General features: G+C 37.6%; 1 protein-coding gene across 4 annotated transcripts; it reads left to right on the top strand.

Annotated features, from left to right (window-relative positions):
* Window positions 1-69,488: 69,488 nt before the first annotated feature.
* MBD5 (methyl-CpG binding domain protein 5) lies at window positions 69,489-136,390 on the top strand (the record flags this gene model as incomplete). Of its 4 annotated transcripts, none has more annotated exons than XM_080689578.1 (10): window positions 69,489-69,607; window positions 73,511-73,613; window positions 74,641-74,821; window positions 79,967-82,102; window positions 96,901-97,923; window positions 99,463-99,671; window positions 103,329-104,537; window positions 118,759-118,832; window positions 130,245-130,320; window positions 136,319-136,390. In XM_080689578.1, the coding sequence occupies 10 exons, from the start codon at window positions 69,495-69,497 to the stop codon at window positions 136,388-136,390; spliced, it is 5,196 nt and encodes a 1,731-aa protein (XP_080545704.1). The 4 variants fall into 4 exon arrangements, with proteins under 4 accessions (XP_080545704.1, XP_080545706.1, XP_080545705.1 ...); XM_080689580.1 differs by having other exon boundaries at window positions 69,495-69,607; window positions 96,901-97,224; XM_080689579.1 differs by having other exon boundaries at window positions 69,495-69,607; window positions 79,967-82,123; window positions 96,901-97,224.
* Window positions 136,391-144,179: the final 7,789 nt, after the last annotated feature.

The raw sequence follows: 144,179 nt of genomic DNA, 5'->3' as shown, positions 1-144,179 counted from the left end.
CCTCCCGAATGCTGGGATTACAAGCGTGCGTCACCACGCCCGGCACATCTTTCTATTTCTTTCTCTTTTCCCCAAGAACCACTCTTCCAGAGTGTTGACATCCTTTGGCTACACAGTTGCCACCTGGGACTTCCCTTTCCAGCTGTTCTGGTTAGTAACCTTCTGCAACTTACATTTTCTCTTTCACATTTTACATCCTTCTTTAGTGAATCTTATTCCTTAGCAATTACCTAAGAAAGAATATATGGATAACCAATTTGTTAAAATTTCAAATGTTGGACATTTATTTTGTTCTCATATAAAATGTATCCAGGTTCCAATATCAGAAGGTAAAAGCCTGAGGGCAGGGCCTGACTAGGGAAAGGATAGTAGTAAGGTATGTGTGTATCCATATTGGGGAGAGAAAACACATTTATTTGAAAAAAAATTTTATGGTACTGGGAATTGAACCTGGGGGTATTCTACTTTGAGCTATACCCCCAACCCTATCTTATTTGATTTTGAAACAGAGTCTGGCTAGGTTGATGAGAGTCTCACTATTTACTGAGGCTGTCCTGGAACCTGCAATCCTTGCATCTCAACCTCCCAAATACTAGAATTATAGGCATGCGTCACCATGTCCAGCTGAGAAAACACTTAAAAGGAGAGGTTTGAGACTGCCTAAAAGCTGGCATCTTATACTGGGTCTACTAATTTCTTTCTTTCTTTCTTTCTTTCTTTTTTTTTTTTTTTTTTTTTTTTTTTGCAGGTCTGGGGATGGAACCCAGGGGCATTTGACCTCTGAGCTACAGCCCTGCCCTATTTTTTATTCTTTATTTTGAAACCGGGTCTCACTGAGTTGCAGAGGGCCTCACTAAGTAGCTGAGGCTGTCCACGAACCGTGATCCTCCAGGTCTCAGCCTCCCGAATGCTGGGATTACAAGCGTGCGCCACCATACCCGGCTAATTTCTTTTTATAATAATCTTAACAATCATCATGTTAAAAGTTGTAGAGCAAGCACCACCCTTAAAGAATATGCTGAGGAGAAACGGTTGTTTTGCCATCTTACTGCTTTACATCTTAATTCTAGTTAGTCTGGGTTCTAGATTACAAATCATTCACCCTCTTCTAAAATTCTAAGATATGTTTTTGGCACTTTTGTCAAAATTCAGTTGGCAGCTCTCACTCTGCAAAAGTCAACTAAAGACGATCAAAGACCTGAAAATTAGACCAGAGATTTTGAATGTAATAGAGGAGCCGGGCATGGTGGTACATGCCAGTACTTGGGAGGCTGAGACAGGAGGATCACTTGGTTGCTGAGGCTGGCTGTGAACCTGTGAGCTATACTACTTTTGAGCTACACCCCTAGCCCTATTTTTTTATTTTGAAACAGGGTCTCACTAACTTGCAGAGGGCATCACTAAGTAGCTGAGGCTGATCACAAACCTGCAATCTTCCTGTCTCAGCCTCCCATCTACTAGGATTATACGCATGCACCATGATGCCCGACTTGTTTCTGCTCTTTGCTTCTTAAGCAGCTGCTTTGCATACCTGATTAAAGGATGTGTATAAGGTTTGGTACCATTGAAAGAAACATTCATTTATTATAACCATTTCTATAAATCTTTCTGATAATGTGGATTATTGCTTTAAAAAGCTCTTTCTACAATTCTAGGTGTGTGTGTGTGTGTGTGTGTGTGTGTGTGTGTGTGTGTTATTTGGGGTTGGGATGAAACCTAGTAGCATTCTGCTTCTGTGCTACACACCCAGAGCCGTATTTTATTTTTAATTTTGAAACAGGGTCAGCTAAATTGTGTAGGGCTTCACCAAATTGCTGAGGCCGACCGACCACGAACCTGTGATCCTCCTGTCTTAGTCTACCAAGTATTAGGATTGCAAGCATGTACCACTATAGCCAGATCAATCCTAGTCATTAAATGTAGTTTTTCAGTGTTATTTATCTTACATGTTGTGCTGACATACACGTGATGCCTTTCAGTGTTTAAGAAGACTTAGACAGTTTTCATTTCAATCTCCCCTAAGAAAAATTATATATACAAATATGTGTTATAATTAAAATATATTATATACCTCCTGTTTCCTTCATACAAATAAAAATTATAATTTTAGATATTATTATTATCATATCTATTTTCCTTTATTATAAATGGAAGCTATAGTTTCTGATTACGGCTAACTGCTGCAGAATTTTCCCCAAAATTTCACATGCTTTTGGGTTAACAATACATTTCTTTTCCATATATGTCCTTCTTATCTGCTCTTGACTGTTGCATGTGTATACACACACACACACACACACACACACACACACACACACACACCCCTGAGTGAGCAATGAAAACAAGACATTTTATTAAGGAAATACCACTCCTCAGAGGTTTGATGAAGTTTAAATAGTAGACAGGTCTATTTTCAGAACACTGTCTATTATGTTGGTTAATTTTTGTAATTTGAATGATCTGATAATTTCCTGGTGGCTCCATAAAAATCTTCTTTCTCCCCCCTCATTCACAGTATTCTAAGTAGCCCATGTGACCTACATATTGAAAAGCAAGGTAGAGTGTGCTGCATTGCTGATATTTACTATGAAACATCAAAACCGTTCTGGTTCCACAATCTAGAATCACAGGGCACAAAGTGTTTAATATTCCTGCTATTTTTAAAGATAGTTTATACAACCGTTTTTAAGGCTGGCATGAAAATATCATTGGAAGTATTTTTTAAATTATCAAGTTAAAAAGCAATGCTTTTGTACTCCAGTTAAAACACAAGAATCAATACTACTGTTTAATTTTAGATCAAACTAGACAAGAATTATTATAGCTTTTTCCCTCATTATTTACCATGTATTTAGAATGTAGTAAATTTAGAAATCTAACCCCAGTAAGAAATAACTAATCTGTTGGTCATTTTCTAATTTGAAGAGAACTTTTTAAAATTATTAAAAATAAAATATTATCTGAACTGCATTATAAAAGCATGTTTATTGAGATAGGTTAATATTATCATATGTCAGATTTGTCAGAGCATTTCTTCTTTCCAAAATCAGCTGTTACATTCAGGAAGCCATATTCTGCCTGAGAAAGCTGTTTCAGTCTTTGATACTTCTGTCTAAAAAACAAAAACTTGAAAGGAAAGCACTGAATAGGTTTAGATGAATACACAGGTGACTGCTTTCAGGTAAAGAGTCATATATGGACTTAAAGAATATGATTTTTGCCAAACCTATTTGACCATTATATACTATTTTACAGCACATTAATATGATTTTCTTTTTAAATGTTGCAGAAAATTATAAAATAAATGGCAGATTACATCATAATTCTCGGCAGAGTAAATTAATGCAGATGTGCTAAAGACCTACTTTGTTAGCTTTATCTATCCTTTTCCTCATAGAAAAATTAGCTCACTAAAGTGATTCATAGGTTTCCATGTATAGCCAGAGAAAACCAAAGCATTCCAAGGCAGATGATGAGAATCAGGACTCAGAAGACTGTAAGCTGAAAACTGAGTGCCTGAAATCAGATCTGACGTGCAAGGAGAAACAGAAATAAGTAAGAAATGCACCTGGTTGAGGCAGAAGCCAGGCAAAATTAGATGCAAGCAACATATAAACAATAAACAAACTCAAGGGGATGGCCCATAACTAGAACTCTAAAGAGTACAGGGCTGGGCATATCAATACCTTTTTGAGGAGTGGACCTGGGAGACTTATTGGGACTGGAAACTTCCTATATATGAAAAAATAAATCTAGCTCTGATTTGTCTCCAGCTCCTAGCTGAATTTATTCTTCCTTTCTTACCAATTTTCCCAAGATTGATATTTTATTTTTTAAAAAAAGCCTTATAAAATCTGTGTCCTGCGGGTAGGGAGAAAATATAAGTTACTAAGTCAATTTGAGGAGTTAAAATATTCACACACACACACACACGCACACACGCACACACACACACACATCATGGTTCTTCTCTTGAAAATGTATAATACTCTGTCTAAAAGCTTATCAGAACATATCTGTAATCTCAGCATTTCTCAAACCTATTTGACCATTATACACTATTTCACAGCACATGAAATCCTGTGTGCTCCAGAACTCCAGTTTGGGATACTGTCTTGCTTGGTTAGTGTTTCAATATAAAGAGTTATTGCAAAGCTAGTTTAAGAGGTAGGGTATATGTTGAATGATTGGATGGATTTGTCCAATATTTACAAATGTAGCTGTTTTAGGTTTTCATAGGATTCTCACTGTAAAGAAGACACAGAAGGGTCCCTGTTATTTGTATATTCTAACTAGTAGAAACTTAAACCGTACTTGTTTGTTTTTAATTTATTTATGCATTTATTTATTTTTGGTACTGGGGATTGAACCCAGCAGCATTCTACCCCCAAGTTCTACCCCATTTTATTTCTTATAACACCCGACTATACTTATTATTTTATTTTATTATTTTTTTTCTTCGGTACTAGGGATAGAACCCAGGGGCATTCTACCTTTAAGCTACCCCCAACCCTATTTTTTTATTCTCTATTTTGAAATAGGGTCTCACTAGCTGGGCGTGGTGGTGCACGCTTGTAATCCCAGCTCTTGGGAGGCTGAGACAGGAGGATCACCCAGGTTCGAAGCCAGCCTCAGCTACTTTGGGAGGCTCTTAGCAACTCAGTGAGACCCTGTTTCCAAATAAAGTATAAAATAGGTCTGGGAGTATAGCCCGGAGGGAGAATAGTCCCTGGGTTCCACCCTCAGTACCCCCCCCCACACACACACACACAAAATAGGGTCTTACTGAGTAACAAAGGGCCTCATTAAGTTGCTGAGGCTATCTGCAAACTGCAGTTCTCTTGTCTTATCCTCCCAGATGCTAGGATTACAAGCGTGCACCACCATACCCGGCAAATACTTATTTTTAAAGGCATGTTACTGATTTCATATTTGGGACAACAATTACTTGACATTACTAAGAATATCAGTATCATGACATATTTTGCAATAATTATATTCTGTTCTTCTACTTATTATTTGTGTGTGTGTGTGTGTGTGTGTGTGTGTGTGTGTGTGTTTGTGTGTGTGTTATGAGGATTGAATCTAGGGCCTCCTCCAGGCTTGGCAAGTGCTTTACCACTAGACTATATCCCCAGCCCTGATAGTTCTTGGTCAACAAGTCCCCAGCCAAAAAGGTCTTGAAGTGATGGTTTGTGTTAAAGACACACAGAACTATCAGAGCCAGGAGACTTGCATTTTCTATCCTGTATCTGATGGTGAGACAGCCTCAGCTACTAGGTGAGCCCTTTGCAACTCAGTGAGACCCTGTTTCTTTCTTTTTTTTTTTTTTTTTTTGGTGGTACTGGGGTTCCTGGAAGCCCTTGTACCTCCGGGCTACACTCCCAGACCTATTTTTTACATTTTCATTTTGGAAACAGGGTCTCCTAAGCCAGCGCGCGCGGCTGGCTTCGAACCTGCGCGATCCTCCTGTCTCTGCCTCCCAAGCGCGGGGATTACAAGCGTGCGCCACCACGCCCGGCCTTTTTTTTTTTTTTTTTTTTTTTTTTTTTGGTGGTACTGGGGTTCCTGGAAGCCCTTCTACCTCCGGGCTACACTCCCAGACCTATTTTATATTTTTGAAACAGGGTCTCTTACGCCAGCGCGGCTGGCCTCGAACCTGCGCGATCCTCCTGTCTCCGCCTCCCAAGCGCGGGGATTACAAGCGCGTGCCACCACGCCCAGCGACCCTGTTTCAAAATAGAGAATAAAGCTGGGCGTGGTGGCACACGCTTGTTATCACCTCGCTTGGGAGGCAGAGACAGGAGAATTGCGCAGGTTCGAAGCCAGCCACGCTGGCTTAGGAGACCCTGTTTCCAAAAAATAAAATAAGTCTGGGAGTGTAGCCCGGAGGAAGAAGGGCTTCCAGGAACCCCAGTACCACCAAAAATGAAAAAAATAGAGAATAAAAAATAGGACTGGGGATGTAACTCAGAGGTAGAATACCTCAGTACCACGGGGGGGGGGGGGGACTAATCTATATTCTATTCTACCTTCAAAGAAATAGTCTTCCATTTGTAGAATATAGATTAGTCTTAGTTTTTTGGTTTTTTGGTTGTTGGTTTTTTTTTTTTTTTTGAGGTACTAGGGATTGAACCCAAACAACTTATATGAGGCACACCTAACAAAGGAATTTTTCTATTTTCTTAAAAAATGTCAAGGTGAAAAAGATAAAGGCTGAGTAAAGGTACCATTTTATTTATTTATTTATTTATTTATTTATTGTGTTTGTATGGTGCTGGGGTTGGAACCCAGGGGCGTTTCTACCTCTGGGCAATACTCTCAGACCTATTTCATCCTCTTTTGGAAGCAAGGTCTCAATAAATTGCTGAGAGCCTCACTAAGTAGCTGAGGCTGGCTTCGAACCTGTGTGATACTCCTGTCTCAGCCTCCCAAGCCCTGGATTACAAGCGTGTGCCACCACGCCTGGCTTAAATGTACCATTTTAAAAGAAACTAAAAAACTTGTAACAATAGATCCTGCTGAAAAGGCAAAAAAAAAAAATACTTATGAAAGCTACAAAGGGCATTATTGAGACAATTATAAAAATGTAATATGAACTGTGGATTAGATATCTTGATTTTGGTAATTGTATAGTGGATATATGAGAAGTCCATGTTCTAAGGAAATGCACACTGAAGTACAGTATTTAAAGGTAAATCAACACATTGTTCCAATTTACTCATAAGGATTTAAGAACAACGAATTAGCTAGATAAATGGGCAAAAGCAGATGGAACAAGATGTACAAATATTTGAGCAATCTGGATAAAGAATTATGAGAGTTCCTCATGTTTTCCTTGCAACTTTTCTGTAGGCTTCAATTTATACCCAAACAAAAAGTTGTAATATTTTTTACTTGAATTAACCCACTGAGCATCAAAGCCTATTTCACTATAATCAGCCAAATTGTTCCAGGTATTTGAGAAAATAACATTCATATTAGAAGACCAAATCTTAGAAATCTATCCCTTAATTTTTATCCAAATCAATAAACTTATGCAGCAATATTATAGTGGTGACTAATAACCTCCCTCAAGAAAAGAAAATATGTAGTATTTTGTGAACCACGGTAAAGTCTTTGTGTTAAATGTACCATATAAGTTCAGGGTGTTAACTTTTAAGTGGTTGCACTAAGGGAAGTTCAATAGACAGCTATTTTAAAAGACTGCATCCAGTCTCGCCCTAGTCTCCATCCCACATACTCAGTCCCAATCCCTTAATTTACCTAAGTATGTGTAGTAGTTTTATCCTGGAACATTTTTTTCTCCTCTACATTCTATTCTACATCATTGTTACCACTCTATAAAGGCAGTAGGGTATATCTTAAACTGAGAAATGTTTTTTAAATGAATTTCTTTTTTGCACATGAAATAATCTAGTTTTTTATACTTTCCTTGTATCATACCCCAGTATTGTTTTTTAAATAAATTTTAGAAGCCAGGCATGGTGGCGCACACTTGTAATCCCCGCACTTGGGAGGCTGAGACAGGAGGATTGCACAGGTTTGAAGCCAGCCTTGGCTACTTAGTGAGGCTCTCAGCAAATTAGTGAGACCCTGTTTCAAAATAAAATAGAAAATAGGACTTCCGGGAAGATGGCGACCGAGAAAAGCGGGGCTTAAGAGTCCCGCTAACAACCAATCTCCATTACCACAAAAAGAGCGCCTTTCATAGCCAGAAAACACCATCACCAGAAAAACAAAAAAAACCACCAGGCTCCAGAGAGAAAGCGGACTGAGAACAGAGCTCAGGGCCACAGAGGAGACACACGCGCCCGAGGACGCGGCAGCAGCGCCATACTGCCGGCGGCAGCGGCGAACTCAACGGACGGCTACAGCAAGCCAGGAGAGCCGCTGCGGAACAGCCAGGCGGGATCTTTCGGCGCAGACAGCATTTAAAGCTCCCAGTGGCTGAGCTCAGCACACTCTGCAGGGATTCAGAGTGGAAATCAAAACCAGAGAAGAAAAAATACGCCAGCCTCATGGCCGAGGGCGTGGCAGTGGCGCCATATTGCCACCGGCGGCGGCAGCAGCAGTGAATTCACCGAGTCCAGTACAGCTACATCTGCGTACTCAAGAACAGTGAGTCAAATTGCGGGCCTCAGAGGAGATATCGCAGTATTGGGCCTCCTGGGACTTGACCCAGTGAGGGAGTGGTGGTGGCAGAGATATCACACCATAGGAGAGCGTGCAACCTGGCACCCCCCATAGTTTAAAGCAGCCTCTATCGACTCCCTGGGTCGGAGACTCTGTGATACAACCCAGTAAAGGAGTAGTGGGGTCTGAGATAATACAGACTCGAGATCCAGAGCACATTAAGTGAAGCCATAGTGACCCAAGGGAAGAACCCAGAGAAGGCACAAACCTCCAAAATCATGGGAAAGAGGAATAACACTGGAGTAATGAATGTGCACAACCCCACAATATCAGAACCCGATAAAACAGAAAATCAGAGATTTCTAGAAGATCAAATCAGGAAAATAACTGTAGAAATAATAGAGGTGCTTCGAAAAGAACTCAGAGAGAGCCAAAAAGAGATAAAGGATGCAATTAATGAAGTAAAGGCCTCAATTCAAAGCACAAACAACCGATTAGACCACATGGGGAACAGAATCTCGCTCTTAGAAGATGAGCAATCCAAAAATGAATGCATAGTTTCTAATCTAGAAAAAAATATCCAACAGCAGGAATCTGACATTGAAGAAATATGGGCCCATCTTAAGAGAGCTAACCTAAGAATAATTGGAATAGAGGAGGGAAAAGAAAGTGATACCAAAGGGATCAACAATCTCTTCAAGGAAGTAATAGCAGAAAATTTTCCAAATATAGAGCAAGAGGTTGATACACAGATCCAGGAAACTTATAGAACTCCCTTTAGACAGGATCGGAGAAGAGGATCCCCACACCATGTAATTGTCAAAATGACCAATGTGGAAGCCAAGCAGAGAATCTTAAAGGCAACAAAAACAAAGGGCCAACTGACATTCAGAGGCAAACCAATTAGAATCACTCCAGACTTCCCAAACCAGGTCATGAGAGCCAGAAGGGCTTGGAGTAACATATTCCAAACTCTGAAAGAAAACAACTTCCAGCCAAAAATTTCCTATCCAGCAAAACTTTCTATCAAATTAGATGGAGAAATAAGAAGCTTCCATGACAAACAGAAACTGAAGGAATTTATGTCTTCAAAACCAGCACTAGAGAAAATACTCAAAGAGATTAACTACAAAGAAGAAATAGGTAACACTCACCAGAACCAGAGAAACAAGAGTTTCCATCCAACAGACAACTAAGATTGGTTATCTGTGGAGATTCATTATTTATGTTAGTCTTTTACCTATCTCTAAGTTGTATTGTTTGCCTTTATTGTTGTTAATTTTTAGGATTTCTAGTTGGAATATTAATATACCTTCAGATATAGCATTTGGAAATATTTTATCCAATTCTGTTAGTAACTTTTAACTCTGTTTACATTGTCTTTGGATATACAATATTTTCTTTTATTTTTTAGGGAGTTTGTATATTCTTCTGTTGCCTGTGCCATTGAAATCATATCCAAGAAATCACTGCCAATTTCAGTGTTGTGAGGTTTTATGACCCAGATTTTCTCCTAAAAGTTTATAGTCTTAAGATTTATATTTAGGTCTTTTATCTATTTTGAGTTAATACTTGTATATGGGATTAGGTAAAGGTCCAATTTTATTCTTTTCCATGTAATTATTATTTTTCAACAATATTTAGTTAAAAGATTATTATTTCCACCAACAAATGTTCGTGGAAACCTTGTCAAAAATAACTTGACAATATAGGGAAGAATTTAGCTCTAGGCTTGTATTTAACTCCAATGGTCTATATATCTGCCTTTAGAACAGTACTACACTGTTTCAATTATTGTAGCTTTATATGGTTTGAAATCAGAAAATATATATCTGCTAGCTTTGTTCTTTTTCAAGATCCTCCAGTATCTAAAGTCCCTCTTAAATCCCAGTTACTCCGTGGCTTCCACAAATGAGAAAAAAAAAAACAATGCTTCCCCTTGTGTCACTGGCTGGTTTCACATAACAATGTCTATTCATTTGTTTATGGACACCTAGGTTGGTTCCATAATTTGGCTATTGTGAATATGTTGCTATTATCTGGACATTCATGTATCACTAACATATTCTGACTTTTTAGATTTTTTTTTTTTTTTTTTTTTTTTGCTGTACTGAGGATGGAACCCAAAAGTGTTCTACCTCCAAGCTACACCCCTAGCCCTATTTTTTAGTCTTTATTTTGAAACAGGGTCTCACTGAGTTGCAAAGGGCTTCACTAAGTAGTAGCTGTGGCTGTCCCCGAACCCGGATCTTCCTGTCTCATCCTCCCAAATGCTGGGATTACAAGCATGCACCACCATGCCAGCTTTTTTTATTTCTTTTTTAAAGAGACTGCATATAGCTGGATCATATGGTAGTTTCATTCCTAGTTTCTCAAGGAACTTCCATAGATCTCCATTGTTGATGTACTAATATGCAATCTCACCAACAGTATATAAGAATTTCTATTCCCACTTCTTGGCCAACATTTATTATTGTTTGTATTCTTGGTGATTGCCATTTTATCAGGACTTAGAATCTCAGCGTAGTTTTGATTTGCAGCTTCATGAATTCTAATGATGTTAAACTTTTATTTATTTGTTTGTTTATTGTGTGGTACTTGGGGTGGAACTCAGGGGCTTTTCTACCTCCAGACTATACTCCCAGACCTATTTTATACTTTATTTGGAAACAAGGTCTCACTAAGTTTCTGAGACTCTCATTCAGTAGCTGAGGCTGGCTTCCAACCTGTGTGATCCTCCTGTCTCAGCCTCCCAAGTGTTGGGATTACAAGTGTGCACCACCACACCTGGCTCTAAACTTTTTATATATCTATTTGTTGGCCATTTGTATTTTTCTTTTGAGATGTGTTCAGCTCAATTGCTTATTTTTAATTGGGGTGTTTGATTTTAGTTTTTAAGTTCTTTATATATGCTAGATATTAGTCCTCTATTAGAGAAGTAGTTGGAAAAGGCTTTCTCTAATTCTGTAGGCTCTGTCTTGAAACTCTTGATTTTATTCTTTGCTGCACTGAAGCTTCTTAATTTGATGCCATCCATTTATTGATTCTCATTTTTATTTCCTGAGCTTTTGGGATCTTATTGAGGAAGTCCCCAACGGTACATATATATAGAAGAGTTGGTCATATGTTTTATTTTAGTAATTCCAAAATTTCTGGTCTAATTTATAGGTTTCTCATCATCTTGAGTTAACTCTGTGCAGACTGAGGTGTAGAGATCTAATTTTTTTCTTCTACATAGGAATATCCAGTTTTCCCAGCACCATTTGTTGAAAGGCTGTCTTTTATTCAGCATATGTGCATATGTTTTTAGCTTCTTTGTTGAAAATCAACTGGCAATTAGTGTAGGATTTATCACTATATCTTTGGTTTTATTCCTCTGGTTAATATGTCTTTGTGCTAATACCATGCCAGTTTGGTTATCAAAGCTCTGTAGTATAATTTTATTTTATTTTATTTTTTTATGGTACTTGGGATGGAACCCAGGGGCGTTCTACCTCCAAACTACACCCCCAGCCTTATTTTTTATTCTTTATTTTGAAATAAGGCCTCACTGAGTTGCAAAGGGCCTCACTAAGTAGCTGAGGCTATCCTTGAACCACGATCTCCCTATCTCAGCCTCCCAAATGTTAGGATTATAAGCATGTACCACCAAGCCTGGCTGTAGTATAATTTTAAATAAGGTATTGTGATTCTTCTGTCGTGGTTTTATTTTTTGTTTTGTTTTGTTTTTTTGGTGGTACTGGGGGTGGAACCCAGAGGCTTTCTACCTCCGGGCTATACTCCCAGACCTATTTTCTATTTTATTTGGAAGCAGGGTCTCACTAAGTTGCTGAGAGCCTCACTAAGTAGCTGAGGCTGGCTTCAAACCTGTGCGATCCTCCTGTCTCAGCCTCCCAAGCGTGGGGATTACAAGCATGAGCCACCACGCCCGGCTTCTGTCGTGGTTTTTATTGATCACCATTGCTTTGGTTATTCTGGGTCTTTCATTTTTTTCATATGAATTTCTAAGTTTTTTTGTAGGTTTGTGACAAATGACATTTGTCTTCTGATAAGGATTACATTGAATTTGTAGACCACTTTTGGTAATATGGCCATTTTTATTATATTTATATACCTATCCAAGAACATGAGAGATCTTTTCATCTTCTTCAATTTCTTTCCTCAGTGTTTAATAATCTTTAATATAGAGATCTTTTACCTCTTTAGTTAGATCTATTTCTAAGTATCTTATTTATTTATTTTTTGAAATTATTGTTAATCAAATTGTTTTTTCCTCCTTTATTTTCAATGTATTTCTTATTGGTGCATATAAAAGCTATTGATTTTGTGTGTGTATGTGGTACTGGACATGGATCCCAGGACCTACCTCTGAGCTACAAACCCAGTGCTATTTTTTATGTTTTATTTTGAAATAGGGTCTCACTGAGTTGCAAAGAGCCTCACTAAGTAGCTGCGGCCATGCACAAACCACGATCCTCCTGTTTCAGCCTCTCAAACACTGGGATTACAAGGGTGCGCCACCATGCCCGGCAAGAGATACAAGTTTTGTTTTGTTTTGTTGTTTTTTTGTTTTTTTCCTGCGGGTCTGGGGATGGAACCCAGAGGCATTTGACCTCTGAGCTAGGCCCTCTGCCCAATTTTTTATTCTTTATTTTGAAACTGGGTCTCACTGAGTTGCAAAGGACCTCACTAAGTAACTAAGGTTGGCCGCAACCATTATCCACCTGTCTCGGCTTCCCAAATGCTGGGATTACAAGCTTGCACCACCATGCCCGGCTGAGTTTTTAAAGAAAATTCTTTTCTACAAGAAACACAAATTCAAATTCATGGTATACTAATTAATGATTGTTAAGTCATTATCTTATTGTTGTATATGAGGACAATAATTCATGATTATGAACCCTGGTCGGTAGGAAAAGCTTTCTGATTGTTTTTGAAAGGTATTAGTAGTAAATGTAGGTGGCAAAAAAAGCAGTCTCAAACAGAAAACGGAAAGTTCCAAAATGAAAATAATAAAATAATAGAATAACCAGGAATATTGATTTAAGATGAAAGATTAGCGGAGAAAGTGAATTTAAGTGAGGTCAGTGGAAGATAGTACGGTGGGTTCAGAAGTTTGAGGAGTTTGATGATAGCTAAGCATCAGGAAAATAAAGACTTACTGCAGAGCTGCTAGTACTTGAAGTTAGGATGTTGGGCAATCATTGTTATTTTCTGTAATTCTTTCTCTGATTTTCCACCAACTCTGCCAGCAGGGAACTGATGAAAAGTAATTTAACCTTTAAACAGTTATAATTAGTCCTCTGTAGTGTAATAAGGACTTGCATCTTTTCTTTTTAGTTACATGCTGGAAAGAAACACAATGTTTCGCTATATATAGTCATAGTCCTTATCTAATTTTTAGAAGTATGTGTTTATATGGCTATAAAATTGAATTTTAACTTTGGTAAGAACAGACTATGGCCAAAAATGAAAAATCAATTCTATAATACTACAGGAAAACAAGAACTATTTTTAAATAGTCTTCAATATTCAAATATTTCAGAGAGCAGAAGGAAAGAATATCTTTGATAAGATTTTACTTGTTTCAATTTTATTTCCACTTATAATTTTGGCAGATTCCATCCAATTTACTTTATAAGAATTCATTGGGTGATGGCATTGTATTACAGTAAAAAGTTCAAATTGAATAACCAAATAATAACCTTGACACAGAAATAGTCCTTTCTAAGTTAGATCTGTTATGAAATAAATCAAACATTTTCTTCTATATTTTTTGTTGAAGGAATAAGCTTTACAAATATCATTTTAGCTTTCATTTATCATACTATACATATGTACACACAGAGACACGTGTATATAACCTCCAACAACAGACCTTAAGATTTTCACACTGTTAGAGCCTGTAGGATTTTTAAATTTCCAAACTAATAGTATAAATGTGGCATAAATGTGGATGATGGATTAATTTTAAAATGAATAAGCTTCTGTCTGTATGCAAATCACTTTTTGTCAAGATCTGGGACAATTTTAGATTTATTAGAAATCTGTTAATGAAAACACAACCCAAATCAGTACTCTCTGGTCATCAGTTGTCAATAATTTTTTTTTTTTTTGTGATACTGGGGATGGAACCCAGGGGCCTTCTACCTCTGGGCTACACTCCCAGACCTATTTTATATTTTTTATTTGGAAACAGGGACTCTTAAGCTAGCGAGGCTGGCTTCGAACCTGTGGGATCCTCTTGTCTCAGTCTCCCAAGCACAGGGATTACGAGCGCAGGGATGCGCCACCATGCCTGGCTGTCAGTAATCTTTTCTTAATGCTTACCAGTTTGAATTATTCTCAGTACTTTAATTTACTACCTGGCCTTTCCTGGAAACACTGTCTTCATCCAGTGCATTCCTTTCAAGTGATGGATCTAGGCTTATCTGATTTCAGTGTTGACATGAGTGCTGACATGTTCAGTTGGGTTGCTTACTAGGCCAGTTTGCCAAACTCAGAATGTTGCAGGGCAGCACATTGCTCACGGGCTCATTCAAAGTATGTTTGTGTATGTGTGTTTACACATATACATGAACATGCATATGTGCACATACTTTTTCAAAGTCAAAGGGTAAAACAGTTCTAAATGTACCTGCTAAGGTTTGACAATCCTCAAGCATATTATCTCTTACTGTAAGACCCTTGAGCAATACTAAACTACATGAGACCAGATTGTTTTTCCTGTTAGGATTTTGTTTGTTTGTTTTATTTTTAATTTTTTGTGTGTATGTGGTACTGGGGGTGGAACCCAGAGGCTTTTCTACCTCCTGGCTATACTCCCAGACCTATTTTATATTTTATTTAGAAACGGGGTCTCATTAAGTTGCTAGGAGCCTCACTAGGTAGCTGAGGCTGGCTTCGAACCTGTGTGATCCTCCTGTCTCAGCCTCCCAAGTGCGGAGATTACAAGTGTGTGTCACCACGCCCGGCTTTGTTAGGAGTTTTTAAAATGTCCACTTGTTTATTTTTTTCTAACTGCCATAAATTATACTTACTTAAGAAGTGTTTACTGGACACTTTCTAAGTGTAGCATAAAATCTAGAGAAATATTAAAAAGAAGAAAATTAAGGTTCAGTCCCTGCAGACCCTCCGTTGATAGTAGGAAAGCCTGAAGGTGGCCCATCTGCTCCCCTAACCTGAAGTTAACCTGGGGAGGACAGAGCACCTCCTTTCTGGACTCTGTGATACTGAAGATTATGATCTCTCTGGCAGATGTGTGAATGGGTTCAATAAATACAAAATACTAGTAGTACAGATCATTACTGTCCTTTTGAGCCAGTCATTTTGGTGTAGTGCTGTAGACCCAGGTACTCAGAAGGCTGAGGCAGGAGGATCACTCGAGCCCAGGAGTTCTAGACCATCCTGGACAGCATAGTGAGACCCCTTCTCAAAACACAAACAGATAAATAACCATGCTATCTTCTTGAATTGCCATGACTTTCTGCTACACATACATATGATCATACTTACATTTTTAGAATATTTTTTACCCCTTCATGTTCTTTTTTAACAGTAGAAAATACTACTATTTAGTTGATCTTTCATTCAACTTAGCGATATTATTATTTTAGATTCATTTTGCTTTGTGTGTGTGTGTGTGTGTGTGTCTGTGTGTGTGTGTGTGTGTGTGTGTGTGTGTGTGTGTGTGTGTGTGTGTGTGTTTACTGGGGATAGTACCCAGGGAGGTTCTACCACTGAGCCCCTTTTATTTTTTATTGTGAAATAGGGTCTTGTTAAGTTACTGTACACTGGCCTGATACCTGCCATCCTCCTGTCTCAGCCTCCTAAATACTAGGATTACAGGCGTACACCACTGTGTCCAGCTAAAATTCATTTAATGTTTTAACCCATGTAGTTTTATCCCTGCTATATATAGGTAGTATGATAAATATTGATTCTGAATACCACAACTTTGGAATTCTCTTATTTTAGCTTCCTCTCCAGAACAGAGTACGTGTTATTAGTGGAAATATGTTTAACATCAGATCCAAAACACTGCATCTTGACCACGGCATGTCACAGGCTTACTGCTGAATTTTTTGTAGCTTTATACAAAAGAGCTTAGAGAAATATTTTTTATATTATATATCATTCTATCATTCAATAATCCTTATTACAAACAACATAATCATCTCTGACCAGTTTAACAAAAAAGGGAGCATGTTAAAAGGTATTAAGTGGCCAGGCGTGGTAGCACACGCTTGTAATACCTGCGCTTGGGAGGCAGAGACAAGAGGATCCAGCAGGTTCAAAGTCAGCCACACTGGCTTAAAAGACCCTGTTTCCAAATAAAAATATAAAAATGGGTCTAGTAGCCCGGAGGTAAAAGGGGTTCCAGGAACCCCAGTACCACCAAAAAAAAAAAAAGGTATTAAGTGGCTAAGAGATATCAGTGGGACCAGAGCCAGGTCTGGTGGTGTCCAGTCAGCAACATTGTGCAAGCACATTCCAGGAGCTAATCTACTAAAAATACTTTCTTGCACGGGCACCCAAAACCTATGATTTATTAGTCTAAATATCACTTTCAACCCCCGTAAAGCCAGTTCCCCAAGAAGAGTTACATCCTTGGGTCATTTACTTTCAGTTTTAAAATCACAGTCTGGATTTGATTGGTAGGGCCTGGGTTACTTACCTAGCTCTCAGACACTCTGAGAACGCTCGTTTTCTTATTTCTGCCTTAAAAGGATTGCACTCACGTAGAAAGTTACCAAAATAAGAGGAAAGCATTCCAAACTTTGGGGGAACCACAGGTGACAGATGTCTACAGATACCAATGAACTTAATTAATTTTCATCTTAAATCTTCATTATATCATTTTAAGTCTCTAGGGGTCAGATGCAGGTCACAGTCACCCCATTTCAGAAAATTTAACCCTCCCTTTTTTGCCTTTAGTAATCATTGAAATTATTTTCTCAGTGGATCACTTCCACCAAATGTTAGCTCCTTTGATGATCATTATTGAGTGCTTGGACTCAACGAAAGAAACATCAGGGTTGTAAAAAAGGGCTTCTCAAACTCAGCACTACTGATGTTTTAAAAAAAAATCCTGTTAGTGAGCGTTTTCCTGCATATTACATGGTGTTTAGCAGCATCCCTGAACTCTGCCTACTAGATGCCAGAACCACAGTCACAGGCATAGCCATGAGAATGAGCAGAGTTGCCTCTACTAGAAGAAGAGTTCCAAGGGGGTTTTCTTGGGTGCTGGTCCTCTTTACTCTTTTACTTGGTCTGCTGTTGTTTACATGGGTGTATTCACTTTGTAAAATTTATCAAGCTCTGTATGTTTGATTTATATACTTTTTAACCATTCCTGTTATATTTCAATGAAATAGATATGTCAAAAAGAAATTTTTGGACACTGAAAAATGTTCTTTATGATACAAAATCACCACTAGTTGAGAACCATTAAGATAAAGCTAAGTTTTTGCTGAGTGAGCAGTTAAGCAAATAACTAGATTTTACCTTTGACTACTTTCTCTGTGTTTCTTACAGTATTTGTCCCTTAATAATTGTGTCCCCTGTACTTTTTTTTCAAAACTTAAGAAAATTTTTGAATCTAAAAAGGAGGCTGAAAATTCTTTTTGCAAGGCCTTCAGTAACATACCCTGCTTTCCCCAAAAGTCCCCTTTTGCTTGTTCCCTGCCCCTCATGTACAGTATAAATATTCCATTGCCTTTTCCTTCTGGAAGGACAGACTTGACGCTATGGACCTACAGGATGGAATGGAGAAGGAAAGTTAATTTATACTATAAATCTGAAGTTTGTTTTTAAAAAATTTGGCTGTATCAACGGAGTACATATCTCCTAAGGTTATCATGAGAACAAATGAAACACAAATATCCATTTTATCTTTACATTAATATTACTTGAAGAGATTTTCTCCCTATACTGAAGTTAGGTATTATTTAGTCCAGATTTTGCACTGAGACTGGACACCTTCTTCTAATAACCTTCCTGTATTTCCTTTTGTAATTCAGAGTACATGCAGGAACTACATAGATAAACCATATGAATTGCCTTTTTATTTTAATGCATTCTGTAGTATTCATTAATTTATACATATTTTTCCTTTTCAATACTTTATGTGAGTAAAATGATTTATATGTTAATCCTTAACTATCCCAAGCAAAGATAAATTAGTAAAAAATCAGTTTAATGACATCTGGCTTCCTGATAAATTTCAAAATGGACCTGAGTCATAGTGCTCCTTTCTAACATTAACCTTCAAAATTGCTAACCTGTTTAAAGAATTTAGGAACATTCCTTGCCAAAATTAAAGAATATCTCATTTCCTTATTTTAAGCATTCCTGTTAATGCCTAATAAGTTATAGCTTTGTAATATGCATTCATGATTAAATTTTTCCCTCCTGCTTTTAAGTAGACTAAAATATTGAGCTTTTTATCAGGATAGTTTCATAATCATATTGTAAATAGCTCATCAGCTATGTTAGAAGGTTTTTTTATTTTTTAAATGTTCAAGGTTTTTCTATTAAGATTTTTATATTCTTGAAAAAAGATTTTTGTTGTTCTCACTTGAAATAAGTCACTATTTTTAATCCATACTTTTCTTAAATTATTCATTTTTATCAATTTTATCCTATCTTCCAAATGTTTATTTTTTAATGAAAGAAATCATTTAAAATCCTGTATAGTTTAGATCTATTTAGTAATATATTTAGGAAAATATTTTATATATATATGTGTGTGTGTGTGTGTGTGTGTGTGTGTGTGTGTGTGTATGTGTGTGTGTGTGATTAGGTGATTACAAACATTTAATTATTGGCGTTCCATTGACCCATTGGGAAAATAACAATTTTTGTGGCTTGAACCTCTTTCCTTTTAATACTGCTGCAACTTAAATTATATATGGTATTGAACCATTTGAAAGAAATTTGGAGAGGCTGGGTTATATATATCATATTATCACATAAAATATAATTAAACATGATAAATTGATACTTATACTTTAATCTATATTATTAAAATTAAAGTAGATACTTCACTTGGATCAGAAGGATATAATCTGCCTAAAGTCTATTACTATCTTACATTTTTTAAACTAGAATTTTTATTATAAAAATAATAGTACTCATTTTGAAAATATTTAAATAGGACAGAAATAGAACAAGTAGAAACTCATTTCCAAGACATTTGTTTCCAGCAGTGCAATAGATTAGTAACCCTGAAGGGCTGTCCTAATACAAAATAGCTAAGTCCTGCGTAAAATATAATATTGCTTCATTGCTGTGTGGATTCCTCTAGTAAAAGTAAACTCTCAAACAAAGGGTGGAAAGAAAACTTATTACTGAATGGACCTCATTACTTTTTATGGTCTGCTCAGATTTCCTCTTTTCCTGGTTCTCGTGTGGTAGGAAAGCAGCCCAGGTAGCTGTAGTGCACACAGGAGCGGGGGTGCCGTGCCCCTTGTGCGGCCATTCCAGTGGGCTGGCGAGTGCAGTGGTGTGCATGCATCGCCAGAGGAGTGCACCCAGAAGTTCATGGTTGCAAAGGGGTGGGGCCACCCCAGCATGCCTGGCAGATGGAGTATTCTGCTTTTGTGGGCAGTAGCAGAATGCTAGTGAGTTTCCATAGGCTAAATAACATCAAGGCTACTCCAGTTGGTCCTAAGCAGGTAAACACCTCAGCAGAGGCACGGTGTCTGTGCACGTGGAGCACGCCTGTGGTCTCTGAGCCCCCAGAGAGGTGGGGTAACTCTAGCATGACTGGGCGTGTGTCTGCAGAACTCTGCAGCCCTTGCAACCGTGGAGCTGTTTCCATGGCCCAGGAGGTTGAGTCACACAGAGGAGCAAGGGCAAGGCACAGTGGGTTTGTTCTCAAAATGATGTGGTGCAGCAGCAACTCCGTGGGAGTTATACTGTGTGAACTGGGTCCCCCTCTGTAGCAGTACAGTGGTACGCACTTCCCAACAGTTTCCCAGCCGGGCTTGAGGCCTACAGGGTTTGCAGAATTCCCCAGCAGCAGGAACTTCCAGTGTTCATGGAGCCCGTGTGGGCTGTTCGAGGCCTCCCTGTCTGGTTTTCCCCGTCCTGGGAGGACGTTCCTGGTTCACACTGACCTGGATAGGCACAACAGGGCAGTTGGTGCAAGGAACTGTGTTTCCTTCTCTACCAGACCATCCAGAGTCTCTGTTCCAGAATTCTCCATTTCTTCTGCATTGTGAAAAAATCAACAAGTGACAAAAAAATTTGGAATTAATTCCCAAAGGAAGTCTGAGATTCCAGAAGGAAAGGTGAGAGAAAAAAATTGGGAAGTGAAAGTGAACTCAATAAAATCTATATAGAATACTCTCACTACTGTTATTTCTACTGATAATAGCAGGTGTTATTTTAGTTTTCAAAATTGATAGACAAAAATAAATATTGGACAATAATAGTATGAAGTGATTATCAATATGCATTATAAAATTTCCAAAGTAACACACCGAGAGTATAAAAGAGCCGGGCGTGGTGGCGCACGCTTGTAATCCCCGCGCTTGGGTGGTGGAGACAGGAGGATCGCGCAGGTTCGAAGCCAGCCGCGCTGGCTTAAGAGACCCTGTTTCAAAAATATAAAATAGGTCTGGGAGTGTAGCCCGGAGGTAGAAGGGCTTCCAGGAACCCCAGTACCACCAAAAAAAAAAAAAAGTGTAACAACAGGTCTGGGAGTGTAGCCCGGAGGTAGAAAGGTTTCCAGGAACCCCAGTACCACCCAAAGCAAAGTATAAAAGAAACATATGATGTCCAATCCAAGGAAAAGACAGTAAATTTCAAACAAACGAAAGCTACCAATAATTTTTTAAGCAATGGGAATAATTTTAAACATAGAAAAATAGGGATAAATAGAAAGCCAAAAGAAAAACTACTTGAAACAAGTCAAAATACATAAGCAACTGCAGTCAGTAACACTGCAGAAACTTAAAGATGTGTAAAGGTTGATAAGAAAAGGAAAAAAGTTACGTCAGGCAAACACCAGCCCAAGCAAAGCTGAGGGTTCAGTGTTGACGTGATGGAGCATGACGAGAGATAAGGTCACCGCACACTAATGAAAGGCGCCTTTCACTAGGAAGATATGAGAAGATCCAGCCCCAGACCTTTCATATTATAGTTTTGAAATATGCAAGCTTTACTAAAATGGAAGACATTCACAAATTCAGTATCAAAGTATATTTCAACATATATTTGTATGTTAATAACCCAGCAACTAGAGAATATGTGTTCTTCCCAAGTGATCAATTATTTACAAAAATTGACCATATTTTACACAGCCTCAGTAAGTTTCAAAGAATTGTTGTCTTGTAGGCCATGTACTCTGGCCAAAAAAAAAAAAAAAGTAGCAGAAAGATAAATTTAAAACTATTATACATGAATTTAAAAAAACCTTTTTAAAGGCCTTGAGTAACTCGTGAGCCAGATAAGAAATACTTTTAGCTTTACCAGAAATATATAGTCTCAGATGCTTATAGTAGAAAAGGAGAGAAGTGAAAAATTAATGACTTTGACTTCAATTGAGTAACAAAATTAGCAACAACTTAAAAAAAACAGACACCGTAGGGTACACTTGTGATCTCAGTTCTTGGGATTCTGACAAAGGAGGATCACAGGTTTGAGGCCAGCCTCAGTAACTTAGGGAGACCCTCAATAACTTAGTGACACCTTGTTTCAAAATAAAAATTAAAAAGGTTGGGGGTATAGCTCAAATGTATTGTATTCCTGGATTTAATCCCCAGTACCAAAAGGGGGGAGGGTGTGATAACGAGATATAGACAGTAATTAATGAAATAAAACATACATTCAGGCCACCTGACTGAGGGGATCGAAGGGGGCATGAGCGAAACTCTCTAAGGCACATGATGTGCTTAAACAAACAAATCAAAGTCAATCACTAAGCCAAGCATGGGAGGCAGGGGTGGGGAGGCAATGGGGTGGGGATAAGGAATGGGCCTATTGGACGATGTGTGCATGTGTGTCTCCACACGTCTTTTATCCTATTAAGATGTATGACTACAATGCACCAATAAAAAAAAAAATTAAAGCTGAAATGGCTTCTTTTAAAAGACCTACAAAATAAAGAATCCTCTGAGAGTTAAAATTTTCAGTTAAAAATTAAAGAGTGAGGGCAAAAATAAATGATATTATGAGTTAATAAAAAGGGGATAGAAGCTAGAGGTATAGCTTATTAATAGAAGGTTGCCTAGCATGAGACACTGGGTTTGATCCCCAGCACCTCTAAAAAAGCAGGCAAAGGGAATGGGTATGTGCCTACAAGTCAAGTAGAAACCTAACAGATAAGCGGGTAACATAAACCCCTTTATACCAGTGAATTGTGAAGTCTTAAAGAAATATACTAACCCTTAAGAATTATTCCTTACCAGTAGTGACTTAAGAAAATTCTGAGCCGGGCGTGGTGGCGCACGCTTGTAATCCCCGCGCTTGGGAGGCAGAGACAGGAGGATCGCGCAGGTTTGAAGCCAGCCGCGCGCGCTGGCTTAGGAGACCCTGTTTCCAAATAAAAATGCAAAAATAGGTCTGGGAGTGTAGCCCGGAGGTAGAAGGGCTTCCAGGAACCCCAGTACCACAAAAAAAAAAAAAAAAAAAAAAATTCTGAAAACCAAGATAGTCTTATAATCATTAAAGAATCAAATCTTAGTTAAAATCTTCCTTTAAAAAAGACCTATGGGGGGAAAAGGGCCTATGGTGGTGCATGCCTACAGTCCAATCTCAGTACTTGGGAAGCTGCAACAGGAAAATTTCAGGTTTGAAGCTCACTTAAGCAACTTAATGAGGCTCTCAGCAATTTAAGAAGACCCTAGTTGGGGATTAGCTCAGGTAGAACACTCCTGGATTTAATCTCCAGTCTCTCTCTGTTTCTCCTCTCTCTCTCTCTCTCTCTCTCTCTCTCTCTCTCTCTCTCTCTCTCTCTCACTCACGCGCACACACACACACACACACACACACACACACACACACCCATGTGGTTATGTCCGCCCTCTGGCCTTTGAAATAAAGATCATTTAAAATTTTATCCTCAGACTGTCTAATGTACATCTATATCAAATTCTTAATACCTGAATCAAAGATAGCAAAAGAACACATCAGTATAATTAAGTCTCACTTAAAAGCATTAATACAAAACCCTAAGCAAAACATTAGCAAACTGAATTCAACAATTTTTTATTTGTATGTTTTGTAGTAGTAGTACTGGTGGTTGAACCTGAACCTGAAGTGTTCTATCTCCAATCTACACCCCAGACCTACTTTTTCTTTTTTTTTTTTTTTAAACAGGGTCCCACTAGATGGACAAGACTGTCATCAAACTTGCAATCCTCCTCTCTCAGCCTCCCGAGTAACAACAATGTATTTTTAAAAAAGGAGCGGGGTGTGGTGACGCACGCTTGTAATCCCCACGCTTGGGAGGCAGAGACAGGAGGATCGCGCAGGTTCAAAGCCAGCCGCGCTGGCTTAAGAGACCCTGTTTCCAAATTTTAAAAAAGTATAAAATAGGTCTGGGAGCTTAGCCCGGAGGCAGAAAGGTTCCCAGGAACCCCAGTACCACCATAAATAAATAAATAAATAAATAAATAAATAAATAAATAAGAAATACATCATGACCAAGGAGAGTATTCATACAAGACATTAGTGGGGGGGGGGGAATCTGTTGTTTTTAGTTAGGATCTTAATAGATTAATGGATAAAATAATCATTTCAATAATTTTTAAGTCATTTGTCTCATTCATGGTAAGAAAAAGTATCTTTGTAAAATTGAAATTGAATGGAAGTCATTAATTTGATTAAATGTATCTATCAAAAGCAAGCAGCAAATAACATTGTTCTAATAAAACACTAAAAGAACTTTCTTTAGAATTTGAATAAGACAATGTTTTCATGGTGATCAAAGTGCCCACACAAGAACTGGGGCGGGGGGGGGGGTTGTCTAAACATTGAAAAGGAAGAAATAAAACAGCTTTCATTTGTATGTGACATGATTATCTACATAGAAACTCAAAATAATTTACAAGTAAGTTATTAGAATTAATAGGAAATTTTAGCAAGGTGACTAACATAAAACTGGTATAAAATTACATTCTTAAAAATGTTACAAGGGTAACTATTTCCTATAGTAACAAAGATATAGTTTTGTTTGTTGTGTGTGTGTGTGTGTGTGTGTGTGTGTGTGTGTGTGTGTGTGTGTTACTGGGTGTGGAACCCAGGGGCTTTTCTACCTTTGGGCTATACTCCCAGACCTATTTTATACTTATTTGGAAACACTAAGTTGCTGAGAGCCTCACTAAGTAGCTGAGGCTGGCTTCGAACCTGTGTGATCCTCTTCTCTCAGCCTCCCAAGAGCTGGGATTACAAGTGTGCACCACCACGCCTGGCTCAAAGATATAGTTTCTATAGAAAATAGCATTGTGCCAAATGTTTGTGAAAATATTCTTATTGATCAATATTAATGTTCTAAGTGGAGATTGTACTAAAAATATGTTAGATTAAGAATAGTCAGTTGTCAGATTTTTCCAATTTAATTTATAGATCAATATGATTTCTGTGAAAACTCCTAAGAGATTTTTGAGGAAATTGATGTTAGGTCTAAACTGTATGTGAAAAGTGAAAGACCTTGCTAGCAGACTCTTAAAGGTGGGTGAATTTGCTGAATCAAATAAAAAGATGTGTTATACAACTATAGGATTTCAGAAAGTGTGCTCTTGTCAGAATAATAGACAACTTGACCAGAAAAATAAAATACAATGTTTTCAGATACTTAAATATGTGGAAAAAGCCTGGCATGGTGGCACACCCTTGTAATCCCAGTACTTGGGAGGCTGAGACAGGAGGATCCAGGTTTGCAGCCAGCCTCAGGTACCTACTGAGACTTTTTGTAACTTAGTGAAACCCTGTTTCAAAAATAAAGAATAAAAAATCAGGCTGGTGGTGTAGCTCAGAGGTAGAATGCTCCTGGGTTCAATCCCCACCACCACACACACACACACACACACACACACACACACACACACATTGGTGTGTGTGTGTGTGTGTGTGTGTGTGAGAGAGAGAGAGAGAGAGAGAGAGAGAGAGAGAGAGAATATGAATGTGTTTGTGTGTTAGGGAGAGGGGGGAGGAAGAGAAAACATTTTTTCCTAAATCAAAGGAATTATGAATATAACATTTAGAATAACAGCCCCCTCTGGAGCAGGGAGTTTGAAATTAAAGAATCAGTATAGGTTTATGAGCATTTATTTTATTCTTATGTTGAATAACTCATCTCTCTCTCTCTCTCTCTTTGTGGTACTGGGGTTCCTGGAAACCCTTCTACCTCCGGGCTACACTCCCAGACCTATTTTTATATTTTTATTTGAAAACAGGGTCTCTTAAGCCAGTGAGGCTGGCTTTGAACCTGTGCAGTCCTCCTGTCTCCGCCTCCCAAGCGCGGGGATTACAAGCGTGCGCCATCATGCCTGGCTCTCACATATATCTTATATATGTATGGTATATGCATAACAAAAGTGTATAGTTATCCCTTTATATCCATAGGTTTTTCAATCCATGGATCCAACTAATCACAGATTGAAAATAAAAATCACAGTTGTATTTAACATGTAGGACAGTTTTTTTCTTAGAATTATTTCCTAAACAATACAGTACAACAACTTTTTACATTGCATTATATTAAGTGATATTAAAAGTAAATTAGAAATTATTTAAAATATTCAGAAGGATTTGTTTAGGTTAAATATCCTTTTCTAAATACAGTCCTATCAGAGGGTAGGGCTCTAATATATAATAGAATTCAATTCAGCCTATAACAATAATTTTTAATTAAAATTTTAAGTAGAATGTGTACTCCACACACTTTCCCTTTCCTTTGGAATTTATTTTAATATTTCTGTAAGAAAAGCAATTTTAAAAGGCCTCTATAGAGAGGAGATAGTTACATCCTAACCCTTTAACAGGTATTTTCACAAATCACTCTGAATTAATCTGAAAAAACTCTACATTTCAAGTGAGTAAGTTGAAACTCTCAAGACTCTCTAATAAGCCTACTAACAGAAACAAGAGAAGAAAATGCTTTGTGGTTACTAAGCATCTTATTTAATCTTACTTAGTCTCAAGTCATATTTCAGGATATTTTTCTTCCATAAATGGCTCAGATAAAGGTTCATTACTTTTTAGATGTTTTAGAAAACAGTATTAAAAAATGATACTAGAAAAAAACTGATGGCTAAAAATAGCTCTCTCGCTTCAGTTTAGATTTTAACATACAATCAAACCTCCAGGTTTAATTTTCAGCCTAGCTGTATTTTGTACATTTTCTTGCTCAGATCATACTGAACAACTCAGTGGCTTAATATTTCTCATTGCTAGGATTTTAGAAAAATACTGACATCATCTAATATAATTTTTCTTACTTAAATCCTTTTCCTGCCCAAATGTAATGTTTGACTTTAAAATACTTTCCTTTTGACCTCATATTTTTTACAGACAGTGTGCTCTGTCAGTCACCTAAAACAAAGAGCAGGCATCTTATCAGCAGACAGCATTCCAATCTAATATGTTCTTTTTTATTTTAGAAAGCATGTAAATAAGAATTAATGGAAGCCTCCAGATGTTTTTACAGTAGGCATATTTCTTCAATTATTCTTTATCTTGCCAAAGCTTAATAGCCTGAAAGCTAATAAATATATTGATAAAGTTGTCAGATAAAAGCAAATATTTGCAAGTCATTATTCTGCAAAGATTATCAGTTAATATTTGTCTTAGGTTTTACATTTGTTCCTCAAGGGATATAGTTAGACGTATATCATGTATTATATGAGAGGATATTTCTGGTGACCTTTATATATCCACTTTTTCCCCCCATCTCTCTGACTTGTGTTGAATTATTGAAACCCTGAAGAAACAATATTTTTGTTGTTGTAGCTTACCTCAGTGTGGTATCATATATAACTTTGTTTAGTCTTTTACTTACAAAGTAGAAATTACATCATTTTTTCTGAATGTTAGAATGGTCCTGTTTATTGTGAATGTCTATTTCTTAAAAAATGTGTACACAGTTCATGTTACAATGGCTTTTATGGAGGATGTGATGTCACATTTTATTATTTCCATGTAATTTCTACAATAAGAATGATGTAGACAGTATACAATAACAGCATAAACCCAAGTTTCAAATCTTTGTTACAGGGTTTGACTGATTTTTATTAACATAATCAACTGTTGCCCTGCCAAGAACGTTATTTTATCTTATAGATGAATGTTTTTTTTTCCTTTTTGTTTTGTTTGTTGGTTTATGTTTTTTTGTTTGTTTGTTTGTTTTTGTTTTTGTTTTGGTTTGGGTTTTCATTTTGTTTTTTGGTACTGGGAATTGAACCCAGGGACATTTTACCTCTAAACACACCCCAGCCCTATTTTATTTTTTATTTGTATTTTATTAGAGTGCCACTAAGTTGTGGAGGGTCTCCCTAAGTTGCTGAGGCTAGCCACCAACATGTGATCTTCCTGTCTCAGCCTCCCAAGTACTGGGATTATAGATATGTGATATCATCCCTGGATTAGACCAATGTTTTCAATATGCTTTGTCTAGACTTTCACTTCTATCCCTGTTACCTGGAAGTACTTGGTAAAAAATACAGGTTCCTTATCCAGACAAAGTAAAAGAAACCTTAGTTGAATGAAGAAGAGGACCTAATGGAGAGATGGGAGGGGGGAAGAGGGAAACACCTCATTGTGCTCTGTCATCCTGAACTTTATCAAGATGTGTGATTACAATGCACCAATGAAATAAATACATAAAGTATAATTGCCAGAAAGGCAAAATGAAATCACAGGTGCCTTAATACTACCCTAGACCTTCACAATAAGAATGTCTTAAATCTGGCCTGGAGGTCTGCAATCTAGCAAGCGACAGGGGTAATTCTTAAGCACACTACCATTTGAGAGTCACTGATGTATACCAGAGCCTAAGTATTATACAAGCTTTGTTCCTTCCCTTTTTTGGTGTTTCATGCTCCAAATTACTTCTTTGGGGCATAATATCTGTCTTCTATTTCTTTAATGCAACTTAAACCTCAGCTCTTGCTACGTGCTAAGTGGCCTTCCCAATGCTAGTTTATCCGAGGAAATGTTGTCTATCTCTACCAGTCCATTTTTTGTCACCAATAACAATACTATAGATTGAGTGAGTTTTAACATAAGTTTACATTGGCTCTTGGTTATAGAGGCTCAGATTTGAAGGTCTAGAACTGGTGATGCCCTTGGTCCTAGTAGAGTCCTGAGGCAGCCCAGGGCATCACGTGACAAAAGACAGGGAGCACATGTCTGTGTCCTTTCTGGTCTCTCTGCTTCTTCTATTATAAAGCCACTAATATCCATTCAGCCATGGGGGCTCTACCCAGATGACTTTAATCCTAATTACCACCCATGGCCCACCTCTAAACACCACCGTCAGGCTAAATTTCTACTCTTAGTACCTCATAGTCAGGATTACATTTGAACATATGAACCACTAAGGAACACAGGCAAGCCGTAGACAAACCATAGCACCATTTTTTTTTTTTATAGTCTATGACTGCCCTGTTTTTGTTGTATCAGGCCTTGGGTATAGATAACATTTGGAAAATTTGGCCCACTCCTTCTTATTATGAGTGTAGAGATTATTATCTCCTGATTCACTTAAAGAACGATTTTAGTCCAATATTAACTTAGGGGATAATTGTTACAAAGAAAGATTTTACTTTAGTCCTTCCTACAGTGTAATTGAAATTTTGAAAAGTTTTTTTTTTTAAATCACTATTCTTCAGACCCTTATGTTAGCCTGTAATTCTCTGGTAAGAGTTTCGGTTTATTTCTTTTCTGCATTTCTGAGATTTAGTTAGTTAAAGAAATATCATAGGCCATAGGTTTCCTCATGTTCTTTTTGTTATATAGAGACCAAGGGAGCTAAATAAAGAGCATAACAAATTATTGAGCTCTCATTCCTATGAGGATTTCTGGAGAAAAGAAAATTAGAAACTACCAATGTGTTGTAGGGAACTGAGAAGTTTGGCAATCCTGTGGGAAAGCATTCCTATGTAATCTTTAAATTTAAATCCACTTAATCTGTTTTCCATAAATTTCAGAATCTCCCCTTTAACTCTCACAACCAGAGTCAAAAGTCTGAAATAAAGGAAAGTAAATAGTACAGTTTCCAGACTTTTCTATTCCTTTAATTACTTAAGGTAATAAAGGAATAAAGTGACATAGTCTGTGATTGACAACTCCCTTTCCCAGACAGTTGTCACCTATGTCATCTTCACAGATTAGCAGGGAATAGATGTTGCAACCATCAAAGAAACATACTGTTATACCCCCAGAATTTAAAACAAACTGCTGACTCATTGGTTCCTGTGAATTATTTGAGAGGCTGACAGGAGGATCGCATGCTTGAGACCAGACTCAGCACCTTAGGGAGACCCTGTTTCAGGGAGAAAAGAGGGCCCAGGGAATATAATTCAAAGGTAAAATGCCCCTGGATCCTATCCTCAGTGAAGACAAAAGCACTGCTAATTTCATTGGTTAAATCTATTCTTCTAACATCCTAACTTAAGATAACCAGAAATTCTAGATTTAAGAACACTTTTTATCTACTCCTTGGTAGTATGTTTATGGTAGTATGCCATTTTGATGATATTTATTCCGCCTGTTCAAGAACATGGGAGCTCTTTTCATCTTTTAAAGTCTTTTTTAATTTCTTTTTTCAGTGTTTTATAATTTGTAGAATTATTTTACCTCCTTGGCTAGATTTATTCCTAAGTATTTTCTATTCTTTTCATTTATTTATTTATTTATTTATTTATTTATTTATTTTTGAGATGGTTGTGAATGGAATTTTTTCTGGGTTTATTTTTTTCCAGTAGGTTCACGGTTGGTATATAGAAAATGTAATGATTTTGTAAAGCAATTTTATTTCTGGCTACTTTTTTTTTTTTTTTTCCAGTACTTGGAATTGAACCCAGGGACATTCTACCTCCGAGCTATACCCCTAGCCCTATTTTTGTTGTTGTTGTTGTTGTTGTTGCAGGTCTGGGGAGGGAACCCAGGGGCATTTGACCTCTGAGCTAAACCCCCTGCCCTATTTTTTATTCTTTTTTTTTTTTTTTTTGTGGTACTGGGGTTCCTGGAAGCCCTTCTACCTCCGGGCTACACTCCCAGACCTATTTTTTATTTTTGAAACAGGGTCTCTTAAACCAGCATGGCTGGCTACGAACCTGTGCGATCCTCCTGTCTCAGCCTCCCAAACACGGGGATTACAAGCATGCACCACCACGCCCGGCTTTATTCTTTGTTTTGAAACAAGGTCTCACTGAGTTAAAAAGGGTCTTAGTAAGTGTTAGCTGAGGCTGTCTACAAAACACAATCCTCCTATCTCAGTTCCCTAAATGCTAGGATTATAAGTTTGTACCACCACACCCAGCTAATCTGGCTACTTTTGTTTACCAGATCAGTCTAAAAGGCTTCTAGACAGAATTGTATTTTTAGATCTAAGTATAGATAGAATCATGTCATCTGTGAACAGAGGTAGTTTCACTTCTTTCCCAATTTGTATACTTTCAATTTCCTTTTCTTGCCTTATTGCTCTGGCTAGATTTTAAAGTATTGTTAAATAGAAATGGTGATAGTAGGCATCCTTGTTCTTGATTTTATTTATTTATTTATTTTATTTTTATTATTATTATTATTATTTTTTTTTTTGGTGGTGCTGAGGATGGGCTTTCTACCTCCGGGCTATACTCCCAGACCTTTTTTATATTTCATTTGGAAACAGGGTCTCACTAAGTTGCTGAGAGCCTCACTAAGTAGCTGAGGCTGGCTTCGAACCTGTGTGATCCTCTTGTCTCAGCCTCCCAAGTGCGGGGATTACAGGCGTGCACCACCACACCCGGCTTCTTGTTCTTGATTTTAAAGAGAATCTTCCCTATTCAGTATGATGTTTGCTTTGGGTTATCCTCTATTGTCTTTATGATGTTGAGGTAAGTTTTTATCTATCCCTAATTTCTTCAGTGTTTTTGACATAAATGTGTGTTGAATTTTGTCCAATGCTTCTTCTGCATCTGTTGAGATGATCATGTTATTTTTGTCCTGGCTTCTATTTATGTGATAAGTTACCTTTATTGACTTGTGTGTCTTGTTTTTTTATTTATTATTATTATTATTATTATTATTATTATTATTATTATTTGTTTGGGTGGTACTGGGGTTCCTGGAAGCCCTTCTACCTCCGGGCTACACTCCCAGACCTATTTTTTATATTTTGAAACAGGGTCTCCTAAGCCAGTGCGGCTGGCTTCGAACCTGCGCGATCCTCCTATCTCCGCCTTCCAAGCACGGGAATTACAAGCGTGCGCCACCACGCCTGGTGACCTGTCCTAGACTTTTCTTTATTGGAAAGATGTTTCTTTTTCAAACTCTTTGCTTGTTATTGGTCTGTTTAGGTTTTATATAACCTCTAGTTCAATTTAGGTAGTTTGTATGGGTCTAGAAATTTGTCAATTTTTTCTAGGTTTTCTAGTTTATTGGAGTGTATGTCTTCAAAATAGTTTCTAATGATCCTCTGGATTTCCGTGCTATCTATGATCTTACCTCCTTTTTGGTCTATTATTTTAGTAATGTGGCTCAATTCTCTCATTCCTTTGATTAATTTGGCAAAGACTTTAACAATTCTTTGTCCTATTGCTCTTCTTTATTGTTCTTTATTCTCTATTTCATTAATTTTGGCTCTGAATTTAATTATTTACTGCCCTCTGCTAGCTTCAGGATTGGTTTGTTCCCAAGTTTCAAGATGCTTCATTAAGTTGTTTATTTGGAGTCTTCTTTTTTTAACATGGGCATGCAGTACGTAAATTTTTTCTCTTGAGATTGCCTTCATACTGTCCCCAAGATTTGAGTAAGTCATGTTTCTATTTCCATTGGTTCTAAGAATTTTTTTATTTCTCCCCTCATTTCTTCTGTATTCCAGTCCTCAAAGTATATTGATAAATATTCATGCATTCATGTAACTCCTCTGGGTCTTCATGTTGTTGATTTCTGCTTTCAGTTCATTATGATTTGAAAAGATGCAAGAAATTATATTGTGTGTGTGTGTGTGTGTGTGTGTGTGTGTGTGTGTGTGTGTGTGTTATTGGGGGTGGAACCCAGGGGCTTTTCTACCTCCGGGCTAAATTCCCAGACCTATTTTATACTTTATTTGGAAACAGGGTCTCACTAAGTTGCTGAGAGCCTCATTAAGTAGCTGAGGCTGGCTTCGAACCTGTGTGATCCTCCTGTCTCAGCCTCCCAAGCTCTGGGATTACAAGAGTGTGTCACCATGCCCAACTCGACTGACAGTATTTTTGGGTCTAATGAGTCTTTACTAATCTACTATTTGGATGACCAATGTAATGGTGTGATAGGTGTGTTGAAATCTTCCACTATTGTTGTATTGGGATGTTTATTTTACTTTACTTTACTTGTGGTACTAGAGCTTGAATTCAGGGGCATTGTATCTCCAAGCTATACCCTAGCCCTTTTTATTTTTTTGTTTTGAAATAGGGTTTCACTAGGTTGATTAAAATCTCACTATGTTGCTGATGCTGTCCTTGAACCTATGATCCACCTGTCTCAGCCTCAGTTTCTCAAATTCTGGGATTACAAGTGTGCACCACCACACGCAGCTAATATTGAGGTCTGAGTCTTAGTGTCAAATACTGTTCATTTTATGTAGGTATATGTGCTGACATACATGTTTTCTGTCATGTCTTCTTGTTGGATGTTCCCTATGTCAGTAAGAAATGAGCCTTTTTGTTTTTTGATAAATATTTCTCCTAACTTCTTCATCAACATCCATTCTTTCTTTCCTGAGATCACCAACAATTAGGTTTTCCAGTTCTATTTACAGCCAGCCTTTTCCATTTTGACTTTTTTTTCCTATCTGCTCCACATCTTTGTTTTTAATCTTTGTCTTAGCATTCAAGTTTAAGGTGGGAAAAACATAAAATCCATGCACATTAAGAAAAAGGGAAGTTTAATAAAAGGATACTAGCGGACCATAGCTATAAAGCAGTAAGATTTCTTTCTGTCTCTTCATAGGGCGACATGGTTTCTTGTGAAGCCACTGTCTCTCTTCACACATCTCTGCGCTCTCATGCTTTATCCAAAAGCTATCTTCTTTATGCAGCACCTTATAGTGCTTTCTTTAGCCACTCATTATTTTTGTCTGACTTCAGCTTGAGTATGTCTCATTATTGAAGTACCATCCTTTATTTTTATATCATTACTCTTTCATCTGAGTTTCCACTCTTAACCATTACGTATTTCTTAATTCATGTTCCTAATAAATGTGATCTAATGGGCCCAATAAATGTTTTCATATTAGGTAGCATGTTTCCATAGTAGGTGGCAGGTAACCAACGTATATGCCTATCATTAGCCAGTCTTTCATATTTAGGGAAAGAAACCACACCATGTAAGCCATGCAGTCACAGACGAGGCTGTAATTAGGCATTTTCTCTTAGACTTTTATTGGTAGGGCAGGCTCCAGCCATATATCATAGCCCTCACATCCTTACACATTCCGTCCTACTTCTTTAGTTCCTTCACCTTGTACTTTAATTTTGCTTTGTCATTTTGATTAAAAAAAAACTTTTGATTTTGCCCTTATGTAGCTACTTTCAAATTATTCTTCATTTATTTTTATTTCATTTATTGCTTGCAAACGAGTAATATTTGCCGTGTTTACATCATTTCTCCCTAAGATCTCATCTCTGTGCTCACCGAGAGCACCAGGGACCTTCTCACTGTCATATCCATTGAATGTTTTCTTTATTTCACTTCCCTTTTCTCAACATCTAACATTCACAGAACTTCTGTCTAGAAATATTTTACTTCCTTGGTTTTATTTATTTATTTATTTATTTTGGTGGTACTGAGGTTCCTGGAAGACCTTCTGCCTCTGGGCTACACTCCCAGACCTATTTTATACTTTTTTAAAATTTGTTTAAATTTGGGTTTTTTTAGTGTATTTATTCCTTCTTTTTTAAAAAATTTTTTATTGGTGCACTGTATTCATACATCATAATGGGATAAAAACTTGTGTAGACATACATGCACGCATCACCCAGTTAGCCCTACCCAATCCCCACCCCATTCCTTCCCCATCCCTTCTTCCCATGCTTGGCTTAGTGGTTGACATCTAATAATATAGCAATTTATCCAAAATTAACAATGATAATCTCACATAACAGATTTGTCTGATATCAAACTTTTGATCACTTAGAGATAACATCTCAGTATTTCTTTTTGCTTTCTTTCTTACCAGAGGATATTTTTTCTCTTTTTTTTTAAGCTAAAACTATCGTACTTTTTTTTTCAGAAAAAAATCTATCCTAACATGAAATAGGAACTCTAAATACCCAAAACAATCTAAAAAAAGAACAAAGCTAGAAGATGTACATTTTCTGATTTCACACCTTATAGAGCTACAATAATTGAAACAGTGTAGTACTGTTATAAAGGCAGATATATAAACCAGTGGCAGAAAATTTTCCAAACATCAAACATAGAGCAAGAGATCGATATACAGGTCCAGGAAACTTATAGAACTCCCTTTAGACAGGATCAGAGAAGAGGATCCCACGCCACATAATTGTCAAAATGACCAATGTGGAAGCCAAGCAGAGACTCTTAAAGGCAACAAAAACAAAAGGCCAAGTGACATTCAGAGGCAAACCAATTAGAATCACTCCAGACTTCCCAAACCAAGTCATGAAAGCCAGAAGGGCATGTAGTAACATATTCCAAACTCTGAAAGAAAACATTTTTATTTGGAAACAGGGTCTCTTAAGCCAGCGTGGCTGGCTTCAAACCAGCGCGATCCTCCTGTCTCTTCCTCCCAAGCGTGCGCCACCACGCCCGGCTTTACTTCCTTGGTTTTAATGAATCTACACCTCCATGGTAGTATTTATAACCTTCTGACTATTTTGCTTTCTTTCCTTATGAAGGGTTTTTCTATGCCCCCTACTTAATGTCAGATTGTATACTTAACCTACTTTACTTTTTACCCTGTATGCTCCACTTTTATAGTTTCGACCATCACAGTCTAACTGTTGATCTCAAAGTTTCTATTTTCCAGCATAGATTTCCCCGCAGAAATTCAGATTCATATACCGATGATGATCTCTAGGCATCTCAAATAATCATTTCTGATACTGAATTTATTATCACCACTCCCAAAGTTGTTTTTCTTTTATTTTTGTTGTATGTGTTGGTACAGCTATTCACCATTCAGGTAAAGTAGAAGTATGGAAGTTTTCAGAGTTCAGAGTGGGAAAACATTTGACCCACATGTCACCATTCTCTTTCATGCTCAGAGCAGACATAAGATTTATAAACACAGATGCTGCTGCTTCCTCTTCCCATTCCATAAGAGGGACATGCTTTCCAAAGTACTAGTTTGTATGGCATCACAGATTCCCTTTCTATCTGATGTTTCAGGCAAACGCTATCATTAATCAATTAGGATTGGTTCCCTGCCTGTTTTCTACCTTTCGGTCTGTGCATTCACCTTTAGGACTGCATCATAAAAGCCTTCTTCTCCTTGGCGTCCAGTTGGGTTTGGCCTCGTAGGAACATTCAGAGAAGATCAGAAAGTGGGAGGAGGGGGAGATTGGGGTGTTCTTATAGGGCTGCCCCAGGTTGGATGCTTTCTTTTTACTCAAGGGCAAAATTCCTGTCAATACACAGAAACTTCTCTTTTCTGGCTTTGGTATGATAATAGCTTTTCAGTTTTGCCAAACTCAGGGCCATACATTATCCCTTGTCAATTGCCCCAAATCTTACCCATTTCTTTGCAAAGTTTTCTGAAAACTACCCAGTTTGAGAGTACTGGGTATTTTCTGCCAGGACCCTGACTCATATAGCATATAAATTAAAAAGAGTTGGCCATACCTTTCCTAGATTCCTATGTCATTCACAAGCCTGATGTGTCCATGTAATTACTAAGATGTGTTGATTCAGATCCCAAATGCAAGTACAAGTGCACCCCTTCTCTTTAGTTTTCACTCTTCTAGTTCAGGTCCTCAATATATTTTTGTGAAATAGAAAAGTATTTATATATTTTTTAATTTAATTTTTATTTTTTATAAGTGGAACATATTGAGAGTGGTGTACATTTACATTGTGCTTCATGCCCTTCCTCCTCCCTCCCACCCCAATAGAGAGTGTCCAGGTTAATCATGTTGTGTTTATACTATTACACATATTCGTATGTAGCTCCTTTATTGAACAACCTCAGCCTTCTTCCTCTCCTATCTTTCCATTCAAGCTTTGCTGAGATTTCCCCTCCATCATCTGGAGTCCCTCTGGTATTACCACTGCTCCCTAGCTTGAACATATTAGAGAAAACATATGTCCCTTCTCTTTCGGTGCTTGACTAATCTCACTTAACATAATGTTCTCTAGTTCAAAGTATATTTTTTTTAGTAAAGGTTGACAACCCTTGACAAATTGATTACCTGATCTATTGATTGTATTATTTATTTTTTCATATTTTTATGTGGATCATATTGAATATGGCATACATTCAGACTGTGCTTGGTGCCCTCTCCCCCTCCCAGCTTCCCTTCCTCCCTCCCAACAATGAGCATCCAGGTTGACAATGCTACATTCATACTTTTACACATATTTGAATGTAGCTCCTCCATTAATTAACCTCAGCCTTACTTGTCTCCTACCCTTCCATCTCAGCTTTGCTGAGGTTTCCCCTCCATTATCTGGAGTCCCTCTGGTATTCCTAATAGTTCCTAGTTTGGACATATTAGAGAAAACATATGTCCATTCTCTTTCTGCACTTGGCTGATCTCACTTAACAATGTTCTCCAGGTCTTTCCATCTTCTTGTGAATGACATGATTTTGTTCTTCTTTATAGCTGAGTAGAATTCCATTGTGTGTATTTCCCATAATTTTGCAATCCATTCATTTGTTGACGAAGACTTAGGTTGGTTCCATATTATAAATTATTACAAATTATGCTGTTATGAACATGGTTATGTATATGTTACTATAGTTCTCTGATTTCAACCCCGTTGGAAAGATACCCAGGAGTGGTATAGCTGGATCATATGGTGGACCCATTCCCAGTTTTTAAGGAATCGCCACACTGATCTCCATTGCGGCTGAACTAGTTGCATTCCCACAAACAGTATAAAAGAGTTCCTCTTTCCCCACATCCTTGCCAGCATTTGTTGTTTGATTTCTTTATGCTTGCTACTCTGATTGAGGTTAGATGGAATCTCAGTGTAGTTTTGATTTGCATCTTCCTAATGGCTAATGATGTTGAACATCTTTTTATGTATCTGTTGGCCATTTGTATCTCTTCTTTTGTGAAGTGTATATTCAATTCAGTTGCCCATTTATTAATTGGGTTATTTGTTTTGCTAGTGTAGAGTCTTTTAAGCTCTTTGTATATTCTGGATATTAACTATCAGAGTGGTGGCTGGTAAAGATCTTTACCTATTCTATAGGCTTTCTCTTTAGGTTCTTGATGGTTTCCTTTGATGAAAAGAAACTTTTTTGGTTAATGCCATCCCACTTGTTAATTCTTGCTTTAATTTCCTGTGCTTTGCAGGTCTTGTTGAGAAAGTTACTGTCTGTGCCTCTAGGTTGGAGTGTTGAGTCTACGCCCTCTTCTAATAAGTCTTTGATCCATCTTGAGTTGATTCCTGTACATGGTGAGAGGTAAGGATTTAGGTCCATCTTTCTACACATGGATAGCCAGTTCTCCCAGCACCATTTGTTGAAAAGGCTGTCTTTTCTCCAGCATATGAATTTGGCCCCTTTGTCAAAGATTAATTGACTATAGGTGTGTGGGTTTGTTTCTATATCTTCTATTCTGTTCCACTGGTCTGTATGCCTGTTGTTGTGCCAATACGATGCTGTTTTTTACTACTATTGCTCTATAGTATAATTTGAAGTCGGGGATTGTGATGCCTCATACATGGTTCCTATTGATTATATTTTGCCTTATTATTCTCTGATTAGTTTATTAAATGTGCATCTGTGACTCTTATGCCTCCTTTATTTCTTATAGATTAAAAGATTATTGGCTTATTTTGTTTATAAATATAGAATATTTTTCTTTAATGGACTCTCTTATGGAATTCTAATATATAAAATAAAGTGAAGCTGGGGCTAGTTAGAGTTAGCACCTAAGACAAAGGGAAAATTACTTCTCAGCATCTATTAACCTTACTTAATAAGTATTTGCCTTCTCTCATCTATATCCTCCAGCTGTAACTGCATGACCATCCTAGCCCGTGGCTGACTTGTCATGTGTGGAAAAGTCTCACTTGACCTTAGCCATAAGGCACTAATAAACAGGCTGCTTCATTCTGCAATAGAGCATTATCTACCCATAGTCACCAACATAATCAAAACTGGTTATAATGAGATCCTCACTTCATTCCATCTGATGAGTGACTTCACAAGAAAAGGTTCCCAAGAAAGGTTCCTGTTTCAAAGGCATTTTTAGCTTCCATCTATCATGAAGATTGATTTATTCTCAATTTTTATCATTGGAGAAATTTGCTTTGGATGGTTTTGTGAAAAAAATATAGTGTGGCTAAAAAATTCCCCATACCATTATGGACTAAATAGCATTCCCTGGTAAGTATGACCACCTTAGCTCTATTACCATCCTTTTTTATTTATTTATTTGTTTTTATTTATTTTTCTTTTTGGAATACTAGGGATTGAAGCCAGGGGCATTCTACATCTGAGCTACACCCCCAGGCCTATTTTTTATTCTTTATTTTGAAACAGGGTCTCACTAAGTTGCAGAGGGCCTCGCTAGGTAGCTGAGGCTGTTTGCAAACCTGTGATCCTCCTGTCTCAGCCTCCCAAGTACTGGGATTACAAGCGTGCGCCACCATTTCTGGCTTATTACCAACTATTTTGTTTGACTAAATCTACTGAACTCACAGTATTAGCATCACATACACTTTTATGATTCCTTCATCATCCCTCTAATTTTATTTTTAAGGCAAAAATTTTATTCTGGTAAAAATATCTGGATTCTAATTCTCTTTTGCATCCATTTTTCTAACTCAGTATACCTGTGTAGATGATATTATCCTAATCCTAGTTAATGAAAAATTATGTTTATTTGGCAATAACTGCAGAGAAAGCCATTAGATCTGCCAGTAGAGAACTCTAATAGTAGATCAGCCTTGTGCTTTGAGTCAAATCTGTGAATAGTCATCCAGTTAATAAAAGTATATTTGACTTTTGAGCTATCATCTTGCTCTTATTTTGCTATCTGGTCCACAAGGAGATTTTAAGCAATTTTACCAGATATCTTCTTGAAATCAAATTTACTATGTCTAAGACATTTTTTCAGAACTTCCAACCAAGTAATACTTTCAAGAAAATGATCTGAGATTAGTCTGACAGGACTTGTTTCTAGTGAAGCCAAAAGATCTCACAGTTATCATTGCCTCCCTTTGTAAATACGTATAAAACTTTATGCTTATTAATGCTTCCTTAGAAATTTGCAAAGTTTAACAGGATGGCTTAAAACTTAGCTGGTTGTAACTTGAGGTTTCTATGTTTTTTTTTTCATTTAAAGGAAAAATATAGAAATAGTTTCTAGACTAGCTTCCCTAGTCGTTCAGCTTCACTTCCATCTCTCTGGTTATATAAAGATTCCCATCATCCATCCACTCATTTCATCTCCAAGTTCTCTCTCACTTATTTCTTTCAGGAAATCATGTGGGTCATAATGTCTGACCCAATTTAAAGCAAGTAAAAGGTCTGCTACTATTCCTTTACCTCTCTGAGTGATTTATTCTTCTAAAAATTTTTCTATATTAAAATAATTTTAGACTTACAGAAAGGTTGAAAGAAATAGGACAAAACTTTTGTGTGTTTGTGTGGTAATGGGGTTCCTGGAAGCCCTTCTACCTCCAGGCTACACTCCCAGACCTATTTTTATATTTTTATTTGGAAACAGAGTCTCTTAAGCCAGCGCGGCTGGCTTCGAACCTGCGCGATCCTCCTGTCTCCGCTTCCCAAGCGCGGGGACTACAAGTGTGTGCCACCACGCCCAGCACAAAACATTTTCATATAGCCATTATGTAGCCTCCCCTAAAGCTAACATCTTATATAACCTTAATCCAGTTATTAAAAAAAAAAGAAATTAACATTGGTACCAAACTATAGACTTTCTCAACTGAATTATAGGTTTTCTTCTGATTTCAACATTTTTTCCACTTAATGTGCTTTTTCTGTTTCAGGATCTCACATTACATTTATTTATTTTTTCTGTCCTTTTAATCTCTCCCAGTCTTTTAGAGTTCCTTAGTCTCTCCTTATCTCTCATGAACTTGATACTTTCAGTGCAATTCAGCCATTTTATAGAATGTCCCTCAAAAATGAGTTCATCTGATGTTTTCTCCTGGTTGAATCGAGATTATAAATTTAAGGACAAATACTTGGTAGTGATGCACCCTTGTCAGTACATTATAGCAGGCAGCACAAGGTGTTGATATATCTTATTACTGATGATATAAAGCTTTCTCACTTAGTTTAGGAAGTGTTTTTCAGGTTTCTGCACTATAAAGTTGCTGTTTTCCCTTTGTAATTAATGAGTATTTGGAAGAAAATACTTTGACTATGCAAATATTCTTAAACTTTCTCTATTTTTAGCCTTCACTGCTGGATCATGGCTGCTACAACATTCTAATACTGATTTTCTATTTTCCTCATTCCTTCTACATTTATTAATTGGAAATTATCTTTAAAAGAGTTGTTTCTTATTTATTTTAATAGCTTACTGATTTATATACAATGCATATTAAATTTGTACTTTTTTTTTTTTTTTTTGGTGGTACTAGGGGTGGAACCCAGAGCCTTTCTACCTCCGGGCTATACTCCCAGACCTTTTTTATATTTTATTTGGAAACAGGGTCTCACTAAGTTGCTGAAAGCCTCACTAAGTAGCTGAGGCTGGCTTCGAACCCGTGCGATCCTCCTGTCTCAGCCTCCGAAGCGCGGGGATTACAAGCATGCGTCACCACGCCTGGCTTTAAATTTGTACATGTTTAAAGAGTACATTTTGATATTTTAACATGTCAAACTGTTACCACATCAAAATGGTGAACCACACATAACCACCAAAGTTTTCCTTATATTTCTTTTTAATCCCTCCCTCCCACTTCTCCCATCTTTTTTCTTATACTCAAGTAGTATACTGTTTTCTGCCTCTATAGGTTAGTTTGCACTTTCTAGTATTTTATATAAATGGAATCATAATATAAATATTTATTTTTTCATTTGGCTTCTTTCACTCAAGATAATTATTTTGAGATTTATTGTTGCTGTCTTATGAATTAGTAGTTCTTTTTTCTGAGTTATATCCAATATATGGATATGCCTCATAGTTTATCTATTTGGTCTGTTTATGGATATTTGAAGCCGGGCGTGGTGGCGCACGCTTGTAATCCCCGCACTTGGGAGGCTGAGACAGGAGGATCGCACAGGTTCGAGGCCAGCCTCAGCTACTGAGTGAGGCTTTCAGCAACTTAGTGAGACCCTGTTTCCAAATAAAATATGAAAAGATAGGTTTGGGAGTATAGCCCAGAGGTAGAAAGCCTCTGGGTTCCACCCCCAATACCACCAAAAAAAAAAAAAAATGGATATTTGAATCTTTTCCATTTGAGCCATTACAGGTATCCATTCTAGCTTTGTTTTGATTAATGTTAATGTTAACAAAATTTATTTTTGTCCATAATTTTAATTGGGGCATATTGTGTCATTATATAAGAAGTGTGATTTGCTTTTTTGCAAGCAGCATATACTTAGGTCTTGCTTTTTCAGTATAATTTGACAACCTGTACATTTTAATTGGAGTGTTTAGAGCATTTACATATATTCTGATCACTGATGTGGTTAAATTTAAGTCTGTTGTTTTGCTCCTGTCCCATGGTTTCCATTTTATATTTGTCTCATCTGTTCTTTGTTGTTGTTTTTTCCTTACCACCTTATTTTGGATGATGATGATTATTATTACTATTATTATTATTATTATTATTATTATTATTATTATTATTTTTGGTGGTACTGGGGGCGGAACCCAGAGGCTTTCTACTTCCGGGCTATACTCCCAGACCCATTTTTATATTTTATTTGGAAACAGGGTCTCACTAAATTGCTGAGAGCCTCACTAAGTAGCTGAGGCTGGCTTCGAACCTGCGCAATCCTCCTATCTCAGCCTCCTAAGCGCGGGATTACAAGCGTGCGCCACCATGCCTGGCTCATTGGATTATTTTTTATGATTCAATTCTTACCTCTTTTATTGGCTCATTAGCTATAACTCTTTATTTTCTAATTTTAGTAGCTGCTTTAGAGTTTATAGCATACATTTTCAACTTCTTCATTTTCTACCTTGGGGTGATACGATTTTTCTTTACTTACAGTGTTAGAACCTGAATTAGTCTGCTTCCATTTCTCCCCATCTGGTTTTTTTGGTATAGTCTTAATATATTTTACTTTCTTGTGTTGTAAACTCCATGCTACATCATCATCTTATTTAAATAGTCAATTCCTTTAAATTTTATAGAAGGAAAAGATCTTATATGTTTATGCATAAATGTTTTTAAAAGATTTTTTACTATATAGAAAAGTTTCTGGATTTGATGAAATACAGACCTAAGAGGCATAATGAATCTTAAGTACAAAAATTATTAAAAAATAAAAAACTACCTTAAGGCAATTGTAATCAAGTTGCTCCAAGTCAATGTTTTAACATTAGCCTGCAGAGCCGGGCGTGGTGGCGCACGCTTGTAATCCTTGCGCTTGGGAGGCTGAGACAGGAGGCTCGCGCAGGTTCAAAGCCAGCCTCAGCTACTTAGTGAGACCCTGTTTCCAAATGAAATATAAAAGCACACATTTTTTAGGTGATATTTGAGTTTAAAAAATTAGCATTGCATATCAGTGTAATGTTTAGTCTGGGTCTCCCGATTTTCTTCTATTGAACAAATACTCCTGAGTATTGCACCATATACCCCTTGAATTGTGAAGTAATGAGGAAGAGTAACATTGAGAAAAGTAACTATAAAAGCCCCAAATATAGAGTAAATTTATTGTATTTAAGAAGGACAGTACAACTGGATTGTCTTCTAGAAGAGAGTAGTACAAAATAGCGCCGGGGAAGTATTCAGAGCTCAAATCACATAGTCCTAAAGGGCTGAATCTTAGGTTCTATGCCTTCTGCCTTTTATTTATCAAACATAGCTTTGTTTGTTTGTTTATACCTGAACCACTTAGAAAATTCCTTGTACCATCATTGAGCGAGTACAGATAACTCTATCTCTCTGGTTTTTTATCTTTCGGTTTGGGGTTGTTGAACATTCAGAGTTTCTAACTTGAAAACCTTCTTTGTTATTAAAATATTAACATATAACAGATGTTGGACATTTACTTTTATCTGCCTTGGAAAACTTTGAAATATGCTCTTTCAACGTTGAAAATACCTGCGGGACTTGCTCCCATCATTCACTTCCTAGGTTCATAATTTCAAAGAGAACATAGTTCATTATTCTACTTATGTTTGATTTTATTGATTAAAATTAAGCCTAAAGAGGCAGTTTTAAGCCTGGTATAGTGGTACATACCTGCAATTCCAGTTCTTGGGAGGCTGAGCCAGGAGTATTGCAAGTTCAAGGCCAGTCCCAGCAACTTAATGAAACCCTGTTTCAAAATAACAAATAAGATAGGGCTGGGGTGTCACTCAGAGGTAGAATGTACCTGGATTCATTACCCAGTATCATAAGAAGGAGAAGGAGAGGGAGGAAAAAGAAAGGAGAAATAAAGAGAAAAAGAAGGAGGAAGGCTTTAAGAGAGAGTTGTGAGCCAGGCATCTAACATCAGATTGTCAGCTTTTTAGAAGTCAGGAAGACTTTTAGTAGACTGCTTCTCCCAATCCATTCTCAACACAGAAATAAGAAATACCTTCCTAAAGAAAAACCTTCCTAAAGTAAAAATAAGACTTTGTCTCTCCTCTGCTTATACTTTTTTGATGGCTTCTCATTGCAGTTAAAATAAAAACCCAAACATGCTTATGGCCAATAAGGGCCTACATGATTCCCTCTCTACCCATTTCTCCAACTTCACCTCATGCCCCCCTTCTCTCATTATACTCTAGCTGCACTCCATTTCACTGCTTCCCTTACTTCCATTTCTAGAGTGTACCCAGGTTTGTTTCAGCTCTGAGGTATTGCACCTGCTGTTTTCTTGTCTGGAATACTTTTCCGCTGACCCTCTTCTCATGGCCAGCTTCATCCCCATCTTGACTGCATGACACCTCACAGAGGACCTCCCACCTTCATACAGGAGGTCTTTCTTATCCCTCTCCTTTATTCTCTTGGGCCCTTGTTTATTTCTTTCATATACTTAACATGATCCACATCTGTTTTATTTTGTATTGTTTACTGGTTTTTGATCTGTCTCCACCACTGCAATGTAAGCTCCAGGAGAGCGGGGCCCTTATCTCTGTTGTTCCTTACAGTGTCCCCAGAGCCTAGCACTGTGACTCGTGTAGGGCATAATGAACCACTTAAATAACTTCACTCAAGTTTATTCCTAGCTCATATATTTTTTTTTCAGAATGTTTTGTTCATTTATAGACACAGCTAAGGGTGAACTTATAAAAAAATAAAATTCCATGTAAATCCTGAAGACAGGGTTTCTTGCGGTTAAATACTTTCACCCCCTGCTCCTTCCCTGGGCCCAAGCTCTCTGTTTCTTGGAAACAGAATCAGGCAGAGACCATAGAAGGAACTGGGAGGCCAAATGCCCCTTCCTTCCTCACTGGGGCTCTGGGTTGAAGGCTCACGCGTTGCTGGGAATGGCCACAGCAGTTCCCGGACACTCTCTGACAACATGACGGCCGCCGAGTCATACAGGTCTCCCCTGCAAGCCCAGGCGCTGCAGCCACATGGGAACAGGACCCGGAGCCCCTGCACTCTAGCTCATATATTTTTACTGGATAAATGAATAAACAAAATCATAAAATTTTGAATAAAATTGCTTTTTCAATTAACAATTTCTTACATTGAAATATTAAGATCCAGTGAGAGACTAAGGATATACAGATATAATAAAATCCTCTTTCAAAATTACTAATTCAGAGCCAGGCGTGTGGTGGCTCATGCTTGTAATCTCAGCACTTGGGAGACTGAGACAGGAGGATCCAGGTTCCAGTCCAGCCTCAGCTACTTATTGAGGTCCTTCGCAATTTAGTGAGACCCTGTTTCAAAATAAAGAATTTAAAAAATCTTGCTGGGGATGTAGCTCTGAGGTATAATCCTCCCGGTTTCAATCCTCAGCACCACACACAAAAAAAATGACTAATTCAGTGTAACCCTGTTACTCTTGTTAATCTATTGCTGAGCAATATGAAAAAGATTAACATGAACATTATAATCTTACAACAAGCATTTTTGTTATATATATTTTATTTTTGTTAAAAATAATTTTATTTTGTGAAATATAATTTTTTTTAAAGTATTCCTTTTGTTTTTTATAACATTAATGCAGATGTAACTTGAAAATTTCCAGTGGCTCTCTAATATAAATAGTTAAGTAGATAGATTGAAAATATGAACTAGTGTGGGATTTTATCTCTTTATAATTCAGCACTAGTCACATAATTCTGTTAGGCCATAGTACTTGCATTATAATATTGTCATTTTTCCCAAAAATGACATTGTCTGTTGAACTGTTCATGCCTAAAATACACAAATTACCACAATAGCTGTATATTAAAATGTTCATACTCAAAATATTAGAATTATTGCAGACATGTCTTTGAATTTAATTATGTATTACTAGTAAGAAATAACTATAATATCTAAACTTGAAATTTGAGCATTTTAGTATTATTTTCTTAATTATTATTAAGGCTATAACTAATACAATATTATTAGTATTATTAGTATTATTATAGGATTATTTCTTAATTTGGAAAATTCCTTTCATTTGCCCTTCTTGTTTTTCAGTGCCAAAAAATTACAATTATGTTTTATAGTTGCCTGCTGTATTTAATAGATGATTTATATATCAACATCTGTTTCTGATTCCATTTTGTACATCTTTTTGGTAAAAGTACCAAATCAATAGTTCACAATATTGCTTAGCCATGAGCTAGAATGAATATATTCTCTCACATTATATAACCTATTTTAGAGTCTCCGACTGTGTAGGTCATTAGGGTCTGAGTGCTTATTTCTGACTCATCAGTATCCAACTTGAGAACTATTAAAAATATATTAAAAAATATTGCAGCTGATGTTTAAAACAAAAATCTGCAATAAAGAGTAAGTCTTCAAATGGTACCTATAGTTAGAAATAAAGAAATCTTTATCACTTTATTCTGTAGCTTTGCTTCTGTTTCAGGTTGCCATGGAAATTTTTTCATTAACATCGCATTGATTTACCCAGAGATAAAACTCCTTGCATCATTTCATCTCCTAATGTTCTTTAAGCCTCCTAAGCCAACTTTAGTGTTTTAACCTCCAAGCCATTCCAGATCCACAAGATTTCTCTATGCTGAGTGTTACTAAAACTCAGATATAACATTGATGTTTCCAGTGTTAGTAGTATCAAGACCCTTGTAATGTCTTCATTCTGTATTGGTGAAAAACATGTTTTTGAACATTTAAGTCATCAAAGAAAATCTTGGAATTATAAGCTGAAGAATTTTAAGGACATTTACATAATAAAAATAAACAAATTCAAATGTCTTCAGAAAGGCTTTTATTTAGTGTTCTAGGCTTTTTTTGTTATGAAATATCAAAATCCATGTTGATGAGCACAGGAAAACCGCATTTAATTTGAGTAATTGGGCCTCATCTGTCTCTATGCTGTGTGTTAAAATTTGTGCTTGTAAGTAAATATTTAACTTAGGAAGATTGCCTAAAGTAAGTACAGTTTGCCCTAAGTGCTGTGATTACTTCATCACGCTTAAGTGACCCTCTCAAGCCATGTTCAGAGTTCTTCCACAGGTTGTAAGGTAACATGATTGGTTGTTGTTGTTGTTGTTGTTGTTGTTGTTGTTGTTGTTGTTTGTTGTACTGGTGATTGAACCCAGGGGCATTCTATCTCCAACTATTTTTTTTTTAATTCTTTATTTTGAAACTAATTCTCATTAAGTTGCAGAGGGCCTCACTAAGTAGCTGAGGCTGGCGGCAAACCTGTGATCATCCTGTCTCAGCCTCCTAAGTACTGGGATTACAAGCAGGTACCACCACGCCCAGCTGTATTATTTGTTTTTGATAACTCAGCATACATTACAAGTTCAATGAATGATGTTTTCTGAGCTTAGTGTCTGAAGATTAAAATACAATGGATACTTTTACTAGGTCACCCAATGAAGTAATGGGTGGAAGTGATGATATTTTATATGAAAAGGAACCCACCTTCACCATTTATAGATACTAACATGCTACAAATGTGTGTGATATCTAAGGGCCACTTAAATATTTTTATACTCCGAAAATATTCAACTTACTTTTCTTCACTTGTCAGTGAAGAAACCTTAGAAGTCTTTCCATACAGAACTACCTCTATGGTATGTATGCTCTTCCATAGTATGAATGTTATATATTCTATTCACTCATTCTCCAACTCATAGGAATTTAGTGTTTTGTTTTTTTTTTTTACTCTAGTTGTGAATGCTACAGGGACTATCATTTTTGCATAATTCTGTGCACGTTTATCTTTCACAATGAATAAAAGAATTGTTATCTCAAAGGATATATATTTTTAAATTGAAATAGATACTGATTGCACAAATAAAAGGCAATACTTCCTTAACACTTTAAGATTTTCCAATTACTACTAAGATTAAGCATAATTTCTTATGCTAAATGGACTTTTTGCTTTTCCTCCCCTAATCTTTCCATTTTTTGGGGGGGTGGGTGGGGATGTTATCTTTTTTTATTGATCCATAGATATTTCTTATACATTCCAGAATGATACTATGACTCTGATATATGTTGCCGATATTTCCCTCAAGCTATCTGTTAACATTTACAAGCTGCTTGTTTGTGTTTTTGTTTTACTGAAATGAACTTTTAAACTTTTATATATGCCGGGCGTGGTGGCGCACGCTTGTAATCCCCACACTTCGGAGGCAGAGACAGGAGGATCGCGCAGGTTCGAAGCCAGCCGCGCTGGCTTAAGAGACCCTGTTTCCACATTTTAAAAAAAGTAAAAAATAGGTCTGGGAGTGTAGCTCGTGGAAGTGTATCCCAGAGGTAGAAGGGCTTCCAGGAACCCCAGTACCACCAAAAAAAAAGTGTCAGAAAATAGGATTCTTGCCAGGCGTGGTGGCACACACTTATAATCCCCGCACTTGGGAGGCGGAGACAGGAGGATCGCACAGGTTCGAAGCCAGCCGCGCTGGCGTAAGAGACCCTGTTTTAAAAATATAAAATAGGTCTGGGAGTGTAGCCCGGAGGTAGAAGGGCTTCCAGAAACCCCAGTACCACCAAAAAAAAAAAAAAAAAAAACTTTTGTATAGTCAAATTTACCAGGTTTTCAATGACAGCATTTTCTTTTTATATTTCTTTTTGTTGGTCTTTGTAAATACAGCACAAATAAATGTATTCTTACATTTTTCTTAATATATTATATTTTATTTTTTTGTTTAAATCATGAACCATTTGGAATGCATTTTTGTGAATTACATGATTTATGAAGCTCTTTTATTTTTCTTTTCCAAATGGGTGGAATAATTTGGTTTATTTATAGGTTTATTTATGACCATGCCCTTATTTATACTATTTGCCAACTTCTGCCATACTAGTACAACTTTTTTTTGGCACTGAATATAGAACCCAGAGGCTACACTTCCTCCAAGCTACACGTCCACTCCTATTGTATTTTTTATTTTGAAACATGGTCTCACTTATTTTCTGATACTAGTCCCAAACCTGTGATCCTCCTGTGTCAGTCTCCCAAGTAATAGGATTGCAAGCATCACAATGCCCAGCCCCAATATTAGAACTCTTAATATATTATACTATTGGGTAATGCAATTTCCCCTTCTTGTTTTTATATATTAGTATTGTATTCTTCCAGCCTCTAACTACCTTTCTCATTAATCCTAACTTTTTGGTTTGTCTTTTCTTGGTAAATGATTATTTTTTACTTTAAAAATTCAGTTTTATCTTTGTTTCTATTAATTATGCTTCATTTGTTGTTTATCTTGAAAAACATTCAAGACCAATCAAATTCCATGTGAATATATATGGAGGTACCAATCTCTATTAAAGTTTTATCTTTCCTCACCCATCTTTTAACCCTTCTCTATTCATCTAACAGATTTATTTTTCCCAATTTCTATCATGTACCTTCATCTTCTACATATATGTATGTGTAGATGTATGTATGTATACATATATAGAGAGATGTATATATATCCATACATAATATAAATGCACACATAATCTTTTATCTTTTTTTTTTTTTTTTTTTTTTTTGCAGAGCTGGAATCCATAGGCATTCTGTCTCTGAGCTATACCCCAATACTATTTTCTAGTCTTTATTTTGAAAAAGAGTCTCACTAATTTGCAAAGGGCATCACTTAGTAGCTGAGGCTGTTCATGAACCACTATCCTCCTGTTTCAGCCTCCCAAATGCTGGGATTACAAGCATGCGCCACCACACACAACTACAAGCTTTTATCTTAAACTTGGTTTATTTCAATTCATATGTGAGGCTGTAGAAGATATTCAAAAGCTTTTCCTGATCTAATATAGAATTATTTTTCCGTTATCAAACTTACATAGAAGTGTCAAAGTGCAAAGAACTCTCTTCACACAGATAAGGAAACTGAAGATTGAAAGACTAGCATGCCCTCACACATCAGGTAGCAGAGGTGGGATTTGAATCCCCGCAGTGTGTATCCACAATTCATGCTCTTACCCAACACACTATGCTAAGTTTTCCAATCTCATGAGTGTTTTTTTAGATGTGTGTCTATAATTCTTATAGATATTTATAGTTCCCTGCTTATTTCCAGTAGGCTATGCATGTTAGTTGTATAGGTCAGATATTTTATATCTTTATTAATTTCCTGCCTCATTGAGTTATCAGTTTCTGGGAAGTGCTTGTAGACATTTATCAAATAGAGAAATGTCCATTTGTGGACTGATCAATTTCCCATTGTAATTCTGTCATCTTATGGCAATTATTTTTAGGATTTTTGAGGCATATCTATTTTCAGATATTTTATTTCTCACTAATAAATTTTTCCATTTAGTAATTAAATACATGGTAACATTTTTGTTAAAATAATAATAGAATCTAATAAGAGAATCTAATGAAAATAAACTTTTTATGCCACACAACTTTATCCATTCAACATGAAATTCAGACTCAACCACAAACAAGAATTACTTTTGTAACAGCAAGAGAAGGCTTCCAACAGTCTGAACCTGTATTTGCTCCACTCATTGAAAGGACATATTAAAGCAAAGAATAATAAAATACTTATAGCTAGACATTTTGTTTGACTATAATATATAAATATACATTAAACCAATAGTTTTTTAGATTAGATTTTTAATTTTTTTTAGATTAGGCTTCATTCTATTCACTTATTTACTGATACTAGTAAAATTCAAAAACTGGCATAAATTGCTTTATATCAATAATGTAACATCATCTTTTTTTTCTCTTAGAGAGTAACAAGAACTCAAAGATACTTTTCAGGTGAGCTCAATGCAGAATCATTTAAGATTTTTAGGATTTCCCTAAAATTTTTTCTCTCTAATCTCATTCATCCTCAGTGGTTTTGGGGTTTCTGTTTTTTTTGGTTTTTTTGTTGGTGTGTGTGTGTGTGTGTGTGTGTGTTAGTTACTGGGAATGGAACCAAGGGGCATTCTACCTCTGAGCTACACCTCTGGTCCTATTTTTTATTCTTTTTATTTCTTGAAATAGAGTGTAATGCCCGGCTCTCATCCTGAGTTTTTAAGAGACATGTTAAAACTTTGTTTTCAATGTGTTTTTTATGGCCATAGTCATTCATTTTGTTGTTGTTGTTGTTGTTTACGGGTCTGGGGATGGAACCCAGGGGCATTTGACCTCCAAGCTACACCCCCTGCCCTATTTTTTATTCTTTATTTTGAAACCAAGTCTCACTGAGTTGCAGAGGGCCTCCCTAAATAGCTGAGGCTGTCTGCGAACCATGATCCTCAGGTCTCAGCCTCCTGAATGCTGGGATTACAAGCGTGCTCTACCACACCTGGCTAGTCACTCACTTTTTGATAATTGTATTTCAGTAACTTATAAAGTATTTTATTATTTATTTCTAAACTAGACCAACAAATATTGGCTCAGACAGCTTTGAAAATAATACAAGTAGTTTGGGGGCTTATAACTGGTAAAGGTGGAGATAAATGTTCCCTTTGGAAAAGGAAATGCAGTGTTGATTAATTCAATGGTTTGTTTAAGTGGTGGTCAGTTAAAAGAATTAATTCTATAGTTCAAATTAGAATGTATTCTTTAGCCAGGAATGGCATATACCTGTAATCCTAGTACTTGGGATGCTAAAGCAGGAGGATCACAAGTTTGGTGCCAGCCTCAGCAAGTTAGTGAGTCCCTCCACAACTTAGTGAGGCCCTGTTTTAAAATTAAAATAGGGCTGGGGGTGTCACTTGAAGGTAGAATGTCCCTGGGGTCAATTCCAAAGACATAGATAGATAGATAGATAGATAGATAGATAGATAGATAGATAGATAGATGTGTGTGTGTGTTTCAAGCAAATAAAGGCAAAATTAAAGTTACCCATAGCCCAGCACTGCCTATGTTAGAGCCTTCATGGATCTGTGATACCAAAACTCTTTTTAACTTATGTGATCAGAATTTACCCTGTCCTAGAAAGATGGACATTTCCTAAAGTTACATTTATTACTCCCCAACATAAATTATTTACTTATATTGGATCAGGTTCTTCCATGGCCCCTGGGTATGTTAATCTCAGCAAATGTGCATAATATTGAACTGAAAAAAAGTCATTTTTAGAAAATCTTTTTTGCTTTTAAAGCTTATGTAGAAATAATAGAACTAAAAGAAACTTTAAAAAGTTCTGATTCTTAAACTATTTTACCTATTTTAAAACTGTCATAAAAATAGCATACATACTCAAATGTGTTATACCCGAATTGTAACTCATTAGAGATCATAAAACAAAAATAAGCTGTGCTGTTAGTTTATATTTTTATGGACTGCAGACTAAAGTCTCTCTGCTAGTTTTCATGTAGATATTCAAACTTCTCAAATATTTGTGTGTGTGTGTTTTTTGTAAGTTTATAGCTGGGCTTTTTCAAAGCTGAGGCCCAGTATTCTATATCCAAGTCAAATTAAGCCAGCATGAGCACTGCTGCCGCCTGTGTGTGCCACCGTGAGTAGGCGCAAACATGATGCGCAGTACCTTCCTGCTGGGCCCTGACCCTCCTCACCAGCCCGCAGTTAATGGGATGCTAGTATAGAAAAGCTTTCCTGCTTAATTTAAGTTTTGGTAGTTCTTGGCCATTTTTTATATTCAGGAGCAGACACATGAATAAATATTAGATATAGTCATTTCATTTTAGAAACAAGATTTTCTTAACTCCTTCAAGTTTCTGGACCATTTTAACTGCAGAAATCTTAATATTGCCAAATGAGCTATTTTTTAAAGTTGCTATTTTTTAAAATAGCTTATCTGTGGTCATTAGAATTATATCAATATTAATAAAACCAAAACAAGATACAGAAATTAACTTATTAATAAGGATAATTTAAAATTATAATTGTCATCAGTATTCCTTCATTTCACACTCTTTATTAATCAAAATAGCTCATTTTAATGAGCAATATTTTAATTGAGTCTTATAATAAAATGAATATTTTATGAACAAATATCTATTTCTGTTTTATATCATGGAAGTTCCATTTAGGTTTCATTTAATAGTAGAGACTACTGATAACATAATTGGAAGCTACTGATCTGGTCCAATCTATTAATTTTACAAATTAAGAAATTAAAGCTCAGTTTTAGTGTCCTGCTCCAAGTTATATAACTAGAAAATTACAGATGCAAAACTTTCTAACCCTGAGCTTGCTGTTCTTTCTGTGATTTGTTACTTCATCTGAATTTCTAGAATATACCTAGTTCTTACCATTTAGCATGTAATGACATGGTTTGAATATAGGCATTCACTTATTTATTCAGCAAGTCATTTTCTGTGTGGCTGGCATTCTTCTACACATGGGAGATATCCCCGGAGTCTGGTGAAAATGATTCTATTCAGTCTGCATTCAATTTTGGAAGGATACATACCCACAGTATTTGTTGGTATACTACTTGGCGATTGTAAAGTAGTTATTGTTCAGGGAATTAAAAGAAAAAGTTATTTAGTATTTTGAAAGGTAATAAAAATGGATTTAACTTAAAGCACAATATTTGCATACCATGTACCTAATAATGTGTTTGGCAACACAAAACACAAAAATAATTGAAGCAAAGAATGTGTGTACATTAAAATAGAGTCTGACAAGTCAGGCATGGTGGCACACACTGGTAATCCCAGTACTTGGGAGGCCGAGACAGGAGGATTGTGGCTCTCCGACAGCCTCAGTTACTTAGTGAGGCTCTGCCCAACTTAGTGAGACCTTGTTTCAAAATTTAAAAAAAAGCCGGGCGTGGTGGCGCACGCTTGTAATCCCAGCGCTTGGGAGGCAGAGACAGGAGGATCGCGCAGGTTCGAAGCCAGCCCCGCGCGCTGGCTTAGGAGACCCTGTTTCCAAAATGAAAATGTAAAAATAGGTCTGAGAGTGTAGCCCGGAGGTAGAAGGGCTTCCAGGAACCCCAGTACCACCAAAAAAAAAAAAAAAAAAAAAATAGGGCTGGGGATGTGGTTCAGGGTAGAATGCCCCTGGGTTTCATCCCCAGTTCCAAAAAAAAAAAAAAAGAAAAAAGAAGTGTGACAAATGTTGTTCCATACATTTAAGTAGTGCTGTAGGATGAGACAGGAATGAACAAGTGTAAGCAGGAGAACAGAAGGTTGCTTCAAGAAAGTGGAGAGAAATCTCTTTGTGGCCAGAAAACAACACTTGCATAGGCATAGAGTTGTGAATGATGCAGGCATTTCCCAGAAAATGTAGTGTGACAGGATACTGTGGTGTTCTTGGGAGGACTGATGCCTCGGCATTTTTAGGCATCATCAACCGATTGAAAAATGGAAGCAGTGAAATGTGAGGAAGGGCTTCTTTTTCTTTTGTGTGTGTGTGTGTGTGTGTGTGTGTGTGTGTGTGTGTGTGTGTGTGTGACTGAGGATTGAACCCTGGCACATACTACCTCTGAGTCATACCACGCAGCTCAGTTTTATTTTTTTGTTTTGAAACAGGGCCTTGCTAAGCTGCGGACAGCCTCAGTAAGTTGCTGATGCTGGTCTCAAAGCTGCAATCCTCCTATCTCAGCCTCCCAAAAACTGGGGTTACAGGTGTGTACCACAATACCCAGCATGTACTTCTTATTTTGTGCACTGAATATTTCTCATGCTTCTACCTTATTTCTGTTCTGAAGTGTCAATGTCAAGTTCAATTAAAGTAGGGACTATATTTTATACTTCCCTACGTTATGGTGACTCGCTAGGTCCTGAGGCCGTCAAGGGCTTAGTGTATGCTCACTGATTAATTACAGTCATCATCCACTCAACAATTATTTTCAACTTCAGCATATGAAAGGTCCTTCATGTTGTCCCATAAGAAGTGAAAAAAGTTGTGATGCAAAGCCCCCTTCAAGGAGCTATTGAACTTCATGAAAACAAGGATCGCAGTGACTGCTGTATCCCATCCGTGCACTCACAGAGTTTATAGTCTTGTCAACAGACACACAATGACGGGAAGAACAGTAAAATACACAGTGTGGTAGATAGTGATAACTATTAATGAGGGGTAAAAGCAAGCAATGGGAATATACATGATTTGAGCTAGAAAGAAACGGTAAAGTTAGTGTCTCTTGCCTTAGTTTTCTCAATTCCAGAACAGAAATAAAAGAAACTATCTGTCGTGTAGGGTTGTCACAAGAGTAAATTAGTTAATGTATGTATGCATGTGTAGAGTGCTCAATGCCGTTCTTAGGAGATGGTAGCATAAATGCTAATGTCATTTATATATTTGGCTAAAAAAACTTTAGCACCAAGATGATTTTCTTTTCATTACTTATGGACTCTTTTATTAAAGGATATAGTTTTTCATAGTTTAAAGCCACTTTATCTGGTACCACTTCACCTGGGTCTCACTGCTTTTGGCTCTTGTTCCCAATGCCCTCCCCTCCACTGTTCCTTCCTTAGGAAGATGACTTTTCACTCCTTGGTAGCTTTTTCTGGTAACAGTATGTGCTTCTCTGGATGTCAGGTCATCACTTTCTATTTGAGACATAAGGCAGGCATCCACATCTTCTTGTGGAAAATATTCATTAATGCTTCATTACTTATCACAACTCAAGGTTAAAAGGTCTGTAAAAATTGAGACCTTCCCATGTTTGCTTACCAGCTAAAAATGAGTTCGATGTTGAAAATGTTTTTAATAGACTGAAATGTAAAACCTCCAATATTATTCTTTCGGGGGAGAGTCATTTGCATGGATTAGGTGAAGTTTCAGGTTTTCTACCAATCTTTCTCTGCCTATCTGACCTTTTTGCATCCCTAGATGTTCCTGCCCTCTACCACCACCTTCATTCTTGAAAACTAGACTCTGTGCCCATATAATCATTCCATGCCTACCCTCAACCACAGCCAGTCCCCTGGCTGTTGATATTCCACTACCACCACCACCCCCGCTGCCCAGGTAGTAAGCTCCTTGAGATGGGGACTGTGTTCTCTTCATGTCTGACTTCCCATGCCCATCACAGCACTTCATGCACAGCTGGTGCCCCATGAATACTTAAGACATTAAATATAATGCTTGGAGTTCCTTTAGTATATCAGGATTATAGTGGCCTTGGTTTCACATCCCTTAAATTGCTGCTTTATCTTTCCAAGCTGCTTTCCAAGGAGCAGCATTCTCCAAACATATTGCCACATCCTGTTCTGCACATTCCCTTGTCCTATGCAATGATGACATTATAGAAATAGAACACTAAAAACTAACAACCAGTACCCTAGTCACCAGGGATGACCTCAAAGGTGGGCTGGTACCCCGTGGAGTAACTATGGTCCTGGATATAGTCCTTAGCTCTTCCAAGTTAAAGAACTGATTTTGCCATTTGTGGGTCTAACACAGACCATCTATATTTACCAAAAAAAAATTCTAAACCAAATGACTTATTTATGTGTCTGTTTTCAGTGACTAAAATACTTGTACCTACTATCCATTTCATCAGCTTAATTATATCAGAGGGCCTTTGAAATCCTTTGTATAATCAGAAGTTTGTCCAGTGGCTATAGAAATAGAACCAAATTAATTAAACAACCATAATAATTTTAACCATGTAGAGGAAAAATTTTGCTACATAGTAATGTCTTCCTGAAGAAAATAAAGCAAAAGGCTATAAGGTCTCAGGTACGCTCTTGTTTTGTTTTTGGTACTGGAGATGAAACCACCCCAGCCCTTATTTTTTCTTTTGAAACAAGGTCTCACTAAGTTACTAAGGCTGTCCTTGAACCTGAGCTCCTTCTGTCTCAGACTCCCTAGGACTGGAATTACAGGGTGTACAACACCACACCTGGCTTCAAGTACACCTCTGAAAGACCACATAAAAATTTGTTTTTATTACCTGTTAAAATAACAGGTGTTAAAATAACAGGTAAGAAAATTTTTTAAGTTTGAGAGTGAAGGATCAGTGGCATTTTATATCTCTTAATAATGAGCAAATTGTACCATTTGGTTCCATACTTCTTTTGTCCCAAAATGAAAGTTATCTCTATGCTTGTGTTTTTAGTTGGCTTACTGATGTTTCTACATATACTAATAATGCATGATGGTCTAGTGAGCTCTCATTCTCCATTCTTTTGAAGAAACTGTGAAGGATACGCTGAATGATCAGTAAATATGAACTGTACACCCCATCAAGGCCTAGAGTGTGCCCTTCACCCCTTATTTCGAGGTCCTTTCCATTCCAGAAGTTGGAAACCCAAATGCCTACAGAGGCCAGACTGGTGGGAATGAAGCAGGAAGCCACTGCAGTGAACCGGGGAGCCGCGTCCTTTCTGGAGGAGCAGCCGCTGCTCTGCTCCAGATAAGTGCTGCAAGGCAGGAATGCTGACCTGGTGTCGCCACACCGTCCAGTTTCTCAGGTACAGCAGGAAATGTAATTTTCAGGTGAACCCTTTGAATATAAGAACTGTCAGTTTTTGATGATGATGATTTTCAAGCACTCCTGTAGGTGGGATTTAGCCCTAAACCCTCCCATTCTTTAACTGGTTTTATATTTTGCTCAATTATTTGTTAAACCAGAGAATTTACTTTCCACAGGTTTTGCTTTTCCTTAATATGTCTTCTAAAATGCTCTTTGCCTCATTTTGTGATGTTGAAAGCGCCTTTCTCTCTACATATCTATATGTGATACCACCGAACACCTAGGGGTATTACTGCTTATTTATTTTTGTTCTTGATTTGTGAGCTACATAAAGAAGATAAATGCACATTTACTACATGGAGCTTGTATGCTTTCTGGGGCTCTCTTCCTAAAGTCCAAACACAAACCATCTTCTCATGTTTCTTCAGAGACCTTAGCAGATACTCTAGACTGTAGTTTTCTTTTATCTTTATTTCTGCTGGACATTGTACTTGATTGTTCCTAGATACTTGTACAGATGCAGATACAATATCTTTGGATGAGTTTCTCAAATGACTAAGTTATCTTATTTTCATTTTAAGAGTAAAATTATTTTTCTCTCAAAATAGACTAAAGACTTACACGTTAGACTTGAAACTGTGAAACACTAGAGGAAAACCCAGGGGAAATGCTTCACAACATTGTCCAGGGGAGAGTTTTTTTTTTTTAATAAGAACTCAAAATTACAGGCAGCAAAAGCAAAAACAAACCAATGGATAGCATCAAACAAGAAAGCTTCTGCACAGCAGAGGAGTAAAGAGACAGCCTACAAAATGGGGAAAAAATATGCATTAACTATACATCATCTGCCAGGACCCTAATATCCAAAATATAGAAGAACTCAACTCAATAGAAGAAAGAAAAACAGTTTAGGAATGAGAAAAAGACTTGAAAAGTCATTTATCAAAAGAAGACATACAAATGTCCAACAAGCATATGAAAAAATGTTCAACATCATTAATCATCAGGGAAATGCAAATTAAAACCATAATAGGATAGTATTTCACTCAAGAGCGACTATTATGAAAAAAACAAACAAAAGAAGTGCAGGTACAGATTTGAAAAAAAGAACCACGCCACACCATTGGTAGGAATGTAAATTAGTACAGTCGATATGAAGAACAGTATGGAGGTTCCTCAAAACACTAGAAATACAACTGCCATATGACCCAGAAATCCCACTACTGATAATATTTCCAAAGGAAATGAAATCAGTATGTTGAAAAGACTTCATCACTTCCATAAATATTCAGCACTATTTCCAGTAGTTAAGATACAGAATCAATCCACATGTTTGTCTACAGATGAATGAATAAAGAAAATATGATTTTCATATATACGATGGAATACCATCCAGCCATTAAAAAGAATGATATCGTGCCAATTGCAACAACATGGATGAACGTGGAAGACAATAAGTTAAGCACAGGAGAATAGATTCTGCATGATCTTAATCATATGTGGAGTCTAAAAAGTTGGTTGATCTCATAGAAGTCAAAAGTATAATGATGCTTGCCAAAGGCTGGTGTGTCTAGTGGGGAAGCGAAAAGGGGGAGATGTTGGTCAAAGAATATTTAATTACAGCTCAGGCAAATAAATTTCAAGAGATCTATTATAGAACCAGGGAGTTATAGTTAGTAATGATATGCTATATTTTTAATGTAAGAGAATAGATGTTATCTGCTATCCCCATAAAAATTGTTACTGTGTGAGTCAATGCATTTGTTAATTAGATAAATCTAATTATTGTGGGGTGTGTGTGTGTGTGTGTGTGTGTGTGTGTGTGTACTATCATACACCAACGTAAGGCTTTATTTATTTATTTATTTATTTATTTTATTTTGCAGTATTGGGGACGTAACCCAGAGGCATTCTATCCCCGAGCTATACCCCCAGCCCTGTTTTATTATTCTTTTTTTTTAATTTGCTGAATCTTTATCAAGGTATATATTCATGTAACCACCACCCAAATAAAAATACAGCCATTTTTTTAATTCTTTAATTTGAAACAGGGTCTCACTAAATTGTGGAGGGCCTCACTCTCAGCCTCCCAAGTACTGGGATTACAAGCATGTGCCACCACACTTGGCTATCCACCAATTTTAAAATAAATAGATAAATGCCAGGTGTAGTGGCACAAGTGCTTGTAATCCCAGCTTTTGGGAGGCTGAGACAGGAGGAAAGAGTAACCTGGAGGTGCACAGGGGTATAACTAAGTGATAGCATATTAGTTGTTTGGAATATTGCCAATATAAGAGGAATTTAATTAATTCTCATAGTGCAGTTTTGGGGGGGAAACAATATTAATGTGCATCATTTCCAACAATAATTTGCCCTGTATATATTAAGCTGTGTCTTAAGCCAAAATACTACAAATGCAAGCATAAAATATGAAAATTACCCCCTCAAACTTGCTTAGTTTTTACTCTTAAATAGGTTATTTAAATGCAGAAAGTACTTCTTATCTATACTCCCCATGAGGAATACCATATTATAGAAAAACAAAAAATAAAAATAACATTATGCTGAGGGCTAGCATGCAGAAATATTTTCCTTCGGAATTATGCTGAGTTTATGAACTATTTTATAAATTTTCTGGGCCAATCTGTTATTCTTTAAAATTATTCTTTAAAAATAAATAAATAAATAAAATCATTCTTTAATTCTTTTAAGAATGTATTTGAGAGCTGGTGATTGTTCACTCTTTAGTTTTTAAGAAAGAATACTTTCTACATAAGTATACAGACATACTCTTTATACTTCCTTCTGTATTTTTAAAGGTAGAAAGGGAAGCTTTAACTTGAAGTTCCCTGTCTCAACCACTTTTTCTTTGTAGTCATAAAAGATGCCAAGGGCAAAAAGAAAGCTCAGTTATGTGTAGTAATTTATGTGAAGGAAAGAACTGAATATTCTGAGGGAGAATTACAAGGGAAAGCTACTTGAGTATAGGAAAGTCAAATGAAAGGGAATGCAGACAGGCCCGAGAAGTAACATTTAAACTGAAATAAATAGGAACTAGTTTAGTGAAGAATAAGAAGGTGGGACTGGAGTTGGTATTCTGAGCAGGAAAAGAAGTGAGACCCAGAGGCATTTTATAACCAAAGGGATAGACTTTTTTTTTTTTTTTTTTTTTTTTTGGTAGCATTTGGATCATCCAGGTTAATGCAGTGTCCTGTCTGATGTTCTCCACTTGAGTAAAACAGGAAGAGAAATAACAGCATAAATACCAAGCACATTACTTATTCTTATTTCCAATAAAAAGCCTCCTTAATGCTTTTATGGATTAGGGAAACATTAATTAGCGGTTCTATAGATATGGCACTTAAGTTTTAAGAAATATTTTTCCTGATTACCAAGCTAATGCACATTCATCGTATAAGAATTTGAAAAAGCCGGGCGTAGTGGCGCACACTTATAATCTCAGTGCTTGGGAGGCTGAGGCAGGAAGATCGCGCAGGTTTGAAGCCAGCCTCAGCTACTTAGTGAGGCTCTCTCTCAGCAACTTAGTGAGACCCTGTTTCAAAATAAAATATAAAATAGGGCTGGGTGTGGTGGCTCATGCTTGTAATCCCCACGCTTGGAAGGCTGAGACAGGAGGATCACCTAGGTTTGAAGCCAGCCTCACAAGAGACCCTGTTTCCAAATAAATATAAAATAGGTCTGGGAGTGTAGCTCGGAGGTAGAAGGGTTCCATCCCCAGTACCACACACATACAACATACATACATATATATTAGGTCTGGGAGTATAGCTCAGAGGTATGAAGCCTCTGGGTTCCACCCCCAGTACCACAAAAGAATTTGAAAAGTACAGAAAAGCAATAAGGAAAATATGTTCCTGCTACAAAAGAACATATGCCAGTAACTGGGAGGATAGTACTATTCTATTTCTATATTGACATAGACAGTAGCATTTTTGTAAATTAAATTATCATTTTACATGCAACTTTATAGTGTGTTTTCTCCACCTAACAATTTTGTAGTTCTTTCCCAGTGCTATTAAGCTTTCTGTAACACAATTTAATAGGTATATATTAATAATAATTTAAATATTTACCCTGTCCTAGGCACACATACATTAACTTATTTTTCCCAGGACAATTCTATAAGGTCATAATCTTTATTTTATAAGGAAAAAAAATCTTAAAACATCCCCAAGTTCACAAGCTTATAAAGGGTGGTGCCAGTATTCAAATCCAGACTGTCTGACTCTAGAGCATACACTGTAACTAGTAATGCCGCATAGCCTCTCAATACTGTAATTAAAGTTCAACTCTATTTTAGACCTTCCCATTACAGCCAGCGTCATTTTTGGCTATTGGAAGTCATACTTAGCAGTTCTGTGGGTTGGCGGGTTAGCCAGGCTCAGCTGGGCCAGCACATCTCTGTCCCACATGGGTGTCACCTGGGCTTGTGTTTATGTCCAGGGCTGCAGCTGGCCTGGCTGGGCAGCTGACTTCTCTCTGTCCACACTGTCTCCCATCCTCAAAAGAGCTAGTTCAGGCTGTTCACATGTCAGTGACATTCCCAGAGTAGAAGATGCCTGGCCTCTTGTGGTTTAGGCTCAAAAATCCAACAATATCACATCCATTATATTCCATTGGTCAAAGCAAATCACAGGCCAGCTGAAACTCAGAACGAGAATAATAAATCCAACCTCCTAATGAAAGGAGCTGTGATATATTTGTGGACACTTAAAATGTTACTGTACTTAGCTTTTAGTTCTCTGGAAACTTCTGTGTGACTAAAATGTGTAAGTTGTGGCCTCGTTATAATCTTCCTCACCATAGTGAGACAGGGTCCAAGATGCTTGCTACCTTGATTCTGAGCAAGCATCTTAGACCCTGTCCAAGATGGGGGACTATCCCTGCGCTTTCAGAATTTATGAAGAATGTGGCCTTCCTATATAAATATGATCCCACATGGACAGTTTGTGAACATTTACACTCTTCTACACTGAAAGGACAAGAACAACAAGAACCAGAGTTGTGAAGGTAGGAAAGATGGGCTGATTGAGGGTACCCTGATACAACTGTGTTGAACAAATGCAGGTGTGGTCTGGATGAGTACAGTGGAGGCTGGCAGAGGTCTCTGGTGGAGGATGTATCATCTGAAATGTGTGTTCTGGAAGAGGTGGCTGCCTGGTAGTGACAAGACCCAAATGGAAATAATAACCAGAATAGAAATGAAGTTGATCTCTTGCAAGGTTTAATAAAAGGAAGATATAATTGTAAAGATAAGTGTGTTCATAAACAAAACTGCATATCTGGAATGATAGATGAGGGAAGTCGATGGGAGAAGATCGTCTGGAGACTGACTCGTGTGATGAAGCTGCTGTTTGTGTAATTGATGAAAGATAATTACAAAAGTGTTATTTAGGGTTTCTTAAGCATAACTTAACTAATAATAATGAAAAGGTTATGGGCATATTCACTTATTATCCAATCAAATGATAATTATGTTGTGGTCACTCAAACTTTCCAAAGTGTTAATGCTAATTGTATGTATGTATGTATGTATGTATGTATGTTTGTATGTATGTATTTAGGTACTGAGGATGGAACTTTGGGCATTCTACCTCTGGGTTATGCCCCCTTACCAGTCTTTTTAAAATAGAATTTCCCTAAGTTGCTCTGGCTGGCCTAGAAGCTGCTATCCTCCTGTCCCATCCTCCTAAGTACTGGGATTACAGGTGTACGCCACCATGTCCTGCCTCATGTTATTTGTAACCAGTCCTACTTTTTGTGTATGTGTTGTTTTGAAGTTTGAGTACAGAAGCAGGATTTGGGGGCTTGGGATGGTTATTTGTTCTTTTGGGGTGGGCTTTTGTGTACTAGGGATTAAACCCAGGGCCTCACACATTGTAGGCATGTGTCATACTAAGAATCAGATCTTGCTAAGGGGATCGTACTGACCTCACTCATACTTGCAATCCTTCTGCCTCAGTCTCAGGGTTAACTGGGATTGCATGCACCTTCCATCTGTGCCCAGCTAAGAGGCAGGTTTTTCATTCTCAGTTGGAAAACACGAACCATTTTCTCTTGTCAATGTAGTACTGGAGCAGACTTACTTATCTCAAAATATTTCTTAAGCTAAGTTTATAATTATAATTGTAATATAAAATGAATAATAATTTTGACTTATAGTATACCATTTAATATACATGTTTTACTTAGTTTATAAGTCTCATTTTGTTAAATCATTAAAGTCATTAGATATTAATTCTGTCCCACTGTGTTTCCAAGGATATGCATGGAGCAAAAGGTCAGTGTGTGGTGTCATTATAAGTATTTTAATGGAATTCACTCATACTATCACCACTCTAAACTCAGTCATTGCTTTTACTGTTGGTCAAGTTTGTTTGACATTCATAAGAATTTATGAATGACATTACTTAAAAAGATTTACAAGCTGGACGTGGTGGCGCATGCTTGGAATCCCAGTTTTTGAGAGACTGACACAGGAGGATCATGGTTCTTGGCCTCTCTCCGCTGCTTCATTACACTCTCTGCAACTTAGCAAGACCTTGTTTCAAAATAAGAAATAAAAACTAGAGCTGGAGGTGTATCTCAGAGGTAGAATAACCCTGGGTTCAATCCCCAGGATTGCCAAACAACAACAAACCAAAAAAAAAGATTCATAGAAATATTTTATGATGTCATATTCTCTGATATTTAGTCTTCATGATGTTTTGAGCATAACTTTTAAAATGCACATTTAACAATCACATAAAGTAAATATAGAGTTTATTCTTGTGCTGACAAGGATGTCAGTAAAACAGATTGAGAAAAAAGTTCATTTTATTAGCATTTTTTGAAATGTAAGCTTAATTTTTATTATTTGTTTTAGTGTTTTATCAGTTCTATTAAATGTATAAATAAATCACTTATAAATAAAACTCTAAAATGTTAGCATATTATTTTTTTTCTTGCAGTGCTAGGAATCATATCCAGAGCCTTGTGCATGCCAGGCAAATGCTCTACCACTGAACCACACCCACATCACAGCATAGTAATTTTCTTAGCTCTATCATGCTTTTTCTACACAAATTATCATGCAGAAATAGTGAAATACTTAGGGAGAAATCTAAAGTAAAAATTATTTTTTATATTTTAGCAAACAAAAGCATTAGTTTAACAGTTTAAGAAATATGAGCTGAAATGCTTTCCTAAACTACCTAATATTCAAAGAAATGTATCAAAGGCCCTGAAATTAGTTCTACTTTATCAAATAATAAATATCAAATAAATATCAAATAACACAGTTCTACTCTATCAAATAATTCTGAGTGAATTATCAAGGTAGACATATACTTATATACAGAAATATTTCTCTCAGACTTATTTGTAATTATGAAGGTTCAGGAGAAAATTCATGTCTACAAAAAGAATGTAAGTAAATATTCCATCTAGCAATTAAAAGTTATGTTTTGGAAAAAATATTTAATGCCATGATAAAATGCTCAGGAAGAAAAAGTATGAAGTGTAATGATTCATTATTTAAAAGAATAAAGGGCACATTTATATATAGAACATATTTGAAATCAACACAATTACTTTGGAGAGCAATTTGGCAGTGCCCATAAAGTTGAAATTGTACAGACCCTACAACCCAATATTAATGTTCTTGCTGTACCAGTAGATGAATAGTTGTGTTATCATATGACAGAACACTATTCAAATGTTATAAACTAATGGATTGGACCTTCTTATATGTGACAGAGGTACGTCTATATATCTCAGCAGAAACGGTTTTCAAAATAATGTTGAGCTGGGCATAGCGGCACACGCTTATAAACCCAGTACTTGGGAAGCTGAAACAGGAGGATCACAATTGGTGTCCAGCCTCAACTACTTAATGAGACCCTATTTAGGAGTATAGCTCAGAGGTAGAATGCCCTGGGTTCAATTTCCAGTACTGCAAAAAAGCTGAATTCTTAAAAGTAAGTTGCAGGATTAAATATATTGTATGATAGTATTTATGTAAATATTTAAAACATATAGAGCAATACAAACATTGTTTATATACAACATATAGATATATGCATATATAGGAGATAAATACATTAAAACATGGCTGGAAAGGATACAGTCCAAAAATCATGATGATATTTGCCTGTAGGGCAAAGGGGAGGAAAATGGGTCTGAAATGGAAAGTGAAGTAGACTGGAAATAGTATTGTACTTCCTCTTTCATATTTTCTTTTTTTTTTTTTTGGTGGTATTTCATATTTTCTAAGTCTTTTATTTAAAAAATAAAAATGAGCCGGGCGTGGTGGCGCACGCTTGTAATCCCCGCGCTTGGGAGGCGGAGACAGGAGGATCGCGCAGGTTCGAAGCCAGCCGCGCGCACTGGCGTTAAGAGACCCTGTTTCAAAAATATAAAATAGGTCTGGGAGTGTAGCCCGGAGGTAGAAGGGCTTCCAGGAACCCCAGTACCACCAAATAAATAAATAAATAAATAAATAAATATAAAAATGACAAAATGCTTCCATTATAAATTTAGAGTGTTAATACATCATTTTTATTATATTAAACTTAGTTTTCTGTGTGCTTTATAAATCTAAAAAACAGCCAGGCATGGTAGCACACACTTGTAATCCCAGTAATTGGGAAACTGAGACAGGAGGATTCGAGTTAATAGCCAGCCTCAGCAACTTAGTGAGGCCCTGTTTCAAAATAAAGAATAAAAAATAGGGCTGAGGGCCGGGCGTGGTGGCGCACGCTTGTAATCCCCACACTTGGGAGGCTGAGACAGGAGGATCGCACGGGTTCAAAGCCAGCCTCAGCTACTTAGTGAGGCTTTCAGCAACCTAGTGAGACTCTGTTTCCAAGTAAAATATAAAAAAGGTCTGGGAGTATAGCCCGGAGGTAGAATGCCTCTGGGTTCCACCCCCAGTACCACCAAAAAAAAAAAAAAAAAAAAAAAAAAGGCTGAGGGTATAGCTCAGAAGTAGCATGCCACTGGGTTCAATCCCCAGCACCACTAAATAAATAAATAAATAAATAAATAAGATCTAAAACAAATGCTTGAAAGGATGTCGATATTTGTAATGATTATTATTCTGCAGTAAGATTACAGTTCAATTTTTATTTTCATCCTCAAACCTCTACATTGAGTAGCTTATTATTAGTACCAAACATTACACTGTGTTTAGGATAAAGTGGTACCTAGCATCTTCATCCATTCTGGTTACTATAACAAAATACCCATAAACCAGTAATTTATTTCTCACAGTTCTGGAGGTTAAGTCCAAAATCAACACACCAGTAGATTCAGTGTCCACTGAGCTCACTTTGCAATTCATAGTGTCTATCTTTTTCCTAAACTCACATGATTGAAAAGGTCACTATCAGGCCCTTTTAAATAAGGCACTAATCCCATTCATGAGGGCTCCACTCCTGTGACCTAATGACCTCCCAAAGGCTCCACCTCCGATACCATCATGCTATGCATTTTATGAAGACACAGCACTTCCCATCTTTGTATTCCTAGCACCTGACAAAGTTCCTAGTAAATAGTAGCTGCTCTATAAGTATTGAATGAAATGTGAATAAACACATAAATGACTAGCACACGTCACAGTCAAAGGTGCAGTGAGTGGAAGGTAGGAAGAGAACATTAAGACTGCAAGTGGGTCATTTCGGTGAGAAGCATAGCACAGTAGAATGGGCCCTCTAATGCAAATTACCAGCTTGGGACCTTGGTGGGACTTTTGATATTTTTCATTTTCCCCAATAAATGTTTGCTACTTTCCCATTGCCGGCCAGTGTTTACCACACAGTTCATGGTTTTCATTGAAATGAGTATATAATTCATTACAGCACCTTTAATGTGTTTCAGAGCCAAAGTCACACATAATATATAATTATTATATATATGCTTGAACACATGATCATCTTTAGTTATTATCACACAATCTCCTGCTTTCCTAATGAAAAGATACAAATTTTTTTTTTTTTTTTTTTTTTTTTTTTTTTTTTTGGTGGTACTGGGGTTCCTGGAAGCCCTTCTACCTCCGGGCTACATGCCCAGACCTATTTTTACATTTTTATTTGGAAACAGGGTCTCCTAAGCCAGCGCGCACGACTGGCTTCGAACCTGCGCAATCCTCCTGTCTCTGCCTCCCAAGCGCGGGGATTACAAGCGTGCGCCACCACGCCCGGCAAGATACAAAAATTTTTAAATAATATTTAAAGCCGGGCATGGGGCCCATGCTTGTAATCCCAGCATTTGGGAAGCTGAGACAGGAGGATCACGGTTCATGGACAACTTCAGCTACTCAGTGAGGCCCTTTGCAACTCAGTGAGACTCTGTTTCGCAATAAAAAATAGGGCAGGAGGTGTAGCTCAGGGAATATTTTTTCCAGTTATTCATCTTTTAGTGTATTTTTAGTCCAATAATATTACTACATATTAAATTATTAAAAAGCTTGCATACCTACAATTCACCAATAAAAAAAATAAAAAGGAAGTGGGGAATGGGTTCCCACCCTCCTAAGGGCTAATTGGGTGATGTGTGAATGCATGCCTCTACCATCTTGTATTCCATTACAATATATGACTACAATGCATCAATAAAATCATTTTTTTAAAAAATGCTCCCATACAATGATAAACGATACTGCCAACTGTGACATTGTTCACAATATTAAGTACTAAATATTTTTTTAAATTCACGTGTCCTTTTTATGTAACAGCTCCATTGACATGACTTCTCTAAGCATTCCACACAAGTACTAATCACTGTTGTTTCAATCTACTGTGTCTTCTCCAAAGAGCACCTTGTGACTTAATAAAGGAATCAAGAAAGTATCCCTGGATATAAGGGAGCCCATAAAATCTTGACAATGAAGCAACTCCTACTCATATATTTAGTGACACTGGAAGGGGAGTTATTTGGAAATTTTCTATAATTTATTTCCTTTAACTTTTTTTAAAGAGAGAGAAAAAAAACTTTATCTTCTTTAGGCCAATATAATGATTAAGAAAGAAAACTGAAGTATCGTTTTATATAGTATCAAGGAGTAGTAAGAATGTGTTCGGATTAACATACTTTTAGAGTTTGGAAGTCATAAGAGGTGTTGAATATATTTTTGTTTCCAGTTAGAAGCAGGCTGTGTGAGTGTGCATGATGTAGTGCCATAATTACGTGACTATCTCTAGGAATTAAAAAGTTGCATGTGGTGAAAAGCAAGTAAATTGGTTTAGTTAGAGTAAGTGGATCATTTTGGAAGAAAAAAAGTTCAATTCAGTGTTTTATTTTGATGGCAGAGCACATCAAAGTGCTTAGGAGTTTGTTCTGTTTTAAAATTGGGCAGCTTTTCAGTTTTCAGCATTAAATATACATATTTACATATGTTTCAGGCTACATTATTGGAGCTTGAAGTCATGAAAACATCCGATGAACCAACCTGCACCACCTTGGATTCAGATTGGAAGATAAAGAGAAAGTTTAAAGAATGTGGCCTCTAAAGGCGGGTAGTACCTGGAAATATTAACCGGCTCACACTGTAAAAATGAGACCAGTTTCTAAACAGTAGAGGTTATTTTAGTTCAGCACCAAGGTTCAAGACAAAATGTACAACTAAAAACTTTACACTCCTCCCTCCCCCACTTCAGACAGGTTACCAGCATTGGTGAATTATGATTTTCCTTAGTCAGGAGCACTCATTCTTACCTATGTAGACCATCCTGAGGAATTAAATATTGGTTACTTAATGTAGATTATCATGGGAAACTGATTGATTTCACAATGGCAGAATTCAAGGACTTGGTTTCCAACTGAGCCAGAGCTTCCCGATGCATTTTGTACAGTCTGAGAAAAACTGTGCTGCATTGGCCCGTCTTTGAAGGCCATCATGCTCTGTGCGAGGAGGATATCATCTCAGTGCTGATATCTTTGGAGAGTCCCAAGCAGACACGGAAAATGAATGGAGGCAAGGAGTGTGACGGAGGGGACAAGGAAGGAGGCCTTCCAGCTATACAAGTTCCGGTGGGGTGGCAGCGTCGTGTGGATCACAATGGAGTGCTTTATGTCAGGTGAGCACTTCCTTATGACCCGTGTTACCCCAGAGTCACAGTTCCAAGATTACAGAGGTAGTTTGTTCCTCTTGGGAGGAACAGAGTATCATGACTGACAGCACCTCAGATAAATTTGAGTAAATGACCTCTGTGCTAGAAAAACATGCATATTTTTATTCTGTACTGTTTTGCAATGTAAATTGTCTCAGATTACCATAAAGAATTTTTATGCATTACTTGTGTTTACATAAGGTGTCATTCTGCTTCTCTGTAACAAGGATAAAGAAAAATAAGATTTCTAAAAGAGGCATTATTGTCACATTTACAGGAGGATACAAAATACTGGAAATAGACCCAGTGCCACTTGACAATATTATTCTAACCTTTTTTTAAATTATTATTTTGTGTGTGTGTGTGTGTGTGTGTGTGTGTGTGTGTGGTACTGGGGGTGGAACCCAGAGGCTTTCTACCTCTGGGCTATACTCCCAGACCTATTTTATACTTTATTTGGAAACAAGGTCTCACTAAGTTGCTGAGACCCTCACTAAGTAGCTGAGGCTGGTTTTGAACCCGTGTGATCCTCCTGTCTCAGCCTCCCAAGCGCGGGGATTACAAGCGTGCGCCACGACGCCCAGTTCTTATTCTAACCTTTGAGGTATTTCACCTTGCTTTTCTTATACTAAGACTGTGTTTTTATCTACAGGCAGTTTTAATTATTAGACTTCATAATGCCTTATTTTGACTAAAAACAATTTTTATATTTTTTGCAGTTTTGAAATATTATTCATTGCATGTAACAAGGAAAATAAAAGAGTCGTGTTAGAAATAACTATTCATCTTACGAGTAAAAATCATCCAAGTACATGCAAATGCCTTCTTTTTTAAATTTTGATAGCGTATATCTTCTGTACAACAAATTGAACGGAATAACTGAACTGTTGACATTTTAATCTTACATATTAAATAATTGGAATCTAAGTACCTTGCAGTTTTCAATAAATATATGAAAGGCAGGATACCATGAGTCTTTTTGTGATGCAATAAAAAATACTAGAAGTAGAATTATGAAAAGGATACCACTTTGCTTCATTAAATTGATATTACTTTCAGTACAGCTATTTTGTATTCTAGTTTCAACAACAGAATTGTTCAGTTCCCTAAAGATGTATTTATTTGAATGAGATATATTTTGTGATATAAAAACCAGTGATTTCATACCTTAACAACTTGGAAAGTTCAGATGGATCTGTTAGTTGTGTGTGTGTGGTGTTTCTTTCTTTTTTTTTTTTTTTGATATGTGTGTAAAGAGTTACTTAATTACCAATTGAAATTGTTTTCTCACATAAATTCACTGTTTCTGTAATGTTAAAGATAAGCCTTAAGTGAAATAGAGTAAAGGGATAAGAACACAGAAAATGTGGAGCTGACCCCATGAGAAATGAGATGGGTCAGAACAGATGGGATAACTTTCTCAAAGTGTTCCCATTGCTAATGGAGCCAGTTAACTGCCAGGCGTACTTTGTTATAATACTGCAAGATATCAGTAATATATATTTGTATTTGTGGTTGTTCTAGCATGTAAAGAGAAAATGTACATTCAGGTTTCAGCAAATGATCCTAAATCTTAATATTTTTTATTTCATCTTGATCCTTATGAAAGATAAATCAGCTTTTTTTATTGCTGTGAGTAAAAACCAAGTTAAGTCTGGGAATCAAAAAACAAGTTAAGATCTAATAATCTGTCAGTTACTTTCAGTTACTAGCAGGTCATTATTTGTTAAGATTGACTAGACTTTACTTTCTAATAATTCTGTTAGAATGAGTTCTCTAAATCTATGCTCTGAAAGTTATTTTGGAAACTCTCTTTCCCAGAGAAGGTAAACTATTTTCAAGTTAAATCAAGCCAGCATGGGCTTGATTTGTTTGTATATAATGGATTAAATTGCTAGTTGAACATATGTAGGAAGTGAGGCCACCTTCCATAGCTCCCTTCTCAGTGTGCCATTTACTTCTAATTTTTAGATTAATCTCCAGCTGCTCCTGCCCCAGGAGGCTTTAAGGTTACACATTAAATTTTCCACCTGTTCCCAATCTTCTAAGCTAGATATATGCTGTAAGACTTTTAACTATTTTTTACATTAATTATTACTCCCAAAAGTTAAAGAGCTATATCTGAAGGAAAGAATCCAACTCTCTTGGGGGTGGGGAGTTTTTTTGTTTGTTTGTTTGTTTTGTTTTGTTTTGTTTTGTTTTGCTTGGTACTTGGGATGAAACCCAGGGGGCTTTCTACCTCTGGGCTACACTCCCAGACCTACTTTATATTTTATTTGGAAACAGGGTCTCACTAAGTTGCTGAGAGCCTCACTTGAACTTGCACAATCCTCCTGTCTCAGCCTCCCAAGTGCCGAGATTACAGGCGTGCACCACCACACCCAGCTAAAGTTTTTTTTTTTTTTTAAAGGGTCTGGAATTCTTGTCTTCAGGTTTAATTTTATAATTAAATTCTTTGAGGATTCAATCCATATACTTTTAAGTAAAATTCTGGCAATTTCTTTTAACAGAATCATGAATTCTATATGTGAAAAGTCAATAAGATAACTTTTGATAACTCATTTTATTAAAATTAGCAAACCTTCATAAGCATCTTACTGCCTCTTCCTCCTCTGGTGGAACTCTGGTCTATGATATAAGAATTATTAATCATTGTATATCATTCAAAATAGCTAAATAACTAACTTGACCAAGTTGAGGCCTTTTCTTTGAGTTGTTCTTTGTGCCATCTCACATATAATTGCCAAAATATGAATTGTATTTTTAAGCTGGTTTATTTATATGAACACAGCTACTATATGTGGTTTTTGCAGAGACAGGATAGTCTATAGCCAGTAGAGCTAACACTTTGTGTATGAATTAGAGGGTATGATTTCTGGATGAATTTGATCAGAAGGCTTAAGTGAAGAGTTTACTAAGTAGTCATAAAAGATATTCTCAAGTGAAAAGTATATAGCAATTTCAAAGCATAATATGCATTTTAGTTGTAAATTCAACATATTGATAAAGTCCTAAGCACAAATACCTATTTTAAACTAATCCCCTTGTAAATAAAAATCAAAGGCGTATCCTGTCATCTGAGTGTCTAGTCTGTAGATGTGTTAGTATTCACTTATTTTATTGACTTTCTGACCTGGAGAGTAGTACAATCGAAGCATCTACCAAGTTACCAGCCCAAAGAACTGCAAGGCACCTTTTGGCCGTCTAACACCCTGCTTCTTCACAACTTTCCCATATTTTTCAGCTCTGCTGAATCCCTCTGTCCCTCTCTGCATAGTTTGGTTTTTCAGTATAATTGCAGTTGGGCCATTGTGATCAATCTTAAAAGACAGTTGTGTGGGAGAGAAACTTGTTTCTACAAAGGGTCAACTTGGTCTTAGACTCCAAGATAAACAGGGAAGAACATGTTAGATCTGACTTTTGTAGATTTGCCAACTTTCTGGTTTGAACTTTAATGTGTTTCTCGATCTCCATTTTTTCCCTCAAAGAGCTTTAAAAGTGAATATTGTAGTTTAAAATGATAGTGATTACTTTTATGTAGTTTTCTTTTTCCTTGTTCCTTTCTTGCCTGTTTCTGTCCTTAAGAATAGTATTTTTCCCATCTTTAGTCCAGTCTTGGTTTTCAAGATACTTTTGTCTAATTTTCTATGAAGATCTATATTTTTCTGAGAAATATTTTGGTTCAATAGAAAGAGCAATAGCATTAAAGGCTATAATTTAATAGCTAACAAAGTATCGACAAAGAAAATGCTTTTCCCTAGCGGGAAAATATTATCCTGTGAAGGACAGTAAGACTATAAATTATGCCTTTTTCATATTATATGTGCAGTCAAAATTATTTCCTGATGTTTTTTTAAACTATTTTTACAGTCCCAGTGGGTCTTTGTTATCTTGCTTGGAGCAGGTTAAAACATACCTGCTTACTGATGGAACATGCAAGTGTGGCTTGGAATGTCCTCTTATTCTTCCCAAGGTAACCATTTCACAATAGAGCTACAGCAGTTTTTTTTTTTTTTTAGGTATTTATATATTTGCTTTTCTCATTTGGCATTTTATTTTTATATTAGTTCTCCAATCATATATTCATTTTAATTAGACATCTTTTATATGCATTTTGCAATGATTAAAGATTATGGAAAATTGTTCAAGTCATTTTCAAACATGACAAACTATACTCATTAAATAATATTTCATTAAAACCACAGTTGCTCTTTTTTATTAGAGCTATACCTATGCTCAGTATTTAATAGTACAATATTTTAATATAACTGTTCAAATCTGCAGCGTTACTTTTAGCATGAATGTTGATAAATCTGTCACAGATATTTCAAAAATAACAAAGCTAAACCCTCATAGCCAAGATATGAAACTATTTTACTTCTTTACAAGGTAAAAATAAAAGCAATTTAAAATAGTAAAATATTATTTACTATAGAAATAGATCATCATTCTCTGAATGCGAATATAGTGTAAATTTTAAAACTAAAGATTAATGAACAACTTTTTCCTTTTTATTTGTTGTCACTGCGTTCTAAAAAGAGATTTACATGATAAATAAGAGTTTTAATAAGAGTAATATATTTTCTATATCAATGAAAAGATAATATTAATATAGTAATAAAGGATACCAAAGAGAAAGTATGCAGAAATGCCATAGCATTTTGTTATTTAAACTCTACTACTTCTGTTTTTATACTGTTCAAACATCAGGAAGTATTTAAAATTGGAAATTTTATTACATGTTACATAATATTATGTGATTGACTATTTTAGAATTAGCATAATTTTTATCATTTATTTTACCACTAAAAGCCATTAGTTTACCAGAAGTATTTATTAAATGTTACAGGATGCTGCTTTTCTTAAATTAAAAAAAATTGCATACATTTTATTCAAGCTTATAGCTTAATCTAGGCACAATTTTTTTCTTTTTAAAAACAAAAGGATCTTTTTGTTAAATATTTTACAGACATTCTAAATAGAGGTTGTGCTTTTTGCAGGTGTTTAACTTTGATCCTGGAGCTGCTGTGAAGCAGAGAACTGCAGAAGATGTTAAGGCAGACGAAGATGTCACAAAGCTATGCATACACAAAAGGAAAATCATCGCAGTGGCCACGCTTCATAAAAGCATGGAAGCCCCACATCCTTCTCTGGTGCTCACCAGTCCCGGAGGAGGAACAAGTATGTAATATGGCTAAGGCGCTAGGAATTGTCCTCCCCACTCCACTGCAAGAGAAGGAACTAGAAATTGTCTTGCAAGCATTTTTCTATTCCACTTTTCAAACGTATACTATGCTTTAAGGTTTTGTATGTTTTGTCATTTTAATACAAATAGGAAATTCATTTTGAAAAATTGCCATCCGTTTATTTTCCAATCTTTATTCAAATCAGCTAGTTCTACAATCAGAATAAACACTAATTAGGACATTACAAATACCGTACAGGTGTATAGAGCTGAATTAACAAAGGAAAAGGTACCATTGGTTTTTAGAAAGAAAATGAAACCATTTTTCTAGTACTAGACTAGAACATAGGATTTCATGGCCCTAACACAGTTTAGCAATGTTGTTAGGAAGTATCCCTGTTATTCTTTCAGTTATTTAGTAACATTTTACTGAACATCCACAAAACATAAATCACTTTGTAAAGAAATTTCAATGAGGCCCCTACCAATACACACATGCTCTCTGTAAAAATAAAAATAAAAGTAAAAAAGTAAAACCACAGAAAAAGTACAAAGCTAGTTCATAGAATATCCATATGCCCTTCCCTTAAATTCAACAATTTACATTTTATTACAGAAAGTTGCAGATATTGTCACATCTCACCTGTGAATATTTCAGCACACAAGGACATTCCCAGGCATCACTCTCACTGTTGTATTTAGGAAATTTAACACAGATATAGTGTTATTATTTAATATGCAGTCTATCTTTTTTAATTTCTCTAGTTGTCCTAATAATTCCCCATTTAACCTCTTTTTTTAAAAAGTTCTTTTAAAAATTTAGGATACAACCAATGGCTGTGCAGTGCAGTTAGCTGGTACATTTCTTTAAACTATATCAGCTCCCCAGATATTGCAATCTTCTGTGACATTGAATTTTTGAAGCGGTCAGGCCAGCTTTGCCCGATGTTTCTCGGTTTGGATTTGCCTGATTGTTTCCTCACATTAAATTTAAGCACATTTCGGTAAGAGGATTGCATGGGTGATGTTATATTCTCATCAAAATATGATGTCAGCTTATCCCATGTTGATTACACTAAGTTTGATTGCTTGCTTAAGGTTGTATACAATTTTTTCTATTGTGGAGGTACTTTTTCTCTTTATGATTGATATGTGCTTTGTGAAATTATACTTTGAGGAACTTCTTTCTGAAAAGGATAGATTATGAATTTCTTCCAGGGCCGTGCATGGTGACACACATTTGTAATTCCAGGACTTGGTAGGATGAGACGGGCGGATAGCAGGTTCATGGCCAGCATCTGCCACTTAGGCCCTGCACAACTTAGTGAGATCCTGTTTCATATAAAAATAGGACTGGATGTACATATCAGAGTAGAATGCCCCTAGGTTTAATCTACAGTGCTGCAAAAAATGAATAAATAAATTCCCTCCAGCTGTGCCAGTATACTTTATACTTGAACTATTCAGTACTTTAATTCAGAATAAACTATAACTAAATACCAAACATTTGTTGATGAGGGATAATTGATAGAGTTCTGAAAAATAGACATGATAAGTATAACTTGTAGAGATCAGAGAAGTCTTTATGGCAGAACTCAGATGTGCCCAGTTTTGGAAAATAATGGGATTTAAACATATGAGAGGAGTAGGAAAATTCTTTTTTTTTTTTCTTTTTCTTTTTCTTTTTCTTTTTCTTTTTTTTTTTTTTTTTTTTTTCTGTACTGGAGATGGAACCAGGGGCAAGACACACACCCAGCCCTTTTTTTTTTTTTTTTTTTTTTTGGTGGTACTGGGGGTGGAACTCAGGAGCTTTTCTACTTCCGGGCTATACCCCCAGACCTATTTTATACTTTATTTGGAAACAGGGGTCTTACTAAGTTGCTGGCAGCCAAACTCAGTAGCTGAGGCTGGCTTTGAACCTGTGCAATCCTCCTGTCTCAGCCTCCCAAGCACTGGGATTATAAGCGTGCGCCACCACACCTGGCTCCTATTTTTTATTCTTTATTTTGAAACAGAGTCTCGCTGATTTGCAAAGGACCTCACTAAGTAGCTGAGACGGTCCACAAACCGCGACCCTCCTGTCTCAGCCTCCCAACTGCTGGGATTACAAGCGTGCGCCACCACACCCAGCTTAGGAAAATTATTCTTTAGAATGAGTGTGGCATAATTGAGAAATAATATGGAAACTACATCGTATGAATAAAGGTTGACACAAAGAAACCTCACACAAACAGGCAAATTTGGCAGTTAGCCTCTTTCCAATAACTCTCTAACCTATTAAGAGGACTATTCTGAAAAAAAAAAAATTGCTCTACTAAATTATATAAGAAAGCGAGGCCCTCCACAACTTAGTGAGACCCTGTTTCAAAAAATAAAAAAGGATAAAAAATAGGGCTGGGGTTGTAGCTTGGATTTAGATGCCCCTGGGTTCCATCCCAATACTGCAAAAAAAAAAAAAAAATTACATTATTTCAAAGATGACAACTATTTTTCCCCAAGTCTGAAAGAAATGTGATATCTAAACCACAGATATTATCTAAATTCTGTTAATTGAATATAAAAATGTCAATATCTATATTTTGGGGGGTCTTGTTGTGTTTGCTTTGATAATAGGGGTATTCTACCCCCAAGCTAAATACCCAGAGGTATTTTACCGCTGAGTTTACACCCCCAGTCCTCTTTTATTCTTTATTTTGAAACATGGTCTCACTATGTTGCTGAGGCTGACCTCAAATTCTCCTATGCAAGCCTCTCAAGTACTAGGATTACAGGTATATGCTACCACACCTGGCTTAATGCTCTATTTATAATCATTTGCCTATTCCTATAGATAATTATATATATTGGCACCCAAGAAAAGATGCAGACATGGTTTTATCACTAAAGAGAACACAGACAACTTCATGATAATGCTAGCAATGTTATTACGTATGACTGTGTTCCTACTGTGCCAAGCACAGTACCCCACTTATTTTTAATGTTCCTTCTTCAATTGCACATTTAATAAATAAGCTTCAAGCTGGGCGTGGTGGCACACACTTGAAATCCCAGCATTTGAGAGGCTGAGACCAGAGGATCGCGGTTCAAGGACAGCCTCAGCTACTTAATGAGGCCCTCCGCAACTCAGTGAGACCCTGTTTCAAAATAAAGAATATTGGGCAAAGGGTGTAGCTCGGAGGGCAAATGTCTCTGGGTTCCATCCCCAGACCTGCAAAAAAAAAAAAAAAAAAAAAAGCTTCAGTTGACTTTATCTACTGCCATTCTATAATTTTGTTTTTTCTCAACATTTTATATCCCCAAATCACTTATCAAGAACCTCTAACATGTAAAAATCAGAAAGTCTAATTTTCCAAGAAAAACCTATGGTCACTGCTTTCTCTTACTACTTGAATGGACACTACTTTTTTTTTTTTTTTTTTTTTTTTTTTTGGTGGTACTGGGGTTCCTGGAAGCCCTTCTACCTCTGGGCTACACTCCCAGACCTATTTTATATTTTTGAAACAGGGTCTGTTACGCCAGCACGGCTGGCTTCTAACCTGCGCGATCCTCCTGTCTCCGCCTCCCAAGCGCAGGGATTACAAGCATGCACCACCACGCCCAACTTTTTTTTTTTTTTTAACAGATTCTTACTAACTTGTGGAGAGCCTCACAAAGTAGCTTAGGCTGCCCACACAGTCATCCTATTTCAGCCTTCCAAGTACTGGGGAAGTGTACACTACCATGCCCCTCTGTGCCCTATCTTGACTTCTTCATACCCTATGTTGTGAATGGCTATCTTAGAAATCGTTACATGTTTTGACCTATTTAATATCTAACAAATAGGAGAGGTATATTTATCTTAAATTTGCAGTTACCCTTTTAAGTAAGCATACCTCTAATTGCACATGAATATAAGTATACTTGGTAATATGCTTGAGTCTCAAAATAGGTATGGCAAATATATGGTACCACTTTCATCTCCTATGCCATAAGAGACTCATGGAGCCCAGCTAGAGCTTAGCATCCTCTTCAATGCAGCTCTCTGAAGTGGCCTCCACAAATTGGTGGGAATTGGCATATGAAACCAATTTTATTTGCTATCTCTGTTTTAGAAGGTACAACTTCACAAAATACTTTTAACATCCTTAGGGGCTAAAAAAAAAAAAATACCAACTTAAACCTAGAATTCTGTCATGATAGAGTGAAAATTCTGTATGATGAACCTGCTTGCTTTTGTTACCTCTATTCTGTCTGATCTCCAAAAGAACTGAAGGGATTCCAAAAAGCCAGAGAGGGAGAGACGCACTTGTGTAAAAAGAGAATACTCAATAGAAACCCCAGTACTGAAGGTTTTAGCCCTCATGTTAAATTTTACATGAGAATTCTACCCTAATGAAAGAATTGAAATCTCTTACCTAAGGTGTCTGACTAAAGCCGTTTTTGTAATAATGACTAATTAAGGGCAAGGAAGTTACATTGTATAGACATGATGTAAAGGTAAGCATGATTGCATTATCACTGCGTTTATTCTTGTTATCGCTTCCATTATAAAAGACTTGGAATCTCATTTTCTTAATTGAAAAAATGGTCTTAATCTTAACAGTGAAAGTGTTGGGATAAGGAAAGAGTACTGCAACTGTCCTGAGAAGGTTTCAGTAAGGTAACAGAAATATACACAGGGTAACAAAGTTTATTGTGGAAGTGAAAATTCATTTAAATCACACAAAAAATAATTACACCACACAGATTACAATTCTTAGTTGTAGCTGTTCTCAAAAAATTTAGTAGTAACAGCACCATTTCCATCTGGGCTGTCGATCTTAATTCTGCATATCCTACATATTATTAGAGTGGCTAATGACAGTATCTATTGATTTAGATGTCCAGACTTTCTCAACAGATTAGAGGTAAACAAGAAAAAAATGAATTGTTATTGAGAACCTTTGGTCAATTTTGGATTGGAGAATAATGTACATTTCTTAAACCAAAGTTTAACATAGCAGCTTGCAGAACTTTTAATTGCATAGAATCACCGCTTTGATTTGCGAATGTGTGTTTGCAGAGGCCCTTCTCCTTTCTCCCTTCACAATTTTCTCCTTTCCTTCCCTCCCTGCCAACACAATGAATGCAGACTAACACTTTTTTCTGCTCTTTCACACCAGATGCAACTCCAGTAGTACCTTCACGGGCAGCAACTCCAAGATCAGTAAGGAATAAATCTCATGAAGGAATTACAAATTCTGTAATGCCTGAATGTAAGAATCCTTTCAAGTTAATGATTGGATCCTCAAATGCCATGGGAAGGCTGTATGTACAAGAACTGCCTGGAAGCCATCAACAAGAACTCCACCCTGTCTACCCCCGGCAAAGATTGGGCAGCAGTGAACACGGACAGAAATCTCCATTCCGTGGTAGTCACGGAGGCCTGCCTAGCCCGGCATCATCAGGTTCCCAGATATATGGAGATGGCTCGATCTCTCCACGGACTGACCCACTCGGAAGCCCTGATGTTTTCACAAGAAATAATCCTGGTTTTCACGGAGCTCCCAATTCTAGTCCTATTCACCCGAATAGGACTCCTCTCTCTCCACCTTCAGTAATGCTACATGGTTCTCCTGTACAGTCATCCTGTGCAATGGCTGGAAGGACTAATATACCTCTTTCCCCAACCTTGACTACAAAGAGTCCAGTAATGAAAAAACCAATGTGTAATTTTTCAACTAATATGGAAACACCGCGAGCAATGTTCCACCACAAACCACCCCACGGCCCACCTCCCCCTCCTCCACCTTCTTGTGCTCTTCAGAAAAAGCCATTAACATCTGAGAAAGATCCACTTGGCATTCTTGACCCTATTCCTAGTAAACCAGTGAATCAGAACCCTGTTATCATTAATCCAACCAGTTTCCATTCAAATGTCCACTCTCAGGTACCTGTGATGAATGTAAGCATGCCTCCTGCTGTTGTTCCTTTGCCAAGTAATCTCCCTTTGCCAACTGTAAAACCTGGTCATATGAATCACGGGAGTCATGTACAAAGAATTCCGCATTCAGCTTCAACCTCCCTGTCCCCTTCTCCAGTGACATCCCCAGTGCACATGATGGGGACTGGAATTGGAAGGATTGAGGCATCGCCCCAAAGATCACGCTCATCTTCCACATCATCAGATCATGGAAATTTCATGATGCCACCTGTAGGACCCCAGGCCACTTGTAGTGGTATTAAGGTTCCACCCAGGTCACCAAGGTCAACAATAGGGTCCCCAAGACCATCAATGCCATCAAGCCCTTCTACCAAGTCCGATGGACATCATCAGTACAAGGATATCCCTAACCCATTAATTGCTGGAATGAGTAATGTACTAAATACCCCAAGCAGTGCAGCCTTTCCTACTGCATCTGCCGGAAGTGGTTCTGTAAAGAGTCAGCCTGGTTTGCTGGGAATGCCTTTAAATCAGATCTTGAACCAGCACAATGCTGCCTCCTTTCCAGCAAGTAGTTTACTCTCAGCAGCAGCCAAAGCACAGCTAGCAAATCAAAACAAACTTGCTGGTAACAACAGTAGCAGCAGTAGCAATTCTGGAGCTGTTGCCGGCAGTGGCAACGCTGAAGGACATAGCACTTTAAACACCATGTTCCCTCCTACTGCCAACATGCTTCTCCCAACAGGTGAAGGGCAAAGTGGTCGAGCAGCACTAAGAGATAAGCTGATGTCTCAGCAAAAAGACTCGTTACGGAAAAGAAAACAGCCACCTACCACAGTGTTGAGTTTGCTAAGACAGTCGCAAATGGATAGTTCTTCAGTTCCTAAGCCTGGACCCGACTTGCTAAGGAAGCAGGGTCAGGGTTCGTTTCCCATCAGTTCCATGTCTCAGTTACTACAGTCTATGAGTTGTCAAAGCTCTCACTTGAGTAGCAATAGTACCCCGGGTTGTGGGGGCTCCAATACTGCTTTGCCTTGCTCCGCTAACCAGCTGCATTTTACAGATCCCAATATGAACGCCAGTGTTCTTCAGAACTCACTGACACAGAACATACCTTTAAGAGGGGAAGCCGTGCACTGCCACAATGCAAACACTAACTTTGTTCACAGTAACAGTCCAGTCCCCAACCACCATCTTGCAGGTTTAATAAATCAGATTCAGGCTAGCGGGAACTGTGGGATGCTCAGTCAGTCGGGCATGGCTTTAGGAAACTCATTACATCCCAATCCACCTCAGTCAAGAATCTCAACGTCCTCCACTCCAGTGATACCAAACAGCATTGTTAGCAGCTATAATCAAACGAGTTCTGAAGCAGGTATGGTTTTATTAGAAAAAAGTACCCAACGGTACTAAGTTTTTCTACGTTTTTAAAAAATTTGTACCAAAATATTTATTATGATAAGAAATGATCCTTTCCCCACTGTGAAATTCTCTTCATTGCTTTAGTATTTATGATTTTATTTACAGAACGCTAGAGATTTGTCTTTTGGAAAGAATAGCAGCGAAGGGGATTCCATGTGTTTCCGTTATTTGTTGTCAATCTGTGTCATTTTGAATATCATTCTACTTTTAGTTGGTTTTGTAACCATCGGACTCTCAACTGCAAAAGAAGCCATAGAAGGCAGGGTTTCCTGGTTTGTGAGACAGGACCTTGGTCTATGCCAATATAAAAGCCGTTCCCCCTAGCGTCTGTTTGTATTCAGGTAAATGAAGCTCATCTTAGAAAATCCAAAAAGGCAAAAATAAATGGATATTATTTTTCTTGCTGCTCAACAGAAATAGATGAATGGGTAGGAAGAGGTAACTAGAAACTGTATAAAGTAGGACGCTGTCTTCTCTAATGTGTTTTCTTACTTTAGTTTGCTATCCTTTATTATTGTTTGAGAACATTCAATAATGGATATTGGCTACTTCCTTTTTTAAAAAGAAAGTAATAATTTAAGTTTTCTAATAAAAAGGCTTGAAAACCTGATTTCCAGAATTTTTTATCTTGAAATTCTCTTAAATTTTCTTATAAAGCTAAATCACTGATTTTACCCTTGTCATGAAGGTTTTGAACCCAAATTTAATGTAAATCTTCATCTATGAGAGGAGACGATTTTATTTAAAAGTAGACACATTAGAAAAAGAAGTGTTTTGTGCAATACAATAGAGTCCTCAGAAATGGTTATAAAAACTGTACAGAAGCACTGAAGAGGTAAATTCATTGAGACATCAGAAAATTTGACCATGGGAAACGTTAGGAAAAATACACAGAATTCAACTCTAGTGATTTCAGGTTTGTGGAAGATGACAGGGAGGAAATAAAAGACGACTACAAAAATGAACATTATAATTCATATTTAAATACAACAGGCTTTAAAAGTCGGTTTGCTCCTGGAAATGAGAAAACTATTGAGGCTTTTATTAATAAGCTGCTATATAGAAATGTGTGGACCGTGTTCAACCATTGTGGGGAAGCGCGGTCTGCATGCTGTTGCTGTAGTAAAATCAGGTGTTTTCCTTCCTGGCATTGCCGACTCACACTTGCCCTCCTTCACTTGTGTTATGTGTTGTTTTGTTGTCAGTATTTAATGAACTGTTCAATAACTGCTTTACCATGGAAACCTAACCTCTTGTATTAAAAAGAATACAAGGCTTAGAAGATATTTGAAATGGTTAGTGCCTTTGTGATATTCTTAGTTTAAGAAATCTCATGAAACTTTGTTTTTAATGTGTTTAATAGGGTAGTTATCCCATAAGGGGCTTCCAGATTTTCACTGACTCATGCTCCTTTTTAATTAATTCTGCACACATAAAAACTTCATCTTAAATACTTAGAAGATTAAAATCACATAAAGTCCAATAACTATTTTAAACTGTACCATATTTATTGAGTAGCCCTTCAGGTATCTTGATGAGACATAATTATTAGTCTCACTTTATCATGTAGCTTTGATACCCCTTACCTCAAGTGACTTCATCACAGGCCTAAAGTCATATATGCAAAGTATATGTTTTATTAATGGTATACTTCAATTCATCTAAAATGGAAAAGACCAATATTTACCTATATTCTTGTTTGTTCTCATTGTGAATTTTAGACTTACATTATAAATCTTATAAACTTATTTCATATTTTCTTGTTCCACATATCCATGTAAAACATCTGACACGATTGCTAGTGCTGATGGTATCAAAGCACACAGGTTAAAAATGAATGAAGACATTAGCATATAAATACATAAAGGAATAAGGATAAATGTGTAGTATTAATGGATGTGACCAATCATGTGCAAGCTAAGAGGAAGTATATACTTAATAAAATTTAGATTGGTAAGAGTTTTTAAAATATTAAACCTAATAGAATTAGGTACTAATTAGTTTATAAGTATGATGTGCAGCTGGGTATTAAAATGGGCTCATTTACTAATATAATTCTTTTGAGGAGCTGCATGTTGAAGTTTTTATGCCATGTTTCCTTCTGCTTGGTAGTGAATTGTGTCAACTGAATGCACTGTCCTTAAAATTGCCTGGCCTAAATATCTTTTTAAACTCATTTTATTCATTCATCAAATAGTCATTAAGCACCAAGGCTGGGCATTGAAAAAGGAGAAAACGGATGATAGTCACCACTATTTTTGTAAGAATTTTCTAGATATTTTTAACATATCAGTAATATGTGAGAAGAAAAACACATTTTATTACTAAAATGTTGCTTATATCTCTCAACTGAGTGCCTAGTATATGTCAGGTGGTTTATCTGTATTATTTGTAATCTGTTCACTTTTCCAGAGTATATGGTATTATTGTCCCTATTTTACAGATGAGGAAACAGCCTTAGAGAACTTACCTGCCTAGAATCATATGTAATTGTATCAGGATTTAAACTCAGGTTCATCTACTTTTAAATCCATTTTTTTTTTTTGCCAGCTGCATATGTTCTTCATCTGAAACATTTAGTGTTCAAAAATAATATTTTCCAGCCAAGCACGGTGGTACATGCCTTTAATCCCAGTTCTTGAAAGTCTGAGGCAGGAGTATTGTAGTTTCGAGGCCAGCCTTAGCAATTTAGCAAGACCCTCCGCAACTTAGTGAGACCCATTTTCAAATATTTAGAAGGGGCTAGGGGTGTAACTCAGAGGTAGAATGCCTCTGGATCCGCATTTTCTTGTACTGAAAAAAAGAAATGTTTTCCACTTCAAACTCTCTTCTAAGCTAGGCGTGATGGTGCATGTTTGTAATCCCAGTATTTGGGAGGCTGAGACAGAAGGATCACAGGTTTGTGGCCAGCCTCAGCTACTTAGTGAGGCCCTCCCCAACTTAATGAGGTTTCAGAATAAAGTGTTTAAATAATGTAGTGTTTCAAAATAAAAAATGAAAAAATAGGGCTGAGCATGTAACTCAGAAATAGAATGCTCCTGGGTTCAATCCCCAGTACCGCCAAAAAAAAACAAAAAAAAAACAAAAAAGCTTCTAATAGTCAACAGATGATGAATTAAAGCACATTAAGGCATGAGGCATGTTATCAACCTCTTTGATAAACTTTTTATGTACTTTTAGGCAAAAGTCAATTATTTAAGTTACTGTCATTCAGAGACCCCTCCCCACTGTGTGGGGAAGAGCTATTTTTGTTTTCTATATTTCCTTGGTTTACAAATAAACTTTCATATTTCTAGAGCCTTAAAAAAGTCTTACCTTCTCTTTTTGGATTCTAATATCATAGAATGAAATGATTAAAATATTTTTGTCGGTATCACTGAAATATCCAAAATATGAAGAAACTGCCCCTTATTTGTGAATCACATTTAGTGACCTTTTTGTTAATGAACCATCACACTTACTCAAATAGGAAAGACTTTCCTGGCGAATGATTTGTCCATAGACCTTTGAAAGAAGTAACTGTGCAGATGCGAGCACAGCACCACAGTCAGGACCCAGAGCCCACCCTGTCCAGCTCTGCTCCCTGGGAGCAGCGCCTGGACGCCACACAGGGAGCCCGCTTGACCAGTGCCGGCATCACTCTCCTTAGCAGCAATTCAAGAATATGCCAGTAAGGCATTGATTAACACAGAAAGCGGTTTGCTGTGAAAATGCTTTGTTTGATTGGTAAATTATCTTCAACTTCTCCTTTAAAAAATATTATTTCTATCTTAAAAACCCCAAATGTTCATTTTTTAGACCTTTAAGTTATTCTACATATGTTCACATTTAAAATGCATTAAAACTTTAAGAGAAGAATTAGAGGAAAGATTGTGACAAAAATCAGATCAAAGATACAAAATAGTTGGAAAACATTTTTAACATGTAAGGGGTTTTAATATTCTCTTGGGTGTTTTCAAATTGCCCTTCCACTCGTGCTTCTTAAATACTCTGTAGGGCAGGTTCCTGTCAGCCTTTTGAATATGAAATTACAAGGCAAGCTTAATGTTTCTGTGCAACAGATTTAGGTCCTAACAGGGATATTTGGCAGCTTTCCTCAGATTGCGAGGTGATCCTTTGGTGGGCCTGACAACCAAGCCCCAAAGTTCCTAAGTCCTAGTCCAAACCCTCAAACCGCCGAACACAGATATGTTCTCCAAATCTATCCGTAGGGTACATTTAAAACAACTTTTCATTTTTAAAGAGAGGCATGTTGCAGCATATACGTGGCTCTAGCATGTGTACCGTGCTGTTCTGGTTTAGGGAGGAATCCAAAATTAAGTGTCCTTGACGTGCAAGCTTCAAGTGGCCCACGCCAGGGCCCAGTAATACCTCTGCTATTGCACACATGCTTAATAGATGAAGAAAGCACCTACGCTGGCCACTCCCACCTCCCAGGAGGTCTGGGCCCTGTCAGCCTGGCTTTCCTGTGGCACTGTGATTTTTCACAATTTTCAAAGAAGAAAGGTTTAGATTATTCTGCTAACATAATAACAGCACCTCTTCTTCCAATATGAGAAGGTCATTAAATACAACTTTTTTAAATTTAAAATGCCTTTTCTATTCTATTTTCTTCAACTCAACATTTTATTAGCTCCTGTAAACACCTGAAAATATAATCCTGTTAGAGTGCGGATGTGTGACAAAAGAGAAAAATAATTCAGTTATTTGCCTTAATTCATAAATATATACACTGACTGATAAGAATATAATAAACCTATGAATGAATATGAGTATATACGTATATATATTTTTAATTCTGCAAAAGAAAGTTTTTTTCAGCACAAAATACATTTGCGTGAAATTCAGGACAGCCATTGAAATGGTAGGTATGAGACAATGAAATAGTGAGACTGCAAAATAATGCTTTCTGTAAAAGAATACAAAATTGTGAGGTTTTTTTTGTTTTATGTGTTTATTCTCTGTATATGCCAGTAAAAAAATAAATAAATAAAAGGAAGTTGTCATCCCCTATACTTCCTAGATGAGGATACAGATGCAGAAAGACTAGGGGATGAAAATGCTCATGGGCAGATCATACCATTTATTACCCCTCAAGGGGCATGGGAAGTGTGTGTAAAAATAATCTACCTTCATACAGACTAATGTAGACTGAAGAAAAGGAGACACTCCTCATGGGTTGCGGCTGAATTAATAATAGTTATTATTGAAAGTATTACCATGCAGACTTTTAAATGCCTAGATTTTATTCCCCATGTACAAGGCTTTTAGGCTAAGATTTGCTTTCTGCTCATGTTATTTAACCAACATAACCATATTAAACTCTGAGTTGTGTGATTTAAAAAAAAACCTATATGTATATTCCTTTAGCGGCATTTGTGCAAAATGAGCCATTTCTTCTTTGCTGTAAGATATTTTTTACAGGCAATGTCTTGTTGTTTAAGAAGTGTCCTAATATCAGAGTTATACCAACTGTTTTGTTTACATATTTCAGGCTTAATGTTCTCTTGTATGCAAAAGAAGGAGTTAAAATTTATTCGATTTTAGACATTGAGTCTGTATTCAAAGGTGATAAAAGAAATCAAGAGTTGTGTGATATGTTTGTTGATTTAATGATCTATTTTGTACTGTTCAAGAAATAAATTGCCCCAGTGTGCAAATTGGGAGAATTTTATTCCATTGCAATACATTAAGCTTATTTATAAGGCTACTAGATGACTGAATTCTCTAGGAGATGCCTAAGGTATTATTTACTAAAATTAAGCAGCCCAAAAATATTTAAGCAGTTTCAAAAAGTGCCCAGACTCTAGGGAGTAATGTCAACTCTGCAAAAAATTGACTCATAAATAATGCTAAAAAATTCCTATAGTGTCATCAAAATAGATTTCATTTTCAAATGCAGGTTCTAAATAATTCAAATGATAAATTTCTTCTATTCTAAGAATTTAACATTAATGCCAGCCAAGTAGAGCAAAAGCTATTTCTAATTGTTATACTACTTACAAATTTAAAGTAAGAATGTACCTTTTTACAGGTTAGAGGTAGAACCAGACAACAGAAGTGTGCCTGTATGCCAAACAAAATAAAAGTTTTATGACAAATATTGATATTTTCAATCCCATTTCTATCTTACCCTAATTTGATTTCTTTATTTCTTTTTAAAGTGAAAGTTATGACACACTCAAGTGATTTTAGCACTTGCTAACAGATCAAGTATTTAAGCTATCAAAAACAGTTTCCACAAAATAACCCTACCAATGTCAAGTCTCACTATGAATTTTTCTGTATAGTGATGTCTTTTCTACTTGTCAAAAATTACCGATTAGGGCATTCTAAATTGATTTTGCAGCCCGACAATATGTGTCAATACTCTTTACGATATCCATGAGATAATTCAGCATTTACCGAACATTTAGGAAGTGCTGGGCACTGTGGTATCACTGCAGATAAAATAGAATGCACCAAAAATATACAAAATTGACCATATTTATTAGAAACTTAACATTCTCTTCTCACTAAGCAAGATACAACCTCCAGTTGGGATATTTATGAAGCTTTTGAACTGTTACTCATTCCATTGTCAGAAAACAGAAATCCCACTAAGCACGAAACTTGTTCTTTCAAACCAAAGGTAATGTGTACCATTTTAGATTCATTTCTCTTCTTGTTAGTCACCTCCTTTCACCCTGAGACCTTTTTTTTTCAATTCCTGTTTCCTAACCATAAATAATTAACAAATATGTGACCAAACGACCATTTGTTAAAAAGAAAAAAAGTCTGAAAAATTTCAAGCATATTAATTCCAACAGCTTTCAGCGTTATTCTGTATGTTGAGAAAGAAAGCAGAGGGCAGGCACACGCCCGTGAGGCCCTGGGTTTCATCCCCAGCCCTGAACAACAACAAAAAAAAGTCAGTCTTTTAAATACATAGGAGAAAAATTCACTGTTTCAATGGGGCTGAAAAGTAAGTTCATATGTATTTGAATCACTAGGTCGCCAGGCGTGGTGGCACATGCTTGTAATCCCAGCACTTAGGAGGCTAAGACAGGAGGATCACACAGGTTCAAAGCCAGCCTCAGCTACTTAGGCTCTCAGCAACTTAGACCCTGTTTCCAAATAAAGTATAAAATAGGTCAAGGAGTGTAGCCTGGAGGTAGAAAAGCCCCTAGGTTCCACCCCAGTGCCACCAAAAAGAAAAAAAAAAAAGAATAAGGAAATCACTAGGTCATTTTGTATTCTCTTGTCTCTGGAAGCATTTTTGTTTGATTTTTTAATTTTTCTACGTGTGTGTGTGTGTATGTTTCATGCTGGGGATTCGATCCAGAACCTTGTGCATGTGAAGTGAATGTTCTACCACTGAGCTATATTCCTTGGAAGCATTTATTTCTGTTGAAGATAACAATTGACCTGGTTTGCAATAACAGTGCACTTACCAAAACAAATGATAAAGGTCAAGTGGTGAGGAAATATATGGCTCTTTTCTTAGGTTCCTGGATCTTGTGGGTTTAAGTCAATATTTGGACATAGAGATTTAGAAGAAAATGCTTAGCATAAAGTAGTGTGTATTCAAAACCGGAGACATAGATCAAACTAGGATAACATTTTGAACTGCTCTACTGATCTGCTTGGTATGAACTTATGTCTTTTTTGTACATGTACAAAAATAGCAGTGTTACTAATATTTTTAAACTACTAGAGATTGGACCCAGAGCCATTGTATCTCTGAGCTATACCCCCAGCCCTATTTTTTATTCTCCATTATGAAATAGGGTCTCACTAAGTTGCCAAGGACCTCACTAAGTAGCTGAGGCTGGCCAGGAAACTGTGATCCTCCTGTCTCCCAAGTACTGGGATTACAAGCGTGCACACCACACTCGACTTTATTAATATTTAAGTCAGTCGTATCAGTATTTAGCACAATATGAATGACTTTTTCAAGGAATGTTGGTGACCAGGAAGAAGAGAAATAAATCTAAAAAGGTACACATTACCTTTGTTTTGAAAGGCAATTCTAAGACTGAAACACGTAAAACATCTCAAATTAAGTCATATTAGGAATGCATCTTTATTTTTGTCTTTCAGTGTACATCTTTTTAAATAAAATTTCTTTTATTATTTTATATAAATTATTTTAATATTTTTATGTGGATCATATTGAAAATGTCATACATTCAGACTGTGCTTGGTGCTTTCTCTCCCACCCTATTTCCCCTTCCCCAGCTTCCAACAATGAGTGTCCAGGTTGACCATGCTACATTCATTCTTATACACATATTCAAATGTAGCTCCTCCATTAATTGACCTCAACCTACTCCTCTCCTATCCTTCCATTCTAGCTCTGCTGAAGTTTCCCCTCCATTATCTGGGGTCCCTCTGGTATTCCCAATACTCCCGAATTTGGACCTATTAGAGAAAACATCTGTCCCTTCTCTTTTTGTACTTGGCTGATCTCACTTAACATAATGTTCTCCAGGTCTTTCCATCTTCCTGCGAATAACATGATTTTGTTTTTTATAGCTGAGTAGAATTCCATTGTGTGTATTTCCCATAATTTTGCAATCCATTCATCTGTTGATAGAGACGTAGGTTGGTTCCATATTTGTGCTGCTATGGGTATGCATATGTTACTATAGTTCTCTGATTTCAATCACTTTGGAAAGACACCCAGGAGTGGTATAGCCAGATTATATGGTGAATCTATTCTCAGTTTTCTAAGGAATCTGCACACTGATCTCCATAGCAGCTGAACTAGTTTGCACTCCCACCAACAGTGTAAAAGAGTTCCCCTTTTCCCACTTCCTCGCCAGCATTTGTTGTTATTTGATTTCTTTATGTTTGTCCCTCTGATTGGGGTTAGATGGAATCTCAGCATAGTTTTGATTTGCATCTTCCTGATGGCTAATGATGTTAAACATCTTTTTATGTATCTTTTGGCCATTTGTATCTCCTCTTTTGTGAAGTATCTCTTCAATTCAGAATGTATCTTTAAAAATACTAAAAAAAATATGCTATTTCTGTATACTACATCTTTAAGCACATACATACATCTGTAAGTGTGTGAAGAATACTGTTTATATCTGGAAATTTACCCGCACTGGGGAAGCCCCCTGTCTCCTCATCGAATTCCTCTATCTCTGGACAGCTAGGTGTGTGATCTCACACCAACTAAGCTTATGTAGGTGGCTTCTCGTCTTTACTCTAAAAGCAACACAGACAACAAGAAAAAGGAATTGCCAGTTCATGACGGCTGGTATGAAATAATCAATTTTTCCAATTAAAGGACTTTGACTTATTAACTTGCTCCAGAATACCAGTTGCCTTTTGAGTATTTAACTGCTGAGCATTTAATGAATAATTTACTTTTTAAAATACTCTGCAACTATTCATTCAGTTAGATTGAGTATAAACATCTTGACTAGAAAATAAAAGTGCTTTCATGAAACATTTTTCCTCCATGCTTCAATAGGTCATAAGATTTTTATGTAGAACTGTGAAATAGGTTCACCAGATAGTGCCTATCCAAGACTAAGTAGTTCAAAAATAATCTCCAGATCTCCCTCCAACTATAAAAATTCATACAAATTCAAATTACTCTTTGAATGACCCAAGCATTAATGAGACTTTAAGAAGGCATGGTACTTTGGAGTGTGTCTCTCCTGTGAGTAATTTAACTTCTCAGAATAACTGGGAGCCTTCTAAAGTAGCTTGCCGTCTTTTATTCTTCTTCCTAGTGTCCCTTGTCTCCTGGCATGGGACCAATACACCAGAGCCGGTTTTCGCTTTCTCTATATACATGACCCCATACACAGGATCACATTATCCAGTTTCTAGAAGTTGAAAGTGCAAGTTTTATGATCATAAGAGATCCATTTAACCAACCACCATTTTCTGAATGCCAACCATGTTTAGTGGTTTTTATTTTATTTTATTTTATTTTATTTTATTTTATTTTATTGGGGGTACTGGGGTTCCTGGAAGCCCTTCTTCCTCCGGGCTACACTCCCAGACCTATTTTTTATTTTTGGCAACAGGGTCTCTTAAGCCAGTGCAGCTGGCTTGGAACCTGCACGATCCTCCTGTTTCCCCCTCCCAAGCGCGGGGATTACAAGCGTGTGCCACCGCCCGGCAGGCTCGGCAGGCATGTTTAGTGGTGTAGGAAGATGACTTCAGATGTCCTCACTGCTTGTCTTAAAGTGACAGGTTTAACCATAGGCAGAGGAGGTGGGGCTTGGGAAAGCCTCACACATTTTTTCAGTCTAATTTCTTTTTATTGGTGAAACAGGATTCTTCATTAACCCCATCCACCTTTTCTCTTTGTACATTTTTAAGTTATTTTGTTTCTACTTAGAAACTTTTTTATATCTGTTTTCTCAAATCCCGGATCAAATGTTACCACTTATGTAGTTTTTTTTTTTCTGACACATTAGGTTCTATAACTTTCCCCTTATTAAATATACCTGTTATAGCTCTTAACACATTGCATTATAGTTAAACTAGCTAATATGTGAAAAGAGCTTAAAATTTCCTATCTTAGCCGGGCGTGGTGGCGCACTCTTGTAATCCCAGCTCTTGGGAGGCAGAGACAGGAGGATCGCGCTGGTTCTAAGTCAGCCTTGCTGGTTTAAGAGACCCTGTTTCCAAATAAAAATATAAAAAATAGGTCTGGGAGTGTAACCCCGGAGGTAAAAAGGTTTCCAGGAACCCCAGCACCACTAGTAATAATAATAATAATAATAATAATAATAATAATAAAACTTTCAATAAATCTATATTTTAGAGAGGAAAAAGGAAGAATCTGCATCACTTTGAGTTTCTGCAGGAAATGGCAGTTTTATTTTTTAATTTATCACCATTTCTATCCCATGGTCCAGCAGAGCATACCTATTTGTTGAAAACTAGAGAAAATAAAAAATACATCTTGATCCACATATTACCCTTAAGAAGCTTATTATCCACCACTTTCTTATTGATAAGGCAAAAATACACCCAAAGTAACTATACTTTTTAATTGTAATTTCTCAAGAATATTCCGATGGAGAGCTTTAAAAGTAATGCTATCCTCAAATGGTTACTTCCTTGAGTCATAGATATGAATGCTTCTCATTTGTAAATTAAAGATAATAAAAAATACCTCTAAGGAGACCTTTAATCTACAAACCCTTGTCATGTATATGCTGAAATGTTTTGAAAATATACCTTGCCTTTAGTGGGAGAATGCTGAGCTCTATATGTACATATGTCATTATTATTTAGCGAGTAGGAAAATGACACATTACTTAAATAGGTCATTATTATTTTTCCACTGATAGTGATTACTGGTATATAAGATGTTTTACTAGCTCATTTTAAAGAGATGGTTTCCACATGCAAATAATTCACAATATCTATGCATGGAAATAGCAAGATTTAAGAAGCAATGAAATATTTAAGGTGTTGATTGTTTTGTAAAAAATTTGAATTAATATTTATAGAATTATATACCATATGCCTAACTCAGCATTTGATATGTCATCATAACCTAATCTTTGTGAACATAGTCATTATTTCATGATAATATTTCATAAATATTTATATACTTTCAAAGAATTTTTGCCTCATTCTTTAAATAAAACACAGCTTTAAGAAAGTAGAGCTTGACAAATGGAAAAAATTACAAATCCTTGTTATGAAGATATTCTGTAAGGTGTCTTGGCTATACTGACTTTTACTTACGACTGTTACCACCTCTATTAATGTCACCTCTACTAATGACTACTAATGTCAGTAAGAGTGATAATAAAAACTCCTTTTATTTGTATAGACTTTCATACCTTAAAAACCTTTCACTTGGTTGTAATTTTCACAGCAATCATGCCAATGCTGGAATTTTTTTAGGGAAGACAATTTAATGGTAGTAAGGCTTATTTAATGGTACAAGATGTTCATCCCTGTATTATAAGTATAAATGCCAAAATTTATCAGAATGGTTCAATAAATGTGGCCAACTAATTTTCCACGCAGTCAACAATATAATTACAAAGTCTATATCAGAAGGAAAAAACTCTTGTTACTCTAGTAGGTGAAGAATAAAAAGTTATGTGAGTACTATTACAGCTGAGGCACTATGTCTGTATTTGAATCAGGTTTCAGTGGTAATATAATCAATGTAAATGTGTAAATATTTCAGTTGTTTCAGACCTTTGGTGACTAATATTCATAATATATATGTGTTTATTAGTTTAAAATTACAAGCATATGCTTATAGTAACAAAGTATTTCTTTTGTCAAATCCATGTAGTACATAAAGCAATACCACTCTTCAGGGGAAGACCTTAGGCAAAAAAAAAAAAAAAAGATTTTAAGTTCTTTTTCAATAGAGTGTGATTTTCACCCTCCATGCCCTTTCTATGCCCTTAACATCTACATCACCATGGTTATTTCAAAGAATACTGCTGCCCAAGCTGGATCCTAAGAGCAGTTTTCAACTGGTCAAAGTTAGGGCCCAGGTATTGGTTTATTTTGGTGGGTTTAAAAAAATTCTCCAGATAAGTCCATGGTGTATCTTGGGTTGAGAATCTCTAATCCAATTACAACAACTAACAAAAAAAAAAAATATATATATATATATATATATATATATATATATATATATATAAATATATAGTGGGGGGGTACTGGGGCTCCTGGAAGCCCTTCTACCTCTGGGCTACACTCCCAGACCTATTTTATATTTTTTATTTGGAAACAGGGTCTCTTAAGCCAGAGAGGCTGGCTCCGAACCAGCACAATCCTCCTGTCTCTGTCTCCCTAGCCCAGGGATTACAAGTGTGCGTCACCACACCTGGCTAAATTTTATATATTAAAATATTGTCTGAATGTTTATCTTTAGCATAAGACTTTCAAGATAAGAATGCCATTTGGATGAAAACTGGTTTAAGTTATAAGTATCTGTATACAATTAGAATGACAAAGATTATTAATCGTTTTTTCATTGTTAAAAATAATGATAAGCCGGGAGTGGTGGTGCACGCTTGTAATCCCCGCGCTTGGGAGGCAGAGACAGGAGGATAGCGCAGGTTCGAAGCCAGCCACGCTGGCGTAAGAGACCCTGTTTCCAAATAAAAATATAAAAATAGGTCTGGGAGTGTAGCCCGGAGGTAGAAGGGCTTCCAGGAACCCCAGTACTACTACTACTACTACTACTACTAATAATAATAATAATAATAATAATAATAAATTAATAATAATAACGATAAGCTGGGAGTGGTGGTGCACACTTGTAATCCCAGCGCTTGGGAAACTGAGATGGGAGGATCACATAGGTTCGAAGCCAGCCTGAGCTACTTAGACTCCCCAGTACCACAAAAAAAAAATAATTATGATGATGATGATGATGATGATGATGATGATGATGATGATGATAAAGCTGGACGTGGTGGTCCATGCCTGCAATCCCAGCAATTGGGGAGCAAGTACAGGAAAACTGCAGGCTCATGGCCTACCTCAGCAGCTTAATGAGGCTGTCTGCAACTTAGTGAGACTGTTTCAGAATAAAAAAATAAAATAGGGCTAGGAAGGGTGTAACTCAGAGGTAGAATGCTGCTGAGTTCAGTCCCCAGCCCCAGTACCACCCATATAAAATAGTAATAATAATAAATAGAGCGTTGGTGAGCGATGAGAACTGTCATACACTGTTTGTAGAAATGTAAGCTGGATATATTTTGATCAACTTCACCAAATAAGACTTTGACAATATTCAAAAAGTTTTAAATATGTAGACTTTTCTGTCCCTGGAATTCCACATTCAAGAATTTATCCTTAGAAAATAATTGGCAAGCCAGGTGTGATGGCACACACCTGTAATCCTAGTACTTGGGAGCTTGAGTCAAGAGGATCACAGATTCAAGGTCAGCCTCAGCAACTTAGTGAGGTCCTATTTCAAAATAATAAATAAAAAGGGCTATGGATGTTGCTCAGAGGTAAAATGCCCTTGTGCTTAATCCCCAGTAACCCCCCTCAATAAAAAGCACTGGGCAAAATGGCATTAATAAGAATGCTCTTGGTAAGAATGTTTATCATAGTGGTGCCTATAATAGTAAAAGTTTGGAAACAAAATATTCATGGCTGTGGATTGATTGTGTCTATGAATATGTGGCACTAGTAAAATTTTTCTGTAGCTATATATAAATTTACATGGAAAGATTTTCACAACATATTGATAAAGAAAAAGTTACAAAATAGCATTATAGCATGATTCTATTTTATTTTAAAATATACATTATATATATGTGTACATATATACAGAAAGTTATGTGCTAAAATATTAATAGTTATTTCCATAGGCAACTTGTAGTTTCCGCTGTGTACTTTTATGCACATTCTAGATTGGGGAGTGTCTTGTTTTTCATTCAAAGCAATTAAGATGAAGTTTTTAAAATAAGAAAAATTCTGTATTTTGAAAAATGAAGCTTTGTTACTTTTGTCTACCCAGTCCAATGAACGACAACAGACTCTCTTATTTACCTTTTTCTAGCTGAGTAAAGCAAGCTATATGATACTCAGCCAGCTATTTCTTAATATGCCACACTTTGAATAAATATTTATTTTTCAAAGAAGGTTATGTCCCACTAACAGATGTCAAAGCATCTCTGATACAGGTCATCTGTTTACAATCAATGAAGGTGTCATGTAACAAATGAAATGTATCTTCATGCATTTTTAGGGGTAATCTTGCTTAGTATCCGTAATTAATAACCTTTTTTTTAATTTTAGGCAGTTCAGGCCCATCCTCCATAGCCATAGCTGGCACCAGCCACCCTGCCATCACAAAGACAACATCTGTTCTTCAAGATGGCGTCATCGTCACCACCGCAGCTGGAAACCCACTGCAGAGTCAGCTGCCCATTGGGAGTGATTTTCCTTTTGTTGGCCAGGAGCACGCACTTCATTTTCCATCCAACAGCACTTCAAACAACCATCTTCCACACCCCTTGAACCCCAGCCTCCTCAGTTCTCTACCTATCTCTTTGCCAGTGAATCAACAGCATCTCCTAAACCAGAATCTATTAAATATCCTCCAGCCTTCAGCAGGAGAAGGCAAGTCTGAGATCAACCTCCACCCTTTAGGTGTTCTCAACCCGAATATAAACGCTGCTTTAGCTTTTCTCTCCGGTGACATGGATGGGCAGGCATTACAGCCTGTTCACTTTCAGCTCTTAGCAGCCCTGCTTCAGAACCAAGCCCAAGCAGCTGCCATGCTTCCCCTGCCATCTCTCAATCTGACCATCTCAGATCTTTTGCAACAGCAAAATACCCCTTTACCCTCATTAACACAGATGACAGCCCCACCAGACCATTTGCCAAGCAATCAGTCAGACAACAACCGAGCTGAGACCCTTTTAACCAGCCCCCTGGGGAACCCTTTACCGAGCTTTGCAGGCAGTGACACTACTTTTAACCCCCTGTTCCTCCCAGCTGTCACTGGGGCCTCAGGATTAATGGCCTTGAATCCCCAGCTGTTGGGAGGTGTCCTGAACTCGGCATCGGCCAACACCGCTAATCATCCAGAGGTTTCCATAGCAACCTCCTCCCAGGCAACCACTACCACAACCACTACATCATCAGCAGTGGCAGCACTGACTGTCTCAACACTTGGTGGGACAGCAGTGGTGTCAATGGCAGAAACATTGCTGAATATATCTAATAATGCTGGGAACACACCTGGTCCAGCTAAACTCAACAGTAACTCTGTGGTGCCACAGCTACTTAACCCTCTACTGGGGACAGGTCTGCTTGGTAAGTTAAATTTTGTCACAAATTTTTTAAAAAACAAACGTTTTTCTAATTCTATTTTATCCTTTTTAAAAACTCCATTTTGTCACACTTTTTAAAAATGTTTTATGTCACAGCTTGCTTAAGGAACTAAATATAACAACACCCACACACGACCAGAGTTATACAAACATGAGCATTACTTTCTCCTTTCCCCCTGCTCTAGCAATACTAAATATCATTTTAATCTGCTTTCTCTTATCTCCTAACGCAGATGCCACCTAAACCTAACCCACCCATCATTCTCTTAAACCACGTAGAGTCTCATTTTTCAAATAACGAAGCACAGGTACACTTTAAAAATAACCTTTATTTCAACTTTAGTTGGTATGGCATTACAGGGTTAGTCTGAGCAGCTGCACTGTGGCTGGAAATAGCTTGAAGTGTTTTCCATGTGAACCCTAAATAAACAAAACTAAATGCTTATCCAGCAAAATAAAAAGCAGGACATAAAAAAACTCAGAGCTCAAGTTTTCCCAAGTTCGAGGAAACAGTCCCTCTAGCTGCTGCTTGATTTTCTCAGACAGAATTATTTATATAAACCTTTGTGGCTTAAAAACAAAATCCTTCATATGAATTATCCTGTTGCAAAAAGTCAAAAAATTATTTCAAATGTATTTAGTTAATGGATGCAGGTAAATAATATAAAAAAAACAGGGATGGTGTCCATAAAGTCTAGAAAGATAGTTAAATGCTATCTTTTGCTTAAGGAACTAAAGAACTCTCAAGGGTACATTCAGTATGTAACCTATTTTTTAAAATTGTTTCCAGATTTTATGGATACCTTTATAACATAGCATAATTAGTTTTATCTGGCATGAATTATTATAGTTAAATAACCTAAGAAGCATTACAGATTTACATATTTCAGTTTATAGACTATCCTCAAAATAATTTCAAAACAAGTCTAATATAAATTTAGTTATTAACGCTACTGATTATATATTATTTTAATGATTATCACAATTAATTCCTTTATGTTGATAGATTTCCTATCTTAATTCTTAGGTGACCAACCTTTTGCTCCAAAACAAAATGTTTATTTCTAAATTAAGAATTTGGTAGTATCTCTTAGTTATTATGATTTCAGAATGAAGTTTTATAAACAAGACTCAGTCAACCCCACTTATTTAAATCACTTGGTCATATATTTATGATTGCTAAAACATTATAGGACCAATTTCAACCTTTAATTGTAGGCATCCTCATTAAATAGCGACAAAAAATCATATAATACTGAAGCTCAAAATGTAAGGATTGGAAATGGATAGAGCAATACTAATTAGTCTCTACATATTATAAAATACACTAATTAAGCAAGATTAAATAATAAAGCTACTCTTTATATCACATGGTATAAGAAGAAGAAAAAGAAGAAAGAAAAAAAATAACCCATGTAAATTTAGCTTTTAGCTTTTGTTTCAAGAATTCTCAGGTTCAAAGATAGGCATAGGATCTCCAAAGAATCACATTGACTGATATTTTATGTTTCTTAAACTATAGGTGATATATCATCAATAAACAATTCTTTGAATAACCATCAACTGACTCATCTACAGTCGCTGTTAAACAACAATCCGATGTTTCCTCCAAATCAGCAGCAGCAGCAGCTTCTCCAGGGGTACCAGAATCTCCAGGCCTTCCAAGGACAGCCCACTATTCCATGTCCAGCTAACAATAACCCCATGTCTTGTCTGTTCCAGAATTTTCAGGTACTCGCCTTCCATAGCCTTAGAGAAAATAATGTGTGGGTTTGTTTAAACACTTAATTTAAGATAAGGAATGAAAAAAGTAGGTTTTATGCCCTTTTACCTTTCTTTACTGTTATTTCTAAATACTGAGTTTGAGTTTTGCTAAACATTCCAGTCTTTCCTATAAAGGTATTTTTGTTTTGTGTAGAGCGGTAGTCCTTATGGAGCTGTGAGTCAAAATTAATAACATTACTCTCTTAAACTAGGCTTTTGTGTTTCTCATTGCTCCCATGATCAAGAGCCACATCCTTAAGATGCTCCTGACCTCCCTTCTTCAGCCTTACCTCTCGCCCTGGCCCCGGGCTTGAGCCACATGGTGTTTTAGTTCTAAGAAGTACATAAATTATTGACAGGTTAATGAGTTAGATAGAGGAATACTAAAATACAAGAAGATAATTAGAAAGCTTTAAAACTATACACAAAACCTTAAGGTAAAGAAGACTCTTTAAGTAACACCTAAGCTGGGTGTGGTGGCGAACTCTTGTAATCCCAGCATTTGGGAGGCTGAGACAGGAGGATCACAGTTCACAGATAGCCTCAGCTACTTAGTGAAGCCCTTTGCAACTCAGGGAGACCTGGTTTTAAAATAAAGAATTAAAAAAAAAAAAATAGGGCTGAGGGTGTAGCTCGGAGGTAGAATGCCACTGGGTTCTATCCCCAGTACTGGGGGGTGGGGGGGGGCATCTAAAACCAATGAAGCCAAAAGAAGCCACAGAGTTGAATACATAAGTCTCTGTATTATAAGGATAATTTGAACAGAGTTAAATCTGTAATATGAAAAGAGCTCCTACAAATCAACATGAGAAAAGAAAATTGATTAGGAAGATAAGCAATAGATATCAACAGATAATACACAGAAAATGAAAGATAAACTAAAGAGTATATTAAAAGAATCATTCAGGTTATACAAATTATAGGTCTCTGTCCATCAGATTGATGATACTCATTTTTGACAAGGGTTTGAGGAAGTAGATTCTCTCAGATTGTTAGTCTTTTTAAATACAGGATCAGTTATTTTGAAGAATAATCTAGCAGTATATAAAGTTTTTAAACATATATATATTTTAGTCCAAAAGTTTAATTTCTGTTTGTCTATATGAGAAACCTTCCAATGTGAACAAAAAGCAGATACCAGGATGTCTATTACAACATAATTTGTGTCAGAAATTAAGTATCCATCAGTAGGGAAATAGTTAAGTATGTTATAGTATATCCATCTATCTAGTAGTTTGAGAGATTAGATTGACTTATACAACCCAATATGGAAAGATTTATAAGACTACCAGACTCAAATATTGTTGTTCATGTCAAAACAGTACTACATTACAATTCTACTAATGTTGAAAGAAAAAGAGAGAAGGAATGGAGGAATAGAGGGAGGGAGGAAAACAAGAAGAACAAAAGGAAGGAAAGGAGGGAGGGGAAGGTAAACACTTAACCATATTAAAAGGTGTCTTCAAGGGCTCGGGGTATGGCTCAGGGATAGAGCACTTGCCCAGCATTCGTGAGGCCCTGAGTTCAATGTCCAGCAGCACACACACACAGTGTCTACACGGAGGCACTCCAGCACTGGTTACTTCTGAGAAAGGAAATAAGATTGGACAGAAATAAGATTGGTCAGAAAATGTGAGTTTGAGGTGGGAAGTGGTAATGGAGAAAGCTTCGATCCCTTTTGACAATAATAAAATATTAGCATATATTTTATGTGATAAAATAATTCAGAACGAAGAAGTGTTCAGCCATGTTACTGAAAAAGCAAGTGAGATAAAGCCTGAAGAGAATCCATTACACACAGCCATTAGGACATGACCAGTGACTTGGTTGAACCAGACTGCAGTAAATGGAATGAGTGATGGATGGGCTGTTAGAATTAAAGAATGTGGATGATTCTTTCAAAAAATTAACTCTGTGGAACACAAGAGAAAGAGGGCCCTGGCTAAGGGTTCTGGGTTCAACACTTAATACCAAAATAAATAAGCGGACAAATACTCAAGCCAACATTGGGGTTTTGTCTTGTAGGTATAGACAAGGGGGCAGTAGCAAGAAGGTGTTTGAAGTATTGTTGGATTCAGTTGGGAAGGACAGAGAGACAGAAAGAGAGTGACTGTTAAGGGGGAAGTCCAAAGTATCAAGAGTCCGGAGGTGTAATTTTTAGATGGATATTAGTGAAATAAGAATAACTTTAGGGAACTTTTTCTAACTTCTCTGACCCTTCTTGTGCTGAAATGCTAAAGTGCTCCCTGGTAGGCAGTTTCTCCCTTCACTCTTCTCAATTGAAAATCATTTTTATTTTATTTTTGTGGTAGTAGAGATTGAACCCAGGGACATTCTACCTCTGAGCTGCAACCTCAGCCCTATTTATTTATTTATTTATTTATAGATGGAACCCAGGGTCATTCTACCTCAAGGTTATACCCCCAGACGTTTTTTTTTTTTTTTTTTAATTTGGAAATAGGGTTTGCTAAGTTGCTGAGAGCCTCACTAATTTACTGAGGCTGACTTCAAACCTCCCAAGTACTGGGATTACAAACATGGACCACCACCTCTGACTTATTATTTATTTTGAAATAGAGTTTCACTGAGTTTTGGAGGGCCTCACTAAGTTGCTGAGGCTGGCCATGAACCTGTGATCCTCCTATCTCAGCCTCCAAAGTACTAGGATTGTAGACATGTGCCACCATACCTGGCTTGAAAATCACTTTTATCATGAGCAGTGGTCTTTCTTGACAATGTAGGGATATCCCTCAGCCAGTGGGCTGACAGAGTTCAGGAACTGATGTTACTATCCATCTAAAGTCTTCAGAAACATAGTGTCAAATCAAAATGTTTTATTGGTAAGAAAGGAGCTTAATTATTTTATTTTATCTTATATTGTATTTCACTTAGTTAAGTAAAACACTGGTGAAGTAAAAATCATTTTCAAAATCTAGTTCCTTAGATTTGGTTATCTGTGACTTGACTCACAAGTTGCAAAATCTCACAACACCATAGAGAAAGTAGGGTCATCACCTCAAAACATCTTGTGTCAAAACACCTCACTTTTTCTAGAGTACATTAAAAAAGTCATACCCAAATATAGTCAAGATGTATGCTTTTCTACATTCTGTATGAAGTGATTTTTGTGTGTATGTATGGTACCGAGGATTGGACCCAGAGGCATTCTACCTCTGAGCTATTTTTGTTTTTATTTTGTGTTTTGAAACAGCATCTCACTAGGTTGCTAAGAGTCTCAGTAAGTAGCTGAGGCTGATCTTGAACCTGCAATCCTTCTATCTCAGCCTCCTAAGTACTTGGATTATAGGATGTGCTTCCATGCCAGGCTTTCTTTCTTTCCTTTTTGAGTCTTGTTTATTATATTTTCTTCCTTGTTAGTTAGATCTATATATCTTTTGGTAAATATTAAAATTATGGTCTTTTTCTTTGAGGCCTTTTAAAAATCCTCTCTCCCTCTCTCTCCCTCTCTCTCCCTCTCTCCTCCTCTTCTTCTTCTTCTTCTTCTTCTTCTTCTTCTTCTTCTTCTTCTTCTTCTTCTCCTTCTCTCTCTCTCTCTCTCTCTCTATCTCTATCTCTCTATCTCTATCTCTCTCTCTCTCTCTCCTTTCTGTCTATTTCTTTAAGGTGAGAATGCAAGAAGATGCAGCTCTCCTAAACAAAAGAATAAGCACTCAGCCGGGGCTCACAGCACTTCCTGAGAATCCCAATGCTGCCCTCCCACCTTTCCAAGATACGCCCTGTGAGTTGCAAACGCGGGTCGACCCATCTCTCAATCAGCAGGTGAAGGATGGCCTCATTATGGGTGGCCAAGGTGATGCTTCCGTAGATGCCATTTACAAAGCAGTCGTCGATGCAGCCAGCAAAGGAATGCAAGTTGTGATCACCACTGCGGTCAACAGCACCACTCAGATCAGCCCCATCCCCGCCCTGAGCGCCATGAGTGCCTTCACTGCCTCAATTGGTGACCCATTAAATCTCTCCAGTGCTGTCAGTGCGGTCATTCATGGACGGAACATGGGAGGCGTCGATCACGACGGCAGGCTGAGGAGTGCAAGAGGAGCTCGGCTGCCCAAGAACCTAGACCACGGAAAAAACTCAAGTGAAGGAGATGGCTTTGAGTATTTCAAGTCATCTAGTTGCCACCCATCCAAAAAACAGTGGGATGGGGAGCAAAGCCCCAGAGGGGAGCGAAACCGGTGGAAGTATGAGGAATTTCTAGATCATCCAGGCCATATCCATAGTAGTCCCTGTCACGAAAGGCCCAACAATGTCTCCACACTGCCATTTCTGCCCGGGGAGCAGCACCCAATACTGTTACCACCAAGAAACTGTCAAGGGGATAAAATTCTGGAGGAAAATTTCAGGTATAATAATTACAAAAGAACTATGATGAGTTTTAAGGAAAAACTAGAGAACACTGTGGAGAGATGTGCACACATGAACGGGAACAGACCTCGACAGAGTCGAGGGTTTGGAGAGCTGCTAGGCCCTACAAAGCAAGACCTGGTCCTAGAGGAGCAGTCTCCGAGTTCCTCGAATAGTTTGGAAAGTTCTCTAGTCAAAGACTACATCCATTACAATGGAGACTTTAATGCCAAGAGCATTAATGGGTGTGTGCCTAGCCCCTCAGACGCTAAAAGCATTAGTAGTGAAGATGACCTAAGGAATCCAGACTCCCCCTCTTCCAATGAGTTGATACATTATAGACCAAGGACGTTCAATGTTGGTGACTTGGTCTGGGGCCAAATCAAAGGACTGACTTCCTGGCCTGGAAAATTAGTAAGAGAAGACGACGTTCACAATTCATGTCAACAAAGCCCCGAGGAAGGGAAGGTATAACAATCTTTATCCATTGTCAAATACTAACCTTTGTTCAGATATCAATTATTGTTTTTTGTTATCATCACTTTGGATTCTTTGGATTTGAATTTAAGATTCTTCATGACTCATTGAGGTCTCACAAGCTTCTGGAGCATAAAATGAAGAGGGGATGGTTATAGTCACCAAAATGTCATATCGACGAGGGGTGAGTGACAAAGTATTTACAGATACCACTAGGCGTAGGGTGGCTCTAACCCAAGAATCAGATTTCCAGAATTTTGTCAATTCTGTCTTCCTTCTTTGCATTTACCTAGTTCTCCATTCCATAAACAGAGAAGGAAGGCAAATGTCAATGACATTTGGAAAAATATGGTAGATAGTGGAGGTACAGGGGCGCGACAGAGGTAGGGCCCTACCAGGCCGCAGACGATGTTAAAGATGTCTCCTGCACGTGCCTAGACATGGCTCAGAGCTGGGCAGGGAGTAAAACCTGGGTGGAGCTGTAGCCGTTCCTGGAAGCAGCAGGTAATCTGTGAGTTCAGAATGGTGTCTGCCTTCAGGAAATGTTCTGGGCCTTTAGAACATAGGGGACGTTTAGTCCCATAGTCGGCTTCTACTTAACACAATCTGATCATGTAAATTAAATATGAAACTATCTTTCAGTTTAAAAGAAATTAGTAGGTGTTTTCTGAGTTATTTTTAACTCCCTTTCAAATGGTAAAATTGGGTTCTCTTGGCAAAAAATATGTAGAATGTTTAAAATAGAAAAATTTATGTTTGACCAGAAGGAGATAATTATGTCCATTCTCCCCATATGATGAAGAAATATGATTTTTCGCCGGGCGTGGTGGTGCACACTTGTAATCCCCGCCCTTGGGAGGCAGAGACAGGAGGATCGTGCAGGTTCGAAGCCAGCTGCACTGGCTTAAGAGACCCTGTTTCCAAAAATAAAAAAGTATAAAATAGGTCTGGGAGTGTAGCCCGGAGGTAGAAGGGCTTCCAGGAACCCCAGTACCACCAAAAAAAAAAAAAAAAAAAGAAGAAGAAGAAACATGATTTTTCTTCATAGGGTAATAAAAATTACTCTTACAGGTATTTTTTTTTTATTAAAGAGTATTTATAAAAAGCTACTTCAACTCTGCTTAAACTTTCACTGGCACTTAAATTTAATGGCAGGGAACCAAGGGCAGTTCTGCCAGCACAATAAAAGAACTGCCTTTCTCCAAAGGATGAGGAGGTCCTTAAATCCCTACATATAATGCCTAATATATACTTGTCAGGATACACTTTGAGCACAGTGTTTCTATGTTTGATAAGAAAATTAATTCCATACTCTTATTCACAAAACAGTTTATTCTGTGCACTGAGACCAGAGACCAGACAAACATTCTTTAGGTGAATAAATCTAAATATTTTTGACAGTTTACTCAAGAAATAATTACAAAAATCAAAAAATGGGCTTTTATGATATAAATGGAACTGCTACAAACACTAAACTGTTTTACAATTTCTGTGCAAAGGAACCAACTCTTTTTTGTGTGCCATTTTACAAAAAGCATATCAAAAGAAGTGATTATGGCTCCTCTCTTCCCTGGAAACATTCTTCCTGTCCTACATGCCTGGCCTAAAAATCATTTTATACCCTCAGCAGAATAAAGGCATGTACTTTTAACACATTTAACATTAAACAATAGCCCGAATCTTCTGATTAATCTGTGCTTGAAAACTCCTGAGACTGAATTATTCACTGGTGTTGAACTTTGTTTTTTTTTTTTTTTTAAGAAAATCATTATTTGAGAATCTAAAAAGAATTTATTTTGCTTCATTTGAATAAACAACTAGTTTTTATTCACTCTAAAGGAATAATAAGTGCTTTTAAAGTCCAGTTTTTCCTTCTTTGTTTTAGGCAATAGCTGAATTCCCAAGCGGCAGCATAAAATCACCTCTAGAAATTCATATAGTCCTCCTCCTGCTGGCTGGTATTGTAATTCTGCATTCTCAAGTTCAAACCTCGATTTCAAGATACACAAAATATTTTAGCAATTCAGAAAACATAATTTAAAGCCCACATTTTGAGGTGAAAAACTGAAAACAGGCAATGAAGTATTAATGATAATACATGAAATATTCATCTGTCATTAAAAAGAAAGGTATAACAGCCTTAAAAGCTCTAGGGCACTTAGCACTTTTAAAAACCTCTTGGTTTTCAGGACCCATCTCACTTTTTTTACAAAAAAAGACAAAGTCCTACTTCACAACACTTTTTTTCTCCTGTAGTTCACAAAACAAAGGAAGGACTTCCTTGTACCCTAGTTAATGATGCCCAGTGAGCCCGTAGTCTTTTCATTCTGTATATCAGAAAAAGTTAAATTTCAACAGATTTGTCTGACTTCAAGCCAAGTGGCCTTGGCTCCATATATTAATGACCTTGGTTCATCAAGAAGATTTAACTTTGTTCAGTATCTGTAAAAGACAAGCCATGGTCTGTTGGAAAAAATCTCTAGTAAAATATTATTTTTAATTTGTCCTCTTATCTAAATGAATCAATTATGATGGAAATTTTATTTACATAGAATCCCTTAATGCTCAGCAGTGTTGAACAAATGAAGCCTTGTGTGTCAATAGCCAGGTTTCTAGCCAGGCACTGTGTAATCCCAATACTTGGGAGGCTGAGACAGGAGGACCACAGTTTTGAGACCATCCTCAGCAACCTAGAGAGGCCCTCAGCAACTTAGTGAGACCTTGTTTCAAAATAAAAAATAAAATAAGTCTGGGGATATAGCTCATAGATAGAATGCTCCTGAGTTCCATCCCCAATACAAAAAAAAAAAAAAAAAAAAATTCTGCTTTTAAAAAGGTAAGCAACGCCATTGGTTCCCTTCTATATACTAAACTGCCTGACATTTAATAAAGTCTAGAGAGAAAGATAGAAACCAACTATATAAACAATGCATTTATTATAGTAAAACCTCATTAATTCCACCTTGCTGATGTGGGATAGGGGATAATGTTCCTTAGGTTTTATCTTGATAGTATCTAAGGTTTGCCAAACAGTTTTCTTTTCTTTTCCTTTTTTTTCCCCCCCAGTACTGAGAATTGAACCCAGGAGTATTCTACCTCCAAGCTACACTCTATTTTTATTCTTTATTTTGAAACAGAGTCTCACTAAGTTGCAGAGGGTCTCACTAAGTAGCTGAGGCTGGTCATGAACCTGTGATCCTCCTATCTCAGCCTCCCAAGTACTGAGATTACAGGCGTGTGCCACCATACCCGGTGCCAAAGACTTTTCTTAAGGCGGGGCATGGTGGCTCTCCCTTGTAATCCCAGCATTTTGGAGGCTGAGACAGGAGGATTACAGCTCACAGACAGCTTCAGCTACTTAGGCCCTTTGCAACTCAATGAGACCCTGTTTCAAAATAAAGAATTAAAATAGGGCTGGGGGTGTAGCTCAGAGGTAGAATGTGCCTGGGTTCCATCCCCAGTACTGAAAAAAAAAACCCCACTTTTATTACGTGTTATCAATTTAAACCTTTTTAGACTCTTAACTTTTATACTATTTCTATGTCCACCAAAGAAGATCAACCTAAGATCCTATCAGATCCCACCATATAAAAATCTATCTTAAGTTTTAAAATACATTTATTAAGCTGGGCATGGTGGTACATGCTTATAATCCCAGTACTGGAAGACTGAGACAGGAGGTTGCAGGTTTGAGGCTGGACTTAGCTACTTAGTGAGGCCCTCCACAACTTAGTGAGACCCTGTTTCAAAATAAAGTATAAAAAATAGGGCTTGAGGTATAGGTCAGAGGTAGAATGCCCCTGGATTCAATGCCCAGTATGGCAAAAACTACAATTTTAAAAAATAGATTATCTATCCACTCCATCCCATAACCCTATTTAAGTTACAGTCTTTGTTCTCTCCAAAGCAAGCCACTCCAAATTCTTCCAGAAGCCCGCAAAGTTGAAAAATAAATAAATTAATTAATACAATCACAGATTACTACTATTTCAAAGCAAGCTGGAGACCTCTCACGTTTCAGACTACAGAAGCCGTCTGGTCTAAAAGCAATCAACACTGTGATCCGAGCACAGCGACCCACCGAGGGCTGAGATGTCTACGTTGTCCTATGATCATATCTTAGCAGGCTTTGTTGATTATTTTAGTAAATTAGGCAGTTAGTTTATGATCATAGAAGGAGAATTTGGTGGGGCGGAATTTGTGAGCAGAATAACGTTGTAATACATTAAAATTGTTCTGCAGTTTCTGAGCTGATTTCCTAAGAGGTATGATTAAAAAGCACCAAATTCAGTATGAACACAGTCTACAGAGAATGAGAGAGAAAGCTGAGTGTGGCAGATAGAGACTGGGCTTTGGGCCTTCTGCGTGGACCCAAGCTTTGTGTAGATATATTAATCTCCCAAGGAACTGCAACCCCTCACTTCTCAAGTAGGAATATGAATTCCTACACAGAATGATGTTTTAAGAGATGTATGTTTGTATCACTTTGAATCTCACTCTGATGTATTATTACATTGTACCAATAAAAGTATAAAAAAAGAAGTTAGATACCATAGATTACCTAAGCCCACGAAAGAGGCCCAGGAAAAATTGGCCTCTTTACCCCTCTTCTCATGTTAGACAATTCTATTAATTTGTATGCCACCATGGTAGAAATGAGGTCATTAACCTTAGTTATTATTATTTTTTTTGGTCTTTTTTATTTATATATTAAGAGTCTCACTAAGTTGCTGAAGTTCTTTGCTGGCCTCAATCCTCCTATCTCAGCCTCCCAAGCGCTGGGTTTACAGGTGTGCACCACCAGGCCAGCCCCTTAGTTATTAATTTAGGCATTACCCGTGCACAGAGGATTTACTGCCCAGGTTGAGGGTGAAAGGATCGTAAGGAATATGTTCAATGAATAATATAGTACATGATGATTTTGATAAACTTCAGCGCAGCATATACAAATTGGAACATCCGATTATAAGTTAGTATTAGCCGTTAATTTTAAGAAGATATTCTACGTGGACACATTTAAAGTACTCTGATTTGTTGGATGAACTTGTAAGTTCCTCTTCCCCCAATGTTTCTAAAAAATATTAACTCAGACTTCCTTCCTCTACCTTCCTATCTCCCCTATACATTCACCCACCGGTATTAATTATTAGAGGGTTTCTGTGTGTGTGTGGTACTGGATATTGAACCCAAAGGCATTCTACCTCTGAGCTACACCCCCAGCACTATTTTATTTTTATTTTGAAACAGGGTCTCACTAGGTTGATGAGAGTCTCACTACTTGCTGAGGCTGTCCTCAAACCTGTGATCTTCCTATCACAGCCTCCCAAGTAATGGTATTACATGCATGCGCCACCACACCCAGCTTATTAGAGATTTTTAATAGTCTGTAAAAAGTCGGGCTGAATCACGTTCCTGTTGTAATATTGAAGTTATGTGACAACAATGGAGGGTGTCATGTGCTTTGTAGAACACTGTTCCCAGAGTGGTATCTCCTTATCATATGTTGTTTCCTGGATTATGCATTTATAATGATATCTATTCTGGGAGATAGCTATATCTATCCTAAATATACTTATGGGATTTTTCTCTCTTAACCATTAACCTTTATCATTTGTAGTTGAGTGACCCCAAAAAACTTCAGTTCTGTATTATAATACATAGTTGGGAGCAGATATTGTCATAGTGTTAGGGATTCATAGAAAGGAAAATGGCCCTCCCAGTGACATAAAGGTTTTTAAGCCAATATAACCGTGGAGAGAGATGGTTATCTTTATGTACTTATTTCAAGAAAATAAGGAAAATGCTCATTTTCTAAAATATGTTTCATAATTGTCATCTGCCACTTTTGATTTTACATAAACTAGCCTGAAAGTGTTGCTTCTCATGTAATAATAATAATAATATAAAGTTCTTATTTTTCTACCTGGGACATTTTCACTCTTTTTTGAACATTGTCCCATCCGTGTTCATATTTCATAGTTCTTACAATCCTAACCTGAGCTGATTTAAGGAAGGAGAGAATACCATATTGACACCAAAATGTTACTTTTCAATGAAACGTTTGTTTTTTGGACAGGTAGGGAGATGCTTCCTGATTACCAGGAAGACTGTAAAAGGTATCAGAGGGGAAGGTACCCTCTCCTTACAATCACACTTTGACTTTTTTCCACATAGTTATATTTGGCAGATAGTGATTTTAAAAAGTATTTGAATAGTCATTCAAAACTGACGAAATTCATTATTATGGAATCTCATAAGCAAATGTATTTAGGAGCAATACGCTTTCTGTATATCAGTTCAGTGTGTCCTGCACACACATACACACACACACACACACACACACACATTTTAACAATGTGGTTTCATAAGCAAATGTATTTAGGAGCAATACGCTTTCTGTATATCAGTTCAGTGTGTCCTGCACACACACACACACACACATACACACACACACACACACACACACACACTTTAACAATGTGGCGCATAACCAGAAACAGCTTCCCTTGCATCCTGGGGCTAGGTTACTTAAGAAATTGAGCCTGGGGCTCGCTGTGGGAGGTATGCCCTCCTATAATGTTGAAAGATTTTCCTCTGAAGAACATTCTTTCTGTGCTTGATGATCAGCATTAGCTAATTTTTATTCTTTGGTAGTATACTTTATCACTATTGAATGTGTCTTTTTTGTTTTCACTTTGCCTCATCTATTTTCTTAACTGTGGGAAATGAATCCTTGTCTCTGTACCCAAACAGTGGCCACAATATTTGGGCTGCATTTTGGTTGGTGATGTGACAGAGGCCAGGATTTCCTTGGAAAGGGAACAGAATTATTTTAGCACCAGGACACACTGAACTGATATACAGAAAGCGTATTGCTCTCAAATACATTTGCTTATGAGATTTCATGAAAATGAATTTTGTCAGTTTTGAATGACTATTCAAAGACTTTTTAAAATCACTATCTGCCAAATATAACAAAGTAATAAGAAATGTAAAATCCAGGTCCACGCAGTCAACTCCTGATCAAAATTTGGAAGGTAATAAGAATGAAGACCTATATAAGACCCCAAATATAAATATCGTGAAGACTACAGTAAGTGAAAAGGTTGGGTAAGATTGTAAATGTCACTGTAGAATGCAGGGTGGAATAGCATGAACTTTATTCTTCTCGAGCAGGACTAAGCAGGAGTAGGAGGCCTGTCTCCCTTTACACAGGTAACTGAGCTCTAGCACAGAGTTCACCAACCAGCATGTCAGTACGACATTCATATAGAGAGCAGCAATGGAACCCGAGTCTGAGGCAAATACATGCCTCTGTGACCTGAACTTTTTTCTTCTTCTTTTTTGTAGTACTGAGATCGAACCCAAGGGCATTTTTATCTCTGAAGTATACTCCCAGCCCTTTATTTATTTATTTTTTATTTTTTTAGAACAGACTCACTAAATTGCTGAGACTGGCCTTAAAACTGCAGTCCTAGCCGGGCATGGTGGCACATGTTTGTAATCCCCGCGCTTGGGAGGCTGAGACAGGAGGATCACATGGGTTTCGAAGCCAGCCTCAGCTACTTAGTGAGGCTTTCAGCAACTTAGTGAGACCCTGTTTCCAAAAAAAAAAAAAAAAACTGCAGTCCTCCTGTTTCAGCCTCCCAAGCACCAGGATTACAGGCAAGCACCATCATGCCTATTTACATAGAAATGGGGTTTATCAGACCAGTATTTGGAAGGCTGAGACAGGAGGATTGCAGGTTCCCAAACAGCCTCACCTACTTAGTGAGGCCCTTTACGACTTAGTAAGACCCTGCTTCAAAATAAAGAATAAAAAATAGGGCTGGGGGTGTAGTTTGAAGGTAGAATGCCCTGAGTTTAATCCCCAGGACTGGGGGGAAAGAATTGAGTTCATCCAAAACAACTAGGTTTGCTCATGTACTGTGGGTTGATAGGGAATTTGTTATCACAGTTTCAACACTCACCTCCTGTCCTGTAGTTCTATAGCATTTAGTTATTTTTTTTCAGTACTGGATATGAAACCCAGGGCCATTCTACCTCCAAGCTACACCCCCAGTCCTATTTTTTAGCCTTTATTTTGAAACTGGGTCTCACTGAGTTGCAAAGTGCCTCACTAAGTAGCTGAGTCTTTCCACAAACCACGATCCTCAGGTCTCAGCCTCCCAAATGCTGAGATTACAAGCGTGTGCCACCAGGCCCGGCTCTAGTTCTATAGCATTTAAAAGCAGTACTATCCAACGCCAAGAAGAAACGTAGCACCCAAAAGTGCCTCGGAGAGTGCCACCCCTAAGACTGCAGCAGTGTGGCTCAGGCTTAGCACTGGGAAATGATAGGATTCCTGTAAGAGCCTGCTCCATGAGGCTGTTGCTGGAAGAAGAGGTTTATCCAGCTCTTTAGCCTCAATTATTTATTATTTATCATTAATTTCCATTCTTTTAAAAATATTGAAATATTACACATAAGTTAGCAAGTTCTTTTTCAGTTTAAAAATGTTGCTTTTTAAAATATTCACCATTGTTTTAAATATTTACTCCTTAATAAACGTTTAATGGTAATGAACTTGATAAATGTTTCATAGTTGCTTGTTGTTCAGATCTGTATGTCCCAGAATTCAGCTAAAGCTGCATATTTCCTATAGTATTATCTAATTAAATTTTTTCTTTCTGTTCATTTACTAATATATTGATGGAAGTAAAAAATATTTAGTGGGCATTATGTACTAGGTAGGGACTATTCAGGCCACTTTTTAAATTTAAGGACCTCTTTATTCTTCTAAGGTATCATATGTGTAAAATCATAAGCATAATATTACTTTATTTTTCTAATATAAATTCGTCTAAATATATAATTATTGGAATGTTTAAAGCTGTGTTCATCTTTTGTCTAAAATAATTTCACAAATGACTGGTGTCACTTGAGGAAAGACTACTTGGTATTCATTCTTGGTATCTTTAGATCCTGTCAATGTCCTGCAATGATGTAATTATTCTCACGGTACCAGTAAGAGAACTGCAGCTCTGACAAGTGGCCTTCCTAAGGATACAGATCACAGGCAGCAAAGACAGGGCCCACCCCAACCTGACTGAGCTTAGAACTCTTTTCACTGTACCATCCCCTCCACCCCCAACAGGACACTGTAGAAGTCAAATGGGGAAGCAGAGAATGAAGAGGAAAGTTAGAGGTCAGCTGTCTTACCTGTGTCCGGAAATGTGGGATGTAGCTTGTGCTCCATCCATGGCTTTGTGTGACAGCTTTGCCCCAATGCTAAGTAGCAGGAAAGAATTCACAAAGAGAGTTGGTATCAGGATTAAAGCCTGCCGGGAATTGGGGTATCATTTCGAGTTAGCCAGCTCCATTCAAAAGTGGTCTAGGATCACTGACCCAGGCTCTTCTAATGTGTATAGAAGAGTAGGGTTGGTGTGTCTTTCTGAATAATGTGTGTCTCCTTTTGTTATAGACTTTAACTTACTTCTGAGATACATGGCACTGTGGTGATCCCAAACAGAAAATAAATTTCCAAAAGTTTAATATGTGCCTTGTGAACAAAAGGAGTAACCAGAGATTCAGCCTTGTTTAGAAAAGCTGTTAATCCTCCACCATATGATAGTACGTGATTTCATGAGTGTGTGTGTGTGTGTGTGTGTGTGTGTGTGTGTGTGTGTGTGTTACTGGAGATTGAACCCAGGAGCATTCTACCTCCAAGGTATGCCCAACCCTTTTTGTTCTTGTTGATATACTGAAACAATGCCTCTCTAGGTTATCCTCCATTCTCATTCTCCCAAGTACTGAGATTACAGGCATGTGCCACCATGCCTGGCTCATGAGTATGTTTCTAACCCCTCTGAACGTACCATGAGGCTATAGCTAAAGAATATGAGTCCAAGCATGGTGGCGCATGACTGTAATTCCAGTACTTGCTTGGGTGGTGGAGAATGCATGATGACAGGTTCAAGGCCAGCCTCAGCAACTCAGAGAGGCCCTCAGCAACTTAATGAGACCCTGTTTCAAAATATAAAAAGGGATGGAATTATAGCTCAGAGGCAAAACACCCCTGGGTCCAATACCCAGTACTATTAAAAAAAAAAAAAAAAGAATAATTTGAGAGACTGGAAGAAGAGGGGTTTTTTTTTTTGTCTTTTTGTTGTTGTTGTTTGTTTTGTGGTACTGAGGTTGGAACCTAGAGGTTTTCTACCTCTGAGCTATACCCCCAGATCTATATTTTTTAAATGTTTTTATTTGGAAACAGAGTCTCACTAAGTTGCTGAGAAACTCAATAGTTTCTGAGACTAGCTTCAAGCCTGTGATCTTCCCGTCTCAGCCTCCCAAGTACTGGAATTAGAAGCGTGCACCACCACACCTGGAGAAGAGGAGTTTTAAGGGTAAAAAATATTCAATATATGTGTTTATATATAAAGTAATATGTGAACTATAAATAAGTTCCAGGTATCTTTTTTTTTTTTGTACTATGAATTGAACTCAGGGGAATGCTACCTCCCAGCTATATCCCTAGACCATTTTATCTCTTTATTTTGGAACAGGATCTCGCTAAGTTCCTGAGGCCAGTTCACTGCCATCCTCCTGTCTCAGCCTCCCAAGTATTGGGGTTACAGGTGTGAGCCACTGTGCCCAGTGCTTTTTAAATTTTTTTAAATGGCATATATGTAAAGAGTTACATCATGATGGCCATTACTATTAGCATCATTATTATTAGGATGAGACTATGTGAGCAGATTATGGGCATAAATTATAAAGTCCTTTCCCAGTTTCTTACTTAATAGGAATCATTTTATGGAACTTCTGGCAAGAATCCAGGATTATAATTAGGTAAAAGATTAAAGTACCTTGCCGGGCGTGGTGGCGCACACTTGTAATCCCCGTGCTTGGGAGGCTGAGGCAGGAGGATCGCTCAGGTTCAAAGCCAGCCTCAGCTACTTAGTGAGGCTCTCAGCAACTTAGTGAGACCCTGTTTCCAAACAAATATAAAATGGGTCTGGGAGTATAGCCAGGAGGTAGAAAGCCCCTGGGTTCCACCCCTAGTATCACCAAAAAATAAAAAAGATTAAGTACCTTAAGTTACTTGCTCCTTCAGTATGTCTTATAAAAATACTTGTGTATTTTTAATGTTTTTAATGTTATATTTATATACTAGATTACCAACTCTTTCTCTTAATTTAAAAGTTCACTAAGAATTTATAAGAGAACGGTCATTAAATCATTAAATATAATTCCTATTTGATTAAAAAATTGAATTTATTTTGCTCTTGTCTGATACTATTTTGAGGGATATCATTAAGGAATCTCCTGAGTATTTTTCAAATGTACAAATATTTCCCCCATAATAAACACAGTCTTCATTTATATTTCAAAACACAGTAAAGTACTAGGATTCTGAAAAATAAAATAAACATTTTTATCTGGATATGTATGCTCTTGTCACAGTAGTATACAGCGATGTGGAGCTTACTTATATTTAGTTTCAGATAGCACTACCATTACTTTCTCTTTCGAGGTCATTGAATCCTTTATAAATAATATAGTTCACTATGACAGTACTTTAGAGCCTTGGAGACAGATGTAAATGGAAAACAAAAAATAGTAAAGAATTAGATCAGGGAAATAAAGCACCAGAAAATCATCCAAGTATAAAGCCGGGCGTGGTGGTGCATACTTGTAATCCCAGCATTTGGGAGGCTGAGACAGAAGGATTGTGATTCTCAGACAGCCTCAGTACTTAGTGAGGCCCTTTGTAACACAGTGAGACCCTGTTTCAAAATAAAGAATATAAGCTGGGCATGGTGGCACACGCTTGTAATCCCAGCGCTTGGGAGGCTGAGACAGGAGGATCGCACAGGTTCGAAGCCAGCCTCAGCTACTGAGTAAGGCTTTTAGCAACTTAATGAGACCCTGTTTCCAAATAAAATATAAAATAGGTCTGGGAGTATATCCCAGAGGTAGAAAAGCCCCTGGGTTCTACCCCCAGTACCACACACACACACACAAATTAAAATAGTTTAACTTATTTAAATTACTTTTGAGTGTACATGTACATTTTGTGTATATGTGTATTTTTATACATATAATCATATATATAATTGTATATCTATATCGTGACTATATTTCAATGTATGTTAGAGTTAATATTCTGGAAATATGTTGACTGCTTTGAAGCCAGAGCTGAGTTTTAATTCTGGCCAAGTTACTTAAATTCATGGGTCTCATCTACAAAATAAAAATTTCACTGGATTTCAATAGGAACACTACTGAAATTTATTAAGTGTTTTACATAAAAATACACAAATGTTTTTACTGTCCCTTATTATTTTTTAATTAAAAATAAAAATTGAAGACTTAAAAAAATAGTCCAACCCAACAGGTTTTTAAAATCAAGACCAACAGGCTAAGTTTTCCTTGTGCCTGCTTTGCTCCAGTGTGAACTTTAAGATTGACTTTGAACTAAAATTGATTGACTAAAATTGATTGAACTCAAAGATTGACTTTTTATAGATTAATCAAAATGGCAAAGTTTTTCTGAAGGCGTTTTATTCACTAGTTGCATATGAGTTTTTCTGCAATCTGTGGCCTGTTCAATCCCTTCTGAGATCCCACTCATACCGGTTTGTATCTAATAGAACTTTATGTTACAGGAGAGCGTCTGTCTTACCTGCAAGAAGTTCATTTAAATATAAGTGGAATTAATCATTGATTCCTTAAACTTAATGTGCACCTCTTTCAGAGTCCCTTCATTATGAGTAAATACAAGATAGAATCTCATTTCTAACATGAAATGTGAAGATATATCCAGGAGCTTTTTTCTTTTGAATAACATGGATACATTCAGCTTGCTTAATCTTTTCTAGCCATCCAAGAGAATATTTTGCTTTATGTGAAGTTATATAGAAACAAAGTGGTGTCTTGTGGTACATAATATCTCCAAGGAACTTGTATGTATGAGATATTTGGATTCTTTAGGGAAAAAATACAAAAATCTGAAAATGAAAACATTTCCATTATTTGATTTTTTTCATTGAACAATTAGAACTGCTTGCATTGAGATAAAATAGAAACATCTTTTTAATCTTACAGTGATTTGAAGGAGTTATTAAGAAATTATTTATAAATGACATTCATGAGTCAGTCATAAAATTTGAATGATAAAGTTTAGTAATAATAATTAATACTTATTATTATTTTTTTTTAACCCATGAAGCACTTTGATGCAACCCGAATAGGGGTGAGGAGGAGAAACTGGGTTTAACAGCTACAGACACTATTTTTTTTTCTTACCAAGATTGACTTTAATCAAAATGGCAAAGTTTTTCTGAAGGTGTTTTATTCACTAGTTGCATATGAGTTTTTCTGCTTTTTTTTTTTCTTGGAGGGAGGTGTGGCTTCAAGAACCGAGGTAGGAATAAATGTAGGGAGGTGGGATGTGAAGCCAAGGCTGAGAACCCCCCCCCACACACACACACACACAAACTCAGCCACATGTGAAGGGGGACCTCTACTGAGTAGCTGACTTCATGCAGACTGGCACTGCTAGAGCAGGACAGGAGAGGGTCACGCCCAGAACACTTGAGGGGCACCCTCTTCCCAGCTCAGCACGGGCTATGTGTGGCCTACTGCCCTACTTGTTTTGTGGCCTCTGCAGATTCTAACTTATCCTAGATAAGAGTTGCTCCGTGCTGGGCTGTGTTCAGCTTGATGTTGCTTCAATGCTCACAGCAAGCCTAGCAGGAAGGTAGGTATTATAGTTCTCGTTTTAGGAAGAGGAAACAGCAGCTCAAAAAACTGAAGTGTCTTACGCATGCTAAGAAGTAAAGAGATAAAGCTTTTGCTCTGACCTGTTGGCTCCAAGCCCACCCTAACCAGAAGGCTGGTACACATTTGCTTAGCATCAGGCAGAGAAAGCCAGCCTGGATTTCTGATTTCTATGATTTTGTGAACTGAGGTTATTTGAATTCTAGGTTTTCTTCCCCAAACCTTACTTTCAAAATGTTGACAGTTTTAAAGCCAAATGGTCTTTTGTTTCCACTGATAACCGCAGCTTAGACTACAGAATCAACTTGTATTGAGAGAGGGCGGCAGCACTGACAGGGCAGTGAAGGTGAAGGCTCCCCTCCCTCAGCACGGCAAGAAGTAGACATAGAACGGGGCTTGACAACTGCAGGTGTGGGTAATGTGGTTTGGTCTTCATACCTTCACTCAGGTGGAGCCCGAGAAGTTGAAGACACTAACAGAAGGTTTGGAAGCCTACAGCCGAGCCCGGAAAAGAAACAGAAAGTAAGCACTTTGTTTCCCTTTTTTTTTTTTTTCTCCCTCCCAAGGATGTAACCTACTGGTTTTCCTTCAAAGAGCCAAGGAAATCTCACTGATTTGGTCTGTGTCATGACCTGCCTAAGCACAGTTTAATAGATGCCACCAAAGACGACCCTGGTAGACAAGCCAAATTAGCTGTTGCCAATAAGTTATCTACATAGGCAAGTTCATGTCTGCACTCTGTTTGGGATTTGCTTCCTCGTCAAATCGTTGACTCCCTTCTCAACTCCTCTTCCCCCTTATTGGGAAAGAGAATATGGTTAATATTTCTTTTTTAATACGCTTTTATTGGTGCATCGTGATTATACATCACAGTGGGGTTCAGAGTGATGGGAGCAGACGTGCACACAGCACTCGGCACGCTTCCTCCACATCTCACCCCACTCCCTCCTCCTCCCTGTACATATGACTGAGATTGGCCTTGGTAATCATATATGTGCATAGCACTATTAAGTAGCAATTAAATAAGCTCCAGAAGTTTACTGAGTCTATCCATTTGCAATTTAAATGGTCTGGTGGGGCGAATACACCCAGTTGTACACATGTAAAAAGTTTGGCAGATTAAACATTAGTCACATTGATGCTAACTAATGATTTTTTGTTGTGGCAGGGGTATGGACTTTAAAATAGGTTTTCTTTGAAATTATAACAAGAAGTTGAACTTTGGACCATTATTACTCAAGCTTTTCTGGATCTTTAATTTCTGAGTAAAATGTAGTGCAAATAAGCAGGTAATATTAGAAACCACTTTTGCTATAATACGATATAGTTTTGTGTATCATAATTATTATTTCATATTAAGTTAGAGAACCACAAATATGCTTCTGTATATGAACATAAAAAGTTATTTTAAAATATATTATTGTTATACTTATTCCATTGTTGTATCTATTAATTTTTATTCATTTGTAAAATGATCCTCATATTTCCCCTATTATATTCATACATAGACTTTTTGTATCTTACTATGTTTTTTGAAATATCACTTTAATCCAACTTTAGTGTCACACCTGTCATCCCAGTATTTGAGAGGCTGAGACAGGAAGATTGCTGATTCAAGGACCAGTCTCAGCAATATGGCAAGACTCTCAGAAACTTAATAAGACCCTGTTTCAAAACAAAAAAATAAGTTGGGCATGGTGGTACATGCTTGTAATCCCAGTACTTGGGAGGCTGAGACAGGAGGATCGCGCATATTTGAAGCCAGCCTCAGCTACTTAGTGAGGCTTTCAGCAGCTTAGTGAGACCCTGTTTCCAAATAAAATGTAAAACAGGTCTGGGAGTTTAGCCTGGAGGTAGAAAGCCCATGGGTTCCACCCCAGTACCACACACACACACAAAAGGGCTGGGGTTGTAGCTCAGAGGTAGAATGCCCTGGAGTTCAATTCCCAGTACCACATAAAAAAAAGTAAATAAAACAAAATATCACTTTAACTTATGTTCATTCTTTAAGATTTGTAAGATGGAGATCAGACTGATTAATGGTATATATTGCATGAAAAGCTTAAATAATGATGTCAATAATAATCTACTAAAGGGCACTCTCTTTCCTCTTCTGGTGTTTTAAGTAATTCTTCCCAGGGGCAAAATTTTAGAAGTCAGTTAATCTTAGAGAGACTCTTTGCCTTCATATGCCGTCTCATAAAAAGATGACCGCCACAGGGCAACTCCTGTATCCCTGTGTCCAGACTCTTCTGGAAGGTAGCAGGTCGGAGTGAGGGCTGAGGGAACTGCCCAGTAACTTCCCCGTGTGTCCAGCGAGGAGCACAGATCCAGGTCCCTCTCTAGAGTGGCACTTCTCCTGCAGAGGTTAGTAGTAGGACCAGGCTAAGATAATCAATACCAGGTCTGGATGAAAGGAAGGAAACTGCAAGTTACCCGCATTACAGATTTTTAGTGGGCCAGTTGCTATGGGATATTCTGAGTAGCCATTTCTGTCAGTGACACATGCCAGTTATTTGGATTATATACAAAACAGAGTTGATAAGAGAGAAATAAAACAACTCTTCCAATTTTTGAGATAGACTGCCTTGAAATGAATTGATTTGGGCCATACATTTTCTGTTGGGTAGTTTCTGAAAGGTAAGGAGTAACAAACCACAATTTCAAAATTGTTCCTTCAGAGCCAAGTCTATTTTTGTGGTAAATTAATAAGGGCACTAACTAACTAGAGAAATTCTCCTCACGACGACCATAAACTTAGAGTACAGGCTGGAGAGGTCAGAGAAGAAAACACAAAGCTCATGTGAGTAAAAAGCTACTTTATAGCCGGGCGTGGTGGCGCACGCTTGTAATCCCAGCATTCAGGAGGCGAAGACTGGAGGATGGTGGTGTGTGGGCAGCCTCAGCTGTGAGGCCCTCTGCAACTCAGTGAGACCCTGTTTTAAAATAAAGAATAAAAAATAGGGCTGGGGGTGTAGCTCAGAGGTAGAATGCCCCTGGGCTCCATCCCCAGTACCACACAACACACAAAAAGCTACTTCATGTACCATACTGATGTCTAAGTAAACTGACTCGCCTTATAGAAGCCCAGGAAAATGCCTTACATTTTGTGCAAGTGAGTTCTGATTCATTATTTTATTCTCCCCATCACAAGATGGGCCAAAACTACTTAGTCTGCTTATAAATGAGGACACTCAGACCCAAACAGCTTAAATAGTTAGCGATCACTTACATAACTGATAAATGATATCTTGAACCAAATCATTTATTCATTCCCAGTTTAAGGAGACTGATTTAGCAAGAAGAAATCTGTGCCATGCACAGTGCCACAGTGTCTGGAATTCATTCCATAGCAAGAGAGACAGATTCAGAAACAACTACTTAAAATGTGAAAACATCAGTGACAGCACTGTATAGAGTATATTTAGGGATCATAAAGAAATGGCATTAAACCCAGGTAAAGGAAAAGTTCCTAGAGATGGTTTCTGAAAGGAACCTTACACAAGTGTGTAGTGATATCAGCAGTATCTATGGAAGGGGGCCCAGACCAAGATGGGGTAAGGTGGGATAGTGTTTAGGTGAGAATAGCAATGGGATCTGGAGGAAAGGATCAGATAAGATGTGTGGCCAGGAATCAGATCTTGAAGAGCTTAGTTAGGGACACTAGGGTCTTTGTCTTACTGGAAGTGCTTGAAGGGGAAGATAGTTGAATTTTCACTTTAGAGGGTTTAAAATTGTGTGTGTGTGGGGGGGGGGGTGCTGGGGATGGAACCCAGGGGCCTTCTACCTCTGGACTATACTCCCAGACCTATTTTATACTTTATTTGGAAACAGGGTCTCACTAACTTGCTGAGAGCCTCACTCAGTAGCTGAAGCTGGCTTCGAGACTGAGTGATTCTCCTGTCTCAGCCTCCCAAGCGCTGGGATTACAAGCGTGAGCCACCATGCCTGGCAAGGGTTTTAAATTTTAAGAGAACAGTACTAGAGATAGGGAGGTCATCTAGATCTTCAGAACCGAGGAGGATGAGGACTCAGACCAGGAGTGGGAGAGAAGGAGTACGCTCAAGAAGTGTGGAGGAGGTAAAGGAGGTAAAATTGACGGAGCGTGGTGATTGATCTGTAGAGAGCGAAAATCAAGGACAACTCTCAGGTGTTTACTGTGAGTGATGTGGTAGGTGGTGGAAACACTGGCTGAAATGGAGAATATGGGGGAAACTGTTGAGTGCAGTTTGGGGTGCCTGTAGGAATTTGGGAGGAGTGCAGGGTTTTTGTTTTGTTTTGTTTTGTTTTTACTTGGTGGTATTAGGGGTGGAACCCAGGGGCTTTCTACCTCTGGGCTATACTCCTAGACCTATTTTATATTTTATTTGGAAACAGGGTCTCACTGAGTTGCTGAGAACCTTGCTAAGTAGCTGAACCTATACAATCCTCCTGTCTCAGCCTCCCAAGCATGGGGATTACAAGCGTGCGTCACCACCCCCGGCTGGAGGAGTGTAATTTGACAATGTAAGAGTAGCTGCAATCACACAGAGGTACTTTGACCTATATGAAGAATAGAAGGCTAAGTACTGAATGTCAGGATAACTGAACACTTAAAGGGAAGGCTGATCAGAAGGGAGGAGGGGCTTCCAGAGAAAGAATCTTAGAAGGCAAAGATTGAATGTTTCCTGAGTGAAAAAGTGACCCACAGAGGTCCAGTTAGAAAAGAACTGAAAATCTCTACGGAGCGTGGTGGGATACACTTGTAATCCCAGCATTCAGGAGGCTGAGACAGGAGGATTACAGTTCACAGACAGCCTCAGCTACTTAGTGAGGCCCTTTGCAACTCAGTGAGACCCTGTTTCAAACTAAAGAATAAAAAATAGGACTGGGGGTGTAGCTCGGAGGTAGAATGCCCCTGGATTCCATCCCCAGTACCACAAAAAAAAAAAAAGAAGGAAGGAAGGAAGGAAGGAAGGAAGGAAGAAAGGAAGGAAGGAAGGATGGATGGATGGATGAATCTCCATGGCGTCAGGCAATTGGGAAGCCACTGGTGACCTTGGTTAGAAGTGTCCAGTACCGTGATGGGTGTAGAGAGTGCTCATGGGTTGAGGGGGGAATAAGAAAGCAGAGCCTTGGAAACTACAGATGGAAGAAGGTTGATGATCCCCAAGATTTAACTGCTTTTGTAGATTGAAGGAAGAAGAGGGGGAAGGCTAAAAAAGGAAGGTGGCATTTGGAACAAGAAGATTAAGAATGGTTTAGACCTGGGTTCAAATCCTATTTCAGTGTCTTCACAGCTGTGTGCCTTTGGGTATGTGCCTTAATCTCTCTGAGCTGAAATTTTTTATTTCCAAAGTAGTCACATTAGCCAGGATTACACATCTGTAAACCCAGTACTTGGGAAACTGAGACAGAAAGATAAGTTACAGACCAGCCTCAGCTACTTAATGAAACTCTGTTTCAAAATAAAAAATATAAAAGGGATGGGGGTATATCTTAGAGGTAGAATGCCCTGGCTTCAATCCCCTTACCAAAAAAATTAATAATAATAAAATAGGCATATTAATTCCGACTTTAGAATTGTTATAATACAGATAATATAGGGTAAGCCTTACCACAGTAGTTAGCAATTGATATTCCACAAATAGCTTTTTTTATTATAAAAATGCAAGGATGTGAGCTGGGTGTGATGGCACACCCTTGTAATCCTAGCATTCGTGAGGCTAACATAGGAGGATCGTGGTTTGCTGACAGCCTCAGCTACTACTTAGGCCCTTTGCAACTCAGTGAGACTGTTTCAAAATAAAGAATAAAAATAGGGTTAGGGGTGTATCTCAGAGGTAGAATGCCCCTGGATTCCATCCCTAGTAGCACGCGCGCACGCATGCACACACACACACACACATGCAAGGATGTCAGAGAAACTAAATTATGCAATATTTTTGCCAATTGAAACATTGTACCACCTTATTAGATGTTTGGACCTTTATGTAGTCATTTTAATCCTTAATATCTTAAATCAAACTGTATAATAGCTGAATATCTTTAAACTGATGTGCTAATTATGTTCATTTAACACTAGTGGTAAATTTGTACTTAAAAACAAATAGCTTTTATTTATATTTATTATTTATTATGTATGTATGTGTGTATGTATCTATTTATTTATTTATTTGCAGTACTGGGGATAAAACCCAGGGGCATTCTACTTCTGAGCTACAACCCCAGCCCTATTTTTTATTCCTTATTTTTGAAACAAGGTCTCTTTAAGTTACAGAGACACTCACAAAGTACCTGAGACTGTCCATGAATCCAAAATCATCCTGTCTAAGCCTCCCAAGTACTGGGATTACAAGCATATGTCACCATGCCCGACTACAAAGAGCTTTATTAAAGAACAACTTTTTCACTTAAGTGAGGGTCAAATCTGTGTGTACAAATATTTTTAGTATCCTGATTTTTTTTATGAAGCTGGAAAACAATAAAATGGAAATAGATCATTTTGGTTTTACTTTAAAACCAAACAAATGATACTTAGCTTGTTAAATGTTTTTTATTATTTATTTATTTATTTACTTATTTATTTGGTGGTACTGGGGTTCCTGGAAGCCCTTCTACCTCTGGGCTACACTCCCAGACCTATTTTTATATTTTTTTATTTGGAAACAGGGTTTCTTAAGCCAGCGCGGCTGGCTCAGAACCAGCGCGATCCTCCTGTCTCTGCCTCCCAAGCCCGGGGATTACAAGCGTGCGCCACCACGCCCGGCATTTATTTATTTTTTTAATATTTATTTATTTATTTATTTATTTATTTATTTATTTATTTATTGGTGGTACTGGGGTTCCTGGAAGCCCTTCTACTTCTGGGCTACACTCCCAGACCTATTTTCTGTATTTTTGAAACAGGGTCTCTTAAACCAGCGCGGCTGGCCTCGATCCTCCTAAGTGCAGGAATTACAAGTGTGCGCCACCACGCCCGGCATTTAAATGTTTTTTAAATCTGTATACTTTTTCTTTTTCTTTTTTCTTTTCTTTCTTTCTTTTTTGTTATAGTACTGGGATGAAACCCACGGGTTGTCTATAGCATAGTTCTGGGCTACACCCCCAGGCCTCCCCCCTCCCCAAGTACTAGGGATAGAAGCAAGTGCATTCTACCTCCAAGCTACACACCAACCCCTATTTTTTATTCTTTCTTTTGAAACAGTTTCTCACTGAGTTGCAAACGGCCTCACTAAGTAGTAGCTGAGGCTGTCCTCGAACTGCGATCTTCTTCTCTCAGCCTCCCAAATGCTGGAATTATAGCATGCTCCACCACATCCGGTCCCAGGCCTATTTTTTTATATTTTATTTGGAAACAAGATCTCACTAAGGTGTTCAAAGCCTCACTAAGTCGCCGAGGCTGGCTACGAACCTGCCATCCTCCTGTCTCAGTCTCCCAAGTACTGGGGTTACAAGTGTGCACCATTGCCCCCGGCTTCTGCATACTTTCTTATGAATTAGATTTTCAGAATCTAGAGCTCTTGATTTTTAGGTCTCACTAATATTTGTTCTCTTATTCTTTTTTTTTTTTTTTTTTTTTTTGGTAGTGGTACTGGGGATCCTGGAAGCCCTTCTACCTCCGGGCTCTACTCCCAGACACCTGTTTTATACTTTTTTTTTTTTTTTTTTGAAACAGGATCTCTTAAGCCAGCGCGGCTGGCTTCAAACCTGCGCGATCCTCCTGTCTCCGCCTCTCAAGTGCAGGGATTACAAGTGTGCGCCACCACTCCCGGCTTGTTCTCTTATTCTAAACTGACAAGGCAGAGCAATGTGCAGTCTCTCAGTTCCTTCTTATTTCTCGTATCATCCACAATTCTGTACCTGCCCCTTTTTTTTTCTTCAATTAGTGATGATAAGGATAATGTGTGACAATATAGGCATGAAGTTGAGAAGTGGCAATTATCCCCATTAATAATTAGAAATGTGATTATATGAACATTTATTGCTTAATCAAGTAGGTTTTAGAGTGTCCATTAGTAAAAATGTTTATTATTAAATGTCAGCAGGGAATAGAAAATAGTAGAGGAAACTCCATGGGGAGGCCCTCTAGACTAGAAGACTAAATTTTGACTAATTGTTCATTTTGTGAACTCATGGAGCGTTTTCTTCCTCTTTGAAATTCATTCTTCCCTGACCTGATCAGGAAGTGTGAAAATTGGTCTGCAGATTTGACATCTGGGAGAGGCTGTCCTCACCTCTTGATTCTAATGATGTATTCAAATAATTTTTCTCATCTGTGTGTTTATTCCTTCTTCTAAAAGTAGTCATTTCTCCCTCTACTAACTGTTTAAGTTCTTTACAGGCAAAATATTATATTAGTTTATCTTTAACTAATGCCAGGTTTTTACAAGTGTCTTAAGTGTCATGTTAAAGAATGAGATTAAAAATTTTTCTAAAAATTTAGTGTTTTTTCAACAAGTAATATTGAGTACTTTAATATAATGTTACTGCATTTTTATTAGATAAAATGATTCATACTTGTGAAAATTATTTGTAGATAATATACATTTTCCTAATTACATAATTATAACTGATTTCACCCATTCAGCCTAAAATGTCATAAAGTATCACATACAGTTGTTATAATACTTCATAAGATTGTTGTCAGGATTAAATAATATGATATATAAATATTTAACAATTTTTGACACATAGAAATTTTTTCAGTAGTAACTATTTTTGTTATTCAGATTCAAGAGAAGCCGGGATGGTGATGTACACTAGTAATCCAGTACTTGGGAGACTGAGACAGGAGGATCACAGGTTCACGACCAACCTTAGATACTTAGTGAGGCCTTCTGCAACTTAGTGAGATTCTGTTTCAAAATAAAGAATTAAAAATAGAGCTGGGGAGCCGGGCATGGTGGCGCATGCTTGTAATCCCAGCATCTGGGAGACTGAGACAGGAGGATCACCATTCGCGGACAGCCTCAGCTACTTAGTGAGACCCTCTGTAACTCAGTGAGATCCTGTTTCAACATAAAGAATAAAAAATAGAGCTGGGGGTATAATTCGGAGGTAGAATGCCCCTGGGTTCCATCCCCAGTACTGCAAAAATAAATAAAAATTAAAAAAAATTAAAAGGGCTAGGGGTATAGCTCAGAAGTAGAATTCCCCTCAGGTTTAATCCCTAGTACTGCACAAAAAAAAAAAAAAAAAAAAAAAAAAAGATTCAAGGTAAGAGAACCAAGGCTCTGATAGCTTTTTATTTTAATATTTCACCTTTTAAGTCATGTGTTCTGTGTGTGTGTGTGTGTGTGTGTGTGTGTGTGTGTGTGTGTGTGTATTGCCAAGGATGGAACTCAGGGCCTCATATAAACAACTTGCCGGGCATGGTGGCGCACGCTTGTAATCCCCGCGCTTGGGAGGCAGAGACAGGAGGATCGCGCAGGTTCGAAGCCAGCCGCGCACGCTGGCTTAGGAGACCCTGTTTCCAAATAAAAATGTAAAAATAGGTCTGGGAGTGTAGCCCAGAGGTAGAAGGGCTTCCAGGAACCTCAGTACCACCAAAAAAATATATATATATATACAACAACTAAATGTCTTAAAATTTATATCCATAATTCTCAGAAAAATATTAAAGATAAATCTATTTAAAACACCCCACAAAGTGTAACATTATTAGGTAATCTGGCAATGTATGATAGTCAGGACCTTCAACAACCAGCCCTCAAAGGGATCCCAGCCCAATCTCAGCCAAACTTAAATGAGTTAGAGTCCTGAGATGGGCTCCCTCCTATTTACTCAGGACCACACTTAGCAAACTCCTCAGTAGGAAAACAACTCCCCCAGGTGGCCAGGGGTCCTTAATACTGGAACAGGGAAGTAAATGAAAGACAGTACGTGTGTCGTGTGGCAAATACTGTACACCAGTCAGAAGGCATGAATACGTCAACCTGAACGGTGCTCAGCAATAAGGGTAAAGGGGGAAAAGATGAATATGCATATCATGACACAGCCAAACACACGCGCACACACACACACACGCACGCGCACACATGCATGCACACACGCACGCACGCACACACGCTACGTACTTTTTGCGGATGCATTGTAAAAGATATAAAAACAGACCAGAAGTTGGGGAGGAGCATGAGAGATAACATAACTGGGAACTGTGGGCAAATGGGAGGCCAGATTTATTTCTTATAATAAAGGAAACTTGAAGGAAATAAGTCATTTATGGACAGCTAATTCCAGGGAGGGAGCATGTTAGGATTATTTTATTCTATGTGTTTTACTGTGTTATTTAACTTGCTGAAAATGAATGAGAACTCTATAAAAGCAAGAGGCTAGTTTATGTCGCCAGCAAAAGGTGGTGGTGGTTGGTGCCGTATTGCCCACATAATTTAGTTAAAATCGGTACACTAATATTTTCTTTCAGTTAAACTGACTTATGTGCATATATGTTTTCCAAAACAGGGCCATCTATACTAGCTTTGGGAAAATATTTTTTTTATTTAGCAAATATGCATAGCATGTATGGTGTGTCTAAAAGGGTAATGATCGGAGTTGATGAACTCAGATTCTCCAAGGTACAAAATCTGAAATGAAGTGTATGAGTTGTCTGGCCATGGTTTATTAAGGACGAAGCCTGGTGAGGGCTATGGTAAACAGAAAGCTTCATCTAAGGCATCCCACTGAAGTTCAAAATGTTTTTAAAAACTATGCTAGCCAAACTAAATAGGACTGTGGGCCAAATTCTCCCATGACTGCACATTTTCAGTCTCCATGTAGATGCTGAGATAGGACTTAACTCTTAGAAAACTATACCAGTCACTCTGAAAATGTTTACCTCTGCAGCTTTTTTTTTCTTTTTTTTTTTTCCTTTTTCTTTCTTTTTTGGTGGTACTAGGGATGGAACCCAGGGGCTTTCTACCTCCGGGCTACACTCCCAGACCTATTTTATATTTTATTTGGAAACAGGGTCTCACTTCGTTGCTGAGAGCCTCACTAAGTAGTTGGCTGGCTTCGGACCTGCCCAATCCTCCTGTCTCAGCCTCCCAAGCGCTGGGATTACAAGCGTGCGCCACCACGCCCAGCTACCTCTACAACTTTTCTAGAAATTGTCCTGACTGGATAAATGAAATTAATCACCGTAGTATTCAGAATAAATAATTGTTTATGTGCATGAAAGAGGAAAAACAGGTTAGCAGTCAAAATGGGAAAGGCACACAACCAGAGACGGACAGCGTGGGTTGGCCTGATTTTAGTAATTAGTGCAAAACAGTTTTCTAGACGTAAGTTTCAAAAACGACTAGTGTCAGCTATGTCTACGTGTTACTCAGACCAAACGTGTAACAGAGCGCTGAGCGGAGAAAAAAGGTCAAAGAAGGATAGGCATCCTGAGACGGCTTTCTTTATACTGTTCAGAGAGCGAGGGGGTTGGTTTGGAGAGAATGGTGGGGCCAGGCTTGGAGCCGCGGGTGTGGCAAGTTAATAAGCAATGCGCCACCTAGAAAATGTAGCCGAGTTTCAGCCTTCCCTTGCTCAATTCCCGAAGCCAGCACGCTCCAGAGAGGGCGGAGGGAGCTCCCTAGTGGTGGGAGCCTGCAATTCAAGCCCTCGGCCCAGGCGGCCACAGCCCGGCCGGCTGAGAGAGCCAGACTTTCAAAGGCCCTGGAGCAGGGTGGCTCCCTCCCCAGCAGAACCACCAGCGTAGGGAGCGTGTGGAAGGGGAAGGATTCGCTTCTCCTTCGTGTTCCATTTTCTTGATAGTTTGGGGACTTTAATCGTTAATATTCAGCGGTGAGAAACCCAGAGTCATGTTTTGTCAGCTGAATTTTCCAAATGTGAATATAAATTGACTTTCTCTGGTGGGATTGGTACTTTTGTGTTCTGACTAAAGGACAAAAATTGAAATTATTGTTTCTTTAATTTATTAATCTGCTGTGTTGTTTTCATTAATTCCAGAAGTGGGAAGCTAAATAACCATTTAGAAGCTGCTATTCATGAGGCCATGAGTGAACTGGACAAAATGTCTGGGACTGTAAGTTAATTTATTTTATCATTATACTGTGTTTTTTTGAAAATAAATTCTATTTCACTTTTTGCCAAAGTCTCTTGAATACTGTCAATAAATTCATGGAGCAATCCTAAATTACTAGGCAAAGAAGAAAAAAACAGTATCAGGAAAGATTCAAGATATTTAAGAAAAATAACCTATTATTATTATTATTTTTTTTTTTTTTTTGTGGTACTAAGGGTGGAACCCAGAGGGTTTCTACCTCCGGGCTATACTCCCAGACCCTTTTTTTTTTTTTTTTTGGAAACAGGGTATCGCTAAACCTATGTCTTTTTTTCTTTCTGAAATAAGTAACATTTATTTTCCTATATAACATTTTGTTAAGTAGTAGAAATTGACCCCAGGGGCATTCCATCTCCAAAGGAAACCCTCAGCCAGCTTTTTATTTTTATTTATGTATTTATTTTATTTATTTATTAATTTTTTTGGTGGAACCCAGAGGCTTTTCTACCTCCAGGCTATACTCCTAGACCTATTTTTATATTTTATTTGGAAACAGGATCTCACTAAGTTGCAGAGGGCCTAAGTAGCCGAAGCTGGCTTTGAACCTGTGCAATCGTCCTGTCTCAGCCTCCCAAGTCCGAGGATTACAAGCATGCACCACCACGCCTGGCCCCTCAGCCAGCTTTTTTTTTTTTTTTTTTTTTGGTGGTACTTGGGTTCCTTGAAGCCCTTCTACCTCGGGGCTACACTCCCAGACCTATTTTTACATTTTCATTTTGGAAACAGGGTCTCCTAAGCCAGCGCACGGCTGGCTTCGAACCTGCGCGATCCTCCTGTCTCCGCCTCCCAAGCGCGGGGATTACAAGCATGCGCCACCACGCCCGGCCTCAGCCAGCTTTTTAATATTTTACTTTGAAAGAGAGTCTCACTAAGTTGCTGAAAGTGTCACTACATTGTTGAGGCTGGTCTTGAACCTGCAATCTTTCTGTCTCAGCCTCCCAAGTATTGAGATTACATTTGTATGCCACCACAGCTGGCTACTATATAATATTTTAAAAAAATATGAGCAGGAATTGGGGCTGGGATGTAGCTCAGTGGCAAAAAGCCTGCTTTGCAGGTGTGGTGCTTTGGGTTCGATCTCCGGTTCCAAAAAAGACAAAAAAAGAACCCCTTAAAAAAAATAAGCTGAGAACAAATAAAATATGAGCAGCAATATTTGACTTTGGGTTACACGGCCATTACTGTTACTTAAATATTCAGTAAAATAAAATTTTCTCGGTTCCTAGAACAAAAAAGTAAAATTGAAAAGTTTAATTAAGATCAAGAGTATATAGACCTCTCATTTTCCCTCTACTGTCGCCTTAAAAGTAAAGTATTTGGCACAAAATTCTGCTGTTAAATTGTAAAATATAAACTCTGGCTTTAAAGTGATGTCTACTTTTTCCTAACATTTTTATCAAACTTGCACATAGTAGTGTTGAATGTAAGAAGTTTAATCACTGTCCTCTAATTCATATATTAGCTCATGTAAACACTAAAAATATAATTTTAGCGATCTCCAAAAATTTGGGAATACTTAAGGCCATGTAGCAATGGAAGTAATTTCTTTAATTGACACTTTGAGCTAATAAGGCTATCTGAAGTCTAACAACCCATCCAATGGCTACTGGATGATAGGTGGAAGTCAGAGATTCCCAAAATGCTGGGATTGGTCAGGGGTGGTGGTGCACACTTGTAATCCCAGTACTTGGGAGGCTGAGACAGAGGATAGCAGGTTCGAGGACAGCTCCAATAACACATTGAGAATCTCAGCAATCTAAGAAGGCCCTGTTTCCAAACAACAAATAAAAAGGGTTGGGCTGTAGCCGGGAGGTAGAATGCCCCTGCCTTCAATACCCAATACCCCAAACAAAAAACCAAGCCAAAACAAACAAACAAACAAAAAATTGAGATCAGTCTGGGCTTTAGAGATTTTGTAATTCAGCTCATCAACTCACAAATGGGTAGATTGAGGACCCGAGACATTAAATTTCCTGGAAGATTTACAGGAAAGTTCTACATCAGGGATTATAAATGCAAATGTCTTCTAGGGTCATGCAAATAATCTCAAAAAATCAAGTAGATCAGGTAAGAAAACAATGGCAATTCGAATATGTTGAGAAAACCAATGAAGGTGTGCTGGTTGGGACAGGCAAGCCATCAACCCCAGTCCTAGAAACAGCCCAGCAGATGCCTCCATCCACTTGAGTCTGGTGCTGGCTGAGGAAGGGCTGCTCCACACAGTTGATGAGGGGCCTGGATTCTTTTTGCATCTAGTGTCCCCCATTCCTTAGGGCCCCAGAGTACGCTAGTGTCCTTTGCATCCAGCCCAGCAGGTAAAAGAAAAGAGCAGAGCGTGTGCAGAGGACTCTGAGCATGGCCCCTATGGGTCAGGCCTGGAAGCTTATCACTTGTGATGACTTTCCATCAGCCTGGCCCATATGGCTTTCCATATGGCCTTCTTGATGCAAGTGGACTCAGAACTATAGTATGCAATGGACCTACGCAGAAAAGAGAAACTGGGTTCAGCCATCATCTCATTACTCTGCCTCATTTGGCCTTTGTGGCCAACAGGCAACCCTGGGCACACGCCTTCCAGCCTGGGGCACTCTCCAGAAGGAGTTCCTTCTTCCACGTGCCAGCAGATCTGAGCCATGAGGAAACTTGCTGGCATTGCAAGATCTCCCCATTTTTTTCATGAGAAGCTTGAAATTTAGAAGTTCTCACTTTTGCAATTTCTCACATATGCAATTATTTTAAAAATATTAAAACACTCTATGGCTAAATGAAATACCTTCATCTACAGATTACTAGTTTACAGTCTTGGATAAAGACTTCTTTTTTCAATTATAAAAAGCCTTTAGTTATGGCTTTCAGTTATAGTTTTTTTTTAATGTATATAGAGAGGATTCTGAGGAAAGAGCAGTTTGAGAAACTCATAAATCTTATTTTTAAATCTTAAATATTATTTTTTAAAAAGCATTCTGCATTAGCCTTTGCTGTTGGCTAAACTTGTGTATGGTGCTGGGAATTGAGCCCAGGGCCTCACACATTCTAGGCAAACCCTCTACCACTGAGTCACACCTCCAGCCCCTAAACAGTATCTTTGAAACATAATTGAGCCAACTTTTTTTTAGAGGATCTCAAGAGCTGGTTGTGTGCATTCTTCCTAACTCTTTTTTCTTATATTATCAGAAAAATGCTTCTATTTTTTAGCAATGATAATTCTGTTAATATCATTTTGCTTACCTCTGGTATCCTCCAAGAAATGTATTTGGCTTTAATTGCACACCAGTTCTTTGTAATAAATATGACTCATTAAATGTCATTTATTTGAAAATGGTAAGTCTTAAAAGCGACTAACTTATCATCATTGTAGCTAAATACTTAAATTCTTTTTTAATACTTTTATTGGTGCTTTAGAGTCTTATAGTCTCACATCATAATGCAGTAAATAGTAATAGTGACATCCATGCACACAGCAGTTGGTGAGTTTCCCCAGTTCCCTCTCCACTCGCCCTTTCCCCGTACTTCATATTGAGATTGGTATTTTCATGTATGTATACAATATCCATGGAAGTGTTTCCTTCATTAATTCTCCCTTTCCCCCTCCCCTCGACCACCTCCCTTGCTCCATTATCTAAAGTCCTTTTTGTATCCCAGTTACTCCCTGAGCTTCTGCTTATGAGAGAAAACATATGATCCTTCACTTTCTGTGACTGACCAATATTCTGTGACTGACCTAACATTCTCCAGGTCCATCCATTTTTGTGCAAATGACATAATTTTGTTCTTTATTGTTGAGTAGCATTCCATTGTGTGTATGTCTCATAATTTTGTAATCTGTTCATCTGTTAATGGACACCTAGGTTGATTCCATAATTTGGTATTATGAATTGTGCTGCTCTAAACATAGATATGCATGCATTATTATAATCTGATTTCAGTCCCTTTGGAAAGATACTTTCCAAAAAGAGTGGCATAGCTGGATTATTTTGCGGATCCATTCCCACCCAGTTTTCTGAGGAATTTCCACACTGCGATACCACCTTAAATTCTTTTTAAAAACACACCCTTTGGATTGATCACATTGTTCGACACAGTACATCTTGTGGATAAAAGTTGGGCATAGCCACCTGGTATCTATAAATATGGTGGGATAAAAACCAGTCCATTCATACTGGAAAACTCATGCATAGTTTCAAGTAAACATTAACACACTAATGCCATTTGTCTTAAGGATATATATTTTATTATTATTATTACTATTTATTATTATCATTATTATTGTTGTTGTTGTTGTTTTGCAGTACTGGGGATGGTACCCAGGGGCATTCTACTTCTGGGATACACCCCCTATTTTTTATTCTTTATTTTGAAACAGGGTCTCACTGAGTTGCAAAGGGCCTCACTAAGTAGCTGAGGCTGTCCATGAACCGCGATCCTCCTGTCTCAGCCTCCCAAATGCTGGGATTACACGCGTGTGCCACGACATCTGGCTTGTTTTCTTCTTTTTAATATACCATTACTGTTGCACTGTAGTCTCACAGCGTAAAGAAGTCCATAGCCTAGGACCATACATGCACACAGCACTTGGTGACCTTCCCCTGCCCTCATCTCCCTCTGCACTCCCTCCCCTCCTCCATATGTGATATTGAGGTGGGCATCGATACTTTTATGCATGTACATAGTCTCAGTGGAAGCGTTTCCTCCATTAATTCTTCCTCCCCATCACCACCGGCCTCCCCTAAGCCCCCTCCATCGCTCCGCTGGGGCTTCTCCTCCATTATCTAAAGTACCTTCTGTATCTCTATTTCTCCCTAGCTTCCACATATGAAAGAAAGCATACAACCCTTCACTTTCTGTGACTGGCTAATCTCACCTAGCGTCATGTTCTCTTATTCCATCCACTTTTCTGAGAATGATGTAATTTTGTTCTTACTGCTGAGTAGAATTCCATTGTGTGTATACACCACAATCCTGTAGTCCATTCATCTGTTGATGGACACCTAGGCTGGTTCCGTGATTTGACACTTGCCAGTGGTGCTGCTGTAAACGCGGGCACGCGTGTATCACTTATGTTCTGTGACATCATGTCGGTAGGTTGAAATTGGCCATGGTGGAAGCATTTACACCATATAAATTGTCAGATCCTACAACAGGCTTAGGTACAAATGCCATTTGTTGAACATTTACTATGCCACTGCCTTGGACCCATCCTGCCTCTCCTGGGTCTTGACCTTGCTCCCTCCCATCAGTAGCCATGTTAATAAAGTGGGATATCTGATTACCTCACCCCTACCCCTGCCCCTAAAAATCATGTCTGCTACCTAATGCCCTGCTACTGTTCAACACCTGCTCAGTCAGATGCACAGCTCTATATGCTTCTAGTTCCTGCCTAACTATATAAAGATGAGTTGAATTAATTGCTCTTCTCAGACTACACAAGCTCAGACCTGCCAACAGATGGTAGCATGTTCTATTTTCCATCTTGATTCTTCTTACAAACAAACATCTTTGAGCTGAGCAGGTTCGTATGCTCTTTGACATTTCTTAGTTATAAAATAAGTAGGGTGATGAAGTAAAAGAAAAACAGACTTGTGCTGTATTTACCCGCTTTTCTAGGCTGCAGCGATATTGGTGATCTTGAGGCCTCTGGCAGAAGAGGCTTTATTTTGGTCTTAAGGGTATAGCGGAGGCAGCACCCTCACGTGACATTCTCCACGCTTGATTTTCTCCAGCTCATCCTTGTGCTCCACTGTCCACACACTGCAGAGTGTGGTCGTGTTGATCACTTTCCAGCATTCCCATCCTTTGCGCCGTGGTCTCTGTACATATTTTATATGCCTCAGGTTATCAGTGATTTAAAGTGAAAGCCGGGGTCTGTCCCCTACCCTATTTCTTTGTCGGCAATCTTTTGGTGCTTGTGATTTCAACTGCCTTTGTTTTTGTTTTTGTTTTTCTACCTTTTTATTTCCAGGTTCACCAAATCCCACAGGGAGACAGACAAATGAGACCCCCGAAGCCCAAGAGGAGGAAGATCTCCAGATAACAGAGATTACTCCATTCACACGCACTGTTAATCAAAGGAGCATGCACAGATGTGTCTGTGTATAGGTATTGATATGACCACTGTCGTATCAATATTGAAATATGACAGATAGCTACCACCACGGGGTGCTAAGAGAAACAGTGATACAAAAGTGTTTGGATCAGGAAAGATAATGAATGCTGGAAAAAACAATCAAAATCCCTGTATGATGAGAGTGATAAATGGTCAAGAGATTACTGAGAAACTCTTTTCTATAATACTAAAATTGTGATTATAAGAAGTCGTCCAAATGTTTCTGAAAATTTTTCGATGTTGTATATAGGAAATACATAATTTCATGGTGATACCAGAAATGTAAATATTGTACAATATTGTCATGTACAAGCGTACCTAATGCACACTTTATCTTTTATTGTACAAAAAAATAGTGTACAAAATTCTTTGGTTTCTATGGAGTACACCTACCAGAGACTACCAGTGTAAAGTGATAAATAAAAATACAACCTAAATGCTTTTCTATGATAATGTAAAAGATGCTGGTTTTGTATTTAACAGCAGAGAAGAGGCATGATGATGTGATATCTGAATTATGACACACTGCACACCACCGAGTGTTCACTTATACTGTCTATGTGGAACGATCCTTGCCTAGAAGCGCTGGACTCCATTTCAGGTGTTTAGAAAATTGCAACCTTGCAGATTTCTAAAGTGATGAGGGCTCACAGGTCTAAATTAAGAATTCAGAAACTGCAACCATTTGTTGCATATTTTTTTTACCTAAGTTTTAAAATAGAATAGGTTTTATAAAAAAAAATCTTAGATGGAATATTTTACTCAGCCATTTCTGTAGTTAATATTTGGTAGCCACCTGTTGAACTAGATAGCTTACTGTCATTGATGCCCAGAAGTAACGTTTGTTTTGTTAAATTTTGTTTTTTTTAAAAAAATATTTGACAAGGTAAAACTTTGCATTTCCACACATGGGGGCAAAACCCTTTGAAAGCATTATCAGAGGTAAGGGTGAATATAGTTTAGTTTTTTAGTAGCAGCAAAAAATAAATACAAATCATCAAGACAAACTTCCTATCCACCCATCAGTATTACTTTACCCAGAAGTTAAGGTGGCTTACAAAATTATTAGCAATGGTAATTTTTTATCAGTATTATGTAACATATCAGATTTATTTTATTTAAAGAATTATTTATACCATTAGCAGATTCTTATATATATTAATGTGGCTGAAATGTGCAGGTTAAATCTATTAACCAAATTATTTATATTATATTAAGTAAGAAAAAATGTGAAACAAATGTAGAGAGAAAATACCACATTACAAGTATACAAACCTAAAACTGTGAGCCATTGTAAAGTACAAGGTAATTAATAAGAAATGTAGCACAACAGAACTTTCTGTCTTTTTTCTCAGTTTTTGTGGTGGTGGTATAACCCTGTCTCCCAGGCAGTTAAGCAAAGTTTCAGGCTACCAGCCTGACTTCTATTGATGATTGTCAAAAGAAGGGATCCACTATCCCATTTTTTTAGAACCACCAGCCCCCACCCCAAACACTCAGAGCACTGCCTGTCCTCTCTCTAGGGGTTCACTCTTTGGCCTAATACTCAGCTCCTGGGAGGCTTTCCAGAGACAGCCTCTGGATCCCCAGATACCACCACGTCCCTACTCCTCTCCCATCTGCTCCCCAAATTCCTCAGTCTTGTCATGTAGCAGAATTCTAGTAACTCAGGAAAAGGAGACCAAGGTTACCCCTAAAGCCGGTTTCTTGGGGCCACAGCACAGAGCACCCCCCACCCCCAGGCTCAATATTGATAGCAACAGCCCTTACTTCTTCCCCCCAGGACCCCTGTGTCTCTGTCCCTTCTGTTAACCATCCTCACGCCTACCCTGGAGCCCAGTGGAAGGCAGCTGGCCACACTGGGCTTCACAGGCGGGAGGCAGGAGCCCTTCCTGGGGGGGAGGGTGTCATTTTGTCTTTTGTGTTGTGGCCGGATAACCTGCCCATCCGCCATGCTGTCACACAAAGCAATCTTCTGTGCAGTTCAGTTCACATATTTTTGTTCTGAGTTGATATATTTAAACCATGATTTTTTTTGTACCAACCTGTTCTACTGTTTGTCTACGCGGTTGTGTTTATTCACAGATCCACGCACATATGTGTTTGTCTGTTGGGTGTGTCTGTGTGTGTCTTATGTTATCTAGAAGTCATTTTCGGCCTTGGCATTCCCATCTTCAGACTGGGTTCGTATTGACCAAGCCTTCTTTTGGTCTTTTGGGGGCATTTGGTTTGTGCTTCCCCGTCGTCATATACTTTACATTGGTGGACCGTGTAAAGTATGTTTCTGCTCATGAGCTCACAGGTTGCTTATGGCTTTAATGTGGGTGCTAGGTGTAGTTGTCTCAGTCCACACAGGGTGTGTTCCTTTCTCTTACAGTTAAGTCATTTCATGTAAACAGTTAATGTAAATACTGTTAGCATTTTAGGTCATACAGCACTGTAACATTTTTTTTTAAATGTTGCACCTACTTTAAGATTAAAAATTTGGTCACTAGTACTTCAATTCTGCCCATAGAGCCATTTGTTTCTCTGTATTAAAGCCAATTCTTCTCCTCCTTCCTCCTCCTCCTCCTCCTCCTCCTCCTCCTCCTCCTCTTCCTCCTCCTCCTCCTCTTCTTCTTCTTCTTCTTCTTCTTCTTCTTCTTCTTCTTCTTCTTCTTCTTCTTCTTCTTCTCCTCCTTCTCCTTCTCCTTCTCCTTCTTCTTCTTTTTAGTGAAGGCTAGCCCTTCTTTGTTAGTAAATTTTTTTATTCCCTAAAATAAACTTTTTAAAAAACAAATCCAAAAATGGGAACAGAATGAAAATTTTTTGGTCCTCTAAAGAACATAATAGTCCCTGCTGTAAAGGAAATCTGATTTTGTTTGATATCCCTTAATAGTCCTAGGAAGCACAAGGAGAAGAGACTACACATCTAAGTAGTTTTTAAAGATTATTTCAAATGAGTGAAAATTAACTGAGCAGCAGCTCTCATGTGGTTTGTCTTGCTTGTAGCATTAAAAGAAACCCAGGATTTTTGTTTACTTCAAGGAGCATTTTTGACTTGTACTTTTCAGTCGCATTATGAATGAAAAGGCTCTAAGAAGAGCACTCATCCCTCATGGTATCATTGGCCACACTTAGTCTTTTATTTAGAGACCCTGACTTTGAGTTTTTGCTATGTCTGTTTTTTAAGTAAGCACAACCTTTGTACTTTGACATAACACTGTAGAACTGAGGTAGGAGCAGAGGGCCATTATTTTAGGTTCTGCAAGTTTATGAAGATTTTTATATAATAGCAAACTGATGTAAACGTTGGTGATCTTCCACACCATTTGCAATGTTCCCTTGCAAGTCACAAACAATTTTGCATTAGGATTTTAAAATCTAAGATTCTTAAGATATTAGTGCCATTGCTCTTTCTGAAAAGAAATCCAAGATTCTAGACCTTACCAAAAATCTGGCACCTTGTTTACTTTGCCCATTTATAGTATAATGCAAGACTTAAGACTTTTCCACATAGTGTATAAAATAAATTGTGCATTACTTAATTCATTTGGGGGATATGAACAAAAGATACCAACCAGCCATAACTGTAATATTGAATTAGTTTATCTATTACTTACATTCACTATTCTATCATATTTGCATTAGCCAAAGAGATAATAAGAACATTAGTAATTCATGTGTGTAAACAACCCAGAAGTGAATATTAAATCAGTGAGCCAAAAAGCAATAAACAACTCAAGCATGGGAAATCCTGCTAACAGTGGAGAGTCTGATATAGAAAAAAATATATAAAAAGCATTATCTTCAGATATGAAAGATTAATTTGTATCTACTGTAAATATGTATTATCAGCCTTATCTGCTTTTATACACACTGTGTGTGTACCTCAGTGACCTTTTATAAACCGGGAAAATGGTTGATTCAATCATTTGTTATGTAAATACGAAGTTGTCTATAAATTGGAAAATTGATGCCATATGGCTTCATAATATACAAATGTGTTTTGTAACATCATGCCTTTATGGGTTAAGTATAAATACACTGGATTGTCTGTGTAGAAGAGTAGCAGTTCACATTTTACCTGTATTTCAAATGGATATTTTTGTCCAAATGGTTATACTTTTAGGAAAGCAAAATGAGCTGAGCATTTTCAGTGTGCAAAACAAATATGATTTTGATTTCACCAAAACTCCTTTCCACACTCAAGAATCTGTTCAGTTCCACACTAAATGCCTTATAGCATGAGATTTCCACAGGAGACTCATTGATCTATGAGAGGGATCTACATTGGGAAACTCCCCAAACTAAATTATTCTACTTGAAAGACAAGCTACAAATCTTTCTTTGCATATTAGGCAAGAAAAAGGCCCAGCCTTCTTATTGCATTTCAACTTATTCTTTTCTCTTTGGTTTCCATACATCTTGGAAAACACCACATGGATGAATTAGGTCTAGTTCTCATGGGCTCAGGAGTCCACAGAATGTCACCCGGTGCAAGGCCTCCCAGCCTTGAAACTATTGATGTTTTGTGCCAGCTAACTTTTTGTGGGGTTTCCCTGTGCATCATGAGATGTTCACAGCTTCCTTGACCTCAACCCACTAGCTGCAAGTAGCACCCCCCCTCCCAAATTGTAACAGTGAAAAAGGACTCAGACAGTATCAGATGTCTCCTGGGGTGGGGAAGTGGGGTTTGAAATGAGATTTTAAAACCACTGCCTTAATGGAACCAGTTAGGGAGCACACATCTATGTAAAATATGGGCAGATCTGCATGTTATAATCAACAGGAAACTGATTCCTAGAACAAGACAAGCCCATACCAAAGGAGTGCTTCTCAGCCTAAGGTCAAGGAAGTAAATAATTAGCATCAGCTTCACTTTGAACTTGATACTGCAGATCATGAGGCCCAGGGTAATCATGTTTTGAGAACTCCCAGGTAGTGGTTTAGAAGAGTTACCTTAATACTTGTAGCTCAGAGTTTGCAAGATCGATAGTCCACTTTGGGTAATGCAAGGAGCTTCAGGTAGTGGAAGGCTTCCAGATGGGAGCATGGCTGCTTCCCTTGGGTCAAGATGAGGTATTTACTAAGCAGACCATATTAGTTATGTATTTTAACAGCTTTCTACAGCAGTCTGGTGCAACCATCAATTTTCATCATCTTCTCCTCGGTTCTGACAGAAGCAATTCAGAAGTTCTTAGAGATATCATTGATGCATTTATTCATTCAACAAATATTTACTGAGTGCCATGGTGTGCCACACCCTGTGTGCAGTAGTGGGGATACAATGGCGAATTCTCTGCCCTTACGGAGGTGATGGAGGAGGCAGCCAAATAAACATGTGAGTAGGATAAATAAGGATCAAGGATAAGACAGGGTAGCACATCACAGGGCTGCTGCCCTTATTTAGTGGAGATGGGAACTTGAAGGAGGATCAGGGAAAGATGGATGGGAATTAGACAAAGGAGAAGTGTGTGACCTGGGAGAAGGCAAAGCAGGATGTGTTAGAAGCAGAGAGGGCAGCACACTCCAAGGTTTAGATGCTAGAAGAAGCTGAAAGAGGAAGAGCTAAGAAGGCACGGGAGCCAGGGAGTCGTGCCGAGACTGCTCTTGCATGCAGCGATGGAGAGTCAGTGTGGCTCATAAGAGGTGAGATTATCAGGTCTGTGCTTTAAGAACGTTATTCTGAGTCAGGCGTGGTGGCACATGCCTGTAATCCTGGTACTTGGGAGGCTGAGACAGGAGGATTCCAGGTTCAAGACCAGTATCAGCAACTTAGCAAGGCCTTCAGCAATTGAGTGAAACCCAGTTTCAAAATAACAAATAAAAAAAGGACTGGGAGTATAGGTCAGAGGTAGAGTACCCCTGGGTACAATCCCTATTGCCTAAAGAAAGAAGGCAATCTTATTCAGGCTCCAGCATTAGGAACCAGCAATTGGAAGGGGTAAGGCTGAAGAGCATATATCTTGCACTTTCTCAAAAGTTGAACAAAGTTCCAGTCCCACCATAATTCTTCATATTATACTTGTTGAGCAAGTCCCGGTCTTGAGGTATGTATGTAAATGTATGTGTGTAAACTCACTTTAAATACAGTTGAGTATTCTTAATCTGAAAATCCGAAATCCGAAATCCAAAACTTTGTTTAAATCCTCAACATTTTTGAGGACCAACATGACACCACAAGTGGAAAATTTCACATCTGCTTTCACATGATGAGTCAGTTAAAACACAGGCGTGCTAAAAATTTTGTATAAAATTACCTTCAGAGCCGGGTGGGTGGTGGACACCTGAAATCCCAGTACTTAGGAAGCTGAGACAGGAGGATTGCAGGTTTGAAGCCAGCCTCAGCAACTTAGCAAGACTCTGTTTCAAAGTAAAAAATAAAAAGGGATGGGGGTGTAGCTCAGAGGTAGAATGGCCCTGGGTTCAATCCTTAGTACTAGAAGAAAAAAAGAAAACAGAAAGGAAGTAAATGTATATTAGGTGTATATGAAACATAAATAAATTTTGGATTTAGACATGGGTCCTATCCCTAAGATATTTTCTTATGAATATGAAAATATTCTAAAATCCAAAATATTTCTTGTCTCAAACATTTTAGATAAGGGGTGCTCAACCTGTAGTAATGAAGAAATGTTATTCAGCACCCTTACATTGACTGCCCATAACATTATTCCCTATTTAAGGAAAGCAGTAGTGTTTCTACTTGATTGCAAAGGTTGGGAAGGTTTAAAACCCAGAGCATTTTGCTAAAGTGCTATGAAGCAGAGCCTGCTGAGCAAAGGCTCTGGTGAGCTGAGGTCAGGGTGGGCCCTGGGTGACCACCTCCTCCTCTACCTTTCCCCTAGCAACAAGATGCTGCAGTGGGAGGCCGGGACAAGGCCACCTGGCTGTGGGTATCCCTGCCTCACAGCAGGGGAGACCGCAGTGGCCTTTCATCATCCTGGGATTGTGTTCATGCTCTTCAAAGTATTCCCAACCACAATTCTAAACTCCTTCTAAACTCAATGAACAGTGAGTGAACTCCTTAGGCTTTTCAAAGCCTGTTATTGGTTAAAGATAGAAAGAGAAAGAAAGAAAAAGAAAGAAGGAAGGCAAGAAAGAAGGAAGGAAGAAAGAAAAAGAGAAAGAACAAAGGCAGGCAGGCAGGCAATGTAATAATAATCATCCAATCCTATGATCCAGAGGCCTGCAAAAACACTTCCCTCTGGCACAGGACTCTGTGAACAGTAAATGGACCCTCAACCGGGACGCAGCCCCTTATAATGGCTACAAGCTGGTCCAAGCAGAGTCCCAATCTAGATATTTAATTCCAGACTGTGCAGACAACTAATTTGATCTTGAGCAAGTTACCTAATCTCTCTGTACTTACTTTTCTCTTCTACAAAAAAAGGTAACGACAGCACTGCCCTCATGGGTTAAGGATTGAATGAGATTGCACAGATGGGGCTCTTAATACGTGGCACATAGAGGATTGTCAGAGAATTATTGATCTGCAGTGTGAAAGACTTTGATTAGCAAGGGGTCCCCCACTGCCAGTGGTAGGTGTTGTCAAACACAGGAGGAGCTACATTCTGCCTAGAGCTGCTGTGTCCTGGTAGCCTCTGAAGGTGTGAGAGAGTTTGGCTGCCTGGGGAGTGCTTCTACAAGGGAACCACTTCACACAGAGGCCCTTCCTGGTTCCTGCCTTCCAGCCCCAGGTTTCTGGACAAGCTGTATTTCCTAGGTGAGTTGT

Source organism: Muscardinus avellanarius (genome assembly GCF_963383645.1).
Source record: "Muscardinus avellanarius genome assembly, chromosome: 2".
Taxonomy (NCBI): Eukaryota; Metazoa; Chordata; class Mammalia; order Rodentia; family Gliridae; genus Muscardinus; species Muscardinus avellanarius.
Note: the sequence above shows the minus strand (reverse complement) of the source record. Positions and strands in the feature narration are given on the sequence as shown.